Source organism: Trachypithecus francoisi, unplaced genomic scaffold (genome assembly GCF_009764315.1).
Source record: "Trachypithecus francoisi isolate TF-2019V2 unplaced genomic scaffold, Tfra_2.0 Lachesis_group1, whole genome shotgun sequence".
NCBI lineage: Eukaryota > Metazoa > Chordata > Mammalia > Primates > Cercopithecidae > Trachypithecus > Trachypithecus francoisi.
Window position 1 is genome coordinate 163,741,652 of NW_022681454.1, and position 144,179 is coordinate 163,885,830.

Genomic DNA, 144,179 nt, shown 5'->3' on the forward strand with positions numbered 1-144,179 from the left:
GGAGTGGTGCCATCCTGAATCACTGCAGTCTTGACCTCCCAGGCCCAAGTGATTCTTCCACCTCAACCTTCTAAGTAGCTGGGACCATGGGTGCATACCACCATGCTTGGCTAATTTTTAAATATTCTGTAGAGACCGCGACTCACTATGTTGCCTAGGCTGGTCTCAAACTCCTGGGCTCAAGTGATCTTCCCATTTTGGCTTCCCAAAGTGCTGGAATTAAAGGAGTGAGCCAATGTGGCCAACCCCAAAAGGTGTATGAAAAAATGCTCAGCATCACTAATCATCAGTTAGATGCAAGTTAAAACCACAATGAGATACCATTTCACCCCGATGAAAATGGCTTGTGTCAAAAGGAAAGGCAATAACAGATGCTGGTGAGGATATGGAGAAAGTAGAACTCTTGTACACTGTTGGTCAGAATGTAAATTAGTACAGCCACTATGGAAAATGGTGTACTGGCTCCTTAGAAAACTAAAAACAGATCTACATATATGATCCAGTAATCCCACTGTTGGGTGTATATACCCAAAATAAAGGAGATCAGTATATCAAAGAGCTATCTGCACTCTCATGTTTATTGCAGCACTATTTATGATAGTCAAAATATAGAATCAACGCATGTGAACATCAATAGATGAATGAATAAAGATGATGTGGTATATATGCACAATTAAATATTATTCAGCCATAAAAAATAATAAAATGCTGTCATTTATAGCAACGTGAATGAAACTGGAGGATGTTATGTCAAGTGAAATAAGCCAAGTTAAGGAAGACAAATATTGAATGTTCTCATTCATATATGGAAGCTAAAAACATTGATTCCATGGAGGTAGAGAGTAGAATGAGGGTTACCAGAATGGTAAGGTGGGGAGGAGATGATGAGCGATTGTTTAATGAGTACAAAAATACAATTATATAAAAGGAATAAGTTTTAGTGTCTGATAGCACTGCAGGAGACAACAGTTAATAAGTCATTGTAATTTTAAAAATAGTTAGAAGAAAAGATTTGAATATTGCCAACACAAAAAAATGATAAGTGTTTGAGGTGATAGAAATCCGTTACCCTGATTTGAGTATTATGCATGTATGAGTGTATTAAAATGTTATGTGCACCCCATAAACATGTACAATTATTATGTATCAATAAAAGTCAGTAGAATTTTAGCATGTTAATGGTGAGTATACTTTTATTGTCCCCAAGTAATTATGTATATTAAAAAATGATTCTACAAATTTTAAAATAACATTTAAAAAAGCAACCACCCATCATCTTTTTAAAATGACTTTATTGAGATACATTTCACAAACCATAAAATTCACCCATTTAAAGTGTACAGTTCAATAGTTTTTAGTATAGTCACAATAGATCACACATTCATATTTATAGTAGATAACACAGTGTATTCACATTAACCATCACTATAATCTAATTTTAGAAAATTTTATCAACTATGAAAGAAACTATGTAGCCACCAGCAGTTAGTTTCTATTTCTCCTAATTCCTTTAGCCCTCGGCAGTCATGAATCTACTTTCTAACTCTATATTTTTGCATATTCTAGACATTACATATAAATGAAATCATGTACGTACATGAACTATTGAGGTTGAGAAGTCCCATGATTTGTCACCTGCAAACTGGAGATCCAAGAGAGCTGGTGGTGTGATTTTGGCCTGAGTCTGAAGGCCTTAGAACTGATGGTATAACTCCAAGTCCAAAGGCATGAGAAGACCAATGTCACAGCTCAACCTGGTAGGTAGTAAGTGAAAGAATTCTTAATTTCCCTGCATTTTGCTCTATTCAGGCTCTCAACAGACTGAAAAACGCCCACCTACATTGTGGAGGGCAATCTACTTTACTGAGTTAACCAGTTCAAATACTAATCTCATCTGAAAACACTCTTTGTTTTTTTTTTTTGAGACGGAGTCTTGCTCTGCCGCCCAGGCTGGAGTGCAGTGGCCGGCTCTCAGCTCACTGCAAGCTCCGCCTCCCGGGTTCACGCCATTCTCCTGTCTCAGCCTCCCGAGTAGCTGGGACTACAGGCGCCCGCCTCGTCGCCCGGCTAGTTTTTTTTTTGTGTTTTTTAGTAGAGACGGGGTTTCACCGTATTAGCCAGGATGGTCTCGATCTCCTGACCTCGTGATCCGCCCGTCTCGGCCTCCCAAAGTGCTGGGAAAACACTCTTATAGACCAAAACAGAAAAATGTGTAATCTGGGCACCCAATAGCCCAGTCAAGTTCACACTCCAAATGAACAATTACAGGTGTGATCACAACCTTTTGACTTGTATACGTGGGGAATGATAATCAAATAAGTAGTTTCTATATTTTCAGAATTTAGTGGTGAAAAGATGTCAAATCAAATTAAGAAATGAGATATAAAGAGACTCAAATGCTGGGCATTTGAAAAAGAGCTATTTCTTATTAAAAATTTTCATGTAAATTTCTTTATAAAGAAGAATAATAACAAGTTCAAAGAAGAAATTAGATGATAATGAGTGTTTTCCATTGAGGATTGTTATAGGTTGGGTTAGAAGTTCTGTGAGGAACAAAAAAGGAAAACAAGAAATTCCACAATTCTAATATAGGTGTGATGTTTCAGGTACTAAAAATAAATCACCATTTTTGATACTGAGAAGAGAAATACCAAATGACTGCAAATGATCATAATATTTATTTCTATAATTTAAAAAAAGAAGATTGAATAAGAAAGATAGAACATAGTTTTGATACTCGTGTCCCTCAGGTGCTATCACTAGGGACTAACAAGACATGATTTTTTCCATAATTTTCTCTGTAGAGCTGGTATTAGGATCTTTGTGTAAGGCAGTGGTTCCAGGAAAGGTGAGATTAGCAGATACCTTTCATTATACCTTTATGTCAAAGCCAGCTAAATGAAACGATACACTAAAGTTAAAAGTTTAAAAATACTATGATTATGATTGAAGGACCATTATAACCACCTTTAAAGAATAGTTTTGTGGCTGGGTACAATGGCTCATTCCTGTCATCCCAGCACTTTGAGAGGCTGAGGTAAGAGGATTGATTGCTTGAGTCCAAGAGTTCAAGACCAGAATGGACAATGTAGTGAGACCCTGTCTCTATGAAAAAAAATGTAAATAAATAAAGAGTAATTTTGAATTGATATTAACTCCGGGGACTCACAACACTGCTTAATACAGATTAGAAAATATTATCCGGCAACCTTTTATAGCAGTAAGTATTATTGCAGACAAAACATTTTGGCAAGGGTGAACATCAGTGAGAAAGGAAAAGGTAGTTGGGTTACATGAGCACAAGCCTATAGATTTTTGAACAGAATTATGCTGTGTTATTATCTAATTAGGTATCCAAATCATCATGGTCAGGTGAAAAAAGAAATTCAGTTATAGGGAGAGGAGGTGGCAATATGGGATTTAAAGCAAAATCTCTATCACTACTCTTATCTATCTTATGCTAATGAGAGGTGCAGGGTCGAGTTATCCTAGATGTTAATTTAATGAGACTCCTAGAGGGGAAATGGGAGCCCAGTGGAAGGAGCTGGAGGTGAAATACTGGATTTTCAGGGCCCTGAAGACACACAAACCAGAAGAGAATGCATGATCCTTATTAATGGGTCTGCAGAAATGAAGGAATTTCTTAAGAACCCCTACATGTACCAGGTGCCAGAAATAATAAGTTCCTTTTCTAGGCTTCCTTGGTTTTTCTTGCTCTGTACACAGCCCCTCCTGCTTAATCTGTAATGAGCACTTGTTTCTCTGCTTAATCTGTAATTAGCAAACCTTTTACTCTATAAACAACCCCTTCCTGCCTGGTTGGTAAGGGACAGCCTCTCCCTTCTTCCCTAATTGGCCTTGTTCAATTTCAAACACTAGCCAATTGGGTCAGCTTAGACTGTGTGGTCCGACTCCAGCCAATGGGTAAAGGACACAGAACAGGAGCTGCGTTAGGGATAAAAGCCCCTGCCCCACCTGGCTTGGTGTGCGTTTGCCATCCTGACTGACATAGGCAGCATCCTTCTGCAGAAGTAAATGTGGCTTGCTGAGAAATTTTCTGCCTAAGTTCTGGTTTTCTTTGCAGCACCCAGCATTTGTTTCTAACACAGCGAAAGAGTGAGCTGTAAAAACCTCTCAAATTCAAGAAAGCATAAAGCAAATTGAACAATACTGGTGAGGTAAGAACTTGACTTCCCTAAGTTTTTCCCCTCTACTACCCTCTTCCTAAAATAATTGCAGGATGTAGAAGCCAAGATAAGTAGGCTAAGGAAAAACTGGTAGGAAAGAAAGAAGACACCAGAAGATGTCAAAGGTTTTTGCTTCCAGCAAACTCTAACTAAGTAAATGTTAAATTAATATAAAAACAAATATGGGCTTTTGATTGTTATATGGAATGAGACCATTTAATTTTTGACCAATTGGAGTTTAAAATTGCAATTACTTAACGCTGACCCCAAAGTTTTGAGACTTCAAAAGTCTTTATTCCAGGTAAGTGGGAAGATAGAACATTTTAAAGAATATCTTCACTTTAATCAGGTTGAACCTTATATAGCTAACATTTTCATTTATCTCAATATTATGGGAAAGGAAAATGTCATATGAACTCAGAAAAGTAATAGGATCTAAACTTGAACAAGTAAAAAAATCATGATTTTTCAATTCTCTTGTGTATATAAATTACTTAGACCAATCTTCAGCAAAAATAAAATGAGAACTGTTTTATAAACAGTAAAGCATCTACAGATTATTCAAGGAAAAACCCTTATCTGTGAGTCCTTTGAGGACAAAAGCATTTTATGGCAGTGTGAACCAGTTAATGTCATTAGGTATTAAAAGGCAAGAACAATAAAAAACAGCGAGCAGAATGTATAAAGAAGTTAGAGGACTGGAAAGAAATTAGGCATGATGTAAAGTTTAAGAATGATAAAAACTAAATATTTGCATTGAAGAAAACGTGTTTGAAAATGATGAGTTCTGTTTTTTGTTTGTTTGCTTGTTTATATTTTTCTTTTGGTAACTTTTCATCCCCCCCGGCCCAAAAGCTGTTAAGTGCTTCATTAGTAAACAACATGATGGACGGAAAATAGATAGGAATACATTATGAATAGTTTTGACTTATAATTATGTGTTGGTTTATAATCTAATAGCATGTCTAAACGTTTTGAGTTGTATGTAAAATGCTTAAGAATTTTTAATAAAAAATCCCAGTGTGTTGTGGGATTTTCTTGATCTAAAATAGCTAACACCTGAATTTTATGATTTCATGCAACAATTTTATTTCATTCATGATTTTGTGCGTCAGGAATTCTGGAAGGGCCTGGCTGGGTGATTCATCTTTGCTCAAGTTGCCAGCAGTAGAAGCTGTGGAATACACTCAAGGTGGCTTCTACACCCCCATATCTGGTGCCGTGGTGCTCCCTGGCCTCTCTTTCTTTCCATACAGCATTTCCAGGGCTTCTCCAATGTGGCCTGGGCTTCTCACATACCATGGTTTCAGGATAGTAGCTCAGGGCTCTGGAAGATCAAGGAAGAGACACTAGTTCTCCTACAGGCTGAGTCTGGAACTGGAGTGGAATAATCTCTGATGCTCTCTGTTGTCAAAGTGTAGTCCACCAGTTTAGATTCAACAGAGAGAAATAGATTCCACCTCTGCATGGAAGGAGTGTCAGAAGTTTTTCAGCTTTCTTTACCCTCCACACTATAGTTTATCAACCTTTAAGTTTATAGAGTCTTCTGAGAATCTGATGAAGAATGTGGGAAATGCACTTTCATCACATTTGTATGCAATTTTGGTGGAAACACTTACCCTGAAGACTTAATGTCTAAAATAAGGTTGCTTGATGAATGGAATTATAGAAATAGTATATAATCCTTACCTTGATGTCAGATCCATTGGTCTGTTCACTAAATCCCTATCTTCTTTGTCCTCTTCTTTCCTCTTTAACCTTAACCTTCTCTTCCTTTCCTCTTGAGGTCTGTCTTTGAAAGGATCTTGGTTGTAGTTCAGCAGTTATAATTTCACAAGGTTCATTTCTCTCAGGGTAGTAATAAACTTTTAAAGTATGACTGGGTCAATATTTCTCTAAATGAGTTCCTTTGTCCATAATTTATACCCAGTAGCAGACACTCTGTGACTAGAAAGACAGAAAGGAAATAATCCCTTGGCACAATATTTTAGTAGCCAGATGTCATTGCCACTCACCAACTTTTACGCTGTATACAAGTATAACCTTGCCCACTGATTTCCAACTCCTACCCAAACTGTCTGCTTGGATTTTGTTTCTTATCAGCCACCGCAAATACAAAGGTTGTTTTCCAATTTCTTTCTGTAAACATATGATTGCTGCATCCTGTAGGAATTGAAATTAAGCATCCCAGCTTTGGGGATTTTTTTCAAAAGCAATAAAAGGCTTCTTTGGCTTTGTCTTTTTATGAGGATGCTTTGCATCCTGCTCACATGCCTTGTAATGTAATCTCAAGACACAGCTGTTATTTCAGAGAGTTCATTCATGTCAGCAGCAATTAAAAAGTCCTTTGTTTTCCAAACATGCTTCCCAGCTTGCCTTGAGGAGCTTTGCAAACAATGACTCCTACAGCTTGAGGAAAGGAATCTTTATTGTGTGTGGCAGAAAGGGTGTGTCATGCTCATTTTCAGTCTTGTTCCATGATTTACCACAGGTACACCTGTGCATCTTCTTGACAATGAAGTTTTAAAGATAGAAAATTCTCAGTCATCACTTTGCCACCTTGAGATGTGACCTCTTGTAGCAATGAGTTAGAGCATATAAGATGGGATGAAATCAAACCACTCCTTTGATATCACTGTGTTACCCTACTTATGTTTTCATTTTATATATTGAAATGGATGTATCCTGGAGACTTGAGCTTCAGTAGCTTGATCTTGCTTGCTTTCAGGTGAGATGTGTACTATAGGACAGTATCTCAAGGGGTCCCTGTGCATACTTTGTGTTTCAGGTTATGGGCACCTGGAGAATGAAGAATTGAAAGAGAGACATGTGATATGATTTCAGAGCCTCAAAAAGGCAGGTTCTTTCCCTGTCGGTCCTGTTTTCCTCTCTCAAAAGTGAATGGGTACATTCCTTGTAGAGGATTAGAGAAAGTACACATGGCCGTGTCTTATCTAGCCTTTTCACCTGTAGAGTTGGGTCCCATGTGTATTAAGATAAATGCCTGCTATGAGCATTTACAAATATTAGTGGCATGAATACATTTGTATACCTTTCAGATTGTTACACATAGACTATGTCTTATTTTAATGATTTGTGTGTGTTTGTGTGTGGTGGTGGTAGGAGCAGGGGTAACTAGACCGGTACTCAAATAACACATCCTTTCTGTTTTTGATCAGTTTCTAGACTTCTTTTTGCTTTGGAACAAAAGGATGGGATGAAGGTGGGAGCAGGGAACTAAGGAAACTGCTAACTTACAATAAGCTGAAATACACAGCCAGGGGTACATATTTTCCCTTCACCTTTTAAATAATCAGAATGAGCATGTGATATCTCAAATGAAATATTTATTTACCTAAATGACAATGGGTTTTATATTTTAGCAAATATACAAAAAATATAGAATCTGCAGTCTAGGGAATACATAAAGATATAGAACAGGACATATATTACCAACTCAAGTTCCATAAGTCTATAGATTGTTTAAAGTCTGCTGACATTAGATAAGGAGTAATCAGGTATATGTTAGAGTAGATTTTACAAACGTGAAGCTTTTGAGTATTTTGCAAGCCTGTTGGTGAATACACATCTGGACTCTGAGTCACGTGATTAATGTGAGCTCAAGCTTTTCTCAGCTGATAATCTGCCCTTAGCAATAGCATATCCCTCAGTCATGATGTCTGAGAATTCTAGTAAAAGGCAGGCAAAGTAATGTGTAATTACAAAGCATTTTTCTTATTCTGCCTTTATGAAGAAGAGATCCAAATAATCCTGGTTCATCGAGTTGGAACTGATCTTAAATCAGCTAGTGGAAACCTTGCTTTGTGTAAAAGGAGGAAGCAGCAACAGTAAGAGCAGAGAGATAAGTGATTGCCTACACACTGCTCAGTCACCCAGGATCTGAATCTAGGTCTTTTGACTAAGCCAATCCTGAATATCAAATTAGAAAGCCTGAGAGAAGTATACTAGGTACTTTGTTTTTACATCTTTATTGAGGTAATTCACTCATTTAATATGTACAGAACTGGACTGTTTTTTAGTGTTGCTGTTGTTTGGATTTGTGTCCCCACCCAAATCTCATGTCAAATTGTAGTCCTCGGTGTTGGAGGAGGGGCCTGGTGGGAGGTGATTGGATCATGGGGGCCGATTCCCCCTTGCTGCTCTCCTGATAGTGAGTGAGTTCTCATGAGATCTGGTTGGTTAAAAGTAACACTTACCCCTTTGGTCTCTTCCTCCTGCTCCAGTCATGCAGGATGCTTGCGTCCCCTTTGCCTTCCACCATGATTGTAAGTTTCCTGAGGCCTCCTCAGCCATGCTTCCTGTACAGCCTGTGGAACTGTGAGTCAATTCAACTTATTTTCTTTATAAATTACCCAGTCTCAGGTACTTCATTATAGCAATGCGAGAATGAGCTAGTACAAACCTATTCAGAGTTATGGAGTTATCATCACATTATAGAACATGTCAAAATGCCCAAAAGAAAACCTTTCCCTACTACCAGTCACTTCCTATTTACCCCTAACGTCCTAGGCAAGCACTGGTCTACTATCTGTCCTGATGGATTTTCCTATTCTGGACATTTCATACAAATGAAATCATTTGATAGGCGCTCTTTTGTGACTAGCTTCTTTCACTTGGCATAATGTTGTAACACTTCCACGTTAAAATGATAATCTGTATTTCATTTTTTTATTGCCAAATAGTATTTTATTGTGCAAACACTCCACATTTTGTTCATCTGTTAATGAGCTGAAAATCATATAGGCTGTTTTAATTTTTTGGCTATTATAAATAGTGCTGTTATAAATATTGTGTGAAAGTTTTTGTGTGCACTGCACATACATTTTAATTTCTCATGGGTATATATTTGGAAGTGAAATTGTTGGGTCATATGGTAAACCTGTGTTCAATATTTTGAAGAACTGCCAAACTATTTTTTCCTAGTTTGTTTTTACAATAATGTCAAAATATTATACTAACAACTCCCATGAACCAGGGTGATGCTGAGCTGATTTTCAAAGTATATAACCATCCATATGGAAAAGTTGGTGTATATTAATACATAGTTGAAAATCATGAAGAGGCACAAGAAAGTCCTCATCATTAAAATAAGACTATGAAAAGCAATAATCATGCTTTCTACATTGTGAATAATTTGCATAGTCTACATTTAAACCAGCCAGTATATAACAGGCTTTTCGTTGGCAGCAATAAGAATTTGGCCAAGTTAATGTTAATATAGTCTTTCACTTTGCATTTCTAGATATAGAAAATGGCAACAGGTTGTTGATAAAGATGTTAAGATATTGAAAAAATAAAACTAAAAATATCAGTAGGAGAGAACAGCACCATTAAAGGAAGGGGCTAGTCTTAATGCTGAAGTTCTCTGAATGCCAACTGCATCAGGGTTTGGCAGCAGTATCATGCACACACTGAAGAAAGCTTTTTTGCTGCCTTTTGAAGCTGCCTTTTGTAGGTCTTATGTATAAACAAACCAGAATGAAGCTATTCGATTTTTTACCTGTATTTCTCTGAAGACATTTTGCCAGCCATTTTTTTTTTAATCGTATACCCCGTAAAGTAGCTGGAATGTCTAACTTTAGGTCCAAGACCCATTTTTTTTTCTGAGCTCCCCTACAATCCATGTGACATTACTTTGTATCCTGGAACCCCACCTTTACCTGTGGAACAGGAATAATTAGGTGCACCTGTGCACCTAAGAAGATGGGGATATGTGATAACAAATGAGCTATGTAGCACACAGTACTCTGTGAACTATTTATTTATTTATTTATTTAGAGATGGAGTCTTGCTCTATCGCCTAGGCTGGAGTGCAGTGACGCAATCTCTGCTCACTGCAATCTCTGCTACCTGGGTTCAAGAGATTCTCCTGCCACAGCCTCCTGAGTAGCTGGGATTACAGATGTGTGCCCCCACACCTGGCTAATTTTTGTATTTGTAGTAGAGACAGGGTTTCAGCATCTTGGCCAGGCTGGTCTTGAACTCCTGACCTCATGACCCACCCGCCTCAGCCTTCCAAAGTGCTGGGATTACAGGCGTGAGCCACCACGCCTGGCACTGTACTCTGTAAACTATCAAGCTCTAAAAGATAAGGCATTTCTATGGGCCAAGTACAATTGTGCTTATTATGTTTGAAGGGATATTTTAAATGTTCAGAGCATGGATACTTATTTTTTTCCACAACTACCTATAATTAATGATCAGCACTATTTAAAGCATTTAAAGGCACATTTCTAAACTGATAGGCACAACTAAAAATATAAAATTAGGAAGAATTGACAACATTTGCTTAGCTACCACATCCAATATGAAACTCTCAGTCCAAAAGGCTTTCTTGGAAGATATTGGAAGGAGCATGGAGAATGTACATTACAGACAAACTGAATTTGTATTTTGCATAATTTCAGCTTGCAGATTGCTCAGTTCTTTCCTTACTTCCCAGAAACACTGGAAGCTCACCCTATTCTTAACTCCATCTGTCGGAGCTGTTTTTATATTTTTGCAGGCAAAAATGAGAGGTAAAGAGACAGGTGAACTGTGGCTACTTAAAGTAAAATATATATAACACATTTCCTTTGCTCTCCTCTTGTGATACCAATACCAAAACACACCATTTTCTTAAAGAGTTTTTCAAGTTCTATTTAAAAAAGAAGGAAAAACAAAGTAAAGAGCTATTACTAAAATTCACATCAATTGGCAAGTGAAAAGCAACACTGGGAATATGACCCCGAAGGGCCATTTCTTTTTCGCTTCTATTCACTTATCAATATAATTATAGTTTCATTAAATGCATTTGGGATTGAAAGTGTTTTTAAAGTAAACATTTACTTTAAAACAATGTATTAAAAGCTTAGAAAGGTGGGTGTATATATATATGTACATATAAAAGTACATCTCTCTATACTTATATATTTTATTATTATATATAATTTATATAGAATTATATATACTTGTATATATTATGAGTATATATGCAAAAAGTATATACATACTATATATGAAGTATACATATATAAAGTATACATACCTTATATATAAAAAAGTATGCATACTTTATAAAAAGTATATATATGTTTTCATGATGGAAGATTGCAAATATAAAATAAGACAATACAAAATTTTAGTAAGAATATATCAACAAAAAATATAATTAGCAGCTTGTCGAGAACATTAAATTTTGCTACTGTCGAATTTTATGAGAGTAGCAGCTGCTCTGCCACTTACTACCTAAGCATCAATATCTTAAGATAACACAGAGCCTTGTTTTTTTATTATTTTTTTCCTACCTGAAAAAAAAACCAGACAGGGAATTCAGCAGGTGCTATTTCTGGAGAAAAATGACTAGCATTATGAATATCTTCAATTATTTGCCTTGCTTCATATAAATTCCTCTTTCCTCCCTCCAAGTTCTCATTATTCAAAAGTCATTTACCACTAAATTATAGAAAAAATAGTTTCTCCTGAAGCAGAAGTGAAGTGAAGCTGGGTATGAGTCAATAAACAATTATGAGGCTCTCAAATCATCAAAAAGATGCCACCAATGACATATGACCTATGCTGGTCTCGGCACCCATTTATGAAGAGACTAGAAGGGGTAATATTTTTCCTTCTGTGGAACTGATGGCCCCTGTCATCTCAACTTGAGGGAATGTTTGTCTTTGAACCAAAACATACTCGTTTGTGGAGGATATACAGAAGATACACATGAGCATCTTTTCCTAAGAAAATATGTTTGAAACTCTCATCATATCTCGGCAAACAGAGCCTGAGATGAGTGGCTTGCAAGCCTCAGTAGCCTGCTCATTGTTTTCTTCTAGGTATGGTAGAATCAGTGACTGCATGGCTCAGAGGGAGGCTGCGGAGCCAGGCAAGCCTCGGTTCAGACTTGGCTGCTCATGAACAGTGTGACCTTGACAAATTGTGGGGTTTCTTAAAGCCTGTTTCTTCATTTATAAGTTGTAAGTACATGCATCTTTTTATTTTTATTTTTTTTAAAAAAAGGTTTAAAAGTATGTATATAATACTCTGCACATGTTATGCATGGCAGAAGCTGCTGGGTTTCCTTACTCTTTCGTTGCCCATAGAATCCTGAGGATATTAGAGTCACAGAGTACCCAGGGCCAAAGAATTAGTCCTGATTGCTTTATACCATTGTGGCAATCTCATTTGCCATTGTCGTGACTGATTTTGAAATATGAAATTCAGTTCTGGCCAATGATAGGTAGCAGGGAGACCTCTGGGGCTTCTAGGAGAGGTTTTTCACCTTGAACAGACAGAGGGATTGGAAGAAGAGTTCTATTTGGTGTTGGGCTTTGTTATGTGAGAACTTGAGGCCTGTGCTCCAGTAGCCAACTGACTGAGACAAAACTGAGTATGAAACGCTGAGCTTGAGTTTGAATGTGGGTCCCCAGGTCATTATGGAGCAACCATGAGACAGCCTCTTCCGGCCTTTTGTTAAACACAATAAATATCCTGTGTTTAAAGCACTCTGGGTGGTATTTTCCATTATTTGTAACCAAAAGCATCTAACACAAAAAGTAGACTGTTAATAATATGTGTTAATCAGTATATTTTGAAAGGGCAAGTTGGTATTTATTAAAACCCATTTCCTTGAATTAATAGAAAATAATCCTCAACTGAATTCCAACTGCAATTCTATAATACTTTTTCTTTTTAGAATTTTGGAAATTTAAAAATCTTAAACTTTTTTTTTTCTTTTTCAAGGAAGATCTAATAAAATTTAATGGAATTCAATCAGTTACGTTTTATTTTAAAAGCAAAGAAGAATGCCATAGACTTATACTTTGGAAGGGAATTTAATAATTATTTATATCTAAAATTTAAATCACCTTCCTGCCTCTAATTAAAGAGCACTTAAATCCACCTCAAGAGATAGAACTGTGGTTTTTAAATGAATTTTTAAAAACCAACCTATTAAATAGCAGCATTTTAGGTTAGGTTTATGTAATGCACAGGTTCGTGTTAGGACACATAATTATGGATCAGATCCAGTTTGGGTGATCCATGAAAAATAACTCATACTTCATCCTCATAATTTACATAAAAGAAGGTATTTCTTGTTCCTTCTTTTAATTACACGGGTCATACTCGCTGCAGAGGAGAATCCTAATTTCTGTTATATTTTTATTCCTCTATTGGAGATCTTCCTCTTCCCTTTATTCTGCTAATCTCTGACAGACTACAAAGCTAAAGGAAATTAAAAATGTATAAACATACCAATCCTAGAAATTTGAAATCTTTTTGAATTTTATTAGACCCTGTGATACCAACCAGAAATTTGAAAACTTCTTTTGTCTTGGAAGCTGCAGACATTCTTTAAGAACAATTAATGAGAAATGGTACACAGATCAGGTAAGGACCTAGATCTAGATCTGATTTTTTTTTTTTTTTTTTGAGACGGAGTCTTGCTCTGTCGCCCGGGCTGGATGGAGTGCAGTGGCCAGATCTCAGCTCACTGCAAGTTCCGCCTCCCGGGTTTACGCCATTCTCCTGCCTCAGCCTCCGGAGTAGCTGGGACTACAGGCGCCCGCCACTTCGCCCGGCTAGTTTTTTGTATTTTTAGTAGAGACGGGGTTTCACCGTGTTAGCCAGGATGGTCTCGATCTCCTGACCTCGTGATCCGCCCGTCTCGGCCTCCCAAAGTGCTGGGATCACAGGCTTGAGCCACCGCGCCTGGCCTAGATCTGATTTTTTAAAAGTACCAGCAACTGGCTGGGCTCAGTGGCTCATGCCTGTAATCCCAGCACTTTGGGAGGCTGAGGTGGGCAGATGACGAGGTCAGGAGATTGAGACCATCCTGACTAACATGGTGAAATCCCCCAAAATTAGCCGGGTGTGGTGGCATGCGCCCGGTAGTCCCAGCTACTTGGGAGGCTGAGGCAGGAGAATTGCTTGAACCGGAGAGGCGGAGGTTGCAGTGAGCCGAGATAGAGCCACTGCATTCCACACTCTGTGTCAGAAAAAAAAAAGTACCAGTAACCCAGTAACTATAACAGAAGATTGTTTGAACCAGTTCAATAGACAGCACAGGTTGTTGTATATTAAAGTAAAATGTGTGAATGTCTTTTTTGATGTAAAAGGTTATACATTCATCATTTGTCATTAAAAAATAATTATTGCAACTCTACTATGTTCCAGGCCATTCTACATTCAAACTTATAAAACCCCTGGAGGCCCTGGGCCCTACTGCATAGTAAAAATGCCTCAGAAGCTCCTGTAATTCCCTTGGCCATACTATTGATATTCCAAATGATATTACTATTTGAGCATAAGTGTGTGGCTAGAAAAAAGCAGTCAAGAATGATGGACTGGATGCAGGCAAGAGTGTGCCTTTCACTCACCTCAGGGTCTGTGAGCTGGTTTTGTGGATTATGAACTTGTTGCGGGTGGTTGACGGGAACTGTCTGTGGTTTGGTTTGTCAGGGGGCATCAAACAATGTAACTGCCCCCTCATCAGCATGTCAAATTGTATTATTTCTCATCTCATGTAAATTCTCTGATGAACATTCTTATTTCCTGCAAGATTATTTGAGATAAAACTGAGAGTTAAGATATAAGTAATTTGAAATGGATTTCCATGATTACTAACAAGAAATCCTTGTGAACCCACTTCTTTGTCCATGGACCACCAAGGGGAGTGCAGAGAGAATTGCAGTTCCATGTGACCAATTTCCTCTTTAATTATGCATTTTACACTAATAAATTTTGAAACATGATATTTGAGAAGGACTCAGACTTCCACAAACTGCCTGAAAGGTCTATGAGCCAAGAAAGTTTAAGAGTAATGTGGAAAGTAAATATAAGCATTTGTGGAACAGTGGTGAAAGGAATACAGAAATTAAATAGTAGAACCAAGATCACTAATAAAGTTTAGGACTGGTCAGTCCTGTCTTCCTCTAGCATATGAAATTGGGGCTGCAGCTGGCATCGCAACATCACGGAAGTCTCTGCATGGTTGGAAACCTTCACACATCCTCATGAGGAAGGGAACAAGCACAGCAGTCTGTGATTCTGTGGACAATCATCTTGGAGCTGTTGGATTTAGCAGTGGCTAAAATGGCCACATATTTTGAAAAGGAAGCAAGTCCTAGAGCTTGTTAGCTTAAAACTGGCAAGCAATCACAACTTTTTTGTCTGACCACATTTTACTTTTACTGCTTAGTAAAAATATACCCCAAACATCAGTAATGTCTAAGTACTTTCATTAAATGGTTTTATTTAAAAAGTGAGGAAGACGTTTCCTCATCTCACCATATCCTGTGATATGTTTTTGAGTTTGCAAATTGGAAAGCAGGCCCAGAGACTAGTATGTCTTGGGTGGCCTTTCATGGCCCAAACTACTTGTAATCTCCTATTTCCCATTTTCTCCTCTCTTTCTTTCTCCACTGCAGGATTAATGAAGACTCAGGAATATGGACATATTTTCAGAACCATGTTAATCATAGTCCAAGGAACTCATAAATGTATACAGACTATTTTTTTTAAAGTTATGTCATACATTTGCTTTTTATTATTTATTTACCTTTTATAATTTCAGCTTATATTTTAGATTCAGGGGGTACATGTGCAGGTTTGTTACTTGGGTATATTGTATGAGGCTGCGGTTTGGTTGTATGATTGATCCTGTCACCCAGGTAGTAAGCATAGTATGCAACAGTTAGTTTTTCAACACCTGCCGTCCCTCCCCCTCCCACCTGTAGTAGTCCCCAGTGTCTATTGTTCTTTCTTTTATGTCTATAACTACTCAGTGTTTAGCTCTTACTTATGAGTGAGAACGTGTGATATTTGGTTTTCTGTTCCTGTATTAATTTGTTTAGGATAATGGCTTCTAGCTGCATCCATGTTGCTGCAAAGGATATGATTCATTCTTTCATATGACTATATAGTATTCTATGTACCAGACTGTTTTAAAATAAAGGCAGTTTTCCTCTTAATGAGAGAACTGCAAATAATGAAAGTATGTTCAAAAGTTATTTAAAATCAAAACAAGCTAAGGGTCTTTATCCATTTTGTGCTGCTATAACTGAATATCCAAGACTGAGATATTTATAAAGAACAGAGACTTATTTCTTATAGCTGGGAAGTCCAACATCGAGGGTGTGGCATCTGGTGAGGGCTTTCTTGCTGCATCATCCCATGGTGGAAGGTGGAAGGGCAACAGAGCATGCACAACAGAGAGGGTTGAACTCATTGTTTTATCAGGAACCCACTCCTTCAGTAACAACATGAATCCAGTCATAAGGGCTCTACCCTCATGAGTCAGTTACCTCTAAAAAGTCCAGCTTCCCAACACTGCTGCACTGGGGATTAAGTCTCCAACACATAAACTTTGGTGAACACACTTAAACCATAGCACTAAGTTAGTTATACTGAATGAGAACATGCACGAAGTGTACTATTTGCAGTTCAAATCCTATTAAAAACTGTTGAGGTATAACTTATAGCAGGCTCAAAAGGCCTTTCTTTTAATGTTTCAGGGTAAGAATGGAGAAGGAAACAGGCTTAATGTGGCCAAAAACTTGCATATTCTAATGTGGCCACTCAAACATTTTTTCTGTCTCTCTCTGGAGTTTAAAGGCAGGATAAAAATATCTCTGATTTAGAAATCAGAATTGATTTCCACTTTTACAGATGTGCAGCTGAAAACCTTGGAATCTTCCTTGGACCTTCTTTTTCTCTTGGACCTCACATACGGTTTGTCAGCAAATGTTGTCACCTTTACCTTCAGAATATATTCATACTCCGTCACTTCTCACCACCTTCTCTGTGAGCTTCCGTGTCATGGCCACCATCTCTCTCCTGGATGACTCTACTGGTCTTCAAACTGGTCTTCCTCTTTCCCTCTTGCTCCTGTTAGTTTATTTTTTTAACACCTTAGACAGAGGTTGGTTAAAATGTTAAGTCAGATCATGTTACCCCTCCACTCAAAACCCTGTGATCATTTTCCATCTTACTCAAAGTTCCAGTCATGGCCCTTGCAGTGGCCAGCCAGGCCCTTCATTCTGTTCATGTTAGCTTTCTTGTCTCATTTCCTCATACTTCCCACTCTGCTTCAGCCACACTGGCCCATTGCTTTCCCTTATCTTCAAACCCTGGAATAGTGGCTGTCACATAGTAGGTACTCAATAAATTTTTGATAGATGAATGGTAACTCAAGTATCTTCTGTGCTTATACTGTGATCTGAAATGCAAAGAAAAATGGACTAAGTCCCTCATTTGGTGTTTAGCTCCTAATGCCCCTTGTAAGTTCCTGGGGGAACTTAAATATCTTTTTATTTTCCTTTCTTTATTATTATTATTTTTTTGAGACGGAATCTTACCCTGTCACCAGGCTGGAGTGCAGTGGTGTGATCTCAGCTCACTGCAACCTCCACCTCCCGGGTTCAAGCAATTCTCCTGCCTCAGCCTCCCGAGTAGCTGGGACTACACGTGTGTGCCACCACTCCAGGCTAATTTTTGTATTTTTAGTAGAGACAGGGTTTCACCATGTTGGCCAGGATGGTCTCGATCTCTTGACCTCATGATCCACCTGCCTTGGCCTCCCAAAGTGTTGGGATTATAGGCGTGAGCCACCATGCATGGCCTTCTTTTTGGTTTTCAAAAGCTCTAAATCATGATTTCCTCTGAAGTTTTTGTTTGCATTCTATATTCTGCCTTCCCTGCGTACTGTCCTTTTTCTGCATCATGTTGTTCTGTTGGGCATGCTTGAATCCTTCACTCCCCACAGCTGTGTGTATAGCAGGCTTGGTTAAGATTTGGAATAATTAATGTTTAGGTCCTTGCTTTCTTAAAAGCCATTACTTTCTGCACTGAGAACTTTTGATGGATTCATCTACTCAAACTCCAGTCTCCTTCCATTTCCTCAGTTTTGCTTTTTCTCTTTCCCAAAGTACTGCATTCCTTCTTAGGACATCTGATTATCAGAGCATTCTTTTATTTCTGAGCCAGACTATCTCATATGGTTTCTACCCATTAGTGGATAAAATTCATTTTGCTAATTCTGTAATGCTCATTTAGAACAAATAACATCCCTTTTTCAGTGCTTCTCAGTCTTCTGGGGCTCTATGAAAGTATTACAATCCTGGATAATTTGACTAAACATAGTTTTCTTAAAACGAAAACCATTCCTCCATCTGGAAAGTTCTATTTATTTTGGAAAAAATATGCTTTATAGTGATTAGGCCTCAGATATAAGCTCATTAGCCATATTACAGGCTGCATTTATTAATACGTATTGGCCTTTTCAAAAAACTTCCTTAATGGATCTCTTGATATAGTAAAAACTGTGAATGGTTTTAATTGTCTAATGTATATTTTATGACAGATAAAAATATTATTATATCTGAATTCATGCTCCATTGCTAAAACTTAAGAATGTTATAAATAAACTACTTGAAATGTCCCATTTTGTTGGGGAAAAAAACTTCTTATGAAGCTTAATGTGCAGTTAATTCAGAGCCTACGTAAGAATGGCCTCTTCTTAAAAGTCTAACTATTCATTACGTGGCATTTTGTAGAGAAATTTAACTAAAGCAATGTAGGCAGCTTCACTCCAGTTCTTGGCAATAAGCAACACTGATGATTAATGACCTACATTGGTAATTGGCTCTTGGTTACAGATGTCATGGACATTTAAGAGATGAGACTATAATGAATGAAAATATCTCAGTAGTTCAACTAGCACTTACTCACCGAGGGATTAAGGTGACCTGACATGCTAGTACAAGGCTGGTTATGTAAAACTGCATATGCTGTTTTTAGGTTTTCCTTGCATGGCAGTAATTTTCTTTTCACTCAAAAAAAAATCTTAGGAAAGTCTGCCAAAGAGAGAGCATTATGAAACAAACGCTACCAAAAACATTGGAAACCAACCTGCTAGTCAACGTAAGAGAAGTGGTTTCTTATTTCCTAAGCAAGTGACATTTCCTAATGATCACCTGCTATGAATGGGCTGTATTGTTATGTTCTGTCAGACTTTAGCTTTATAAAGGTCTGTGCCTACAGGCGAACCCATGGGAACTGGGTCCTGGATTCTGCAAAGAAGAACCAAATCCAGAATCACTGTCCGTGACCATCTTAAAGACCTGGCATAGGAAGCATGCCTTTCTTCTTGTTGAAGTTTGCCAGCTTTGCACTTGGATTTGCCTTTTCAGATTTTGATGCCTCTGTACACTGAGATTTGTCAGTCAGTCATAAACTTTGCCAATAACTGACCATACTGTGTCCACCCACGATTTTTTTTGTTTGTTTTTTGTTTTTGTTTTTGTTTTTTTGCTTCGAAAACCAGTTTTCCACAAGTCTTTACTTTTTTGGCTTCCCATTGGAGATTTTAGACTCGGGCAGTTGGGGGAGTGGCAGTAACTAAGAAAGCAATTCTCAGCATGAGAGCCAGTGAAAGGCTTGGAAATATGAACATCTCGGTTGTTTCTGGAAGAATAGGCTGTATTTCAGCATGGCATGGGGCGTGTGAATGCATATGGTGCAATGGACTCTAATGTTAAGCTCCATGTGATCATAAGGGGCTCAACTGCCACTCATAACAGCTTGGCAATGTCTTGTAGACTTGAAGTTTTCCAACAGGATAATGAGATATGACCATCTCTTCTTACGTCTTTGGAAGATAGCTGTCTTAGGGTGAATGACTTATGGAGCAAGAGGAAAACTGAAACAAGAACTGAATGTTTTTGTTAACTCATCACCAAGATAATGAGAACTTAAATTAGGGAAGGGGCCATAAGGGGGATAAGAAGAAGAACTTCTGTGGTAGGTAAGGCAGGACATGGCGTGTCACAGAGGTAAGAGAGAAAACAGGAAGAGCTGAAGCTAGCTCAGAGTTTTCTAGCCTGTGGGGGCAGAAATGATGGCTTTGTTATGCGAGGTATGCAGCACATGAGGAACTAGGTTTTGTTGAGAAAATGTTGAGGTTCGAATATGTGGAGTTTGAAGGACTGATAAGACATTTTTCTGTTAATTAAGGTCCAGCTAGTAGGCAGAATTTAGGATTGAGGTCAGGGATGAAAGACACAGAATTGTCAGTTATCTACTTGTAGGAAATGTTTTCTCAGTGTGAGCACAGTCAGTCCTTGGAGGGCAGGTCTAGGTTTTGTTCACTCCTGTGTTTCCAGCCTCCAGTGACTGGCACAGATATTACACGGAATAAATACTGAGTGAAATAATGTGTCATTTAACTCCCCACTCCATTTCTTCTTTCCATTTCTCTACCAATTACTCCAAAGAAAAGAAATGTTAACCTTAAATAGTTGTATTATTATGATTTTCTTTCTAATTTAGAAGATAAATTTGCAGACTTAGAGGAGACTGGATAATATTTTCAACACAATGGCTAAGTATTCTTGATCTCTTATTTTCAATCTTGCTAATGCTAGCCTTTTTTTTTCATACTATGATTAACAACTTCTGCAAGATGTTCAGACTTTATCACAGGTCTTGAACTAAAGTTAATTTTACTGTTTCATTGACTGCTATAGCAGTATATTAAAATTAAAAATAAATATTCAGTTATGCAATATTAGGAATAAGGTTGGTTTCAACAAAACAGGTAGCCTTTCTAAAACAGAGAATGTGGTGAAAATAACAATGTTAAATTACAAATTAAACTAGTTCTTTGTCAGTGAGTAAAAGCATGTTCTTGGAATTATGATTTTTTTTTTTTAATAAAGTGATTTGGGAGAAAAGTTTGACTTTATCGTGATTTTCAGTCTAATCACATTGTAGCCCAAATTGACCAGTCTGAAGGTTTTTGGTGGTGGTAACGAGACAGGTATAGCAAAGGTTTAATAACTTGTGCTGTGTTTTGGCTACCTTATGTTATTTGTATATTATCTCTTTGTGTTTTAGAAATTGCCAATGTTTCTTTTTTTCTGAAAAAGAATTTTTATGTCTAAAATGAGCTTTTAAGGAATTTGACTGAACAATAACTTTGGAAATGATAACTGATTTTATATGACTCTGATTAATTGTCAGCCACTTGTAAGCTCCTTGAAGAAAGGAACTAGATCTTTGTGTGTGTGTGTTCATGTATATGTATGTGTTAGGAGGTTTACATCCAACAGGGAAATTTATGTAATTTATACATGCTGAATGTGGATGAGGAAATGAGTGGTCATTGAATAGTGATTGTCTACAAGACATTTTCAGAGACAAAAACTACATTAAACTGGTTTCAGGAAACATCATAATTCCTTAATATAGCTTTTGAACCAATGACTTTCAGAGCTGTTCAGAAGGACGCCATTGTTAAACTCGTGCTATCTTTTCAGTCTGTGAAAAGCACATGGCATGTCTGAACTGGCAGAGAAAAGTAGGAATGCCTGTTGATTGCTCTTTTTTGTTTCTGGTGGGCAAATCAAATATTGAGAAGACTCTCAGTGACTTCTCCTTTTGCATTTTCTTTTCTATTCCAAGTCAAATGTCACATAAAATAGTAGGGAAGCCTGAAAACTGACAGTCTCCCCTGTTGAGTATAAGCCCTATATCAGTATTTTTCTTTCCAAAATATTAGCCAGGGCTGTCACATTCTCTTCTATCTATGACCACCTCAGAATACACCTCTGCATAAGTAGGGAAGGTGCCGTGCTCGTGGGAGCCATGTTCAGTGAAGCCCAGATTGCATTCTAAACATTTCAGAGCACTGGGATGGCAGATGCCATCAGAACGCTGTCCCTTGTCGGTCTCTGTCATTTCTCTTCATCCCCATGGCTGCCTGTGAGAAAAGTATAAAACCTCCTAGACTATGTCTAATTATATAATCCCAGGTGGGCCAAAACTGCTCCCTCTCTTCAACTAATGATAAGTTTATGATCTAGGGAAGAAGAATTGATAGTCCTGGTTATTTTTATGCTAACTGGTGCCAAGACAGATGCTGTTTCGTTCTTGGAGGTATCTAGAGAGGTCTCTCCCTAACGTGCATCATGGAAACAGATTTGGACTGTTTTCTGAGTACCAAAAAGGAAATTTTTTCCTTTTTCTCCAGGCCTTAGGGTATAGCAGCGAGATTATCTGTTAGATCTTTTAAAAGGGAAGTATCCACTCCCTTCCCCCACCCCCTTTTATTTAGACACAGCTCTCTTGCCCAGGCCTGATTGCAGTGGCCTTATCATGGCTCACTCCTGGGCTCAAGCAGTCCTCCTGCCTTGGCCTCCCACAGCACTGGGATTACAGGCTTGAACCACCATGCTGGCTGGAAATACCCTCTTTTGAAGAGCAAAAACTCTGTTTCCGCCTACTTCAGATTAGTGCTCCTCCTGTACCGTCTGTGACTGCTGTCTCTGGGCTGCTGCTGAGCTTGTGACTGTGTCTCTGCCCCCGTCCACACCCCCTGCCTGGCTCAGGCCTCAGAATGCTACTCCGACCTCCAGCATGGACTCGGTGTATTTCTCATGAAAACTAATTGAATTTCATTTCTGAATGCCTGGATTCTCAATCAATCATTAGATTATAGCTCAGCCACTCCCCACAGGGCCCTAAAGGAGAGGAAGTGCTGAGAGGACACTCTGGCTAAGGACTTTTCCTCATGACAAGGCAGGGCTTTGGAGAAATACCTCTCGTGCCCTGGCGAGTGAACCTTGCATGAGCTGGGAGGGCCTCTCTTGCCTTCTCATTGAGGTCTCAACTACTGATGGGGAGAGGGCCCTTACACCTGATGCTACATGGCCGTATCACTCTGCAGGTGAAAAAGGGTATGGAAAGATAAACTCATGAAAAGTCCTGTTAGTTATCGCCAGCCACGGGCTCCTCCCCCAGCCCTGACTTCTGTCTCTGCACCGGCCACACAGAGGCCATTCAAAGCTGTATGGAGGGGTCAAAGAGGACACAAGACTACTCACTCAGAGCTTCCTATTTGCTTTTTATTGTAAGGTGATCCGTCACCTTTTATAATGCCCGAATTGTGTCTTTAAAGCCCCCCTGCTTTTGTTCACTTTGACTACTAGTGAGACTTCTCTTCTTCCTTGGAGGTAGAGGAGGTGAGCAGCAGGGGGAGAAAAAAGCACTGAGTTCCTTCTGGAAGTCAGTCATTTCAGCCAATACCATGTATTTCAATGCTTTCCCATTTTGTTGCCAACAATAGCTTTTTGACACAGGCCTGTCTTCTCCTGGGCATCTCCTTCTGCTGGAGTTTCATGACTTTGGTGGATAAGACCTCCAGTCTTTCCCTAGGCTATTGGCTCAGGGTGGGTTCTGTGTCTCAGCATTCTCTGAGAGCAGCTGGGAGCTCAGGGAGGGACATGCCTGCCTTCTGCTCCTACATGGGGGTTGAGAGCCCTGGGTCTCCAGGGACTGCAAGTGGCCACAACTTTCTTTCCTTTCTCATAGCCTAGTTTCTGCTTGGCAATCCACAGCACATCTAGCCTGTCCTTGCCTTTGAACCCTCACTCACACAGTTCCTGTTTTCTGGAGTCCTTTTCCTTATGACATTTCAAATTTGACTCATCCTTCAAGGCTTTTCAGGCTTCCGGGAAGCCTGAAAACTGACAATCTCCCTCATTGAATATAAGCCCTATGTCAGTATTTTTCTTTCCAAAATATTAGCCAGGGCTGTCACATTCTCTTCTATCTATGACCACCTCAGAATACGCCTCTGCATAAGTAGGAAGGTGCTGTGCTCGTGGGAGCCATGTTCGGTGAAGCCCAGTTTGCATTCTAAACATCTCAGAGCACTGGGATGGCGGATACCAGCAGAACGCTGTCCCTTGTCGGTCTCTGTCTTTTCTCTTCATCCCCATGGCTGCCTGTGAGAAAAGTATAAAACCTCCTAGACTATGTCATATTAACTCTTAAGCACTTAGAATTTCTTCTGCAAATGTAGAGATTTATTCCATACTGTCTTATACTTGTGTTCAGTGAGACACACTTGTGTCCTTATACTAATTCCATTTCTCTATTTTTTTTCTTGGCTCACACTTGCCAAAATTATTCTGAGTTATTTGCAGACTTCTACCTAGAATCTAAGTGTCTTTTGGTGCCTAGCTACTTCCTAGGGATCTGATTAAATTCGATGAAACCTTGCTTCCCCCAGCTACTGACAGTCCAGAATTCTCCCTCCAGTTGCTGAATATCTGGGGTCACTTTCTCATCACTGAGATAGATGCTGCTTTGTTTATTCTGCCTTTCACTCTGCTCTAGAGCAGGGGTTGGCAAATTATGACCATTACCTGCAGGCCAAATCTGGCCTATTGCCTGTCTTTGTATGGCCTGTGAACTAAGAATGAATTTCACAGAAGCTTTACTGATAACATAGTCAATTAACTCATATTTTGTATGTGATATGTATTATATACTGTAATCTTACAATAGACAGAAGAAAACCTTATTAAGAAAATCATAAGGAAGAGAAAATATATTAACTATTCATTAAGTGGAAGCGGATCATGGGAAAGGTCTTCATCCTTATTGTTTTTATGTTGAGTATGGAGGAGAAGGGGCTGGTGTTGCTTTCTCAGGGGTCGTAGAGGCAGAAGAGGTGGAGGACATGGAAGGGGAGGCAGGAGAGGCAGGCACACTCGGTGTAACTTTTTTTTTTGAAAAAAAATCCATGCATAAGTTGACTCATGCAGTTCAAAGCTGTGCTGGTCACGGGTCAGCTACACATGCCTTGCGGAGTGCTTACACTGGAGTTATTGCTCTTTGACTCTTTTCTAACTCTACACATCATTCTTTTTTTCCCCCCCACTTTCTACCCAATCCTCTCCCTCCCTGCAATGTCTGGCAAATTTATTTTCTTATCTACCATAGCTCAGTTTCACCTGAAACAATGTCTCCTGGCACATTTACCTCCAATGAGGAAATCTGGGGCCAGCTGTTAATATAATGGCATTTCCCATCTTTCTCTATGTTTTTAGTGCACCTTAAACAAAAGCATTGTCTCCTTGATAATCTCTCAGCTTCTTTACTCTAACTTTTAAGATTTATTAAAATATTTGAGAAACAATGTGCCCGATAATTAGAATCAACAATAAAATATAAATATCATGGTTTCCAAGAATCCTGGAGCATGGTGTGGGGTAGGAGATGGGGAATGGCAGGGACCTAAAGAGGTCATTGAGGCCATGAGATAATGATTCACTTAAGTCCCACAACTGGATAGTATCGCTTGTCATTCACATGAGACCAGGACTCAGGTTTCATGTGAATTGACTCACATCAAACCATACTAGCTCCTCGAATGTCCTTTAAATTTTCTCCCAGTAAGGAATGATACAAACAAACAAATCAACAAACTCATATAATTTCACATATTTAACTAGTAGAGCAAGAGGATCTAAAGTAATAATCATGATTGGTGTCAACTGTGGAAAGCTATCAGGATGGAATTGCCAGTGAAGTGCCTGAGATGGTGATAGCATTCACGTGTATAGACAGGTAGATGGAGTGCCCCTTCTAAGCTTCCTTCTTAAATAGCACAGCACCAAAGACAATGATCTCTACTGAATTGCAAAAGCAGTAATTATTCTATCTCCTAGAATACTCCACGTTTTCCTATTTTCTCACCTCACCGCTAATTTAAGATAACTCGATGGCATTTAAGTAGGAGAAAAGAATTTGTATGTAAATGAGGGAACAGACAAAAACAGGTTATTAAAGTCCATTGGATTCTAGAAAGCTTCACATTTGATTAAAAAACTATGATTCTACAAAAGTGTTTAAGAATATCTGGAGATTTTTTTCTACTAAATTATTTTGAGAATAGTAATGTGATTTTTATTCCAGAGCAAAATGAATTCTGCAGCAGCTCTGTAATAAAAGTGCAGCAAGGTGAAAATTATCTGAAAACTTTGCCTGCCTCAACCATAGCATTATCACCATATATATCGGGAAGCAGAGGCATTTCTGCCAGTTCATTCTCTCCTTTTAGCTGTGACTTTTTGATAGGACGTGTATATATTATATATCTGTGTGTGTATATATATATGTATATGTGCTTACATACATAACAGCAAAATTTTTACTATAATTATTAAAATGCAAAATTATAAACAACTTCACATAAGTAGAATTTTTTAGAATTTAAAAATTATGTCAACAAATGACATGGTTAACATTATTTATGTTAATGTTAATTATTTGAAGGTAAGCACCACTAATCTTCAATAGGATGTGAGGTTTCTTACAGTTTTAAACACATTGTAGAATCAGACAACAGAGACCATCAGTTCAGTGTTAAAGAAACAGAAAGCATTGTTTGATGTGTGGTTTTTTTTTTTTTTTTAAGTAGAGACGGGGTTTCACCGTGTTAGCCAGGATGGTCTCGATCTCCTGACCTCGTGATCCGCCCGTCTCGGCCTCCCAAAGTGCTGGGATTACAGGCTTGAGCCACCGCGCCCGGCCGATGTGTGGTTTTAAACCACTATGTTTATGGTAAATTTTTACAGCAGCAATAGGAACCTGATACAGATGGATACCTTCTGAAAGTCTGGTGAAACCTGTGAGTCTCTTTGCAGGATAATACTTTAAAGTGCAGAAAATAAAATAAATAGAAATAACACGTATCTCTATGTATAAAATAAAATACAGAGATACAAGAAAGGAAATCAAGTAGATTAAAAACTTTTACCATAACATTAAACAAATTCATGATATAGTAATATATGTACTTTGTGTTAATATCTTAAATGACAAGATTAATCCTTTAAAATACGGACAAGTTAAATATTATCTTGTATTTGTCAGTGTGAAGGCTAACCATTTGTTGACTCTGCCCGATTCATGTTTAACAAGTTATACAGTCCTATAGAGGATTAAGAATTGAAATTTGAACAGTACAGATTTGTAAAAGTTTAACATTTGACTTTTCATCTTTTTCCAAGTTTGGTCCAGAAAAAATTGTGGGAAACACTGGAAAACAAAGTCATTGTCTGGGTCACCAGTAAGAAAATACATGATTTCACTGTTAACTGAATAACTGAGAGGAAGAATTACCCACTAGTTGGCAAGCTATCTTGCATAAGCATTGTTAGAAAAATTCCACGCAATTTCTAAAGGGGTTTAATAAGTACCATGATTTCAAATTAGAGATGAGTATAAATATTTTGATATACCTGTGAAAACCATATTGTGGTATGAAAATATCTATGCTATTTTTGTGACAAAATGACAGATACCACTAGTACTTCTTTCCTGTATTTATAATTTAATGAAATGCTAAATTTTCATGAGAGATTAGAAACAAAAGATTTATTCTTTTTCAATTCACGTTCGTGGGCCCTGTAAATTCTATCCATAGGTCCCAGGTTGAGAACAACTAGAAAGGAAGCAGGACAATGAGTGGTTTTGTAAAATGGAGCTATTCTTCTTCCTCCTTTTCATTCTAATTTTGAGGAGAAGGGTTGTCTTGCTTATGAACATAAATCACATTAAAATACACAAAACACACAGAGACATGATGGGTCTGTCTTGCCAGCCCCTGACGATGGAGCTTTGATTGGTTGTGGCTAAGGGATCAATTTCTCTCCATATGTCTTCTTTCTCTTCCTTAATCAAAATGTTTCTTCTCATAGGGAGGCAAGTGATTTTTTAAAATTATTTGATAATGAGAAAATTGTATTCTATGTCATAAGAAAATAATTAAGTGGGGGGTCAAGAATGGAGGTTAAGCAGATATTTAGATCAGATCATTTGTGAGATGATTTGTAAATATGCTGTATGTACTGAACGTGTGTGTTCTAAGTTCATTGGTTGAAATCCTAACCCCCAATGTGATGGTATTAGAAGGTGGGGCTGCTGGGAGGTGATTCGGTTATGAGGGCAAACCCTCATGATGAGATTAGTGCCCTTATCAAAAAGATCCCAGAGGGCACCCTCGCTCCTTCCATCCTGTGAGAAGATGGTCATCTGTGATTCAGAAAGTGGTCCCACCCGGGGAACCAAATCTGCTGGCACCTTCATTTTGGACTTCTAAGCTTTCACAACTGTGACAAATAAATGCTTATTGTTTAAGCCGCCCAGTCAATATCATTTTGTTATAAAAACTCGATGGATTTTATAATATATGTCATATGAAAATTAAGGGAAAATGATATTATGATGTCTGTACTGTCATTTCAAGGAAAGTTATAGAATCGATTTGAGCATGAATATCCTGATAGTTCTAACCAATCAGACATGTTACTTAAAGAAATCTTGTCCTATGAGGGAGCAGATGATACGGTCCAATGGATCTACAACTTCAGTTGTACAACCCACCTTGGAGAGTAGCATGGGTGTTCTTCAAATACTTAGGTATTCTCTGATATCAAGGGTGAAGTGCCCATTGTTTATAATTCACAGAAACAATGGACCTGTTTCCCACAATCCTTTTAAAATTTAACGTTACTCATTTTTTATTAAAAAATCTGTTTTTTTCTATATAAAATATGGCTCTTATTTAACTTGCTGTCATGAACACAAATTGAGCCAGTTGACTCAGTAGTAAAATAGACCTCTGTTCAAATGTAGTCAGTTAAAAAGTCCAGCTAAGTTGGCATTTTGCAGGGTTTGCATTAAAGCACAAGGAATGATAACTTGCTGAAGAGCAAACCAGGCAAAACAGACATCCAAGTTCATAAGAAAGTTGAAATCTGGAAGGAATACCTGAGCTTTTTGAAAATGACAAGGAAAGCTGCACCTGAATTCTGCTGTGACCACAGTGGATTCAATTCTATTACTTAGCCATATGAGACAAAGGTAGATCTCATGAGGTTTTTAGAAAGGACCTAAGGTATATTATGACAAGTGAGAATACATAATAAATCGATAACCAGATGCTGCTGGCTGTAATGGAATTTGTTGATCCATAGCAGAGACTTTGGATTAATTTTCAGTGTAAAAAATGCATCAGAAACAGCTGAATGAAACTTGTAGAAAACTGAATTGTGAAGAATTTCTTATCTGATTAAAGACAGAGGGACAGAAGCAATCTTCACTAGAGTGTGAACGCTGTATTCACAGTTACTGATTTTTTGCTAGTAATCTTAGATTTCATATGTTTTGATATTTCTTGCCTCCATCCCTGACCGACCACACTCATTTGTAGTTGTGTGTATGCACTCATGTATGTGGGCCATAGAATGTGTGTGAAGAAGATGTAGATTTGTGCATATGAATTGCAGATTAACCAGAGCTACAGAGTAGACAGATCGATAAGTTTATTGGGCTTTTATAGTGACCTACTAGAGTCCTTGATGAAGGCTATGGAGCTAAACATGGAGCTAGAGACATATCTCAGGCAGAATTCTTACTTAAACATGCAGAGCTACAAGTCCTAATATCCCTTGATATTTGAAAACACTATTGATGTCTATTATCATAGTGCCCCCAATGGTTACAAGGACTTGGGAATTTACCAGTTATGTACAAGCGCCCTGGCTATCGCACAATTCACATTGCAAACTACCCTGTTAGGTGTGGGATTTAGACATGATGCCAGTAGATGGAGGCATTATGTAGGACCAGGGGTTGGGAGGTAAATTATGTGTGATCAGGCACCAGAGAAAGGAGGAGAAAGAGTCTGGGATTTCTGTTGCATACGATTTGGTGATATGGTTTGGATATTTGTCCCCTCCAAATCTCCTGTTGAAATTTCATTCTCAGTGTTGGAGGTGGGGCGTGGTGGGAGGTGTTTGGGTTATGGGGGTGGATCGCTCATAAATCGCTTGCTCCCCTGTAGTGATGAGTGAGTTTTCACTCTGTTAGTTCACCCAAGAACTGGTTGTTAGAAAGAGTCTGGCATCTTCTGTCCTCCTTGCTCCCTCCCTCACCTTTTGACATTGCCAGCTCCCGTTGCCTTCTGCTACGAGCAAAAGCTTCCTGAGGTCCCACCAGAGGCAGATGCTGGCTCCATTCTTCTTGTAAGCCTACAGAACAGTGAGCTTTAAATACGCTTCTTTTCTTTGTAAATTACTCAGCCTCTGGTATTGCTTTGTAGTAAAGCAAACAATCTAATACACTTGGTTAAAGAAAGAGGAAAGCTGTGATTTTCATTTTGACGCAGCGCTTTGGCCAGGCAGTGTTAGCATTAGGACATCAGCTGGTTATGTCAAGATGTCTAACTGTATTGCTTTTGCTGTTTTCTAGACTTTCCAGTCCTTTTTCCTTTCCTTTTGAATGAGGAACTGAATCTTTAATTCCGTTTTTTTTTTTTTTCCGTCTTGTTGCTTAACCATTTAATACTCAGCAGGTCATCTGGTACATGTACTATTCTCAGCTTTAGGGATACCATGATGGATACATCAGCATCCTCAAGGAGTCTGAAGTTGAAGTTGGAGATATAAATAGATCATTACTTCTTATTTATTACCACAAGACTGGCTGGAGGCCTTCATTTTAAAGAAACAAGCTAACATTTGCTGAATTTTGACTGTGTCCAAGCACTATGCCCCGGGCCTTAACATTCATTATATACCACCTAATCCTTGAAAAAATTCAGTGGTGTGGAAGAGTCCCACAGCATATCTACCAGTAGCCACCAGCTCTGAATAGATTTTTAGGCAACTTAAGACTGAATTCACTGCATTTTAAATGGATCTTGGTCAAAATACTTAACTTTGCTGAAAATCAGTCTCCCCAAAACATTAAATTGGTTGTAATTAATAATATCCACTTCAAAGGTGAGAATCAAATGATATAAAGTAATTTAAAATACTAAAATACTGAGCGTACTATCATCATGCAATAGATGTTTCCTCTTCTACATTCTTTCCATTTTACATTAAAATTAAAGGAATTGTCGTTCTTTCACACATGGCTTCTCAGGGATAGAGCTCCTATAACGTATGTATCATTGGCAACACTGGAAAGAATCCAGTGGAAATAAAAGGTGATGATCAATGGCCAGGTCTTGACTTCAACCCTATCAGTGCTAGCTCCAGGGACATACAACTCCTGCTCTATTGGGCATGAAATGATTTAACTGTTATGTTCTGGGCCGCTGGTAGCGGAGGGATATTTAATGGTCTTACATGGGTAATGTCATGGCTCTGTGGGAACAGAGAGTTCCTCTTCAGCTACTTTCTCAAAAAAATTTAATTTTCCTCATCCCTTCCATTTTTGACTGCAGAAGAATGCTGCAGACATGTCAAAGCATTCTAGACCTAATGGGAAAATAATCTCCCATTATGTTCAGAGGAGGTTTCTGATTGGCTCAGAACCAACCCCTTAGACCTTCAGGGAGGAAGAATCACTATCAGGCCACACAAAATATTAGAATTTATTGCCTATCAGTATGGGTAGTAAAATTTATTTTGAAAAGGATATATACACACTTTTAGAAAATAGTACATATCTGTGGTTAAAAAATTGTGCTATAGATTTAGCTTGCTTAAGACTATTGCTGCCCTTGCCAAATGCACTTTTATTTGTTACTTTAGATCTTTACGATGACCTTGGTAGCTGTAAATGATATGCTTACTTTTGTATTGTTTCAACACCTGTAAATGGCATCCTTTAATGCTCCATGTTGTAAGCAGGAATATTATCTCTCTCATCCTTCTTTGTAACTCTTTTCTAGCTCCTCTTTCTCATGGTTCTGTCATCAGTACCTTTGCTTTTCATTGTTCAGGTCAGCCTTGAATGTAAAAGGGAGAGTATGAGGCCATCTGGCAAAGAAGTCAGGAACAAAGGTTTAAAGAAAAGTGAGGTTAAACAGTGTAATTCCTCTGGTGTTGACTTCTCTGATTACCTACCTCAGGATTCTGAAATTTGGTTGTGCAAGAGGATTACCTGGAGTGTTTCTTCAATAGGTAGTTAGTTTCCTGCATCCAAGAGAAATTCTCGTTCTGTCTGTTTGAGGTGGGCATAGAGTGCTTAATATTCATTAAGCACTGCAGATGGTGGTGATGCACGTGGCCCTCACAGCATGTTGCATGAAATATTTAATCTCCTTTGCCTTGGTGTTGGAGAAGAACACTCCTTTTGGCCCCAAATGGCAGAAGATGCCATTTCAAATGTGAGCTGTGTGCCTCCTAAGTCTAGTGAAATGGCCAACTTATCCTGAGAGCTCTGGAGCTGGTGGAAAGAATTAGAATCCAATAGTTGGTATCTAGAAGATAAATTTGTAGTATTGGATACATTTACCCATCATGCACAAGTTTATATCTTGGATTAGTAGGATGCACCAAGTCGTCAGGCACCCTGAAGGAGACCTTCCAGTGAAAACCATCTGCTTTTGGAAGGATTTCAGTTAGTCTTTGTAGAGGTAACTGGAGCTACTTCCCAGGAAGACTCCTATCCTGATAGATTTACTGAACTCTGCAAAATACATCGAGGATATTTCCCCTTCACCAGAAGAGATAATGGAGCTAGCACATGGCTTCCAATTATATACTTCAAATATGTCAGAGGAGATGCCACTGGAACTGTCCCTTACTATTGATGCCATGGCTGACAGCTTAGATGCCCATCGAGCTTTATTTTTGGATAGTTAAGGGACACATTATAGGGACCCTCACTTGAAAAAAATTATTTCAGGTTTGGGGGCACATGTGAAGGTTTGTTACATGGTTAAACTTATGTCACGGGGGTTTGTTGTACAGATTATTACATCACCCAGATATTAAGCTCAGTACCTAATACTGTCTTTTCTGTTTCTCTCCCTCTTCCCACCCTCACCCCTCAAGTAGACCTCAGTGTCTGTTTTTTCCTTCTTTGTGGAACCTCACTTCTTTTCCAGTTAGCCGCAGGGACAAGTTACAGGATCTAACAGATTTATTCCTGCAGCGCCACCTACATAAGAATATACCAGCGAGGGTTGGGTCGGGAAAACAGCCACTATGTATGAGTGCTCTCTGAAAGAAGGCGTCTTAACTGATTGTGAAGATGTTGGGTAAGTGAAGGCCCAGTAGAGGGCGCTGGAGGATCAGAGAAAGCACACCAACCAGCCTTCCTGAAGCACTGAGATGGGGGATAAATCAGCTTTCAGGGAAATCAGAGAAGTTAGGTATACATCTGAGGACTCTAAAGGCAGGAGGCCTTGGCTCTGATCCTTCTAAGGCAGATGAATTGGGTGCCAGTGGTGGGGGGCGAGCATGCATTGGAGTGTACCTTGTCGGCCAGAGATGAGCCCCAAACGAGAGAGCTGTTCTGGGGCCATTCAAATTCTGCCGAAGAGGTCCCTGCAGTACAGCTGGAAGGACCGCACATGAGCAGCCTATCTGAGAAAAATCTGTTGCCGCTGTCTAGATAAGCCTCCTTGGTTGTTCTCCGGCGAGACTGAAGCACCCACACAAGCCATCCAAGGAAAGGAGTCGGTTTTGGTCATCCCTCCCAGCGACAGGTAGCTGGAGACATCTGCAAATGCCAGGAAAAACCAGCTCCAGATTGTACTGGTGCTGACCTTGACTCTTCTTTCTTTATCTTCTCCACGCCTGGAGGGACCCATGTCAGAGCTAGAAAATCAGCAGGGAGAAGAGGCAGTGAGGTGGGGAAAACAGAAAAAGAAGCTAAAATATACCCCATTGCAACCTTCTGAACCTGTCTGACCTAGTAGAGGCGAGGTGAATTTTACATTAGGTAAAATTTTGAAAAACATTGGACTAAGTTGTATGTATTTATTACTATTCTTACGGTTGAAGGTAAATAGAGGTTTTTGAGTATTGAATAGTGATTGAAGAAGTTATGGACTTTATCAGAGAATTCATGCAGTGGCAGGGAAAGAACTGGCACACAGAGAGTTTAAAGAGCAGTGGGATAAAGAATAAAGTTAGTTTCTGATTAAATCACATGGTCATGAATGTTCAGCTTAGCAGTTACTTGCCTTGGTAAAAATGTCAGGCAACCCATAGTAGCTTCATCCAGCTTCTTTTGACTCCCGTGTATTTACTTACTTGAAAGACAGGTAGAAGAAAAGAGTTTCTGAATATTTGGAAGATTTTGCTGAAGTAAGTAAATGCAGTTGAATGCAGTTGAGGAGCATCAGATAAGACAAAACTGAGCCTTGCTACAGAAGAAAATCTTGTCCAGTGGCACTGCAGCTGCTGCCACGTCTTCACTGACTCATCCCTAGTTTTTAGAAGGTGCTGTTAACCTCCTTTGATGGTCTTTGATTGGTCAGTAGCTAAGCCTGTAATATGAGCCTTTAGCTGCTTGGAAATTTCAGTCTTATTTTGCTATCTTCATCCTTTTACAACCTGTGAAATCTATGCAATTGAGTTGAAATGTTTGATTTCTACTCAAGAATGCAGAAGATGAAATGAAAAGGTAACGTCATAAATCTAAATTATCTAAATTCCAATCTCCTTTTGCCTGAATTTGTAAACTCCTGTATGCTTATGAACCCCTTAATATAGAACTGGAAATGTGTGGCTTATTCATAACAGGATAAAAATCTTAGACATAAAATTAGAAATAAAAATAAACTGGAATATGACTTTAAAGTAATCCTGATCTCTATCCTACCCTTGGAAAAAACTCTAATTCTTTTTCTCTAAACTTAACCCCAACCATAATCCTCTAAATAATATAGGACAAATTTGGTTATTAATTTTGTGACTATAAACATTTTTATTAAGCTTCATGTTTTTGAATATAAAGAAATTGTGAAAAAGAAGCATTTTGTTGAACCAAAATTGCATTGCTAGTTCTTGCAAGCATGGGTTTCTATTCTTGTACTAAGTAAAATTTCTTAAAGTGTAAATCAATAGTACCTAAAGAAAGTTCTGGCTTTCCTGCTGGCTCACCCTTGCTTAGTGTCCTATGCAGGGATGGGTTGGGTACCCTCAGGGCAAAAGTACTGGTTAAGCTTCCTCTGCTCAAGGGCAGAGCCCAATGGAGAAATTTACTACGGTGTCATCTGAGAGTGTGAACCCAAATTGCCCTATTTCAGACCTTTTAAAATGCCCCTTTGAAAGAAACATCTATTAGAAAAAGCTACCTTAGGACCATAATTGACATCCCATCCTCAGTATGCTTTCAGTGGTGTCCTTGAGTCAGATTCGATGGCTGAAAAGCAATGCTCCTGGTTATTAGCTTTGCCCTTTGTAGCTCCCCTCCCTGAGCTTCAGCATAATGGGATGTTCTCAGTTTTTATGGAGGTGGCAGCAAGAAAGAGGCGGAAATTTGCTCCTTCATTTACTCTGACACCGTCTATTACATTATTTAATGTATTTTGTATAAATCCTCACATGAGCCATTCCTTTAGAATTTGGTTACAGGTAAAAAACTTGTCTTTCCTGAGGAATTTGTTGCTAAGCTTCTGTCTTTCAGGTTATAAGAACTCAGTATTATTTACACACTTACATTTTATTTCTATAGATCTGAAAAAATATTGCAATTTATAAACCTTTTTAAACCATAGTTTATATGTTGTTCCAAATTAATTTTTGGGAAGGACTAAAATCAATTAAACAAACCAATAATATTCTGTGATTGTCCTAGTTTAGTAGTCTTAAAATATTACTATTAGAAAAACTACCTTTAAAAGATGTTCTAACTGCCAAGTTATTTTAAAAGTATAACATAAAAATATCCTTATTTTAAATGGGAAATAACATTATCTATTTTATGGCACTATTACGGTGACACCTCCTCACCTAAAAAGAACGGTTGAATATTCTTCAATTTATTTACCCTTCATGTAGTGCATAACAATATGTCTCAAAGGGTATGTTTATTTTCCCTATTTATTGCAATTTTGTTGTCATCATATATAATTATATCAAAAGTCAAACCTTCATTATACAGTAAGTACACGTATTCACAGTAAAAATAAAGTGATGGATTTACTGATTTTTAAAAACGTATCCCCAATTCATTCATTTTTTAGACCCTCTTTGCCCATTTCAAAGACGCAATTAACAGTATCTAGTCTTTGTTGGTTTTCTGATATAATATTTTTTTATTTTCATAATCAGCTGTACTTTTGTAACCTTTTTGAAAGCAATAATTACTTTGGTCTGTCAGTTCTTTTACTGCTGTAATAGTCAACTTTTCTCTTAAAAAATTTCAAAGAGCATAGAAGTCAGTTCTCTAAATGAGTGAAACACATTTAAACACCTTAGATACCATAGTATCTAAGGCAACTAGTTTTTGGATATGATAATTTAAGTAACAATATGTTTGTGAAATATTAGAATGAAAACTTCCTTAGTTAAATTTGTCTTTTATAAAAATAATAATTGTTATTTTTCAAATCTGTTGACGAAATACATACTTTCAGGGAAAATTTGTTGAAAGATTAATTTCATTATTAAAAAACTCGGAACCATTTGGGTTTAATATCTGCTTCATGGAAGTATCTGAACTGATATTTTAGTGAATTTTTAAACTCATACTTCCGTAAGTTAAACTTGCTTCAGTCTTCTGCTTTCTCATGCATTTTTTGGAGTTTGTAGAAGCTTAATGGATTTATGTATCAACGAGTCAAAACAAGTTATATTGATTATTATATCTGCTGTGTGTAGGACCCAACCACCAGGCTCATGCAATATCCAGGCTATCACCACATACAATTATTGGTTATAGCAATCATGAAAACATTGAGAAAACAATGAATAGTTAAACTTCCTTCCTGCCTGTCTTTCAATCTTTCAAGCCTCTGAATGAGTTTGTTATTTTTGGTACCTTATATATATACAGAGTAAATTGGAATCTTTCAGTCTCCATGTCCAGCTAGGTTACTGTTTACTTTTTCTATTTCTAGCTCTCCTAGGATAATGTGTGTCGATGTTCATACAATTAACACCGAAGGAAGCAATTTATTTCTGTGAATTATTATTTAGCTTTACTATCTTTTCTTATCCCTCTACCATGGCCAATTCAAATTTAAATTCTAGATTCATAAAATGATTAGTAATCCAGAAAGGAGCTGTTTTTTTCTATTTAAACACCAACTCTAGCAAACAAGATAAAGTGTCCTGCAATTTAGATACAGTTTGGAAATATTTGCAGTGCTGAGACTTGGTTACAAAGTTGGTAGCAGGGATGGTTAAAGATTGACCATCTTCAGTTCTGCTGTGGGCAAATCTTAGGAAAGGACCAAAGTACTTAAATTCAGAGTACAAATTTATTCACTAAACTGTATTTATTTTGCTCTACTAAGTGCTAGGCATTTTTTTTTTTTCAAATTTTGCTACTGAGGATACATAAGTGAATAAATTCTTGTCCCATGGATGTAACAACGACAATAAAAATATAGATTTGTTATTGTTATTGAAGCCATCAGCTACAATATATATTCGATTATTTTAACACACAGATATTAAACTGCCGAACAACCCTTTATCTAATGGCTTGGATGAACCCTAGTTTTTAATGAGAAATAAAACAGATATTTAATTTAATTTTTGACTTTCAATTAGGTGGATAAAAAAATAAATTTGTATAATTGTTTTTTACTTATTTATGTTCTATGATAAATGGCTATTTTTTACATAGTTGATACGTATCTTTATATATAATGTATAATTTTAAAAGAAGTTTCATTGTATTCATTTTATTCTACTCCATAGAGCTAAAACTAAGCAAAGGGGATCTACTTAAAAATGTTGTGTTAAGTATAGTGAACTCCAAGTTTCTCTTCACAGAATCAGTATGTCAGTATGTTCAGCTCTCTTATTCTCTGTTCTCCATTTTAAAGTTTAAGTTTCTGGTTCTCTTCACCCTCTTGCCTCTAGTTTCAGTAAACAACCCCCTCCTAGCCTCTATCACCTGCTCTGTCCTGAGTCATCCCTGGTCACTTGGTCTGACCTGAGTCATCCTGAGTCACCTGTTTTGTAATCGTCGTTCCTGCCAAACTACTTACCCCACCACTCTGACTTGTACCCCTGCTCTCTTTAAAATAGACAGTCGGAATTAGCTTAGACTGTGTGGTCCAACCCTAGCCAATAGGGGAATAACACAGCAGTAGGGGCTATGTGTGTCAGGGATAAGAACCCCTTCCCCTCCCTTGTTCAGGTGTGCTCTCGCCATTACTCCATTCATGAGTCATACCCTTCTAGAGAAGTAAAGATTGCCTTGCTGAGAAAATTAAATTTATGTTTTAGTGCTATTTCTTTGTGGCACCGAAAATTTATTTATAACAGTTATTAGCTTTTTCAGTATTTTTTAGAGGTTGTGAAAATTGAGGAGGAGGAGTCTTAGAGCATTCCAATATTTGTAAAACCAACAAAAACAACCAAACCCACCTCCCCATCTCACACACCCCTCACCTGTGAAATTGCATTTGTAAGCAAGGTGCTTCATAGGGGATGGCTCCGTTTCTTAGAGAGGAAGTTTTCTATCCATTCAGGGCAGTTTTATTGTCCTTATTTTATGTTTCCATAAATCACATCACTCTTTGTTCCTTTTTTGTCACAATTTCCGCCAAAATGATAAAAGTTAAGAAAGATGAAACAACTTAGGCTGCTTGCCATGCTTTTGCATGATTAATTCACATGTGAAGAAAACAAAATACCTTTAGTTTTTAATTAAAGAATTTACAAAAGGAGAAAAGTGTTTGTTGAGTGATAAATAATAATGATTGATTAAAGAAATGTGTAACCAGCTCTATGAGCTATTGAAATATCCTGACAAAAGAGAAAATGGGAAGAATCTGTTTTAAAGTCAGAATTCCATTTAAAGTAAAAAATATTGGGAAAGGGAACCAGGAGATTTCCAGGCAATAGTAAGGCTTTTAGGTGAGTGAGGTCACGGGCTGAGGGAGTCCTCATTCAGGATGGGTAGAATTATTCAAGTTTCATGATGCCCAAAAGTGGATGTGGACAGCCAGAGAGCTGGTCTGTGTATTTTTGAAACAGAGTTCCCAGGGCCATGTCATCTTACTGTGGTCTTTTTTAAACATTTTCATCTCAATTCCCCAGGAATGTGTTTTCTTATGGGAAACATATTCTGACTTTAAAGTGTAATTCATTTTTGATACTATAATTCATTCAAATTTAGAATCACCTTTGTTGGAAAAATCTTAACAAAATTTTATTTAAATACCTTTATTACACAAAGCCATGTAAAGTGTATTTGGTTTCATGTATGAGTATGTTTATGAAATGCGCTGTTGGACATAAGTCAGTTTCAGAGACTTGAATCCATACAGCCTTCAGTACACTTTTGCGTAGTTAGTTTTGTTTTATTTTCTCGCATATTTTCTCATACTTAAAAGTTCTCATTAGTTTAAAGGAATGTTGGTACTATCCAGGCTACTAAAGCGTGGCTCATGAATCTCAGGAAGTGTTCAATAGTTTATAGTCAGGAAAAATAGATTTTGTATCTTGACCTTTACATTAAGCTTTTCTTTTCAGAACTATATTACCTTGCAAAGTACACAGGAAACTGGAGTCAGCTTGTGACCTTTTGTTAACATGTAGTTTTGAGAAATGGGAAAAAGGCATTTCTATTATCAGGAATTTTATTATCTAAAAGAGTTAGGAGTCAGTTGAAAGACCTGCCTTTCTTAAAAAGACAGCTAGCCATATAACTTTGGGACAGATATTCTCTTTTGGAGAGTGCTGCAATTCCTGCAATGCCATCCCAAGGCCATTATGTGAAGTGAGAAGCAAATAGATTGCAGAAGGTGAAGATGCTAAGAGAGGTGAGGAAATGCTTGTCATGGTGCTGTCAGGAACATACATGAACTTGTTTTTATTAGTTAAAATCAGCTTACTTAAAATGTAGCAGACTCTAGTGTTAATTGAAAATTCCCCTAGTGGATTAGAAGGGTAAGGGTGATCGAGTAAGGAGGTTAACTTGTTAATTTGTATATTTTCTGTTTCTTTCCCTGGAATCTATATACAAGGCTTTGTTTGTTTGTTTGTTTTCAGTGTTGTTTCCTTAGAATATTGCAGAAAGTAGGCAATCAATATCTGGATAAATAAATGAATGCTAAAGCTAGCCAACTAATTTCATTTTAAATTAAGCCTATTCAGAAATCACTATGTTTACTTATTACTCGTTAAGAACTTGAAAGACTGAATGTTCCAGGAAAGTAGATTTTATAGACTCAGAGATTGGGTTGGGACTCAGGAACAATCAAATGAGCAGACTGTGAACTGTTGGTATGCTTTCTACAGTCCCAAGGAAGAAGCAAGAGCCTTGCAAGGAATGATGGGATAATGCCCTTTTTGTGGGACAAACTAATTACTTAATGAGTAGCCAATAACATTTCCTCATACTCTGGTTTCTCTTTGGATCTTGTAAACCCTTTGTCTTTTACAAAAAAAACAAAAAACAAAAAACCCAAAACCTAAAAACAAAAACATTTCCTTATGTAAAGGGACATGACTTTTACAAAACATGAGTATTTCCACTTTTCTTGTGGTTCTCCCTCCTGTCCTTCTGCCTTTTCAGCCAACTGTCAATCCTTGCCTCAGAAGTTGATGACTCTACAGAACAGCGAAGAAAAGCTTTTGGGTTTCAAAGGTATTGATTTTTATGTTGTAAAAATCTCAGTCCGAAAGGGAAAGTTGATGATATAAGAGTAAGGTTCCTGTTTGCATCCTTTTCTCCCATGCCAGGGTTGGGGAAAGTAAGGCCCCCTGCACACCAGAATTACCCAGCGACATGGAACACTTAGCACTGCATCATATGTTGGACTTACAGAGGTCCTCCATATTCCAGTGCGGGGAAGGAAGTAGTGGTACATTTGCAGAAGGCACTAAATTAAGCAACTCTAATGAACTAGATAGAAGGGGCCACTGCAACAGGATTTAGTTTCCTCCTGGAATCATGAAAGAGACCAGGAGAGAATAGGCCTTCCTCTTTGGCAGTCAACATGGAAACAGGATGAACAAGACCAGGAGAAGGTTTTCCTCTGTTTCACAGGTATTCCATATTCACTGGAAACTCATATGCATCCTGGAAAGCAGTTATATTAATTTTCCACCACAAAGTCAAAGTTTGCAACAGAAACTAAGTTGTTATAAAAGAAAATAATTACTTTAATATATGGACTGAAATTTGTACCCAATGCATTTAGATAACCCAATCATCTGTAACCTGAGTGACCCCACATCCTTCAACTTTCCTGAGTCCTCTTTCCTTTAGTATCTGATAGAATGGTTAAGCCTCTACCCTTTGCATTGCAGAAAATGTGGTGATTCTTGTTATCTCCCAGTACTGCTGGGAGTTTCCATTTTCTTGGTATTGTTTGCTGATCTCCTCTTCTAGTGAATTCTCTGAGTTTCCTATGTGCAAACTGTTTGATACGGTTTTGATTTGTGCTCCCACCCAAATCTCGTGTTGAATTGTAATCCCCAGTGTTGGAAGTGGAGCCTGGTGGGAGGTGATTAGATTATGGGGGTGGTTTCTAATGGTTTAGCATCATCGCCCTAGTGCTATCTTGTGATGGAGTTCTCACAAGATCTGGTTGCTTGAAAGTGTGTAGCCCCTCCCCTTTGCAAGTGTGTGCTCTCTCTTTCTGTCTCTCTCTCTCCTGCTGGCCATCTGAAGATGTATTTTCTTCCTCTTTGCTTCCACCATAATTGTAAGTTTCCTGAGGACTTCCCAGCCATGTTTCCTGTACAGCCTGCAGAAACATTAGCCAATTAAATGTCTCTTCTTTACAAATTACCCAGCCTCAGGTAGTTCTTTATAGCAATGCAAGAATGAACGAATACAGAAAAGTGGAACCAGAGAAGTGGGGCATTGTTATAAAATACCTGAAAATGTGGAAGCAACTTTGGAACTGGGTAATGGACAGAGGTTGGAACAGTTTGGAGGGCTCAGAAGAAGACAGGAAGATGTGGAAAAGTTTAGAACTTCATAGAGACTTGCTAAATGAGTGTGACCAAAATGCTGATAGTGACATGGACAATGAAGTCTGGACTGAGGTGCTCTCAGATGGAGATGAGGAACTTATTGGGAACTGGAGTAAAGGTCACGCTTGTCATGTTTTAGCAAAGAGACTGTCAGCATTGTCCTCCTGCTCTAAGATCTGTGGAACTTTGAAGTTGAGAGAGATGATTTAGGGTATCTGGAAGAAGAAATTTCTAAGCAGCAAAGTGCTCAAGAAGTGTCCTGGCTGCTTCTAACAGCATATGATTATATTCATGAGCAAAGAGATTATGTGAAACTGGAACTTATATTTAAACGGGAGGCAGAGACTATAAGTTTGGAAAATTTGTAGCCTGGTCATATCGTAGTAAAGAAAAATCCATTTTCTGGGGAGAAATTTAAGAAAGCTGCAGAAATTTGCCTAAACAAAGAGGAGCTGAAGTTTAATAGCCAAGACAATGGGGAGTATGTCTCCAAGACATTTTAGAGACCTTCATGGCAGCCCCTCTCATCAGAAGCCTGGAAACCTATGAGGGAAAAATGGTTTCATGGGCCAGGCCCAGGGCCCTGCTGCTGTGTGCTGCCTTGGGACATGGTATCCTGCTTCCCAGCTGCTTCCACTCCAGCCATGGCTAAAAGGGGTCATGGTACAGCTCTTGCTTCAGAGGGTGCAAGCCTTAAGGCTTAGTGGCTTCCACATGGTGTTAAGCCTGCACGTGCACAGAGGGAAAGAGTTAAGGCTTGGGAGCGTCCACCTGGATTTCAGAGGATATATGGGAATGCCTGGATGTCCAGTGAGAAGTCTACTGCAGTGGGGAAGAACCCTCATGGAGAACCTCTGCTAGGAAAGTGCAAAGGGAAAATGTGGGGTTGGACTCCCACACAGAGATTCTACTGGGGCACTGCCTAGTGGAGCTGTGAGAAGAGGACCATTGTCCTCCAGACCTCAGAATGGTAGATCCACAGACAGTTTGCACTGTGAGCCTGGAAAAGCCACAGGCACTCAATGCCAGCCCATGAAAGCAGCCACAGGGGCTGTGACCTGCAGAGTCACAGGGGTGGGGCTGCCCAAGACCTTAAGAGCCCACTCGTTGCATCAGTGCTGCCTGGAAGTGAGACATGGAGTCAAAGCAAATTATTTTGGAGCGTAGAGATTTAATGGCCGCCCTGCTGGGTTTTGGACTTTCATGGGGCCTGTAACCCCTTCATTTTGGCCAATTTCCCCCTTTTGGAATGGAACCATTTACCTAGTGCTTGTACCACCATTGTATCTTGGAAGTAATGAACTTGTTTTTGGTTTTAGAGGCTCATAGGCAAAAGTGCCTTGTCTCAAATGAGACTTTGGACTTGGACATCTGAGTTAATGCTGGAATGACTTAAGACTTTGGGGAATTGTTGGGAAGGCGTGAATGTGTTTTGAAATATGAGAAAGATGTGAGATTTGGGACAATATGGGGTGGAATGATATGGCTTGGATTTGCATCCCCACCCAAATCACATGTTGAATCGTAATCCCCAGTATTGAAAGTGAAACCTGGTGGGAGGTAATTGGATCATGGGGGTGGTTTCTGATGGTTTAGCACCTAATGCTGTCTTGTGATGGAATTCTCATGATATCTGGTTATTAGAAACTGTGTTATCCCCTTTGCTACACAATAAAGACCAATTTCTTACTTCCTTTATTTCTCTAGTGCATCACTAACTGAAACTGATGATAATAGCAGATTTTAAAGAAGGTTTGAGGTAATGGAAAGGAATAACCACAAAAATTACTGCAAGCAACTATTGCAAGTGGAACATTAGATATTAGAGTCCTAATTATTTCTTCTTTAGGCATCTTCTTGCACATCTTTTCTGTTCTATGAAAATCCCTCTGAGTCAGAAGTCGTAGTCAATTTCTCGGGAGTGGTATTTTGAAGTTCTCTGTGGTCTTCAAAGGTGTACATAAGCAGCAAATAAAACTGTCTTGAGGTATAATCTGAGGTTTAAATAATGAAGAGTTAGAAAGGTGGTCACTGTGCTTAAACAGTCTGGCAAGGTGGACTGTTTACTAATCAATAACCTTGTCATCTTCTTCAGCTCCTCTGTACTATGCCCTGTTCTATAGTTTGCTTCAATGCATTCTATCACTCTATTTGCAGCTCATGCAGAAATGCCAGTCACTCACTGTAGCACTTTTCCTGTGTCAGTTCCTAGGTGTGCATCACACCACCACCATTCTTCAAAATGCTACTTTCAATGGAATACTCTTCATTATATACAGAACTCTTACCCTGAAAGGGTCTACGTTGCTCTGCATGATCAGCTTGTTCCTCCTAAGCTTTGGTATTACTGAAATTTATTAAGAGGATCCTCTTCAGAGTATTACATAGAAACAACACCCATTCCTAACAAGAACCTTAAAAAAGTCTATTGAACTTTCACAAAGGTGATGGCAGAGGCATACCAGCCTCACTTCTCTGTCATTTAACTGCATTGAAATTCAAAGAGAGCAACTCCATAAGCATCATGACCTGGTGCTGTTGAGTTGTCTAATCAATGTAACTGTTCGGCCTTGAATAAATTAACATGAAGGAATGTCAGCTCACTGAATCCCAAGAAACAGTATCTTACAGAAGAATAATTGACTTGCTGAAGCTATGAGAGCAAGAGATGCCAAGATTTGTTTAGGAAGATTTTCAGCCCTATCAGAGATCACACTAAAAGCAAGCAGTGTGCATACTGACAGATTTCTCTTTGGAAAATGAGTTGGAAGTTGTAGGCAGATCCAACCAGTGCTCATAAGTTAGGTCAGAGGGATATTAAAGGGAAAGACATGGAGAATGCCCCAGATGCACGGCTCAGAAAGGAAGATGAGCCTCCTGAGTTAGTGTTCCATGCTTTTACGGCCCTTCTCTGAGTGAACATGTGTGTCGTAAATGCTCATCACCTAAGTCTGTGTTTATTAGCTTTTTTAGTCTGCAGATGACACTTGACCTATACAAGGGTTGGTGCAAAATCATGCTCAACTTTGTGTCCTGAGTGGCTGACACATTGCTTTGTGTATGGTGAATTTGCAACGTATGTTTCATGAGGAATGGCATTTATAGCTTAGCCCCTAGACAGAGAACTGGAGTGTAGTGACTGACTCATATCAGCACTTCAGGACAGCAGAATGTGGATAAATAGAATAATGAGAAGAGTAAAGACAACTCAAGTTATAGTAATGATATCTATTGCTATCATTAGCTCAATTATGCTAATCTATGTGCTCTCCTGCCACTTTCCAAACACATTGGTCATCTTAAAAACACATCCTTCTCTTCTGCCCATGATCTTGGTACACACTCTTTTTTCCCCTTAGAACTCCCTCTTGCTTTGAACATGGCCAGTATCTTCTCATCTAATATTGTTTTTGTCAGAATGGTCTTTTCTGACCATACAACCTATGTTTCTCATCTCCCTATTGACCCCAGTCATGATCATGGCAGCACTTATAATATCTAATTGATTCATTTATTTGTTTACTTCTTTTATTAGTCTGTAATTCCTATCAGAATACAAGCTCCATGAGAACAAGGACTTTTCTTTTTATGCATTCTTTCTCCAGTGCCTAGTACAGTGTTTAGCCAAAAGTAGTCTCTCAACAGGTATTTGTTGGCACCTAACTAGTAAATATTCTCTAATCATTATTACCTGTTTTGAGAGAAATAATGGAAAATATTTTTAAAGCATAAGATTTGAGGTCATTATTAGAAGTGTGATATAAAAAGTAATCTCAGATTTGACTTTCAGGGATAGGATATTCTGTCTGAGTTGCAAATGCCATGTAGAAAACATTTCATCTTAATAAAATATATGGACAACATCATTTTGAACAAGGACTTTTTAATGGCTGTTGTCATATAAATGTAAATTGCATATCTACATCTATTACGCAAACTCTAGAAAATGGACAATTGTTTGAAAATGATACTTTCATTAATAATACTACAACTTTTAGTCTAGAAATGTTGTGGATCAGTGGTGCATAAAATCTATCTTAGTAAAGAGTCACCATCAATATAATAATATTAAAGCCTCAAAACCATATGTCTTCAGCATGAGGTTGGGACTGGACAGTACAGTAAACAAGTCCAATTTATATCACTGTAGCCTTTCTCATTTTGGGAGACATAGTTGAGAGTGGAGGAAAGTCCTGGGCTCTAAACTCGGGTACTGTCCCTAACTTGCTCAGTGATTTTGTGCAAGGCACTGTATTTTCCTCTGATATATCTGTAAAATGGGCTGATAGGAATATCTACTTTACAATTTGCTGACTAGATTGAAGTGACCTGATATAAAGCAATTAAAACAGGGATTGACACATAGTAAGAGCTTAATCTTAGTGCATTGTTATTGATACATATGATTATTTTTATTGACATTTTGCCTCAACTAAGTCATTAGGAGATACAGCACATCCTCTCTACAGAAGTAAGGAAGAGAACACAGAAACAGACCCATGTGGACGTATGTCTATTTCTGTGCATTATCAATGAGTTGAATTTTTCATTGACTTTTGTTTTGTGTGAAACCTGCACAATCCTTCCTTCAATTTCACAATGATCCAACTGAATCTTGAAAGTGACCTGAAACACCAGATCATTTATCAGCCTACTGTTATGTACTGCATAAACATGACCTCAGGCAGTATAAATTTTGTCCTGTCAATAATCCTCTCTCTTGAAACCACTGTTTTGGGAAAGAAAACTACTATTTTCTTACTGATGACTATCAGGTAAGGGAAGACAATGAGACAACAAATACTGTACTTCTTTCACAGATGGTCCGGTGAAACTGGAGAGAAATTTTTGGGCAAGAGATGCGTAGGTTCATAGTGTGCTAGAAACTATTTTATTAGAGACTTGAAATGTGGAGACTATGCTACTTAAAACAAAAAAATTCTGTCAATGATGGGGGTGGAAAATGAGGTCAGAGTTTTTTGCCTGGTGAATAGTCTGATTATTGACTTCACATTCCTCGAGTGTGTGATATTATGTTATCCACTGTGTGTGTGTTTGTCAGACATTTTGTCCTAAGGCTTTATTCATATTAACCTCTCTCTTCTAACGTTGAAGAGTAATTAACTTATTTACATTAGACATTTAACTGAATAATGGATACAGGTAGTGTAGTATGATTGCTTTTGAAGTTTTGACCATGCAAATGATAATAGGGCTGTGCCATATGTGACCTATTTTATGGTTGGCACCAAGATTTGTGCAGGTATCAGCTGCCATGTTCTTCAGAAGAAACTGGATGTCCCACACTCCCGAGATAGGGTTCTGTAACTAACATGGTGATTCTATTTTCCTTGCCACAGAATGATTTGGGAATAATAATAAAAATGATGATGGTAATGATGATAAAAATATTGGTGAACATTTCCTCTGTGATTCTTAGATTCCTGGCATGAATCTAAGTGCTTTCCAGGTTTTAATTCAGTTAATTCTGTGCTCCAGAAACCATTATTATCCACATTTTACAGATGAGAAAACTGATTCCCAGGGAGAATAAGAAACCTCCACACATTTAGGAAGTGACTGAAGCGGGACCTAGGCAGACTAGCTCATGTTCTTTGCTCTTAACCGTTATATTATATTTTATTTTAAATGGACAGAAGACCAAATTCTAGCTAACAAAATGAGGGAGGAAGTCTCTGGAGAGGTGAATTTTCCTTATACTGCAGGATAAAGAGCTTTTATTTTCTGAATGTGACTCTGGTTTTTGATCATGAAGGCAACTATAAAAGCAACTTAAGATCTTTGTGAGCTGTTGAATTAACCAATTCTGTACCAACCTTAGCGCCTAACTGTTTGTTAAATGAGATAATAAATGTCCTTTCTGTTAATGCCACGTTCTTGTTGGGTTGTCTGTTAATTGGAACTGAAAGAATCATAACTGACATGGACTTTGGATGAAGTTATTTCAAACAACGTGTCTCTGACCAAAGAACTCACTTTACATCAAAGAAGTATGGCAAGAGGATAATGCTCATGGGATTCCAAGGTGATGGCAAGGCGTATTAAGGTGTCTGTAAAGGCCCATTAAGGCCTACAAGTTAAGAGAGAAACCCTTAAGAACTAGTATTCACTAGCATGACAGGATGACTATAGTCAAAAATAATTTAACTGTACATTTAAAAATAACTAAAAGAGTATAAACAATATGATTGTTAGGAACACAAAGGATCAATGGTTGAGGTGGTGGATACCCCATTTAACATGATGTGATTATTATGCATTGCATGCCTGTATCAAAATATCTCATATAACCCATAAATATGTACACCTACTATGTACCCACAAAAATTAAAAGTTAAAAAAATTTTAAAAAAGAAGCTGGGCTGCTGCTCTAGAAGATATAAACTAACTTCCCCCCAAATGCTCCCTATTCTGTCTTCTGACACCACTGATTAGTTTTGTCTGTTTGGAACTGTATGTGAATGGCATTATATATCATACACTTTTCTGTGTCTGGTTTCCTTTGTTTAACATTATGCTTGTGAGACTCATTTGTACTGGTTGTGGTATAGTGATAGTTTTGCTGAATAATCTCATATCAGATGAATATATCATACCTTATTGCTCTTTTCTCCTGTGGATGAAGTTTATGTTATTTTCAAGTTTGTTTATTATAAATGGTCCTCCTGTACACAATTCTATATCTTTCTTTTGGTGAGTGTACACACACACACACACACACACACACACACACATTTCTGTTGAGTATGTATTAGATGAGAATTGCTGGGTAATGTGGGTAATGAATATGCATATGTTCAGTGTAGCTAGCACTGGATACTTCTGACTAGTTTTCCAAAAAGATTTTATAAATTTATGTTGTCATCAGCAGTGGAGGAGAGTTCTGGTTGCTTGGCATCCACATCAACACCTAATATTATTAGTCTTTTTTATTTTTAGCCAGTCTGCTGGGTGTGTAGTGGTATGTTACCATTTTTTTTTTAATTTGCATTTCCTTCATGCTAATGTGACTGTTTTTTGTTCATGGGTCATTTGGATATGTGTTTTAGTGAAGTGTGATTATTTAGGTCTTTGGCTCATTTTATTTATTTTATTTTATTTGTTTTTTAAACTTTTATTTTGGGTTCAGGGGTACCTATGTAGCTTTGTTACACAGGTAAACTTGTGTCATGGAGGTTTGTTGTACAGATTATTTCATCACCCAGATACTAACCCTAGTACCCAATAGTTATTTTTTTCTGATCCTCTCCCTCCTCCCACCCTCTCCCTCCAGCGGGCCCCAGTGTGTGCTGTTCCCCTCTGTGTGTCCATGTGTTCTCATCATTTAGCTTATAAGTGAGGACATGGAGTATTTGGCTTTCTGTTCCTGTGTGAGTTTGCTAAAAATAATGGCCTCCGGCTTTATCCATGTTCCTGCAAAAGATAGGATCTCGTTCTTTTTTATGGCTGCATAGTATTCCATGGTATATAGGTACCATCTTTTTAAAATCTCATCTGCCATTGATGAGCATTTAGGTCGATTATATGTCTTTGAATATAATCTGTGAATAGTGCTGCAATGAACATATGTGTGCATGTGTCTTTATGGTAGAACAATTTATATTCCTTTGGGTATATACCCAGGAATGGGATTACTGGATTGAATGGTAGTTCTGTTTTTAGGTCTTTGAGGAATCACCACACTGATGTCCACAATGGTTGAACTAATTTACCATCCCACCAACAGTATATAAGTGTTCCCTTTTCTCTGCAACGTTGCCAGCATCTGTAATTTTTTGACTTTTTAGTAATAGCCATTCTGACTGATCCTTTGTCTATTTTCTATTAGCATGTTTGTCCTTTACTTTTTGATTGTTAGGAATTCATTATATATTTTGCATATGAATCCCTTGTTGAACATATTTGTGGAACAAGGTGTTCATATGCAAAGTATATGATGTGGCTTACTGTACTTCTTATACTTTTTGTACTTTGTGGCTTAATAATGTCTTTTCACGAACAAAATTCTAAATTTTAAAGTAGTGTACTCTATTGGTCCTTTACTCTGTGATTAGTAGTTTGGGGTTCTCATTTAAATAATATCTGCCTACTCCAGGAACATAAAAATATTATTCTATCTTCTAGAATTTTATTGTTTTAGTTCTCAAATTTCAACTTACAATTCACCTGGAATCATTTGTGTGTGTGTGTGCCATGAGGTAGAGATTAAGTTCATTTTTTCACATATCTGTATCTAGATATAACCTAGTATGGTTTGTTGAAAGAATCATCCTTTTCCAATTGCTCTGTAGCACCACTGTGGAAACATACTATTAAAAAACGTAAGTAAGGGAAGCTAAAGAAGAATATGTTAGGCAATTTTTAGATTTCATGTCTACTAAAGAAGCTGAAAATGCTAGCCATACATTTCTATATGAATAGGATGCAGGTACATGACTTATGCTTTGGTAATCAATTCGCTACACAATGATTTGAATAAGGGTTTAGTAGCCGGAAGAAGTGGAGACTACAATAGGATCTATTCTGACAGTGGGTGTCACCGGCAGCAACAAGAAATAGGCTTGCAAGGCTACTAATGTCCAAAGAACAGAGGTTGTATTTGGCAAACTGTTTATACTACGGAGCCATACAGGTGTGAAGTTTGCAAAATTCTAGCCAAATATCATGATTATGTCAAATAGATCTTGGTATGGAATCTTGGTTTCACCATTTATTATCTGTGTTACCTTACACTTTCCTAAGTCTGATTTTTACTCATTTTAAAATTTGAGAATGATAGTATTACATTTTCAGTAATTTGGAAATAATCAATGATGAAGATCTAAAACATCAAGCTCATTGACATGTTATGCAGGCACACCCAAAATAGATCCTCAAGGAATGGTAGCCTGTTGGTCCAAATGCTAACAATGGGTTCAATTTCCTTATATTGACAAGAGAATTCTCACCAGATTTTTGCAGAGAAAAATCTGATTCCAGTACAAAGAACTATGTGCCTTATTCTTGGTCATCAAAGTAACCAGTGCATAACATTACTTACAAGAAGCATGACAATGATTTAAGAAAACTCAGCCCAAATTTATTTTAACTACTGGATATAGAAGAACCCGTCCAGATGATTAGTAATATTTTTCTTCATGTATTGGTCAGAATATTGACTGAGGACCCAACTTAGTTCATTTTAATTTTAAAAATGTAAAGCAGGTACTCTTATTGATATAAAATGAATATAAGGTCATTATAAAACATTTAAGCAAAGCAGACAGGTTCAAAGTAGAAAGTAGAAAGAAATCCCCAAACTCTACAACTCAAACTAATTGAAATTTTAACATTAGAAGTCATTTTAGAAATCTTACTAAATATATGTACAGGCAGAAAAATGAATCTTTGTCTCTCCATTTGTCTCATGAATGTATATATATGTATTTCATGCATGAGACAGAAATACTTAATAACATTGGAATCACATTCTTTTAAAGTAAAATCTGTTCAATTGTACATTAAATAAGAAGAGTTAAAATGAAATTTCTGTCATTAATCGATTTCAGATAAAGGATAAAGATATAAAGATTTCTTCACCAGAAGCATTAGTCTCTAACACTGTTCTAAGGTTAATAAAAAGATTAGAAAATTCATGAAGTATGAATCTTTTTTTAATTATACAACATAGTTAAATTAATAATATAGACTGATACATTATGAAAGCTAAAGTGATTAACAAAGTGATCCTTTGTCCCTTCTCTCTTTCTTGAGCCTCTGGATTTTGATTTAGGTTATTTTTACTGTGTTAGAAATTTTTAGAACATTTATACTATTTTCACTATATGTACTGTCATATTCCAAGCATTCTATTTAATTTCTATATTTTATAGTTAATGCTAATTCTTAATCTTTTTAAGGAAGCTTCTTCAATTTCAAATTGTGTACTTGGATTTTCTCTTGTTCATCAATTTTTCAATTGTTTGTTCAAGAAGCAGTGGTTTTTTTTTTTTTTTTTTTTTGAGACGGAGTCTCGCTGTGTCGCCCAGGCTGGAGTGCACTGGCCAGATCTCAGCTCACTGCAAGCTCCGCCTCCTGGGTTCACACCATTCTCCTGCCTCAGCCTCCCGAGTAGCTGGGACTACAGGCGCCCGCCACCTTGCCCGGCTAGTTTTTTGTATTTTTTAGTAGAGATGGGGTTTCACCGTGTTAGCCAGGATGGTCTCGATCTCCTGACCTTGTGATCCACCCGCCTTGGCCTCCCAAAGTGCTGGGATTACAGGCTTGAGCCACCGCGCCCGGCCTAGAAGCAGTGGTTTTACACGCTTGGGAATGTCTGCCCATTACTTTTCTCTTTCTCTTTTCTTGAGACAGAGTCTAGCTCTGCAGTGGCCTGATATTGGCTCACTGCAACCTCCACCTCCCTGGTTCAAGTGACTCTCCTGCCTCAGCCTCCCAAGTAGCTGGGATTACAGGCATGTACCACCATGCCAAATTAATTTTTGTATTTTTAGTAGAGATGGGGTTGGACAGGCTGGTCTCGAGTTCCTGACCTCAAGTGATCTGCCCGTCTTGGCCTTCCAAAGTGCTGGGATTACAGGTGTGAGCCACCGCACCTATATTTGCCCACTGCTTTTCTATTGGAGTAATTATTGGATCATTATTACAATATAAAGCCATGCTGTTTTACCCCTGAGAGTTTCGTGGATATTTTCCATTACTTTCTGATTTTGAATGTTACTGTTCAAAAAGCCAAGTCTGAAGCCAAATGTTTTTTTCTTTCTCGTTTAATGTTGATTTGCTTTTACTACCTGGATGCTTCAACAATTCTAACTTCATCTTTAAAATTTAGTAGCTTAATGAGAATATACCTGGTTTGCTTATTGTGCAACAGCTTTCATATTAGAAGATATATTTTAAAAATTTTATTTAGTTTTATTCAAACTTTAAATAAATACTTTTGTATTTGTTTTCCATATACCTTTTCTTTCCTCTTTTTCAATGATTGATAGATGTCATTTATCTGCCATTTACATTTACCAATTTCTTTTCATTTGCTTTAAGCTTTTTGTCCCTATTTCTCCCTGCATTTATACATGTTTTAAGGCATTCCCATGCTGCAATTTCAATTTTTTAACTTGTTTTTTTTTCTGTTTCTAATTTATGTATTAGATCTATAATAATATAATTTTTTGTTTCTCATTTTTTTCCCGTTAGCACTTCAGTTTCCCTAATTTGTTTTATCATCTCGTCTTTGAGTTCTTTTATTGAATTCATTTTCTTTCAAATTATTTTATAGTGTGAAGTATTTGTGGGAAATAAGTTCTGTTCTTTGGGTTATGTCTTCTTGATGATGGATTTTTCATTTGTTATTCACTAGCTAATTTTTTTTTCAACTGTAGTCTGTTGCCATTGTTTCCATGGCATGCATTTCATTTGGTTATTGGTTAACAGAGAGCTTTGTCTGGAAGTTTCTGTTATGACACAGTATGAGTAAATTCTCTTTGCTATCGTTCTTTTGTTTTGGAGAGTTGTTTGATTTGTTAATTTAGGTGCTATATTTTGATGGCTTGGTTGTCTGTTCTATCTGCTTTTCTGAAACCTGAGGGTTCAAGGATTAGAGAACTAGAACCCTTGTTCTGGACAATTTGGGTTTGGCTTTCTCACTGAAATCCTATAAATGTCTCCTACTAGGGCCTATTTCCATTGATAGCATCTGTTTTCTCCATCTGAAGATGGTAAGTTCCAGTATCTGTTTTTGTCTTTCTGAGATCCTCCAGGAGTGTGATCCTCCAGGATTCTCCAGATCCTCCAGGACCTCTAGTATTGAACATCTTCCTGTGTCTTTCTACTCAGCTCTCAGTCGCCCTCTCTCTAAGTTGGAGGACATTAGCAGCATTCTTAGAATTTCTTCAACCTACCTTTTTTCTTTAGTAAGGTTTTCGGAGAATGAAGATCTGTTGGGAGTCTTGTTGGATTCCATGGTATTTATTTATCATACATATTGTGAATATTCATAGCGCTCGCTATAACATTTTGATGTATTTGATTATGTGGCACCACCCCAAACATGCCAAATGTAATGCAAAGTTTATACATATATTTTAAAATACGAACAAATCTGAATTTCTAGCTTATGTTCTGTTTCCATTGATTGACATTTACAGCACGAAGCTACTTCCCTTCCCTTGTTTGCTTGCTGCTGGTAAATTTGAGGCCGTTTACTTTTTCTTGTTTTTTTAAAAAAATATTTTAACCCAAAAGACTTGAGCTATGACTTCATATTAAGCTTTATAGTACAAAGCAAAAAACGAATTCAAAATAGGGAATTACATACAACCAAATGTATTCATTCAATGAAAGTGCATTTTTAACTCTCTTGACATTATTTTCTGGGAACCTAAATCTATTGTATTTTAACTTAAAAATGTAATTGAGCTCTAAATTCCAATGATCTTTATTTTCTCAGCATTATTATCAAATGAGTCTTAAAATGGAAATTTCAGTGTTTTTGAATGAATTATTGTATTTTAAAATTTTCATATATTTTGCATAAACATCCTTTTGGAATAATATTATTTCATGACTTTTGAAAAAAATATTCCTCCTCAGTGACATCCCTGCAACTCTTATAGTAAACACATATAGTTAGGCTAGTTTTATCTTTTCCCTGATGGGAAAGTACACAATTATCTATAAGATATTTCAGCCCGTAACTGTGTTTTATCCTTCTTTGAAGAACGCCCCCCCCCACACACACGTGTGCATGTGCACACCCCAAACAGTTTTAATATTACTATAATACTGTAGCAAAATGTTTGACGCTGCGTGCTATAAACTTTAATACATGCGATGCAGTTTGAGAATCTTAACAAATTTCTAAGTGGGCTCTTAAAAATCAGACTCTCAATACCTAAATCAGGATTACTAAAATGATTGCGGGAATGAAGTCTATTGAGGAAGAAATGATATAAACGTTATGCACATGTACCCTAGAACTTAAAGTATAATAAAAAATAAAAAATAAAAAAAAATAAAAAAAAAAAAATAAAATACAATATAATTATTATATGAGAAGTTTGAAAGAAGGTATTCATTATTTCAATGTTTCTGGACCAAAAAATATATATATATATCTTAGTAAAAGTAACATACATACAAAAAAGTCTTCATGTTGCTTAACATATAAACATTTTCAAGGAAATTAAACATATCTGGTAGTTTTTAACAAAATTAAAACTAGAAAATTTGATCCATTGCACGTTCTTTTCAGGAGCATGGACTATTCTCTCATGTTGAATGTGGCAGTTTTCACATACAGGCAGGAGAGAAATTACACCAAGATTTTGGAAAACATGTTATGTAAGGTAAGATACTATTATTTCTAGTTTAGAAAACTAGAAATCATTTTCTATGAAGAAAAAGTAAGACTTCCAGTATTTAAAAAATTGACTAAATTGGCCATGCATGGTGGTTCACGCCTGTAATCCCAGCACTTCGGGAGGCCGAGGCAGGTGGATCACTTGAGGCCAGGAGTTCAAGACCAGCCTGGGCAACATGGCAAAACCCCGTCTTACTAAAACTACAAAAAATTAGCCAGATGTGATAGTGTGTGCCTGTAGTTCCAGCTACTTGGGAGGGATAAGAGCCGCTTGAACCCTGGGGGGTGGAGGTTGCAGTGAGCCAAGATCATGCCACTGCACTCCAGCCTGGGTGACAGGGTGAGACTCTGTCTCAAAAAAAAAAAAAAAAAAAGACTACCTTAATAACTATGGCAATTACTGAAATTTATTAAAATGTTTACTATCATCAAATGTACTCCTATTATTAATCATATATATTCTTTTGTTAAATTAAATACAGCCATTGTGATACTATCCCAGACAATAGCAAAATGCTAACTCTTCCTTACTTGCTTATGTATTCACCTAAATAAGAGCAAATTTACTAGTCTTCTGTTTTACCTATGGGAAAAAAACCATTATTTCCTTAAATGCAGTAAATCATCGATTAAATCAATAAAAGAACTGATAGTCTATAATCTTAGATCCCGGAATTTTTTCCCTCAATACTCTTAGTTCTACTGGGAACTATCGTACAATAATATTTGAATATTATTCAATTATATTACTTATAAAATTATCAGCTTCAAGGTGTAGATTTTTATTGATCTGATTTTATTAGCTTAGGTAATAGTCTTCTGTCTTGTTTTTAATCTTTCTTAAGCCAAAGCTGTTCAGCTTCCTACTTTTCAAGAGGACATCTGCCCTTTCTTTAGTTTCTGCCCCCTTGTGCTAGTATCTGCTCATTGTGAGAGAAACACACAATCATGCTGTGTTTAAAGTCATGCTCGTGGCCGGGCGCAGTGACTCACACCTGTAATCCCAACATTTTGGGAGGCCAAGGCAAGAGGATCCCTTGAGCCCAGGAGTTTGAGACCAGACTGGGCAACATAGTGAGATCCCATCTCTACAAAAAATGTTATAAAAAGAAAAAAGAAAAATAAATAAAGTCATGTGTCACCATGCCTGGCTAATTTTGTATTTTGTAGTAGAGATGGAGTTTCACTATGTTGCCCAGGCTGGTCTCGAACTCCTGACCTCAAGTGATTTGCCTGATTCGACCTCCCAAAGTGCTGGGATTACAGGCATGAGCCCCATCTCTACTAAAAATGCAAAATTAGCCAGGCATGGTGGCATGTGCCTGTAATCCCAACTACTTGGGAGGCTGAGGCAGGAGAATTGCTTGAACCCAGGAGGCAGAGGTTGTAGTGAGCCAAGATCATGCCACTACATTCCAGCCTGGGGGACAGAGCGAGACTCTGTCTGAAAAAACAAAACAAAACAAAACAAACATAAAAAACCCTAAAACCTATTCATTGTTTATTTGAAATTCAAATTTAACTGAGTTTCCTGTATTTTCACTGGCAACCCTACCCCTTCTACCACTTTGGATTATAAGGTCTCTGCATACAGGGTTATGCATGCTACACTGTATCTTTACAGTAAAAAGAGCAGTGATAGTTTCTTAAAATGTACATATAGATTGCTGGAAAAGTCTTTGGGATGAAAAGCATCCCATACAATCAGATATTTCTTTTAATTTGGCTTACAATCAGATATTTTTATATACTTTCCCTTAGGACCTTCCAAGCCTAGATTATTTATTAATAATTTATGAGCCTATTTATCATGAGCACTGCCTGTAAGTTTATAAGGAAAGCTGTACTATGAGGGAACACTTACCTTGGCAATTCTATAGAATGACAGCCCAGGAAGACAGTCGCATACAAACCTCTGTGTCTCTGCCTTTGTTCCAGAAGATGAAGTGATTATGGCCCTTCAGAGACAGAGATACTTTTTGCATTACTCTATGGTTTTCTGCTTTCTTTTTTTTTTTTTTTTTTTTTTGTTGAGACGGAGTCTCGCTCTGTCGCCCGGACTGGAGTGCAGTGGCCAGATCTCAGCTCACTGCAAGCTCTGCCTCCTGGGTTTACGCCATTCTCCTGCCTCAGCCTCCCGAGTAGCTGGGACTACAGGCGCCAGCCACCTCGCCCGGCTAGTTTTTGTATTTTTAGTAGAGACGGGGTTTCAGCGTATTAGCCAGGATGGTCTCGATCTCCTGACCTCGTGATCCGCCCGTCTCGGCCTCCCAAAGTGCTGGGATTACAGGCTTGAGCCACCGCGCCCGGCCGGTTTTCTGCTTTCATCTGGGCAAATAATGTAAACTTAATACAACTTTTTTTTGTCTTTTCTCCCAGGTTATTATGACCTCTATGATGGGGATCTGATAAAGAAGAAAAACACCTCACAGCAATGACTGGCATGTGATCACTTAGCCAATGAGGTAAGAGGCTGTAGAAATGATGTGATAATGACGTCTCCTGAGTTCCAGGTCCATATTAGCAGTGGATATGAGGTAAACATTGAGCTTTTCTCAAATTTAGTTAACAAGCTTTATTATAGATACAGCTCAAATTAGTTAATTCAGGAAGCTTATTTTGTAGAAATTAAAACATTAATAAACAGAAAATTTAGAAATAAAGAACTCGGCTGACACTTTGACTCTTTGAAACAAGTGGCCTTCCATGCTCTGAAAGATTATGGCCACCCTTTGAGACATTGGAATGGTGTCCATTGCATTTTATCAAGTAACTATAGGTCAGCCTGGGAAATCTGCAATTTCCTCCACTCCTGTCACTGTGGTTGCTGTGAGATTTTGTGTCATCACTGTGCTGTCTTCCCTCTCCACATGAAGGTGAGCTCTCTGACTTCACTCTAATGTCTGTGATTTCATGCCTGACCTGATTGTTGCTGGGCAATTCCCTTGTTTGGAGAATTCTGTGCTTTGGTTAGAATTTTTAAAGGTTTTTTTCCTGTGGTCAGATTTCTGTTTCCTCCTGTGTCTTATGCACCTTGTTCTCCTACAGAGAAGATTCTTTGAAGTTAGTGGAAGCTCAGTTTAAAGGAAGATCTACTGCTTTGTGTGGTGGATGACCATGGGGGAGCAAGAAGGCAGCCTCTGGCTTTTGTTTTGTGTGTATGTGTGTGTGTGTGTCTGTGTGTGTGTGTGATGTACCTAGAAAAATAACACAATTAGCATTAAAGAGTATGTTTGGTATGTTTAAAATAAGTTGTAAACCAAATGTATTTTAAAGAATTTATACAAATTTCTAATTTAGTAAAATGAATGACTATTGAGTATTTATATCAATAAAGCAACCACTCGAATACAACAAAGCATGCATTGCACGTTTCTCCCACTGTTTATCTCCATCTATAACCTCCCTACTCATCAGTTTGAGATTTTTTATATGGAACAAGTGTGGTTCTTGCAGGGAAATAATCTTTAGAATAAGGATAAAATATTTAAGAATATGTACTTAAAACTTAGCAAACCCATTGGAAAATGATCCAGAAAAATGGTATTCAGAGATAAAAATCAGAATGTGTTTAGGCGAAGAGCACTGATGAAGGTTGGTGTATGTGGCATGTAAATAATACATTGATTTAGATGGACTTTTACGATGGGAGAAGCTCATCAGGCCTCATATAATGAGTTAGTGTCTACCTTTTCCTTTGAAAATTTCATTTTCATTACAATGGGTTTCCGGCATTTGTACTTTGTTATCTCTTCAAATTCATACAATTAAAATGGAACTCATGACTTCTTTTCCTTGGAGGTACTAAAAATTCTGCGCAGTTGAAGGAACTATGACCTTTCTTAAATGGGCCCATCTTCTAGCTCAAAGAAATAATTCTTAGATGGTGCTTTAATGCCTAGCTTTAGTGCAAGATAGATTGTCAGGGTAATAAATTAAAGGCACCTCACTGTAGCTCTGTTGGCCAATGTTCTACCACAGACCCATATTAATATTTTATACCCTTTAATATTATTACATGATGCAGGCTTTATTTAAATGGATTTGACGGGTCTCTTGGTTGGCTTGACAACCAGAGGGAAAAATTAATGTTCTGCATTTAATCTCAGCTCAAGGTGCTAAATTATTTGGAGGTCAAAACCGTCATGCATATCATGCTAAATTATTGAATGTAATAACTATTAGCTAGCTGTCTATTTATGTGTTTTAAAAATTGTTTACTTCAAGCATCTTGAGCTAATTTTAAAGTAAATCCTTCTTTTAGTTTTTTCCCTCCTATGTGCCGTTATCATCCTAGCCCTTGCAATTGTGGTAATAGAACTAATGGAAGATGCCAGGTGCCCTTCTTAAAAGTGAAATCAACTGACTAAATGTTAGTAAGTCGCCGAGAGCATTCCTCCTTTTGTTGGTTCCATCTTCATATGAAGTTCAAGTATGTTGAGAGAAATAGTCACTTTGTTGTAATGGAAGCTATTATCTTATTTTAAAAAGCCACATAATGTTTTGCCAAAAAGAAATATTGATTCCTAAAAGAATACAGTAAGCCATATTCTAATTATTTTTAGAATAATTGGAACAACATTAAAAAAAGAAATGATGCTGTTGGATTTCTTTTTAAGAAATGATTTAATGGGAAGTATGACAAATGAAATATAAAATGATGTATTTATTATTTACAGTGAAAATAGGTCACATATCCTTGTCCTTTGGTATGATCTTAAGAGGTGAATCAATGTCAACAGTATTATGAAATATTTAGGCTATATAAGGATACAATTCTGAATTCTTGGACATTTGTGTAATGACTTATAAGAAACTGTGACTTGTGAGTAGGCTCTTATGTCTTTACATATAAGAAAGGTGGTAAGGGGAAGTTTGAAGACACCTGTTGTCCTGTACAGTTTCTGCCTCCTCTGGGTTTTATCTTAACTAGAGCAAGCACTTCCTATGTATGAGGCTTTCTGGGGTTAAGCAGTTTTAGCTGCATTACTTAAAGTAACATCAGTCATGGCCAATGGGCTATGACGAAAAAAAGAGCTTCAAATAAGAAGCTGATTTTTCTTCCTGGTAATGAATGGTGATGGGCCAAAAAAACCTCCAGCACTTTCCACGGCAGGGTAACAGCTTCTTTGCATAAGCAGAGTGAGCAATTGGCAAGACTGGCTATTGGTGTACAAGCTGGACCTTATAGAAAGGGCTGAAGCAGCACTCTTTATGCCATCTTTCCTTCTGTCTTTCCTATCTTGCTTGTAAATTACTCCATTCATCTAAATGAGAGCTTTTGTATAGCTGTTAGTTTGGAAATGGTGGGTCTGTTTAGTGACTCAAGATAGCTTCTTGGTAGCATCTAGTCAAGCAGAGATAGATCCAGGTGGCATCTAACAAGCAAGGAGTAGGTGGTTGAGGACTGCTCAGCCTCTGTCCTCATCAGGCGCTGAGGTAAATCAAATGACTAATAACCAGGTAATAGGCAGGCTAAGGATGCCCAGGGGAGGAAAACAGTTTAACTTCCCACCAGGTGCCTGACTTCCTGACAATAAACATCTAGGACCCATGCTGTGACAATGTCATTGGGAGGAGATATGTTTCCTTTTCTTTCTCTTCATCCAGTGACTCAATTAATGCAAGAACATAGCAAAACAAAAGGAAAACAATTTCAACTAGTACTTGCTACACTGGGGAAATGGAATAGAGGATTGAATAAGACTGTTCTCTCTCTTGATGAGTGCATAGGCTACTGCCTTCCTTAGTTTGTTGACCTGGTACATGTGGCTCTCTCAGAGGAATCCTTGGAGAAAGCATCAAAGGCAACCAAACCAGGGAAACCAGGGAAGGCTGTGTGGAGCAGAACAACGAGGCACTACGGAGATGGGACTTCATAATATAGGATAGGAAAGATAGAGGAGACACGAGGATATGTATCTCATCTCAGGACAGAGAGAGGCAACATTCAAGGTGTGCGAGATTTTGAGATAAAGATTAAAGAAGATGTCAGTGCTTGGTGAATTGGAACTAGATAAGTATTTTTGTTTGCTTGTTTATCTTTTTGGGTTTATGAGTTTCTGAGACCTTAGTATTTTCATAGATGACATTTTTGAGCTGGATGTTTTGACTTCTTTAAGATCTGTGTTTTTATCTATCTATATAGTTACATAGATACATGTATAAAGATTCTCCTTGCTCTCCATCTCTCTTATTTGAAGCTGGACACACTTTATGCTTAGACAGACTTTTAGAATCATAAGAGCTGGGGTGGGACAAAGAAACAAAGCAGTATTTTAATACAGGGCCCCACTCTGTCACCCAGGCTGAAGTGCAGTGGTGTGATCATAGCTCATTGCAGCCTCCAACTTCGGGGCTCAAGTAATCCTCTTGCCACAGCCTCCCAAGTAGCCAGGACTACAGTTGCGTGCCACCATGCCTGGCTAAGTTTTAAATATTTTTGTAGAGACAGGGTCTTGCTATTTACTCAAGCTAGTCTTGAACTCCTGGTCTCAAGCAAGCCTCCTGCCTCAGCCTTCCAAGAGAGCTTAGTTTAAATGTTTCATGCTACTACCCCTTAACATCGGTACTCTCCAGAGGAAGAAAAATATTATTAAATTTTAGTGTAAAATAAATAAGTGGAGGAAAACACTTTTAATTCTGTGACTAATGGCATTTGCAAGAAATCACTTTGTAGATTTTTAGAAAGTTCTTCCTTTAAAAATGTGCTTTAAAAAGCAACACCCTCTCCCTCTGCAATTAGGAAACATGTCACAACAATTTTTGTGCCAAAGCTTTATAAAAATAAAAAAGCTTTTTAAAAATAAAGAAATTACTTTGAAAAACTGGTATTATTAAATGATGCTGCCTATAATCCTGCTATCACTCTGAGATGTTTGGACTTCAGTAGATAACAAAAGTAGAGATGCTAAGCATTATCTGTTATTTCTAGAAAAGCTCATTAGTAAATTATGGAGTGACAATCTCTGGCTAGAAAAATAGAACAACCCCTGTTGCAAAGGATTCTAAATTCTTTTAGTAGTTGCAAAGTCGTAATTGGCATATGAAATAATTGGGATCCATGAACAGACTTCAGAGTTCTAGCAGGTATCTATGAAGAGAAGTAAAAGATTGAATCTCAAATAGGACAAAAGCTGTCACAATTAGATTAGCCAGGTTTGATAACAGCTGAGGATGAGTGGGAGAAATATCATTTGTTCTTGAACATTTGCAGTGTATATGCTTTCCTCACTGGATATCGAATAACTCGATTACTTGGGTGTACTGAATTTGGTAGAGTGCAATTTGGAAACAGGTTTATTTTTCTGCCTCTACTGCTTTTGCAGATGTCTCACTGTCATTTCTGGGTGACATCTTGTATGAAACCCGTAGCTTTAAATACCTTTATAAATTTTAAAATGTCCAGTCTAGTCTAAATTAGAACTTTGTTTTCTTAAGCTCCTCTACTTGTCTCTCTCACCTAGGCAAAGTAAGATTTAGTCCACCTCCATAAGCTCCTGTTTTTACATCCCTTCTCCTCTGCCGTTTGTCTCTGGCTCCTCCAAGTAGGGTTGAGGAACAGGGATTGAGGAGAGAAAAGATGAGAGAAAATGTGGTAAAACCCATTTTACTTACCTGGTGCTTTGTCTGGTGTTTCTAGCTCTCTCTTAATTTTCAAGTGGCTTTTCTTATGGTCAGCCTTCTCTCATGGCTGTAATAGTGGGCTCCTGGGGGGATGCAAAAGAAATTTCCACTCTTCTAACTTCCTCACTGTATAAGGGAGGGCAAAGATTAGGCTGCTCTAACAAAGAGGAAAAAACACACAATAGCTGAAATCATGCATCCTTAATGGCAGTGAAAATTGGTTCTTGGGGAAGGGAGAATGAAAAGCGTCTTAGCTATTATAATGGTTTGTGGCCTTCTAGCATCCAACAAGGTCAATTTCTTTGTATTTAATCTCTCTTGTTAGAAACATAATCAAATTAAAATAAAAAATCAATAGGATTAACCTTAAGTTTATTTTTTTCTTTTTCATGGAGCAATAATAAAAAAATGAACATTTGCTTAAATATGGATTTATTACTCTCTCACTTGATAGTCCAGCTTTTCCTCAAAAGGTCATTTAGGGACCTGAGTTCCTTCCATATTATTCATCCACCAACCCCCTAAATTCATGTTATCCTAGTTTGCATGACCAAAAAGCTGTCATGGACCTGTCTGTTTTTCAGAGAGAGAAGAGGAAAGAGGTGAATCCAGGGCCAGCAACTTCATTTTAGTAAGTGAGGCAGAAATTGCACCCATTACTTATGTTACCATTGCAATGATGGCAACTTAGTCATGTGGTTTCTTTTCATGGGAGGAGGCTGGGAAATATAATCTGAAGCTTGATAGTCACATGCCCAGCAAGAAGGGAAAATAATTTTGTGGGGACAACTAGTCGTCTGCCATACTGACCAAGAAAATGCACTCTTTGACCTCTTCTGACTCCCTTTCACTGTTGCTTTTCAGTGATATATCCCACCCTACCCCTTTCTGCTGTGGTTCCTCATCCTGCAGGCAGTTTTCTTGGGCAATATCCTTTGAAGACCATTCTAGCTGATCATGCAAAGTGTCTATATGGCCAAAGGAAGCTCATATAACCTCATTGTATTATATGGCAGAGGGGCAATTTGATCTCATAACTGCATTCTCTTCTCTTTCTCTGTGCATATGAATAGCTCCAGCTAGCCTGCTATCTTCAGAATTTCCAAATGAGAAGATGGCAAGTGTAAGGAGACATGTTAAGATCTTGTAGAAAATCTGGTTTTCTATTCTGTTAGCAGCAGAGGCAGGCCTTAGCATTTCTTTCAGGGAGAAAGATGCCTGGTTAGATGCAAGGCTCTTCTCTTGCAAACATCCCCAGGCACTTAGAAGAGTTCTTTCTTTTAAAGCTTCCTCACTTGCCTTGGCAGCTGAAAAGCAACCCTATACTCTCTCCTACAGGAGTAGTAAGAGAAATGCCACAATGTGTTAAATTTTTTTTTGCTTCAAGGAATTGTTTTTTCTGATCAGTTTCCTTAGCATTTCAAGTGTTTCTTATAAAGAAGGGTAGGCGTGGGATGGATCTATGTCACAAACGCTTTTTTTTTTGGTCTCAGTTCAGGCTGCTATAGTAGAAGACTGAGTGGCTAATAAATAACAGAAATGTATTCTCCCCAATTCTGGAGGCTGCAAAATCCAAGATAAGGGTATCAGCATGGCCAGATTCTGGTGAGAGTCGTCTTCCAGTTTGCAAATGATCTGTTTTCTTTCTTGTATCCTCACATGGTGCAAAGAGGGCTAGAAAGTTCTCTGGGGTCCCTTAGGGCACCAATCCCATTTATGAGGTCTTCATCCTCGTGACCCAGTTACCTCCCAAAGGCCCCACTTTTTAATACCATCACATTGAGAGTTAGGATTTGAACATATGAGTTTTGGGGGCATGGAAACATTCAGTCTGTTGCATTTTGGTACTCTGTATCTCATTCCTTTTGTTCCTTTTTTTCTCCAAATTCCAGCCATGGCTGTGGTGGACAGAATTAAGTATGCAGATATCATTCCATCTCAAGCATCTACTATAGATCTCTCCATTTCTCTGTCTTAGGACCTTCTGTAAATAGCAAAGTCCCCTTGGCCCCTCGTAGGTTGAGTCCCAAAGTGCGGTGCAGTTAATATTTCAAGCAAACCTTAACCACTGGACAAACCTGTAGACAAATGCCCCAAACTCCTCTCTTCTGGGTATGCCATCCTGCGGGACATTCTGTGTTCCTCAGAGGTTCCTGCAGAAGGGAAGCCCTGTTGCCCATGGCCGCAGCCTCACTAATGCCCCATGAGTTGGCTTTGCACCTTCCCTGTCTTAATTTTCCCATTTCTTCACTCTTGTTTTAGGACAGACTGCTACATGAACTAGCTGAATACAAATACTTTCCTCAGACTCTCTTTTCTGGGGGAACCCAAACAAGGGAACTGTTCTGTTCTGTTATATGTTGGTAAGTCTTATGACTATAGGTTTGGTAGTTCTCTTTAGAATGTAGAGATATTTATTTTTATGAGTTTTGGGTCCTCAACTAAAACTCTGAGTGAACAGAAAGACTTTCATATTTATCTTTTCTTTCCTATGATAGTATATTATCTTAAATTCATTTAGCTTCATATTAGAAATTAGTGTGTAGTTAAACAAAAGCCTTGTTTTACATTTAAAAAAGACATTCTTGAATGAATTATGTGCTAATGTCCTTAGATTTAGTTGTCTGAGAAAAATATGGCCAATTGGCTAGAGTGCAAAATATCAAGTGGTCTTATTTGGTAGCCTAACTGTAGGCATGGTAAATTGGAATAATTAGCTTATGCACAAATTGGCTTATCACCTATGGGGTAACATCTACATCACAGTATCTTTATGTATTAAATTTGAAGGCATGCGTTTTTCCTATTGCAGTTTTTAATGTTATGTCCTTTGTCTTGATCATGGAAATTGTACTTAGAATATTGTATCTCCACAACGAATATTTGAAGAGAAAACGAAGAGGTTATTAAATATGTTTGGGAATATCATAATTATAATCGTAAGCAATATTCATGTTGTTACTATTATGTCTTTTCCTTTGTAGTTATTAGGAAAGCTAGTGGAAAAAAATAAAATAGAAATATTTGCTTTCTCTGTGCCTTTTTGGAATTAAAAAAAATTGGCACTTGACATGAAATAGAATACAGAAACCATGTCCTGAAGCACACAGACCTCCCTTCTTCCTCTCAACTCTTTTGTAGAAGGTCAAGTTGTATCCTACAATTTACTAAAAAGCTATTATTATTGTGTTGTAGCAGTATTTCTTCAAGAGCTGAGATGATAGCTGGCTTTAATATAGAAAGCCTGATAAAACTGTTATAAATCACTAGTGGTTTGGGAAAGAAGACGAGGTTCTGATTACTTATGATTTCTACAGTTTCTCAGAGAAGTACTTAGGACTTTTGAGTCTCTTTCTGTTAGTATCTCCAGTGACTTAGGTTTGCTGGATTTGATGGAAATTGATAAGAACACTTGAAGGTTATTCAGAAAGTTTGCCTCCAACCCTCTTGTAAGAAATAGGTTCACAGTTGACTAGGGAGTAAAGTAAACTTTCTTAGAACATTGTTAAAACAAGCTACTGCATCCCTTGGCTCAATTCTTCCCTACTACACACAAGAAACGCTTCTAATTTTCACAATTGCACAACCAAAGTTTCTTTTTCCAATGTTGTTTATGACCTAGTTTTAACATTTTGAAGTGTTCTTTCACTCCTTTTCTAGTGTGAAAGATGGTATCCATTCATCATTAATTTGTGCTGCTATTATGCAGCCAAAATGTACTTGGGAATCCTTTTGGGGCCTCCAAAGGAAATTTGAGGCATGGATTTTATGTTCAGCAAAATCATTCTTGAAAAATAAATGTAGATAGATATACATTTTTAAAAGAAGGGGAAGACTTTTTAAAAAAATATTTAAACAGCTTTGTTGAGATATAATCACGTCATAAAATTCACTCATTTGAACTCACACAACTCAGTACACACAAAAATACCCAAATAATCTCTTTAAAGAGTGGGTTAAGAACATACATAGACATTTTGCAAAAGAAAACATACATATGGTCAATAAGCATATGAAAAAATGCTAATCATCAGATAAATGCAAATTAAAACCACAATGAGATATCTTACACCAGTCAGAATGAATATTATTAAAAAGACAAAAAATAAATAAAGAACAGATGTTGGTGAGGTTGCAGAGAAAATGGAATGCTTTCCTTTGCATCCTCCTACTGGTAGTAATGTAAGTTAGAGCTACCTCTATGGAAAATAGTTTGGATATTTATTAAAGAACTAAAAGTACAACTACTATTTGATTCAGTAATCCCATGACTGGACATATATCCAAAGGAAAATAAATCATTATATAAAAAAGATACCTGCACTTGTATGTTGACAGCAGAACTCTTCACAATACTGAAAACATGAAACCAACCTCTGTCCATCAACAGATGAATGAGTAAGAAATCATGATATATATGTATATATATCTCACAATACATATTTCACACTATATATACACACACAACGGAATACTATTCAGTCATAAAAAGAATGAAATCATGTCTTTTGCAGCAACATGGATGGAACTGGAGGCCATCATCTTAAGTGAAACAACTCAGAATCAGAAAGCCAAATATGTGTTCTCACATAAGTAAGAGCCAAATAATTATATAGACATAACTTGTGGAACAATAATCATAAGAGACCCAGAAGGGTTGGGGGAGTAGAGGTGGGTGAGGGATGAGAAATCACTTAATGGGTATGGCATACACCATTCGGGTGATGGTAACACTAAAAGCCTAGACTTTGCCACTGTGCAATATATCCATGTAACAAAACTGCACTGTGTCCCCTAAATTTATACAATTCTTTTTTTAAAAAAAGAAAACATACAATTCAATGCATTTTAAGTATTTTCACGGGTATGTGCTATCACCACAGTCAGTTTAGATCATTTTTTATTACTACAAACAGTAGCCTTGTAATTTTTAGAGTGATCTTTCTGTACTCTTACCCTCCCAGCCTCAAGTAACCACCAGTTGAACTTCATTCTCTATATTTTACTTATTCTGAACATTTCATATAAGTAGATATATATATATATTATGTAATTAAATATATTATGTATGTATAATACATATATATATTCTGTAATATATATATTATATTATTTTTTGTGACTAGCTTCTTTCTGTAGCATAATATTTTCAAAGCTCACCTAGTTGTAGTATCTATCTGTACTTCATTCTCATTCTATGGCTATATCACAGTTTATCTATTTATCCATGAGAAACATTTGGGTAGTTTCCATCTTTTGGCTATTGTGACTAAGGATGCTATGAAAATTCATGTTGAATTTTTTGCTGGAACACTTGTTTTAATTATTTTGTGTATATATACCTGGGAGTGAAATTGCTGGATCTTATGCTAATTCCATGTTTAATTTAATGAGGAATCACAAAATTATTTTCCACATTGGCTGTACCGTTTTACATTCTTACCAGCAATGTAAAGAAGGGGAAAATTTTTAAAAATACCCCCAGTTTGAAGAATTCCAGACCTGAACCCTTCCTGGCTATGAAATATCTTCATGAATTAGGAGACTACCCTGGTGCTAGCTTTCATCTACTTTACAGTCAGCCAGAAGTTAATTTGATTTTCTTTTATATTCAAAGGGCTACTTAATCATTGATTTGAATGCTGTTTCAACTAATTAACATTTTAAAATAACGTAGTAAAATAAAAATATCAGAATTGTCTATATTAAACTGGCTTAGATTTAAACGCTGCCACATGGGCTTTTCTCTCTGATGTCTGGTGGTCATTAGCATAGATGATATCTAGATACAGGAATTTGCATTGTAGAAAAAACTCTTGCAGAAAAGAGGACTGTTTGTGTGTAAACCAACATTTCTCAACTTGCTGTTTTCTAAGGAATCATTTTGTTACAGGGCATCTTACAGTCTGAGGTCAAAAATGTAAGAAACAATATGTTGGTCACTTTTTATTTTACCTCCTTGACAGCTTCCTCATAAGCATCTACTGAAACTGTCTCCTTTTCATCATACTGCCATCAGTACCTTAGTTCAGACCTTTATGAAGTTATGCCTAAAATATTGCAACTGTCTGCCAAATGACTAATGCATTGTTTTGGCCTGATCTCACATTTTCTTGAGCCACCTTTGTGCTCCAACTATTGTGGCCTCTAGTTGTAAGCATCTGTCGCACCTCAGTTGTATCACATACCTACCCTAGATCCTCTCTGCTACTGCTCTTTGGGATTCTGTGAGAGCATATTCACTCATTCTGATGAATGTACAAACCTTGAAGTATGAGACCATTAACACTCTCTCTGTAACCGTTGACCAATCCACGTCAATGTTAACGTAAATATTAAACTCGTCTTGACTTGCGTGCATTGTTCTAAAGCACATTTTACATAGTTCCTCAGAAGGCTCCTATTGTGTCCTTGCTCAATTTATTTGTTGGTCTTTGCAAAAACCAATCATATGTGACATACTACAATGACTGACTGTAACTGTAACCTATTAGTAGCCCTAATCCCAAGTGTTGTGCTCATTGTAGAATCTTTACTGTAACAAATCATTATAGACTATAGTACTTGGCAGTGCATCTGATGAAGACATTTTTCTCAGTCCTTATAATTAAGAGAGTCAAAAGCATCTTGTGGCTAGGTGTAATGGCTCACACCTGTAATCCCAGCACTTGGGGAGACTGAGGTGGGTGGACCACCTGAGGTCAGGAGTTCGAGATCAGCCAAAACCCTGTCTCTACTAAAAATACAAAAATTAGCCAGGCGTGGTGGCAGGCGCCAGTAATCCCAGCTACTGAAGACACTGAGGCAGGAGAATTGCTTGAATCCAGGAGGAGAAGGAGGCTGCAGTGAGTCGAGGTTGTGCCACTGTACTCCAGCTTGGGTGACAGAGCGAGACTTCATCTCAGAAAAAAAAAAAAAAAAAGTATGTTGTGTTTACATAGGAAATATAGCAGTACATATTCACTGTCTTGCCCCCAAATTCCACTGCAATATAATCCTCAGGGATCTTGATCATTAAGAAATTCTGTGAAAGATCATGGTACTTTGCTATATTAATAATATACAAACTGAATTTGCTGAGCAACAAATAAAAAGTACTGTGGGTACATAAGTAACACCCATGCATTCTAGAATCTGGGAGATAAACCCTATAAGAATTTTGGATTCAGTCCAAGAGGTGACTTTTTTAGGTATGTAGATATCTTTGGTGTGCTTGGGCATTCTCTCTAAAGTAAAGGAAAATTTGTTGCATCTTGCATTTACTGTCACTAAGAAGAAGCATAACGTTTGATGGGTTTGTTTGAATTCTGAAGGTGGCACATGCTGTGGTCAGGAAAAATATTATTACTCTTTTATTGGATAATTCAGAGTAACACTAGCTTTGAGTATGGCTCAGAGCAAGAGAGGCTCTGCAGCCCATCCAGGTTAGGTTAAAAGTTGCCCAGCTATCCCAAGTGTGTAATCTAACAGAACAAATAGTGTTAGAATTGATCATAACAGATAAGGATGTTGTGTGATGAGTCACAGCAGAGTCCCTTAAGGTTCTGGAGCAAGGCCATACCTTCTGCAGCAAAGAATGACTACTTGATATTTTAAAAACTGCCCTTGACATCCTACTGGGCCTTCGTAGATTGACTACTTGACCATGGAACATCAAATGAGTATGAAACTAGAGTTGCTAATCATGTTGGTAGTTCAAACCCACTGCGTCATGAGATTGGGCATCCAAGGGACACCTTGTTCAATGCAAATGTTACATTAAAGACTGAATACAAACAGGTTCTGAAGGCATAGGAAGTTGCATGACAAGTGGCCTGGACACCATGTCACCTATTTCTGTTATGTCAATTTCTTTTCTGCAACTGTCACCTGTGGACTCATGCAGGGTTCCCTATGATCGGCTAATGGTGGTAGGAAAGTCTAGTTTACAGATTGCTTGGATCAATATGTTGGTGGTAGCTAAAAATCTACAAGGGCTAATCTGACAACACATACACCTGACTTTGAAAGACGGTAGTAAAGTGAAATACTCCCAGGGAACTGAGCTGCAAGAAGTTCACTTGGTTGTGTGCAGTAAGAAATGACTGGAGATGGGGACATCACGGATGCCAGAACATTAGCAAGTGGTTTGATTGCTTTGTCAAAGGTCTTGAAATAATTAAACTGGAAGATAATATTTAAGAAAGTTTAGAGCAGAGGCTGGTGGATGAACTATGTGAATGGATACAAAGCACCTAAATCTTAATTACTAAAATGATGGAATAATCTGTTAAGGGCTTAATTAAGATGCCAGGTCAAAGACAATGCCATATAGTGTTGGAAATGCAATCTTCCATTTTGTTATGTTGCTGATTTGTGGTTCTGTGTGCAGAACCTAAGGGGTAATGTGACTTTTGGCCTTCCAATCATCACTTCCAGTGACACAATTTCAGAATTTATCATCTGTGCTCCTGCAATTTTAAAATCTGGTGAATTGGAAATTCTGATTACTGATGGATGTGGTGTTTTCACAGAACCTGAAGCTGCAAATAGTATTTTGTGATGGCAATAAGGGTTTCACTAAACCTGCATTTGTAACTGTCAGCTGAGATAAAGACAGAAGAAATTGATCCTGATTATCATGATGATCTGGAGTTGACTGCCACACAATGAGAGCAAAAAGGATTTTCTTTAGCTACTAGAGGATTCACTGGTGTTTGTTTGTTTGTTTGTTTTCTTTTTTTGTGTGGCTTCATGCACAGCGGTAACTGTAGATGGGTAATTGCAGCTGCTCTACTCAAGAATAAAGCCATTACGGGCTTCAGCTCCTTAAAGATAAAGTGCTGGCAGAGACAGAGAGACTCCATTTGTTTGGGAGAAAGTAAGAGAGGAGAACAAGATATTTCTCTGTGGTAATCCAGAGAATTCTTTTAGATTTTATCCAAGACCACCAAGGTGGGGCCTCTATGAGTCTGCAAGAACCACAGCATTACTGGGGTTGGGGTGCATCCTAATGCAAATACAACTTAGATCCCAACACCCAAGTCCAAATGCAGATACAACTTACATCACAAGAACCAAGTCCTTTGGAAAGTCTTCTCAAGAAGGACAGGTACAAACAAGCCCAAACTACTAAGACTACAATAAATACCTAGCTCTTCAATGCCAAAACAGTAAAAAATATTTACAAACCTCAAGACCACCCAGGAAAACATAATTTCACCAGATAAACTAAATAAGGCACGAGGGACCAGTCCTTGAGAAACAGAGATATGTGACTTTTCAGACAAAAAATTCAAAATAGCTATTTTGGGGAAACTCAAAGCAATTCAAGATAACACAGAGAAGGAATTTAAAATTCTATCAGATAAATTTAATAAAGAGATTGAAATAATTAAAAAGAATCAGGTGGAAATTCTGGAGTTGAAAGATGCAATGGACGTACTGAAGAATGCATCAGAGTTTCCTAATAGCAGAGTGGATCAAGCAGAAGAAAGAATTAGTGAGCTTAAAGACAGATTGTTTGAAAATACAAAATCAGAGGACACAAAAGAAGAAAGAATAAAAAACAATAAAACACGCCTACAAGATCTAAAAAACAGAGAATATAGTTATTTTAAATATATATGCACCCAACATGGGAGTAGTCAGGCATATAAAGCAAATGTTATTAGAGATAAGGAAAGAGACCCCAATACAATAATAGCTGGAAATCTCAACACCCTACTTTCAGGATTAGCCAGATATTCCAGACAGTAAATCAACAAAGAAACATCAGACTTAATCTGCACTATAGACCAAGTGGACCTAATAGATATTTATAGAACATTCTATCCAATGGCTGCAGAATACACATTCTTCTCCTCAAAATATAGATCATTTTCAAGGATAGATAATATATTAGGTCACAAAACAAGTCTTAAAACATTCAAAAAATTGAAATTATATCAAGCACTTTCTCTGACCATAATGGCATAAAACTATAAATCAATAACAAGAGGAATTTTGGAAACTATAAAAACACATGGAACTTTAAAATATGCCCTGAATGACCAGTGGGTTAATAAGGAGATTAAGATAAAACAGAAAAATTTATTAAAACAAACGGTAATGTAAACATGACGTAACAAAACCTATGGGATGCAACGAAAGCAGTACTGAGAAATTTATAGCTATAAACACCTATATAAAAAAACAAGAAAAATATCAAATAAATAACATGATTATGCCTCTTACAGAAGTAGAAAAGCAAGAGCAAACCAAACCCAAAATTAATAGAAAAAATAATAAAGATCAGAGCAGAGAAAAATGAAAATGAAACAAAGAAAACAATACAAAAGATCAACAAAAGTTGTTTTTTTGAAAAGGTAAAATTGACAAACCTTTAACCAGACTAAGAAAAAAGAGAGAAGACCCAAATAAATAAAATTAGAGATGAAAAAAGAAAGACAGTACACTAATACCACAGAAATTCAAAGAATCACTAGTGGCTACTATTAGCAACCATATGCAAATAAATTGGAAAATCTAGATGAAACAGCCAAATTTCTAGATACATACAACCTACCATGAATGAAGTAAGAAGAAATTCAAATTCCGAGCAGACCAAAAGCAAAGTACTGAGATTAAGTCATAATAAAATGTCTCCTGGCAAATACAAGCCTGGGACCTAATGTCTTCACTCCTAAATTCTACCAAACATTTAAGGAAAAACTAATAACAATCCAACTCAAACTATTAAAAGAAAATAGAGGAGGAGGGAATATTTCCAAATGCATTCTGTGAGGCCAGTTTTACCTTGGTACCAAAACCAGACAAAGACACATTGAAAAAGGAAAACTGTAGGCCAATATCACTGATGAATATTGATACAAAGATCCCAACAAAATATGAGCAAATAAAATTCAACAACATATTGAAAAGATCATTCATCATGATCAAGTAGGATTTATCCCAGGGATGCAAGGATGGTTCAACATATGCAAATCAGTCAATGTGATACATCATATCAACAAAACAAAGGACACAAACCATATGATTATTTCTATTGATGCTGATAAAACATTTGATAAAATTCAACATCCCTTCATGATAAAAACCTTCAAGAAACTGGGTATAGAAGGAATATAAATAAAAGCTATATATGACAGACCCACAGCTAGTATCATTCTAAATGAGGAAAAATGGAAAGCTTTTCCTTTAAGATCTGGAACATGACAAGGATGCCCAGTTTCACCACTGTTATTCAATAGTATTGGAAGTTCTTGCTAGAGCATCAGACAAGAGAAAGAAATAAAGGCACATAAGTTGGAAAGGAATAAGTGAAATTGTCCTTGTTTGCAGATGATATGGTCTTATATTTGGAAAAGCCTACAGACTCCACCAAAAAACTATTAGAACAGATAAGTTCAATGAAGTTGCAGAATACAAAACTAACATACAAAAATCAGTAGCATTTCTATATGCCAACAACAAAGGATCTGAAAAAGAAATAAAAAAGTAATCCCATTTACAATAGATACAAATAAAATAAAATACCTAGGAAATAATCCAAGAAGTGAAAGATGTCTACAATAAAAACAATAAAACATTCATGGAAGAAATTGAAGAGGACACCAAAACATGGAAATATGCTCATGTTTATGGATTAGAAACATCAATATTTTAAAAATGTCCATACTACCCAAAGCAATCTACAGATTCATTGCAATCCCTATCAAAATATCAATGACATTCTTCACAGAAATAGGAAAACAATCCTAAATTTTATATGGAACCAAAAAAGACCCAGAATAGCCAAAGTTATCTTAAGCAGAAAGAAGAAAACTGGAGGAATAATATTGCCTGACTTCAAATTATACAACAGAGCTATAGTAACCAAAATGACATGGTGCTGGCATAAAAATAGACACATAGACCCAAGGAACCAAATAGAGAACCCAGATATAAATCTATATGTCTACAGTGAACTCTTTTTGACAAAAGTGCTAAGAACATACATTGAGGAAAGGACAATTTCTTCAATAAATGATACTGGGAAAACTGGATATTTATATGCAAAAGAATAGAACTAGACCCCTATCTCTTGTCATATAAAAAATCAAATCAAATGGATGAAAGACTTAAATGTAAGACCTCAAGCTAGGAAATTACTAAAAGAAAATATAAGACCTTAAACTATGCAATTACTAAAAGAAAATATTGGGAAAACTCCCCAGGACACTGGTGTGGGCAAAGATTGCCTCACAAGCACAGGCAACCAAAGAAAAATGGACAAATGGGATCACATCAAGTTAAAAAGCTTCTGCACAGCAAAGGAAACAATCAACAAAGTGAAGATACAACCCACAGAATGGGAAAGAATATTTCCACACTACCCATCCGACAAGGGATTAATAATCAGAATATATAAGGAGCTCAAACAACTCTATAGGAAAAAATTTAATGATCTAATTTTAAAATGGGCAAAAGATCTGAATGGACATTTCTCAAAAAAGACCTACAAATGGCAAATAGATATAGGAAAAAAGGCGTTCAACATCATTGGATATCAGAGAAATGTACATCAAAACTACAACGAGCTATCATCTCACCCCAGTTAAAATAGCTTTTATCGAAAAGATAAAATAGCTTTTATCAAAAAGGCAATAACAAATACTGGTGAGGATATGGAAAAAGGGAAACTTTACTTCTTGGTAGGAATGTGACCGAGAGGTCACAGTCCACCGCTCTGTCTCTCCCTGCCTTGAATAAGAAAAGGTTTCCCTAGTTTGGGAAGAGGAAACTAAGCTATGTAGGGAAGTACAGATTTGAGAAAGATAATATTTTATTTAAATGAACCCCAGTGGGTTCATTTCTGTTCCCTGTGATCAACCACTATGGAGAACATTTTGGAGGTACCTCAAAAAGCCAAAAATAAAGCTATTATATGATCCAGCAGTCCCACTGCTAGGTATATAACCCCCCAAAAAGAAATCAGTGTACCCAAGAGATATATGCACTCTCATGTTTATTGCAACACTATTCATAATTACCAAGATTTAGAAGCAATCTGTGTCCATCAACAGATGAATGGATAAAGAAAATGTGGTACGTATACATAACAGAGTACTATTCAGCTACAAAAAGAATGAGATCCTATCATTTGCAACGACTTGAATGGAACTGGAGGTCATTATGTTAAGTGAAATAAGCCAGGCACAGAAAGACAATCTGTGCATGTTCTCATTTATTTGTGGGGGCTAACAATGAAAACAACTGAACTCATGGATATAGAGAGTAAAAGGATGGTGACCAGAGGCTGGAAAGAGTAGTGGGTGGGGGACATGGAGATGGTTAATGGGTACAAAAACAATTAGAAAGAATGAATAAGACCTAGTATTTGCTAGCACAACAGCGTGACTCCAGCCAAAAGTAATTTAATTATACATTTAAAAATAACTAAAAGAGCGTAACTGGATTGTTAGTAACACAAAGGATAAACGCTTGAATTGATGGATACCTCATTTACCCTGATGTGAATAATATGCATTGCATACCTGTATCAAAATATCTCACATAACCCATAAATATATATGCCTACTATGTATGCACACAAATTAAAAATTAAAACAAAAAATATAATGTGTTGGCTGAGGGTTAGAAAATGTAGAATGGGTGGCAGGCATGATTCCATCTTGAAGCACCAGGAACTGAACCACTAAACCTTCTTATTCCTTTTAATGCTGTTTTTTGTATCTTCTTATCTTTTGTTGAGATTGTGAACATGTCAACTTAATGACTCTATGATGAACTGGACTTAATGTAGGGCTTAAGCAAATCCAAGCAGTGCAATGGGCAGGTTAACCATTGTTAACCATTGTTTTTCTTTTTTCTCACCTTGACTCTAGCTAAAGATTGGCCATTTTTAAACACTCGTTTTATATCCTCTCATCCCAAATGTTTTTTCCTATCATTGACGAGGCAGCTAGGTGCCTGCAGGTGCAGCCTGATAACTCTTCAACTGAACTGTACCATGTATCTCTTGTTTTCTACCCTGGGACTTCCTTGCTGCTGCTGTTTGGAATTCCCACAGGAGTCATGTCAACCCGTGCTGTTCATGAACAACTTTAGACGTGCAAAGGAATTCACTCCCTTTTAGGGAAGCTACCCGTTCCCTTAGAGAGCATCCAGGAGGACTGAAGTCCCAGTAGCACAAAGAGGTAACCTACCCAGTGATGATTTCTTAGATTGGTTTTTCCTCTTTTCCTGTTTCACTTTTCCCAGTGGGTTCATTTCTGTTCCCTGGGATCATTTTCCCAAATAAACTCTGCATACAATTCCAAATCTCTGGCTCAGTTTCTGGAGGAACACAGATCAGATATGGCCTTTCTGTTTTCACCTTTTTAAATCTCCAAATCACTCCCTTACTTTGGCCAGGCAGGTCTTTCTCCAAAAAAAGATCTTATTTGCAACTTTTTATTGAACTCCAGTGGTAAAACACCTCTTCATGGCATACATGATGCTCTGTGCAATACTTGAAGAATCAATTCTAAAGCATGAACAGGCGAGACTCTCAAACGTCAAGGAAGGTAAAAGGAGTGCCGACAGGTCACAGTCCACTACTCACTCTCTCCCTGCCTTGGGTAAGAAAAGGTTTCCCCAGCTATTTTGGGAAGAGGAAAATAAGCTATGCAGGGAAGCATAGATTTGAGAAAGATAATATTTTTCTTTGATTCTAAGTATATTTTTCATTATGCATATTAACTGTTTCAGAGAACCCCAATTTCATTCAGTTCACTCATTCATGTGTTCAGCAAACTTATATTGAGAAAAGAACTTACTAATGACTTTTCTTATCTCAGCGATGTCCTATATTTAGGAAGCCTTTTTCTTGTCTGGAGGAGGCTGGATTTGGTTAATCTTAGCTCCTTCAGGCTGAGGCTTAATAAGGATCATACACCAATACTGACAGGCAGATAGAAGACTGAGACAAGAAAATGAAGTCAAAAAAGTTTTCCCTGGGTACTTCTAAAATATTCATGTATGCTCTCCATTATTTCATAAGTGCTGTTTTAGGGTATAAAATCTACAACCAAGGTACCCAAGTTTAATTATTCATTTCTGCTCCTTATTAGTTATGCAAACTTGAGCAAGTTCCTTAGTTCCTCTAAATCTTATTCTTCTCATTTGTAAAATGAGGATGAAGGAATCCCTACTTCATAGAATTATTTGAGGATTAAATGAGATAATGTGATAAAATACCGATCCCAGTTTTTTTTTGCATGTTAGAAGCACTCAGTAAATGACAGTCTCCTTGTCTTCATCACATTCTCATTCACTGTGCTAAGCAATTAGTTAAAATGAATTACCAGTTGCTTAATAATATATAGAAAGTATGGTTCTTGAGTTTTCTGGACACAGGTCTTTAAAGGCCTTGAGAACTATTGGTCCTATGTTGACATTTCAACCTGCCCTGGAAGAAGAGTTGGTAGCATGGAAGATATGTAGTAGAAAAAGGAATGAGGAAAGTGGTGGGAAGCCATATAAAGCTACTACTTAAAGTATGAATAATTGTGAAAATGTTTATCATACTAGAAATGGGAAAATATAAGGGAAGGGTAATAGTATCCTATTTTTATGTATATATGTGATGTGGAAAGGGCTGGACTCCTCTTTCTTCTACATTTCCCTTTTCAAATGTCACTATCGTTGGAGTGAGGGTGAATCTCTGGTTAAAAAGATTAGACATTTTGAGAGACGTGGGACAAGAACATAGTGGGGTGTTGTGGATAATTTTGGCTAAAAAATTTCCTCTTCTTTACTCTGCCATTTATTTCAAGCACTCTTTTTCATCTTGGGAGATAATCTCTAATGACACAGAGCTACAAGCAAAGATTAGGGCTCAGAGAACAGGAGGCAGGGTGCCGGATCCTTAGAACTTGCTCTAGGACCCAAGAGATTCATTTTGGGAGATACAGTTGCACAGATTGCAAGAGGAGGCAGGGCAGAAATTCTGACTAGGAATCAAGGTTATTCATAGAGCAAGAACATTTTCTGGGCTGTAGCCCTCCAGGAAGCATGACATTGGCTGATGGTGCAGGACAGTAATGAGGAAATCCAGTGCAAACAACTGAGTCAACAACAGACAAATGAAAAGCCTTATTTCTCACTTTACCTAATGGCAAAATAAATGGGTTGTGACATGAAGGATAAATGACAAGTAGCATTTTTTTCTTGTGGAGGGGGTTGTCTAGTCAGCCAAGTCTTCTTTCCACAGAAATGGAATAAGTATGTGAGATAGGTTCCTATCCCAGGACACATCTGTGTGATAATACGATTTATGTCCCTGTACTTTGGCTTTGGGACTACTGGTAAATATGGGGAGAAGGGAGTTAGTTGATCATTTTTTTGCTTTTCCTCAGCTATTAACTTAATAGCTTACAGCTATTAACTGGGCCTGGGGATTTCTTTAAGCCAGTGAAATTAATGACAAGGAATCTTCAGCTTTTACTACCATTAATTGCATTTAATCAGCTTCTCTTCCCGAAGTTTCAATTTGGTTGGCTAGTGAAATCAGAAATGGAAAAGTTGTAAAGGCAAGGGCGAGTGTAGTCATTTGAAAATGGTCAGGCTTTCTCAGAATACAGCACTATTAGTGGGCAGAAGTACTGATGGGAGGAAGGATGCAATTTGTCTTTATGAGAGGGTTTTAAAAGATGAGTGACTAGTCAGGATTGTTATGCCTGTGATTGTGAATATGATTTTAATGGTCTGGACATGAAATAAGTTTAAAAACGGTCACAGGGTTTGATAAGTTGAGAGATGAGTCTGATGGGTCTATTTCAGATTCAGTAGCTGAACAATGATAAACTAAAAAACTGTAAAAAGTCTCTTTGCTGGAGACTGAAACAATGGCTTGTAATGATCTCTACAGATTCTTGAAAAGTATTCACTTTAATTCAAGGTTATCTCTGAACTCCTGGCCCAATACTTCTGGACTTGATATGAAACTGATTAAAATATTCATAGATTATGTATCACATAATTTTATACTTGACATTCCAAGATTTATCTTTTTTTGTTAATTGACTCAATTCTACAATTTTAGAACTGGAAGAAATATTTTGGATCATTTCATTTAAACTACTTCTCTTAAAGATACAGAAACATGGTATTCTGAGAAAGTGTAAAGTTACATGGTTACTAAAGTACCGATTGTGTATATAAACTTGAGACTTGTTTTTACAACCTTGAGACTTGTTTTTACACATTTGATAGCATAGTAATTCTTTGAAAACTGTTAAGGAAAAATCTTTATAAAGAAATGCTACTTGGCTTGTATCTATGGTTTGAAATGCTCTTGGTTTGTGTCAGCAAAAGTAAAGGGGGAGGCAAACTACCCTGTATAAGCTCTCATGTGGATTCCTGCGGTAAACTATTGACCAGACTTCCTGCTTTCATTCTTGCCTCTCTATAATCTATTTTCTACAAAGTAGCCAGCATCTTCCTTAAAAAATGCAAACCAGATAATTTGGCTTCCTTGCATTTAGAATCCAATCCACATTCCTTACTGTGGCCTACAAGTCAACATACCATGTTGTCACAGGCTGAATTGTGTCTCCCACAAAATAATGTATTAAAGTCCTAATCCATAGTACCTCAGGATATGCATGTAATTGAAGATGTAGTCTTTACAAAGGTAATTAAGTTAAAATAAGGTCATTAAGGTGGATCTTCATCCAGTACCACTGGTGTCTTTAAAAAAAGAAGAAATTAGGACACACACACACACACACACATACGCAGACACACACAGACACACACGGAGGGAAGTTCATGTAAAGATAGTGAAAAGATAGCCATCTACAAGTCAAGGAGAGAGACCTCAGAAAACACCAACCCTGCTTGTCTTGATCTTGGACTTCTAGCCTCCAGAATTGTGAGAAAATAAATTTCTGCTGTTTAAATCACTCAGTGTGTGATACTTTGCTATGACAGCACTAGCAAAGTAATACACAGGCCTATACCTCTCACTTCTCCTTATAATCCTCTTTCCTTAACCCTTGCTCCCAAGTTTTATTGTTTTTCATCCTCTTCATTCAGCCCAGTAAACATAAGCATAATAAACATAGTAAATGTGAGCAAAGGTACATGGCATTTGTTGTTCTCTATGCCTAGAATCATTTGCATCATGATATTTGATTGGCTGGCTCCTTTTAGTCCCTTAAAAAAATGTCACCCAAGGACAAATATTCTCTCCACTGAGAGGCCTTCTCTGACCTCCCCATTCAAACTAATCTTTCGATCAGCCTTGGTCACCCTCACGTTACCTTGTTCTTTTTATTATAGTGCTCGGTATTAGAAATCATGTTGTTTGTTAGTTTATTTGACTGTGGTCTGTTTCCTTCTCCTGCCCATCCCAAACTAGAGTGTCAGCTCCAGAAAACAAAAACTTGTCTCTAATTCTGTGGCAGATGATATATTCCAAAGATGCATGCAATCCATCCCATAGGCTCTTCTAGATCCTTGCCACTATCCCATCTATAGGGAATCGAAATCCTGCATTCTTGAATCTGGATTTGGTGACTGTCTTGTACCAATAGAATGGGACAAAGTTGTCCCTGCATAACTTCTAAGGCCAGATCATAAAAGGTGATGCAGCTTTTACGTTTTTCAAGGAGTATTTACTCTAGAACTCTTTACCTACCATGTAACTGTCATTTCTGAGGCTTCCATACTATGAGGAAATCCAAGTTAGTTCACATGGTGGGGCCACATGGGGAGGCTTAAAACGATATGAAGAGAGAGAGGTGCCCAGCTGGTCTCCAGCTACTCCAGCCTTACCTCTACTCTATTTCACCTCAATCGATGTCATAACCATTCAGTCTGATGTTTCCAAATTTCTGACCCACGGAAACCATAAAATATAATAAAACAACTGTTGTGTTAAGTCACTAAATGTTGAGTGTTTTTTAAACAATTCAGAAATGTTTAATTTCGTGATTTTATTTCTTACTGTCTATCGTGCTGTCAATTCACAGGGCTTAGGTTTCAGCAGCTCAGGCTCTTTTTCGTTTGTTCTCACAAAGTGTGCTTCCCTGGGTGGAGCAGGCTGGCATTCACTTGAATCCAGGATGCCTTCTCTTTGGTATCCTTCTTTTTCTAGTCATCTTCCTTCATACTTTTCAGAAAGCTATCTCAAGTTTTAGAGTGCTTAATATTCTTAATATGCACACCCACACCGATTCTGTGGGCCAGAATCTTTTCCTTAACTTGTTTGCTTATAATATAGCCAACAGCATGCTGGGTGACATTAGAGACTTCCAGGTTTGCCATGGTAACATGTGTGGAGCATTCTCTTTTGAACAGTGCCCATTCTCTTGGTGTTTACGATATTACCTTTCTTGTAGATTCCCATATAGGTGGCCAAAGGAACAACTCCAAGTTTTCTAAAAAGCTTAGAGAACATATAATGGGTGCTTCCTCTTTTTCCCTTTTTGTTTGTCATTTTGGCAAATTACAAAAGATATAGCGGTTCCAGCTGAAAAGTTGGGGTGCTTTGTTTTCAACAGTACGTACTGGCATAGATCACAGTAAAAGGCACAAAACAATATGTATATTATTGATGTTATTATTCTCATCTGTTCCATAAGAAACCCTACTCCCTCAGTTTCCTCCCTTGAGTTCTTGAAGTCTCTTTATAAATTATATAGCATTGTACTCCCAAGCAAGCCTATCATTTGTCCTCTGGTGCCTGAAATTTTTGTTCTTATTCTGACTCTAGGGATGGTTGGAGTCAAGGTGACTGACAGACCCCTCAGAGAGGTGCTCATGCTTGTCTATGTTATCTTATCTCTCCCCTCCATCCTAGAGGGAAGATATCTGGAGTATAGTCCACCCACTACTTTCCACGCGCCAACAGTGTCCCCCACCCATACTGGATCATGATCTTGTAAAAGAGGCTAAAGAGAAATTTAGCCGTATGCTTTTAATGTCTCACAGATAGTTTAAATATTAGGTTCTGCTACTTTATTATGGTTCCCTCCTTCTAGGGAGTAGAAGTGAATCCAGGGAAATTGAACAGGAATATAGTCTGAATGATAATGACAATTGCGCCTCCTTTATAATAACAACTCATTGTTCTGGGAACAAACTTGCTAAGTTTTATTTCCTTATCTGTAACATTGGTCCATAACAATATTTACCCAAGAGGTTGTTTGAGGATTAAATATGGTAACGTATATCAAGTTTCTAAGAAATAGCCTGTTACGTATTACAACTCAGTAGCTGTTAGCTGCCCTTATTGTTGCTAAATGCTAAGCCCTGAGATAAAATTTAACTAAAATCTTTGATACATATCTATACGTGAATGCATTCTATACTTACTTTCTTAAAATGTGACTTAAGCACAGATATCTGAGTACCTATTTGTATTTCTCAATATTCAAGTGCTGTTGTTGCAATTTTTAGCCTCTTCATATTAATAATTTAAAAACTCTGCCTTTGAAAATAATAAGCACAGAAAATTGACAAAAGGCTACACTGTATTCTTAAGGGAAGTAATGATAATTATGCAGAGCAGAAGGTAAAATTATAATTTGTTGGCTATTTTATTATGCGGTACCAAATATTTATCACAGTATTAGTGAAAGAGCCATAAACTTTAGCAGATTTCTAAGATATAGCAAAGAATACACTGCTATTGAGGAAATAGAGTCATTATAATGCAAGAAAATGCCTGAGTTTCATTAGATCCTAAGGGAAATAGAGCTAGGTTAGACTTGTGGGAATCAATAGAACTTGTTTTTCATCTTACGTGAACAAGTGATGCTGAAATGACTCATATTTATATACATCATAAATAGCAGTACTGGACTTTGTCTGCTTTTTTTTTCTCTTGGAGTTAAACTTCTCATGTAAGAATTATGGGATAGAAAAAACTCAGCGAAGGGGAATCAACTGAGGCCAGCTGCTGTGTGGGGAAAATCAAGAGTTTGTATGTTTAGACTTGCCATCCTCACATATCTTGATAAATATTAGAGAGGTGATATTAGCAAGTGTTTACAATGACAATTCATTTTCCTAGTTTTGGCTCATTGGCTGAGGCAAAGAAATTAATAGCTTTATTTTATTTTATAGCATGAGTAGCACTTTGTGTGTGATATGAAAGCTGCTTATGTGATTGATGTGTTCATTGCATCTCATGGCTTATGATAATAAGTGCATATATCACACAACAAGAACTAAAACAGATATGTTGTATAATGCGCTCATCTCATTCCATTTTCATTATGTTTTTTTATCCACAAACACTGCACAAGATGTACATGCTTGAGTACTTGCCTGCATTCTTGTACATTCCAAACTTCAAATATTGCTGTTTTGAAAGTCTGCTAGGATGGGCTTTCTACTTCACACGCCTTGAAATTGATCTGGTAGGAACAGCATAATATTTCAAACCACCTCATTGCAATATAAGCATTAGAAGCTTACTAAAAGGCTTTTTATGTTGACGATAGTCTAGTTATACAGACTTGTTCAATAACAGTAATCTTCTTGGCGTGTTTCAGAACTCTAGCGGCCATACATTTTTTAGAAATGTAAATGGCATTCTCTACTAAGTTAGAAGCTCAAGTGGATTCGGGAATGGTATTGTATATATGGTATTTGTTTATAACTTTCTAAAATTCTTCTACTTTCCTGAAATACCTGGTGATAAGCTTGAAACACATTTTTAAAAATTCAGCATACAAAGGTAGGGGACCTGTCTCTGTTTCCATAGGAGGGCAGTATAATATTGGAAAGAAAACATAAGAACTTGGAGGTAGTTTTTTGTGTCTTATAATTAAACCATTTCCTGCAAGGGGAGTGGATAGTATTTCAAATCACACTAATAAATCTATGGGTTGATAACATGTGAGTTAGAACAGCCATGCACCATAATCACTGCCGGGGATTCATTTGTCTCTTTTTACACAGTGTATTGACTTTTCCCCTCAAGAATGTAACAAGGAAAGAACTTTATAAAATTCTCTTGTCTTTAAACTCTGCTTGTTAATATATTCCTGTTGCCACTCATCTATTAGTATTTCCTGACAGGTAACTATTGCTGTTATAATTGGAAATAGTCTTGAAAAAGTAGTTGCTGTGTTTCTGGAGAAACTTATTACTGGTAATTGCCTGCATAATGAATTGCAAGAACTAGATGACTTCAGCTGAGATCAAAAGTGACCATTAACTTACCTATCTGCAAACTAAGATTTCTGGGACTTGTGTCTTATGGCAATTTCATTTTTTTTTCACTTTTTAAAAGACTCAGCTTTCTTCTGTCAAGTTCATAAGTATCAGCTCACATACATTTAATACTTACCTTGTCTTGCGAGACCTTTCCAGCAGATGAAAAAGCATCTTTATTAATTCAGAAATATGGGAGTAGAGGGAATTGTTTGTGCATTTTGATTAAAAAATAAACTAAGCAGGCAATTAAATTGCATATAGGATATTTTAGAGACTGACAGCTTCTCATTAAAATTGATTTTAGGATAATTTCGTACACTGATATGAAGTCTATCAGATTGTAGTTTTGGTTTTTTAGCTCAGACAACCCAACACTTTCTTCACTCTTGAAAAAGGACGTAGATTACAAGTTGGTGCTTTTAATAACCAATGATTTTTTCCTTTGCTCATCTCTCTTCACCTTTTTTTTTCCTTTGTGAAAGCAGGAATAGAATTTGAAAAGTGATGGGACTGAGAATCCTTGAGCGCTAAGAGTTTGGTTTCTTGAGGTTCCTTAAGGAGGTTCGGGGGAGACAGAAAAAAGGCAATGTGGAAAATGGTTCAAAGACAAGAACGAGAGGTAATAGATTCTCCCCTTGAGGAAACGCTAGTCAGACTCTAAATTTTCTTCTCAACTACACTCTGACTTTTGGGCTTCTGTGTTTGTCTCTGCATTGCTCAATTTTAGCAAGAAGCTTTCCAAGTCAGTTTAACCAGAGTCCGCCACTCACGATACTTAGTTGGGTTCCTCATTCTCCACAATCCCCTGGTGATGTCTGATTGCTGTAGCATGCCTTTAGCAAGAAACCTAGTCAGTTGGCTTAGCCTAAATCTCCCCTAGTTCTTGATGTTTTTTCTTAGTGATTTTTTATCCAATGACCCTCACCCTTCTCCTTGTCTATGAATTTTCACTCTTCTTGTTGTATTTGGAGTTGAGCTCAATCTGTCTCTCCAACTGCAGTGCCTCATTGCAGTGGTCTCTATACCTATATCTATAGTCCCCAGTGGATAAAGTCTTCCTTTCTTTAACAAATAAATGAATAATCTTGTTCTATAACAGTTATGATTCTGTGACTCAGATAGGATTAGATTCATTATTAGGCTCTTGAATCTCTCACCTAAGTGAGAAGGCTTTGAAGACTTTGTCTTCACTCCTGACTGATTGTTGGGGATCCATTGGTGAGACAGACTCCGGAACCATTGCTCTGGACAAATATATGCTGAAGCTGGTAAGGACAGATTTTGATTCTTGAGATTCTGATATACTCTCTAAAGCTGGGTTAGAGTCCCAGGCTTCTTCTTTTTTTTTTCTCTTTTCTTTTTCTTTTTTTGAAATGGAGTTTTGCTCTTGTTGCCCAGACAGGAGTGCAATGGCACCATCTCGGCTCACTGCAACCTCCGCCTCATAGGTTCAAGCAATTCTCCTGCCTAAGATTCCCAAGTAGCTGTGATTACAGGCATGCGTCACCATACCCAGCTAATTTTGTATTTTTAGTACAGACACCATGTTGGACAGGCTGGTGTTGAATTCCTGACCTCAGGTGATCCGCCTGCCCAAATCCCAAAGTGCTGATATTACAGGTGTGAGCCACCACGCCTGGGCTGGCTTCTTTTGAAAGGTATCTCTTGAATTGAAAGGTCTTCTTTCTTTCTCTGTTTTGAGTGGGAATTATTCCTTGACTCTCTGGGCTGGAAGTTTTTCTTTCTGGTTCTCTGTTTTGAGTGGCGATTACTCCCTGACTACTGGGCTGGAAATTTTTTCCTGGCTCTTTGTGAGGCCTTCTTGCTCTCTCTATTTAACGCTAGTTCTTCTAGGAGAACTTCTCAGCTGACCAAAAGCCCTCTTCTTGACCTCCTGCTGTTACGATGCTATACCAGATCTGTTACCTGCTTTTTGTTGGCATGATTTTGTTGAAGATGATTTGGAACTTCCCTCTTTAGGAAACATAAGGTCTCCCCAGACTAGCTCCTCTAAGACCTCTCTCTTTTCATTACCTTCGCTCCACCTTCTTTTGGTTTTCCCACCAGCTCCTGCTATCTTCCCTCCAGTTCACTTGCACTCTTTGATGTGTCTCCCTTCAGCTCCCTACCTCCTCCATCTCTCTGTCTACCCCTGCCAGACCTTTTCCTTCTCACTCTGGGGCATGCATCACTTACACTTAAGGTCTCTTGTCATTATCAGGGGCTTCCAAGGGACTCAGGATCCCCTAAATCCAATGTCCTGAGGCTGAAACGACAAGGCTAATTGGAAATAGATGAAATATTTTAATTACTCAGGTGGGCTTTGGAGACACTCAGAAAACTGCTAGATGTCTTCTCAGTGTAGAAGGTGGTCTACAGCCTCCATAAGATACGTTTTTTCCCCTCTTTGAGTAATCTGCCCTGTGAAGATCTTGTGTCTTATCAGAGCATTTTTTGTGCTTTATGTTGACATTTATTATGTCCTTGATTACTGAAAATAAGGTAAGTATTGTTTTACAGTGATCTGTAATCCTGTTTAATCAAGTGTTCAAACTGTCAGAAGTTTTTGACAATCTCCAAACATTAAATTCTCAATGAAATGTTCTTGTTCTTGAGATGACTTTGAGATTTCCTAGAGGGCCCCTGAAAATTTTAAAGGATTTGTTCTTTCATCTTGTAAAAAGAGAGATGTTAAATGAATTAGGTTAATTTGACATGTTAAATATGTAAGCAGAATGGGAGAAAGTTATTTGCAGACTATTTATCTGAGGGGTTAATATCCAAAATGAATAAGAAACTCCTGCAACTTAATAGCAAAAAGACAAATGCATTAGGCTGTTCTTGCATTGCTATAAGGAAAAACCTGCGACTGGATAATTTATAAAGAAAAGAGGTTTAATTGGCTTATGGTTCTGTAGGATGTACAGGAAGCATAACAGCTTCTGTTTCTGGGGAGACCTCAGGAAACTTCCGATCATGGCAGAAGGTAAAGGGGGAACAGGCATCATACATGGTGGGAGCAGGAGCAACATAGGGAGTCAGGGGGTAGGTGCCACACACTTGTAAATGGCCAGATCTCACAAGAACTCACTATCGCGAAGGTAGCATTAAGCTATCTGCTCCCATGACCCAAACACCCCCCACCCTGCCCTACCTCCAGCATTGGGGATTGTAATTCAACATGAGATTTGGGTGGAGACAAATATCCAAACTATGTTGACAAATAACTGGACAAAGGAATTAAATAGACATTTCTCTAAAGAAGACATAAATGGCCAACAAAGGATGTGAAAAAATGCTCAGTATCAATAATCATAAGGGAAATGCAAATGAAAATTACAATGCAATATTACCTCACACATGTTAGGATGGTTACTATAAAAAGCAAAGCAAAACAAAACAAATGACAACAAGTGTTGGAGGGATGTAGAGAAAACAAGCGAAAAACAACCCCATTAAAAAATGGGCAAAATACATGTACTTCTCCAAAGAAATCATACAAGCAGCCATCAAACATATTTTAAAAAAGCTATACCTCATTAATCATCAGAGGAATGCAAACCATATCTACAAGGAGACACCACCTCACACCAATCTGAATGGATACTATTAAAAAATCAAAAAACAACAGTTGCTGGCAAGGCTGCAGAAAAAAGGGAATGCTTATGCACTATTGGTGGGAATGTAAATTAGTTCAGCCACTATGGAAAGCAGTTGGAAGATTTCTCAAAGAACTTAAAACTACCATTCAACACAACACTCCCATTACTGAGTAATATCGGAGAGCGTTTAGATATGTGTCCCCACCCAAATCTCATGTTGAAATATCATCCACAATGTTGGAGGTGAGGCCTGGTGAGAGGTGTTTTCATCACAGGGGCAGGTCCTTCATGAATGGCTTGGACCATCCTCTTGTTGATAAGTGACCTCTGCCTCTGAGTTCACACCATTTAAAAGTGTGTGACGCCTCCCCCAGCCCCTTTCTCTCTTGCTCCTACTTTTACCACGTGAAGTATCTGCTCCTGCTTCACCTTCTGCCATCAGTAAAAGCTTCCTGAGGACTTCCCAGAAGCAGATGCTGGTGCCATGCTTCCTGTAGAGCCTGCAAAACTCTCAACCAATTAAACCACTTATCCAATAAATTACTCAGTCTCAGATATTTCTTTATAGCAATGCAAGAATGGCCTATTACAATATTCTAAAGAAAACAAAGTGTTTTAACTACATGTTCATCTCAGCACTATTCACAATAGCAAAGACAAGGTATCAACTCAGGTGCCCATCACTGTTGTATTGGATCAAGAAAATATGGTACACATACACCATGGAATACTATGTAGGCATAAAGAAAAATAGAATAATGTCCTTTCTAGGAACATGGATGCAGCTGGAAGCTATTATCCTAAGTAAATTAACACAAGAACAGAAAAACAAATACCGCATATTTTCACTTAAAACTGGGAGCTAAACATTGAGTACTCACGGATATACAGATGTCAATAATAGACACTGGGGACTATTGTAGCAGCAAATGGGAGGGAGCAAGGGTTGAAAAACTAACTATTGGGTATGACGCTCAGTATCTGGGTGACAGGATCATTCATTCGTACTCCAAACCTCAGCATCACATAATGTACCCAGGTAACAAAGCCGCACATATGCCCACTGACTCTAAAATAAAAGTTGAAAAAATGTACAGTTTTAATTGTACGTCAATTATACCTCAATGAAGTTGTTTTAAAAATTTTCTGGAAAGACATGTCAAATAAGAGATGTTGCTTTTCTTTCTGCAAATAAATAAAAGAAGAGATGCTTTTTCTTTTCCTACATTATATTTGTATGGGTGAATATTACATATGTAGGCATTATATTAATTGTAATAAAATTGTATGAAGGTCATAGAAATTTGCCAGTATCTTGTTGTGTGGTTTTTATTTTTGTTGTATGTCACAGAAATAACCAAGTTTTCTTGTCATATGAAAGCTCATCAGGTGTTTAGAAACAGAAATGTTTATGAAACTGTGAACCACAAATCAAGCAGATAAAAATTAATTACATGGAACTGAATGAACTGACAAAGAGTGACTGTGGTTTTGTTTGGAATATTGCTGGTAATTTAATGTTTTATTTTCCAGATTTAAGGAATCCTGTTCCTCTTTTCTCTTAAGCTATCTGTAACTTACAGCAATTTGGTAAAGTATATCTTTGTGAACAGAGATGAAACATTTATTGTTTTTCCCTCTCTGGTCTTTCCAAAATTTCTAAACCATTATTAAGTATTCTTATCATCCTGGCAATATAATTATTTGCATAAGTTAGATAAGAATCTGTTCTCCTTGTAACAGAATAGAATTGGAAAAATTAGTTGTTTTACTAAGGCTTTGACTGGAATGTCGTATCAGAAAATGATGTGCATAGAAGCTGGCTTTAAGAAACAACAATAGATTTTATGGGATCAATGCTTACAAAGCTCTCTTGGGAAAACTGGCCTGGTACCTGGCTCATAGCATTCCCAGTTTTACATGTATGTAAGGAGATCACTTTTTGGCAGGCTCAGGAACCTCAGGATATTGTGGGAATCTCAAGAAAAGAGGAATTCTCTGAAATCTGTAGTTACCACAAGAAAAATCTGGTGGTGAGTTCTTGGCTTGGCTTCCTGGGCTCAAGGGGCTTTGAAAAAATCTAATCTAAAATTCCTTATTAAACATCTACTTGGTCAATGACTCTTGCTGCACTTATGTAAATAATCAGGCTTAATCTAATGAGATTAGATTCATTTCGTAAACGAGGTCCAAAGGAGGGTGATTGTAGAAATTTTGTTTCAGTGGAAAATTATCATGCACCCTTGTGGGCATTAGATTATAATCCTGTTCATTTGAGTGATTTTTTGCCTCTTTGTAAACTTCATTTTCTCCCTTGTTATCCATGTATAAACTGGACTATATCCTGAATTATTCTAGTTTCTTCCATATCTGGTTACAATTCTCCAAACTAATGTTTCCATTTTTTTCCCACTCTCCTGACTTGGCATTGCTGATAAGTAAAACTGCCCTTTTCCTGAAGCATTACAAGCTGAGGCTAGATGAGTTATCATAAACTACCAAAAAAGTCACAGCAGATCATGTACTGACAACCTGCATGCCTGCTGCTGTGTGGGCCACTCAGGCAGTTCACCCAAACACCCAATGCCATCACCAGAGACATCCCAGTTGCAAGCCAGGATATTTGTCAGATGACCACTGCTGTCCTCCTTCTACCACCTGAAGAGACTTGGAGCCCAACAATTTAAAATCTTTTTGACTGGCTGCTTTTAGGACTCAAAAGCTGGCATGACTAATAATCTGTTTTTATTTTGTTTCCACAGAAATTTTCCTCATTAAATGCCTGAATGCTTGCACCATACAGCAAATATCCTCTGCTATTAGGTCCCAACAGGTGACTCAGCTGGCTCTTAATGAACAATTTGGTCAAAGGTGAGAAAACAGACTTACATTCTTTGTTTTTCCTTAAACAAGTGCAGGGACTGACAAAGATCCTTTCCTTGATGAAACTCTAAGTAGACTCTTTCAAACTCTCTTCTCAAGCCTTGAATTTTGGGCTTCTGTGTTCATCTTTGTATCCTTTGTCCAATTTGAGCAAGAACTCTGCTAAGTTAGTTTAGCCAGTATTACCTGTCCATGATACTTGATCACCCTAGATACCTGACAGAGTTTTCCTCCAACATCCCCCAGGTGATGTCTGATCACCCGGGCCTGTCTTCAGTAAGAAGCCTCTTAAGTTGGTTTACCCTGAATACCCCTTACCCTATTGTTTCCTCTTAGTGATTTTTCATCCAACGATGCCCACCCTGGTCCTTCTCCTTATTGTCTGAGAAGATGAGCTCATTCTCTTTCTCTCACTGCAGAGGTCCCTACTTGTATTGCAATAGTCTCCTCAAACAAAGTCAGCCTTGCAGTTCTTTAGCAAGTGTCACTGAATAATTGATTCTTTAACAAAGAACATTAACATTTGATCCAACCAGGACTTTAGAAAATGTTACTGTACTGATATTGTGAAATGCTGGAAAAGGAAATTAATATTAAAATATAAATTGTTTTTAGAAGAGACTTTGCCAATCTTTTGTGTGGCTGATTATATAAATGTCACAGTTGGTTCAGTTGAGTTCCCTGATGGATTTTGTTATTGCCAAGCATGAGCTTGGAGATGAGTTTGGAAGCAGGGGCTGGTGATATTGAATTAATCTGCATTATACAAAATGAACAGAATGGTAATTCCAGAGGAAATCTTAGATAAGAAGGACAGCGAAACTTGGAGAAAACCGGTCCCTCGGAAGTAACTTAATGGATGAAAAACTTCGTATCTTAGTTACAATAATGTTACCATTAAGCAGTTGTACGTACCTGATGTACCTAACAAGGCTGTATTTGGGATGATTTCCTGGTTGATTAAAAGCAGTATTTCTAAAGGTAGTCAAGTGGGGGGAAAAAGAAAAAGTAAAAACTCACTTAAAAGAAGATACACAACAGTATTGGCCTGAAACAAGTTGGATCTAGCCATACCCAGGGGGTTCCTTATCTGCAACATTAAAATCTATATACTCAGTTTTACTTTGAGGGCAAGATCATGAAAATTGATTATTATTATTCGAATGGAAAGTTGTGTTTTACAGTTCTCCAGTTGAACCATCACTAAATTATGTGGTAAGAATGAGTGGGTGGGGAAGCACAACTGGACAAACTGCTGTCAGGTCTGCCTACTTCTGCACATAGTTGTAATTTGTTCCAGGATTGAAGAGGAAAACAGCGTTCTTTTCATTCGGATGTACATTTATTCTACCATTGACTATGCTGTGACTTGACCCAGAAAGTTGGTCCCTCTGTCATCGTATATTAGATTCGTATCTATTAAGAATTTTATTGTGCTTACAGAACAGAAAAAAAACTCATAGAATTCACATTCTCAACTTCCCTTCAAGATATTTGTGTGAAATTTACATTGAATAAATTTATTTTAATTCCTTTGACTGCAAAGCTTTTGATCTTCTAAATTGGATATGTGAAGCACTTTACTATATGCTTCCTTTCTATGTAATAAATAAATACTCAGTTGTTGAAATCTACATATGTGGCTTCTTAAATATTCCCATGTGTTCTGTCTTTTCTAATGAATATATAATCATTTATTAGACATCTGCTACATGCTGGGCACCGTTTGAGTGTCAATGGCACAACAGAATCATTGTGTCTAAGAGACGATGTAGGAGATGGTAAGAGGTGGAGGGCATTTTCAGTTGGACGCTTGTCTTTTTTCTTGCTTTGTGTGGTGTTATGTGTCTGCTGGCCAGGCAGAGGGTGCTTAGATATTGTTGGATTACCAAATGATTGTCCATACATTTGCCCTCATTTTAGGAATTGATTCCTTTCTTACCTCTAATTGATTTTTCATCTATTCCCTTTGCCTATAAACCTCTTGCAATGATGAACTACAGAAAAAGCAGAAGGCCTTAATATGCTATCTAATCTAATATTATATAAAATCTGATCCAACTTTCCCATTACTGTTATTACTGTCTTCTTGCAACACAGGACTTTCCTTATTGAACTGTAATTATTATTATTATTTTTTATCTTATCCCAGAATACTATGGACTACTTATTAACCTAGACCTGTGGTTCCTAAACTATGGCATCACAGTGAATTTTGTAGGAGCATTTCAGAGAATTTCAAAAGACTGAGGGAAACACAATAATGTTTGTCAGACACTGTGTAAACTATTAGCTCAAGGTAATTCACAATTTCAATGTTAGATTTCACTACATTCCTTTTGATAATGTCATATCTTTGGGAAGCTGAGTTTTCCAAACTTGCTGAATAATTTGGAATCTGGATGAATAATTTCTCTATTTTATCTGGCGCTTTTTCTATTTTTTAAAAGTGTTTTTCCTCTTTCACTGTATTTTCCATTTATTTGGAGAACCACATGGAAACAGACTAAATGTGAGTTTGAGGAAGCCCTGAAGCCAGTTTCAAATGTATGATGACATCTCTCTGGTGGTCAGGTGTATCTGATTTTTTCTATATATCATTTCACAGTGATTATTTTTCTTCCTGTATCTTAGCCACAATTTTTTAAATGGTTTCTTTTTTTCTGTTTCACAGTCATTTTCAATAGTAAGTCTCTTGTTACGTATGTTATTGTTTGAATACCAGTTGATAGCTTTTAAAATAAAAAAAGAAAGTAATAACAGTTTATACTCTGTGTGAAGAAAAGTGCTTTGTTTCTTTATACTTGGTTTGTATTTGAAAATATTAATGAGTCCTCTGCTATCAATGTAAAAAACATATTTAAGTCAAAATAATGAAGTGAAGCATATTAAGTTCCCAGATACTAAAGTATGTTTACTGTGTCTGAATATTTACAAACAAATAATTTTACTTGGCAGTAGAAATATAAGCAAGACTGAATTTCATAATTTAACAATCCTTTTTCTTATTATGAATATTGATTTCTTCAGTTATTATATATACATAATGAGGGTTCTATCTAGTAAGCCTTATCTATTATTTTCTTAAAACAATAATTTTAAAAAAACAACCTCTATCTTTCTTCTTGCTATTTTGGAAAATATAATTGACAACTAAAAGGGTATAATAGACCAAAAGAGCCATGTCCAGTAAAAACATATTCCCAGAAAACAATATGTGGAAATATAATTTATGACACTATTTAAAAATATATATCAATCTTAGTATAAACTCTGAACTAACTTAGTTTGAAAATATATAAAAATATGACCACTGAAATTCATAGGTCATATGAATGCCAAGCAAAATGGTCATAGCCAAGCAGAATGATTTTCCCACAGGCATTACTTTCTTTGTTAAAAAATGCTTACATAAAAGAATTTTAAGATTTGGCAGTTTTCTGATTAGAAATATAAATTAGGGAAGCTACACAATAAGTTTGCATTGACTCATAGGTTGAGAAACAGCTTTCATAAATTATCGAGATATTTTTCCCACCTCTACTTAGGAATGTTGCAAACTGATTTAGACAGATAACTTTCATATAGCTCCATTGAGAAAGGTTACCTTACAGTCTATCACCTATCCCAGTGTTCAGAGGTTGATGCTAGGCAAGTTAATGAAACATGCACATTTTCCCAACACATTCTTTCATCTCTGCATTTGTGTGTCTCTTTGAGAACCCTTGCACCTTGCCTTTCTGTTTCTTGGTGGTGCTTGAATGGAGGAAAGGAGTCATGCTGGGGAGATAGAGCCAAGAGTTGCAAGTCCTGTCTAAATCTCTTAGTGTACAAACTTTGCCATATCATCTTTACTCTTTGAGCCTCCTTGATCTTCACCATATAATGGTGGTAATAATACGTGCCTTTTAGGATTGAGATAAATGCACACAAAGTCAGTTTTCCCTCAGATGGGCCTTGGGGTAGGTTAAAATTATACCTCCTTTCTTAACTTCCTTTCTGCCCACATCCAAAACTGTATTGAAATTGCCAACCCAGTCCATTCCAAGATGGCCAAACAGGAGCTACAGATGGTCTGTAGCTGTACAGATTCATCTCACTGGGACTAGTTGGACAGTGGGTGCAGCCCATGGAGGGCGAGCTGAAGCAGGGCAGAGCATTACCTCAACCGGGAAGCACAAGGGGTCAGGGGATTTCCCTTTCCTAGCCAAGGAAAGCCATGACAGATGGTAGCTGAAAAGTTGGGACACTGTCACCCAAATACTGCACTTTTCCAATGGCCTTAGCAAATGGCACACCAGGAGATTATATCCTGCACCTGGCTGGGTGGGTCCCATGCCCAAGGAGCCTTGCTCACTGCTAGTGCAGCAGTCTGAGATCGAACTGCGAGGTGGCAGCCTGGTAGGCGGAGGGGCATCTGCCATTTTTGAGGCTTGAGTAGGTAAACAAAGCAGCCAGGAAGCTTGAACTGGATGGAGCCCACCGCAGCTCAACAGGGCCTGCTGCCTCTGTAGACTGCACCTCTGGAGGCAGGGTATAGCTGAACAAAAGGCAGTAAAAAACTTCTGCAGACTTGAATGTACCTGTCTAACAGCTCTGAAGAGAGCAGTGGTTCTCACAGCATGGTGTTTGAGCTCTGAGAACGGACAAACTGTGTCCTCAAGTTAGTCCCTGATCCCTGTGTAGCCTAACTGGGAGAAACCTCCCAGTAGGGGCCAACTGATACCTCATACAGGCAGGTGCCTCTCTGGGATGAAACTTCCAGAGGAAGGATCAGGCAGCAATATTTGCTCTTCTGCAGCCTCCACTGGTGATACCCAGGCAAACAGGGTCTGGAGTGGACCTCCAGAAAACTCCAACAGACCTGCAGCTGAGGGACCTCACTATTAAAAGAAAACTAACAAACAGAAAGGAATAGCATCAACATCAACAAAAAAGACATCCACACCAAAACCCCATCTGTAGGTCACCATCACCAAAGACCAAAGGTAGATAAAACCACAAAGATGGGGAGAAACCACAGCAGAAAAGCTGAAAATTCTAAAAAACCAGAGCAACTCTTCTCCTTCAGAGAATTGCAGCTCCTCACCAACAGCAGAACAAAGCTGGACAGAGAATGACTTTGACAAGTTGACAGAAGTAGTCTTCAGAAGGTCGATAATAACAAACTTCTCTGAGCTAAAGGAGGATGTTTGAACCCATTGCAAGGAAGCTAAAAACCTTGAAAAAAGATTAGACAAATGGTTAAGTAGAATATGTGCTAAAGGAGGATGTTTGAACTCATTGCAAGGAAGCTAAAAACCTTGAAAAAAGATTAGACAAATGATTAACTAGAATAAACAGTGTAGAGCAGACCTTAAATGACCTGATGGAGCTGAAAACCATGGCATGAGAACTAGGTGATGCATACACTAGTTTTAGTAGTCAACTTGATCAAGTGGAAGAAAGGATATCAGTGATTGAAGAACAAATTAATGAAATAAAGTGAGAAAACAGGGTTAGAGAAAAAAGAGTAAAAAGAAATAAACAAAGCCTCCAAGAAACTTGGGACTATGTGAAAAGTCCAAATCTACGTCTGATTGGTGTACCTGAAAGTGACAGGGAGAATGGAACCAAGTTGGAAAACACTCTTCAGGATATTATCCAGGAGAACTTCCCCAACCTGGCAAGGCAGGCCAACATTCAAATTCAGGAAATATAGAGAACACCACAAGGATACCCCGGGAGAAGAGCAACTCCAAGACACATAATTGTCAGATTCACCAAGGTTGAAATGAAGGAAAAAATGTTAAGGGCAGTCAGAGAGAAAGGTCGAGTTACCCACAAAGGGAAGCCCATCAGACCAACAGCCGGTCTCTCAGCAGAAACTCTGCAAGTCAGAAGAGAGTGGGGGCCAATATTCAACATTCTTAAAGCAAAGAATTTTCAACCCAGAATTTCGTATCCAGCCAAACTAAGCTTCATAAATGAAGGAGAAATAAAATCCTTTACATACAAGCAAATGCTGAGATGTTTTGTCACCACTAGGCCTGCTTTACAAGAGCTCCTGAAGGAAGCACTAAACATGGAAAGGAACAACCAGTACTAGCCACTGCAAAAATATGCCAAATTGCAAAGACCATCGATGTTAGGAGGAAACTGCATCAACTAATGGGCAAAATAACCAGCTAACATCATAATGACAGGATCAAATTCACACATAACAATATTAACCTAAAATGTAAATGGGCTAAATGCCCCAATTAAAAGACGCTGACTGGCAAATTGGATAAAGAGTCAAGACCCATCAGTTTGTTGTATTCAGGAGACCCATCTCATGTGCAGAGACACACATAGGCTCAAAATAAAGGGATAGTGGAAGATACACCAAGCAAATGGAAAGCAAAAAACAAAACAAAAAGCAGGGGTTGCAATCCTAGTCTCTGATAAAACAGACTTTAAACCAACAAATATCAAAAGAGACAAAGACAGTCATTACGTAATGGTGAAGGAATCAATTCATCAAGAAGAGCTAACTATCCTAAATATATATATATGCACCCAATACAGGAACACCCAGATTCATAAAACAAGTCCTTAGAGACCTACAAAGAGACTTAGACCCCCACACAATAATAATGGGAGACTTTAAAACCCCACTGTCAATATTAGATAACAAGACAGAAGGTTAACAAGGATATCCAGGACTTGAACTCAGCTCTGTGCCCAGCAGACCTAATTGACATCTAAAGAATTCTCCACCCCAAATCAACAGAATATACATTCTTCTCAGCACCACATCACACTTATTCCAAAATTGACCACATAGTTGGAAGTAAAGCACTGCTCAGCAAATGTAAAAGAACAGATTCAGAACAAACTGTCTCTCAGAACACAATGCAATCACATTAGAACTCAGGATTAAGAAACTCACTCAAAACCAGACAACTACATGGAAACTGAACAATGTGCTCCTGAATGACTACTGGGTAAATAACGAAAGGAAGGCAGAAATAAAGATGGTCTTTGAAACCAATGAGAACAAAGACATAATGTACCAGAATCTCTGGGACACATTTAAAGCAGTGTGTAGAGGGAAATTTAAGCACTAAATGCCCCCGAGAGGGGAGGAAAGATCTAAAATCGACACCCTAATATCACAATTAAAAGAACTAGAGAAGCAAGAGCAACCAAAAGCTAGCAGAAGGCAAGAAATAACTAAGATCAGAGCAGAACTGAAGGAGATAGAGACACAAGAAAATCCTTCAAAAAAATCAATGAATCCAGGAGCTGGTTTTTCAAAAAGATCAGCAAAATTGATAGACTGCTAGCAAGACTAGTAAAGAAGAAAAGAGAGAAGAATCAAATAGATGCAATAAAAATGATAAAAGGGATATCACCACCAATCCCACAGAAATGCAAACTACCATCAGAGGATACTATAAACACCTCTACACAAATAAACTAGAAAATCTAGAAGAAATGGATAAATTCCTGGACACATACACCCTCCCAAGAGTAAATCAGGAAGTTGAATTTCTGAGTAGACCAATAACAGGCTCTGAAATTGAGGCAATAATTAGTAGCCTGCCAACCAGAAAAAGTCCAGGACCAGACGGATTCACAGTCGAATTCTACCAGAGATACAAAGAGGAGCTGGTACCATTTCTTCTGAAACTATTCCAATCAACAGAAAAAGAGGGAATCCTCTCTAAATCATTTTATGAGAGCAGCATCATCCTGATACCAAAGCCTGGCAGAGACACAACACAAAAGAGAATTTTAGACCAATATCCCTGATGACCATCACTGTGAAAATCCTCAATAAAATACTGACAAACCAAATCCAGAAGCACGTCAAAAAGCTTATCCACCAAGATCAAGTTGGCTTCATCCCTGGGATGCAAGGCTGGTTCAACATACACAAATCAATAAACGTAATCCATCACATAAACAAAACCAATGACAAAAATCACATGATTACCTCAATAGATGCTGAAAAGACCTTCTACAAATTTCAACAGCCCTTCATGCTAAAAACTCTCAATAAACTAGGTATTGATGGAACGTATCTTAAAATAATAAGCGCTCCCACAGCCAATATCATACTGAATGGGCAAATACTGGAAGCATTGCTTTCGAAAACTGGCAAAAGACAGGGATGCCCTCTCTCACCACTCCTGTTCAGCATAGTGTTGGAAGTTCTGGCCAGGGCAATCAGGCAAGAGAAAGAAATAAAGGATATTCAATTAGGAAAAGAGGAAGTCAAATTGTCCCTGTTTGCAGATGACATGATTGTATATTTAGAAAACCCCATCGTCTCAGCCCCAAATCTCCTTAAGCTGACAAGCAACTTCAGCAAAGGATACAAAATCGATGTGCAAAAATCACAAGCATTCCTATACACTAATAACAGACAGAGAGCCAAATCATGAGTGAACTCCCATTCACAACTGCTACAAAGATAATAAAATACCTGGGAATCCAACTTACAAAGGATGTGAAGAACCTCTTCAAAAATAGCTACAAACCACTGCTCAACCAAACAAGAGGACACAAACAAATGGAAGAACATTCCATGCTCATAGATAGGAAGAATCAATATCATGAAAATGGCCATACTTCCCAAAGTAATTTATAGATTCAATGCATTCCCCATCAAATTACTAATGACTTTCTTCACAGAATTGGAAAAAACTATTTTAAAGTTCATCTGGAACCAAAAAAGAGCCTGCATTGCCAAGACAATCCTGAGCAAAAAGAACAAAGCTGGAGACATCACACTACTTGACTTCAAACTATACTACAAGGCTACAGTAACCAAGACAGCATGGTGCTGGTAGCAAAACAGAGATATGGACCAATGGAACAGAACAGAGGCCTCAGAAATAACACCACACATCTACAACCATCTGATCTCTGACAAACCTGACAAAAAGAAGAAATGGGGAAAGGATTCCCTATTTAATAAATGGTGCTGGGAAAACTGGCTAGCAATATGTAGAAAGCTGAAACTGGATCCTTTCCTTACACCTTATACAAAAATTAATTCGAGATGGATTAAAGACTTAAATGTCAGACCTAAAATCATAAAAACCCCAGAAGAAAAGCTAGGCAATACCATTCAGGTCATAAGCATGGACAAGGACTCCATAACTAAAACACCAAAAAGCAATGGCAACAAAAGCCAAAATTGACAAATGGGATCTAATTAAACTAAAGAGCTTCTGCACAGCAAAAGAAACTACCATCAGAGTGAACAGGCAACCTACAGAATGGGAGAACATTTTTGCAATCTACTCATCTGACAAAGGGCTAATATCCAGAACCTACAAAGAACTCAAACAAATTTCCAAGATAAAACAAACAACCCCATCAGAAAGTGGGCAAAGGATATGAACAGACACTTCTCAAAAGAAGACATTTATTCAGTCAACAGACACATGAAAAAATGCTCATCATCACTGGTCATCAGAGAAATGCAAATCAAAACCACAATGAGATACCATCTCACACCAGTTAGAATGGCAATCATTAAAAAGTCAGGAAACAACAGGTGCTGGAGAGGATGTGGAGAAATAGGAACACTTTTACACTATCGGTGGGACTGTAAACTAGTTCAACCATTGTGGAAGACAGTGTGGCAATTCCTCGAGGATCTAGAACTAGAAATACCATTTGACCCAGCCATCCCATTACTGGGTACCCAAATGATTATAAATCATACTACTGTAAAGAAACATGCACACATGTGTTTATTGCAGCACTATTCACAACAGCAAAGACTTGGAACCAATCCAATTGTTCATCAGTGACAGACTGGGTTAAGAAAATGTGGCACATATATACCATGGAATACTATGCAGCCATAAAAAGGATGAGTTCATGTCCTTTTCAGGGACACGAATGAAGCTGGAAACCATCATTCTGAGCAAACTATCACAAGGACTGAAAACCAATCACTATATGTTCTCACTCATAGGTGGGAATTGAACAATGAGAACACTTGGACACAGGGTGGGGAACATCACACACTGGGGCCTGTCTTGATGTGGGGGGAGCGAGGGTGGGATAGCATTAGGAGAAGTACCAAATGTAAATGATGAGTTAATGGGTGCAGCAAACCAACATGGCACATGTATACCTATGTAACAAACCTGCACGTTGTGCACATGTACCCTAGAACTTAAAGTATAATAATAATAATAAAAAGAAATTGCCAACCCTACTCAACAGCTGTTGGAAAAAAGTTATCTGTCCTAATTTTTTTGCCTTTACATGTGTAGGAATGATCAGTACTTAAGAACAAATGTGTATCTCCAGGCTGGAGATCTTCATTTGGATATATGGTAATTTCCTTAAACTTAACATGTCCCGACTGAACTTCTGATCCTCCCTCCCCATCCAAACCCGTATCAATATCACAAGTACCCAATTAATATCTCTTGGACAGCAGCTCTACCCTTCTTGTCACTATGTAAAAACGTTGGAGTACCTTGTTGACACTTATTTCTCTCCCACCCTACTTCCAATTATCAGGAAATCTTATTGTCTGAATCTTTAAAATATGTTTCAAATCTCATTCTTTATTACTACTTCTAACAACTATCATCTTGTAAATTTTTTCATTTTTTGGCTGGATTAGGTAATAAACATCCCAGTCACATCTCCTGATTTAACTTTCTTCCATCTGTTACTGCTTTCAAGATAGATGTCAGGGAGATCTTTTCAAAATATTCGTTCACATAACTCAAACCCCTGTATGGACTTCCTGCTTCACTGAGAGTAAAAACCAATATTCTGACCGTGCTTTGAAAGGATCTATATGATCAAAATCTTGACCTGTATTCCTACCTGGTCTGATCTCCCTCACATTTTCCAGCTGGGTACCTGCTTTCTTGCTGCTTCTGTAACACATTAGGTTGTGAAGCATCCTCTGTCCTCAGGTTCTTCACTCTGTCTCCTACCTCTGTCTGGAACCCTTACCTACTCCTCCTTCCCCTTAAATCCCCTTGGTTAGCTTTCTTACCTCTTTCCTCAAATCTTTGTCCTCTCAGCAGTACTACCTTGAACCTGACATTTAAGACTGTGGTCTGTCCCCATCCCACTACTCTAAATCCTCCTTATCCTGCTGTACCCTTTTCTGAATGCACATATCATCTTTTCAAATTTTATATAACTTACTTCTTTATTATTTACCATATTTTTCTTATTTCCTCTTTCTATCAGAAAGCTATAGTTATCTGATGATGGAATTTTTGTTAATGTATCCCAAATACATTGTTTGGTATCTAGTAAATAGACAATAAATATTTGTGAAATGCATGGACGACATATGTATTATTCTGTTCTCATGCTGCTATAAAGAGCTGCCTGAGACTGGGTAATTGATAAAGGAAAGAGGTTTAATTGACTTACATTCCACATGGCTGGGAAGGCCTCAGGAAACTTACAATCATAATGGAAGGGGAAGCAAACACATCCTCTTCACATGCCAGCAGGAAGGAGAAGTGCTGAGCAAAGGGGGAAAGCCCCCTATAAAACCATCAGATCTTGTGAAAACTCATTCACTATCATGAGAACATAATGGGGGAACCCACCCCCATGATTCGGTTATCTGCACCTGGTCCCACCCTTGACATGTGGGGATTATTATGATTCAAGGTGAGATTTGGGTGGAGATGCCTAGCCAAACCTTATCAACATATTAAGCCTTCTTGAGGTATTTGTTTGTTTAAAAAGTTTCTTACTGATCTATAAGAATCAGTCTTCAATAACAAACTTTCATGTGGTGTGGTGGATTTCTGGGAGATATCCTGAGGCTTTTCCACTACTCCTCCTATTAAACAATTTGCATTTCTGAAACTTCAGAATTAAAATTTGGGTCAAAAATATATATTGGTAAAACTATTAGTAAGTTTAATGTATATATTATGTTAAAAAATATATATACAAACATGAGAAACTGTTTTAAGGAATTATTGGGGGGATGTGATTATTAGTAAAAGCTCCCAAAAGACATTACAGCTTTGTGGTTAAGATCACAAGCTCTGTATTCCAGTTAAATCTTAGTTATACTACTTCCTAGTATAAAGTTGGGTAAGTTATTGGAACTCTCTCTGCCTCTGTAAAAACTGGACTTTCCTACAGTTGCGTACTGCAGTAAGTTTATGATAGCTACAGGGGAGAAACATAATGAGTTATATACTTATTTGCAAAATAATATATTCAGATTGTGTGTGGAGGTTTTTATTTTGGGGATATTAAAAGTTCTTATGTCAGACACTGAATTGTACATTAGGTGAGTCTTCAGTTATCATATTTATTTAAATTCACCAATAAACATTTTATATATTTATGGGATACAACACAATGCTTTAAAATATGTATACACACACTGTGGAATGGCTAAGTCAGGCTAAATAATATATGCATTACTCCACATACTTATTTTTTGTGGCAAGAACACTTAAAATCGATTCTATTAGCAATTTCCAAGTATATAATACATTGCTATTAACTATGGTTAAAATGTTGTATGATATATCTCTTGAACTTATTCCTCCTGTCTAACTGAAATTTTGAATACTTTGATCAGCATCAAAGGATACAATCAGCCCACCCCAGCCCCTGGTAACTATGATATTCTACTGTCTGCTGCTGTGACTTTGACTTTTTAGTCTACACAAATAAGTGAGATCATGCACTTTCTGTTTTTTCTGTGTCTGACTTATTTCATGTAGCATGATGTCTTCCAGGCTTATCATTGTTATAGCAAATGACAGGATTTCCTTCTTTTTAAAGGCAGACTAGTATCCCATTGTGTATTTATACCACATTTTCTTTATTTGTTCATCTGTTTTGGGCACTTAGCTTGATTCCATATCTTGGCTGCTGTGAACAGTGATGCGGAAAACATGGGAGTGCCAACAATTCTTCAACATACTGATTTCATTTCCTTTGGATATATACCCAGTAGTGAGATTGCTGGATTATGTGGTAGTGATCATGTTTTAGACTTGATGATAATAGTTTATATCTCCTCAGGTGGTTGTAAGAAATAAACTAATGCTTATAAAGTACTCAGATCAGCACACAGTGCCTAGTTTGTGTTCAGTATTTATTGAACAAAAGGAAAGAAAAGAATGTAAAACAAAATAGGGCATACAAACAAGTTATTTAATCAAACATAGCACTTTACTGAAAAATATGTCAACTATTTCGTTCTTGTACTAAAATATATTTTGATAATATATGTATCACTTTATTCTTTAAGATTTAAATCTATCATATTAGCTATGCAAAGAAAGAGCTAAATATAACTATGTTGGTTCCTCCACTGACATATATATGTAGACATACAAAAGACATATGTGTCTTTTTGTTACAGCAAAGACAATATTTTTTTTTTTTTTTTTTTTTTTTTATTTTTTATTATACTTTAAGTTCTAGGGTACATGTGCATAACGTTTATATCATGTATAACTCCCCAATGCAATCCCTCCCTCCTCCCCCCTCCCCATGATAGGCCCCAGTGTGTGATGTTCCCCTTCCCGAGTCCAAGTGATCTCATTGTTCAGTTCCCACCTATGAGTGAGAACATGCGGTGTTTGGTTTTCTCTTCTTGTGATAGTTTGCTAAGAATGATGGTTTCCAGCTGCATCCATGTCCCTACAAAGGACGCAAACTCATCCTTTTTGATGGCTGCATAGTATTCCATGGTGTATATGTGCCACATTTTCTTAATCCAGTCTGTCACAGATGGACATTTGGGTTGATTCCAAGTCTTTGCAAAGACAATATTTGTTGTTGGCAAGCTACACAGAAATGCATGATGAAGGCAGAAAGAAAATATCAAGGAAACAAGTGATATCCTTTTAAGGATAAAGCTGTTCTTGTGAACAGTAACACCCAACACCACAGGATATCCAATTAACCTGTTTGAAGAAAAGTTCCCATCGTTGAAGGATGTGAAGTATATTTCACTCTTAAAAATGTAGTGGTCTTCCTAGCTTTAACCTCATGCTTCCTTTTATGTGTCTTTGGTTTTTCAAATTCTCTGTATCCTCCCAGAAAAAGCAAAATAACCACAAAAAAATAAATGAGGAAAAGAAACTCAGACACAACATTTAAGGTTAAAGAGTAAGTTGTACAAAGTAATGAAGAATTCAAGAGAGATCTTAACTCACTTCCTCAAAGGATTGAAATTTTTATTTGAAGTCATCCTATACATTAAAATACCCAAGATTTTTATTACAGTGAATAATCATTGTGAAGTGTGGGAAGAGAAAGGAGGAAGAAGATACTATGTTTAATTCTTTTCATTGTGGTTAACATTACTGTGGTAGATGTTAGTGGTTGTAAATGGGATGAAACTTACGGAGGGCTGCTGAGTTGCTGGTCAAATTTCATCTCTTGATTTATGAGGTCCTTATTTTGCTTACTTTGTAATCATTACATATAATTCATCAAGCTCTACATGAATAATTTGTATGCTTTTCTTTATATCTAGTATATTTTAATTAAAAGTTCATATGCAAATAAAAAATTAAAGAGAGTTCCAAATGTATTAAAAAGAGCAAATAATTAAATTTCATCCTGGGCTGTACTGCAGTTGGTTACTGCAGTTAGCTTGTTACAGCTATGGGAGAGAAACATAATATTTCCTTTTACCTGGAGATGTAAAATAACTAAATTTGTGTGTGGGAGTTTACCTTTTTGGACTACATGTTCTGTGTGAGCCAATAAATTGTATAGTAGGTGAGTCTTCAATGACCGTATTTTAAAGACACATTGCTCAAATTTACGTTGTTCTTATTTGACCCTCTATAAAAGTAAGAACATACCATTAAATCTTAACTCATTTGACATCATGCTGCAGGAAGATAAGGTATTAAAGTGTGGGTATATTTCTTTCTGTTGATTTAACATTATAAGGCATAGATACTGTGATATCCAAGACAATAAATAGTAAACATATTCATTATTATCTATTTTTAAAATGTCAGTTTTCTTAGAAGTTATTTATTTTCCAATGTTGTGGATATTGAAGTTAATTTCTCTGATGAATGTCAAAAATCGTCTGCTGTAGGGAAGAAGGGCTGATATCCTTTAACTTTTTGAAAGATTGTAGGTAAAGATTTCTTTGGAAACCCAGGAACCACACAGAAGGGGACTTGAATTATACTAAAAATCAAACTCCTTTTTCAGGAAGATCAAGGGACCATAAAAGAGCTTTGCCCAGCCTGGAACACCCCTTTCCTAAGTCCTTACCTGTCTCAATTCTTTCTTGAATGTCTATCGCTATTCACCTTCTCCAGAAAGCTTTTTGGATGGCCTGGCTAACTCAGCTCTACATTTCTATAGTTCAAACCCCTAGCACTATAGTTTATAAACACAAATATCACAAAGGTTGCTTTGCTTGTCCTCAGCATATAGTCAATAGGTGTTTGGTGAGTGAAAAAGTTGTCAGTTGGGGCTATTGACCTTCGGAGGGGCAACTGTTATACCTGCTTGCTAATCATCAGAAACTGCCTAGCGGTAGTAGACATTCTCAATGCCTATTAATTATTTTAATTATTTAAGAGTACCAAGAAAGAAGGGATAAAAGAAAGAAAAAAGAAAGGGAAAGGGAAAGGAGAGGAAAAGAAAGAAAATTTAGTTGAGCAGGGTTGACAAGTCTCTAAAAGCAGGTCATGGTGCAAATTCTTGTGTGCCTGACACAGAAAAATAAGTAGCTTACTATTGACCAATGGTAATTTCTTTCTTAAATTAAGACACAGGCAATGAAACGTAGATCATGAGCATATTTTCTCTCTTTGAGTTCTACATGCATGAAATGAATCTTTGAGGGACATTCCACCGGGCCAAAGTCTAGGCTAAAAGATCTTTTAAAAGGTATAAAAATGAGAACAATTTTAATTTTTTTTTTAAATTAAGAATAGGCTGCAAGAAGTTATAGCAGAGAAAAGGTAAATAATTATATCCTAAAGTATGAATTACATGTGTCTTGAGTTTATGCATTTTTAAAGTTTAATCCCTGAATTGAACTAGAATTCACTGTCTATTAATTTTATTCTAAAATCCCCCTCTGATTTCATAAGCCAGTTTTACAAGCTTTTGATTTAATTTATAATTGTGTAAGAAAATTGTGGTTCTTCAAATCATATTAAAAACAAATTTAAACCAACCAATCCAAACAACAAAAAACAAAAAGAGAATGTACAGAAAGACATAGAGAAAGAGATTGACAAAAATGGGAAGGCATCTAGAATTCGTGTTGCATAGAAACTTGGGCTGGGAAAAGAGGACTGAAATGGAATATGATTGATAACTTCACAAAGTAGGCACAAATTGGAAGTCAACACAGGCTGGCTTCATTTCAGTATTGATAACTTTCAAAGCATCAGAGCCATGCAGCACCAGGCAGAAGGACCTCATGAAGGAAGGCACACTCATTACTGGAAATGTCCAAACGGGACCTGGGTGACCACCTCTCTGGGTGTTGGAAGGCCAAGACTTTGAGAAGTCATTCGATGAAATTTCTTCTAATTTTTAGATCCTATAGAATGTACTATCCCACAAAGGACATGGGAAAACACCTCTCTATTTCCTTATTCTTTCATTTTCTCATATCAAACCAAATAGAATTGATAAAATCTATCTTAGAATGAATAACAGAGAGTATTATGACACATTTCCTAAGTAGCTAAAATCTATAATGCTCCAAACAGAATAAATGCTAGGCTCAAATCCCTAAATCAGATAGAGAAAGGAAAATATCCAGGTCTATCTTTTATAACATTTAAAATATTATATTTGATATATTGCTGATTTTCTACCATTTTATTAGCTATAATGATTATTATAGTTGTAAGTTTTAATATGTCTCTCTCTCTACATATATATATACACACATATATTCTAAAAGAAAAGATGAATTTAAGTGATGCAGGACTTATTAGTTCTGTAGACATATTAACCACTGCACTATTTTATCTTTTATACTTATTAAGGAACTCACTGTATATCATACTGAAAAGAAAAAGTTATAAGATCTAAAACCTGGCCTAACTGTCCAGAGGCAGAAGGAGATAGGTCCCATGGTGCTGACTTGTACCTTGGTAGGGTGGTTCAGCAAGTCATGTTTATGGGGGTGTTTGAAATACATTTTCAATTAATTTAACAGGTGTTTGGGTGCCTTTAAGGGATCGAGGATAGAAAGGTAAACACACTATGTTATTTTTTTTACTAAGAGTCACAGTCAGTGGGAGAAACAGATAGGTGAACCTAGAATTACAGTATGTTAAGACAGACACAATAATAGAAGCACATCAAATTGCTGCAGATCAGAGAGGAGGGGCATGTATTCCGAAAGGAAAGTCAGGAAGGCTTCATGGAAAATGTGAGATTTGAGCTCCAAATTTGGAAGAGTGAATTCATGTGGGCTACATGAAGAGGAATGAAAGGATTCCAGCAGTAGAATGATTCAGAGGTATCAAACAGTCTGATACTGCCAGGTAACTGATGCCACAAGAAAGTGCTGGACCAGTCATGAAATGGAGAGTGAAGCAGGTGAATGGACAGCTGGGACCTCAGTAAAATGAGTTGTTGGCTGGAAGGGGAGGGCATAAAGGTAGGGTTGAAATAGGACGGTTAAAGGCAAGCCTGATATAAGAGTGGGTTGAAGGGCAGACTGAGAACTAATCTTCTGAATATTACTTTTTAAACTTTTTTCATGTAAAGCTTTCTCTAGTGTGTGGCTTCATGGGTTTGTGGGTCATGGAATGTCTTTCGACCAGCATCAGACACCCAGGTGGCAGCCTCAAATAGCACTGCCTGTGTCCTGCTGGAAAAGCCAGATGTTGGCCTGCTGCTTTTTTTGCATGAATTTTATAAAATTGTGGAAAATTCTGGGGAAATGGAACTTTGATTACTCATATTTTTCTGCCCATGGGCAGAATGTGATTTTAGAAGAGATGAAAGATATGATATACTTGATCATATGTCATTTTTCATGATATATTATTGATTATATGCAATAATAAATTAAAAAGTGATAAGGAATCAATGCTTTATTTCCATGAAGAGGGATCTTAGCTGTGATTCCATAAAGGTGGCTGGGTGTTTTTCGGGAGGATTGTTGAGATGGATGGTAGCCTTCTGCTCTTGGTTATCTTCTTGCCTGGTTGCTCACTATTCCCTTTACTTTTATTTTTGTTTATTTATTTAATTTATAATTGATATATTATGGTTGTACATATTTTTGGGGTAAGTGTAATAATTTATACATGTACACAATGTGTATTGATCAAATCAAGGCAATTGGAATATCCCTTTCAGATTTACTCCAGGGCAGATCACCTGTGCACATCTAATTGAAGCAGGTGACCTGAATGGCTTTTAAGTTCACCTTAGCCTGACTAAACGTTAGCTTTCTTTCTGACGGCAGCCCCAGATCTCTCTTTTCTTACAGCATTCATTCGTTGTAGAAAACTGGCAATTGTAACTCTTTCTGTGCTCCTTTGAAATGTAAATCTTTAAAAAAGCCTCTTGCCAGTTTTGTAATCCTGAATTGTTTTTCTCAAGGAGCTGAGGGTCCTCCTTTTGAAATGCAATTATCAAGAAAAATAGAGCCCCCACTTTTCTGGCTCTGTGTGGGGATAGGAGCCTAACTTAGATAAGCAAAAATTAGCGAACACAGAGGGCCTAATTGCATTGACTAATTCCCCACAAATGACTCCTGTACTTTCCCACTAGGTCATGTCAGCATTTAAAAGCTCTTCCAACTTTGGTTTCTGCAGAATCTGTTTCCCTTCTTGCCATAATCTTGGCCCCTAATGCAATAGGTGTGGAATAAATCTCCCTTACCTGTTTAACTTGTCCACGGCAACTTTTCTTTGACACACAGTATGCCTAGAATCACACTAAAAGCTGGTCACATAAATCTATGGCCAAAAGAGGGTTCAGTATAAGGTGAAATTGGCCATAGCAGCATGTGTTCATTCTAGGTGACTGGAGATTTTAAAAACCTAGGTAATGAACATAGTGTCTCTCTCCGAGTTCTGTGTGCACAAGGTGAATCTTTGAGGGATGTTCCACTGGGCCAAGTCTAGGCCAAAAGATCTTTTAAAAGGTGTAAAAATGAGAACTATTGGGGCAGAATGATTAGCTGTGTGAACTGAAAGTAAATATAGAATACTGGGATGGGACTGAAGGATGGAGATAATTATTCCGCTGCACATTCAAGGAGTTAAGTTGTTGTGTTCCGCTCCCCGCCTCAGAGAAAAGATGGAAAATTAAGTCATATATGGAACAAATCTCTTTTTATGATGGTAAAGTTTCTTTGAACTGCTTTTATGCCTTCCAACTAGTGAAGATAATTGGATAGGTTATTCAATGATTCTTATATGACAACTTTGCTTGCAAAAACAAAGTGGGTCAAAAATGCAAATATAGCATTCTGCTTTAATGCAAAGATGGGAAAAAACATAAGCAATTATCTGACAAATGGCAGCTGTTTAAACTGCAGGGTACTAAACTGGTATCTTAGCAGGGGTGTCATTATCTATAGGCCATTAAAAGTTTCTTTCTTTATTATTTCATTTTTATTGGCTTTGGTTTTAAAAAGGGAAAGATAAACTCCCCAACTGAAGACTTTATTACTTTTACTATATAAATGTTGCTCTATTACCAAAAAGATATCTTGTTATTTGATTAAAGTTCTCAAAAGAGTAATCTCAACTTTTTTATTATTTCTATTTAGAGATAAAAAAATACTTGAATGTGTGTGTGTGTTTGTGTAACAGCCAAGTTGAAACTTTTATGTTGCCATTATTCTTGCTGAACTTTATCTTCACAATTCATACAAATTGGTGATTGATGAGAAATTTTAATTTTTTAAAGTAAAATCTGGATGCGATTAGCGTATCAGGACAGAACATTCTTCACGGATAGAATGGAAGTGGGCAGATAAATGGGGCAAACTGTGGTGGAATGGCAAAGGAGGAAAGGTTACTTTCCATTGCTCCCGTTTACTTTTTTTTTCATTGACTCCTAAGCACCATCTCTCTCTTTCATTTCAGGTATTCAGTATCCTGCTAATTGTAATCCGATCTGCCCTGGAGAGAAAATGGTAATTACTTTCAGGTTCATGAATACCAATTGATGCATTTACCTCATTATTTTCTTTGATATGACAGCTACACTAATAGATCAGAACAAAATGTGTCCATGTAGCATCTTGAGTTCATCAAGTCACTTTGCAAGTTATCTCCAATATGTTTGGGTTAGCTATAGAAATAGAAGCTAGATGCTGGCACCTGTAGATAGGTTAATAATCAAATGTCTGCATTCATAGAATCACTACTAAGGAACTGCTGTCAACAAGAAGAAAAAAGTTCGATGGGTGTAAGGGGTAGCTGTGTCACTTCTCTCTTTACTATGTTCTTAAATGAACACATATGGGCAGCGTGTGATGGCTCACGCCTGTAATCCCAGCACTTTGGGACGCTGAGGTGAGCAGATCACTCAAGCTCAGGAATTTGAGACCAGCCTGGGCAACGTGCAAAACTCCGTCTCTACAAAAAAATACAGAAAATTACCTGAGCATGGTGGTGTGTGCCTGTAGTCCTAGCTACTTGGGAGGCTGTGGTCAGAGAATCACCTGAGATGGTGAGGTAAAAGCTGCAATGAGCAGAGATCAAGTCACTGCACTCCAGCCTGGGCGACAGAGTGAGACCATGTTTCAAAAAAAAAAAAAAAAAAGAAAAAGAAAAAAGAAAAAGAAAAAGAAAATTAACATAAGAGAAATACACTTTTTTTTGGTATGATGTGCAACCTAGAAGGAAAGTGAGCCTATTGCGCACAGTGGCATCAGGAGCCACTGAAAAAGTTGTCAGACTGGGAAATTGTGTTATGCCTAATAATATTACTTTTATTAAGGATGAAAGTAAAATCCTACACTGGTGAACTCAAATCCCATGAGAGCAGGGACAGACATGGCACAAAGCATGCAAATGGAACTGAGATTTTAACTGAAAATACATTTAATATGAATCATCAATCAGATATGATCGCTATAGAGACTAGCGCAACTTTGGTTAAATTAATAGAAATGTACTTTAGAGAATGATGGAAGCATTATCCTTCTCTTTTCTGTGTATCAGGCAACACTTTGCCGATTTCTTTTAGTCCTAAGTGCCACAGTTTAAGGGAAAAGTGCATAAATTTAGGGCAGTTAATGGAAGGGTCTGGGGAAGAAGACGCCATGCTGTAGAACTTTAGGAAGCATTGGAGCTATCTAATTTGATGAAATGAATGTGCCTGTGTGTATCTGTGTGGTTAGAAGCATGAAATGGGTATATTGGAAGAGCTACATATCAAAGGATGGTTACCTGCATTCTATTTATAGCCAACAAATAGAATTAGAAGAATTAGAATTAAAGAGTGCATAGGGCTAGGTGCAGTGGCTCACACCTATAATCCCAGCACTTTAGGACACGGAAGCAGGAGGATCGCTGAAGGTGAGATCAGCCTGGGTAACATAGTGAGGCCCCTATCTCTAAAGAAAAAAAAGTGAGCCAGACATGGTAGTATGTGCCTGTAGTCCCAGTGAGTCAGGAGGCTGAAGTGGGAGGATTGTTTGTGCTCAGGAGGTTGAGGCTGTAGTGAGCTGTGATCACGCCACTTGCACTCCAACCCGGGCAACAGAGTGAGACCCTGTCTCAAAAACAACAACGACCAAAAAAAAAAAAAAAAAAAAAAAACCACCACCACCACCACCAACAAAACAACCAGAATCAAAGAAAGTACTCTAAATGGGGACATTCTTTTGTCTAATAAAATCTTAAGGCCGGGCGTGGTGGCTCACTCCTGTAATCTCAGCACTTTGGGAGGCCGAGGTGGGTGGATCACCTGAGGTCAAGAGTTCCAGACCAGCCTGACCAATATGGTGAAACCCCATCTCTAGTAAAAATACGACAATTAGCCGCGCCTGTAGTCCCAGGAGAATTGCCTGAACCTGGAAAGTGGAGGTTGCTGTGAGCCAAGATGGCGCCACTGCACTCCAGCGTGGGTGACAGAATGAGACTCCTTCTCAAAACAAACAAAACAAAACAAATGAACAAACAAAACCCCCAAAAACTGTCATAAATTTCCTAGCTGATTTAGGGTAGAACACAGTTCCTTATGCTAGATATGTGAGCTCACATCTCCAAATGATTCCTGTTTACATTTCCAGCTAGAGTTGATGCTTTTTTAGTAAACTTTCAAAATCTCTTTTTTAGTAAACTTACTTTTTAAGTAAGTTCTTTTAGTAAACTTTCATAACCTCTTTTCTTAGATGTTTCTTGGCACTTCTGTAAGAAAGTTCATGGCAACAGCTTGTTTAAGAATGTGTCGGGCTGGGGTGCGGTGGCTCACGCCTGTAATCCCAGCACTTTGGGAGGCCAAGGCAGGCGGATCACGAGGTCAGGAGATCGACCATCCTGGATCATACGGTGAAACCCCCTCTCTGCTAAAAATACAAAAAAATTAGCCAGGCGTGGTGGCGGGCGCCTGTAGTCCCAGCTACTCAGGAGGCTGAGGCAGGAGAATGGTGTGAACCAGGAGGCGGAGCTTGCGGTGAGCCAACATCGCACCACTGCACTCCAGCCTGCGCAACAGTGCGACACTCTGTCTCAAAAAAAAAAGTTTCTTCTATTACTGGAAGTGCTGACTACATATCTTATGTTAAAGTTGCTTAAATGATCACATGATTTTTATTGTTAGTATTTAATTACAAGTTCCATTTGTCTTTTCTTTAATAGCCTCATTCAACCTCTGTGACTACAGTTGTTATTGCTATCATATGACTTGTAAGATAATTCCAAATACGTGGATAGAAAGTAAACGTTTTAATGAGTCACTAAAAGATCTTTTTGATGGTTCTTTCGTGTTTTTGTCTTGACTTGCAACTCCAGAAGCTGCTCACCTTCATGATTTTGTCTGGAATCTGGATGATCTTTTGCCTGGATAACGGTCAACACTCCATTTGGCTTTGAAGAGTCAGGCCCACAATCTCAATTATGATACAGAGAGGAGCCCACATTTCTACTCAGATTTTTGCTACAAAGATAGAATTCGTATCTAAAATAATAAAGAATTAATTGATACCTCACGTAAGTTGAATCATGCAATCTGTCCTTCTGTGGCTGGCTTATTTCACTTAGCATAACTCCCTCTAGGTCCATCTATTTCACCTATATAATGTATCTAAGATACTTAAATGCATAGAAGCTGAAAATAGGATAGTGGTCGCTAGGGGTTGGCAGGAGGGGAAGAATGGGGAATTGTTGCTCAACAGGTATAAAATTTCAATGATGCAAGATGAATAAGTTCTAGAAATCTTCTGTACAACACAGGGACTATAGGTAATAATATGGTATTAGATACTTAGTAATTTGTTAAGAGGATAAATCTCAAGTTGACTGTTCTTATCACAAAACAAAAACAATGTAAAAGATAATGACAAAAACAAAACATTAAAGAATACAAGGAAATTCTGGGAGGTGATGGATGTGTTTAATAACTTGATTTCGGTGATGGTATCTCTGATGCATGACTTGGTCCAAACTGATCAAACTTGCAGTATGGTTTTTCTGTATATTAATTATACCTCAATAAAGCTGTTAAAAATTAATTCATGCTGATATAAACTTTAAAAAATTTGAGATGCAATTAAAATGCAAGATTTAAAGAAATGTGAACACTGGTTGAAAATTAGTGAGAAAACATCTAATTCTGCCAGTCATCTCTGTTTCTCATTTATGTCATGCTACTTCTATCTAGATCAGAGCAAACTCATTCTGAAACTGTCTTGCTTTTAGGTTCTGTCTTTCCAGGACCCATAGCCAGGTGCTGCTTTCTGCTTATAGACACAGTGGCTCACTCACTCTTCTAGGTGTTAGCTAGCAGGGGCAGAGCTTTCTCAGGTATTTTAGGATTTGTTGTTGGAAGGTCTCTGCTATGTTCCTGAAAATTCATTTTATCCCCCTTTTCCTTTGCGACATAGAAAGAGGAAGAAACAGTTACGTAGATTGTTCTGTGCAAATCCTCTTATAATTTTCATCACCACAATCACCAGCTTCCCTGCAGTTTCATTTCACTTTTCTTGTACCTTATTAGTGTGTTATTGTTCATTTAAAAATAAAGATATGACTTACTCATTAAACACTGCTCTGCTGGTTCCCCTAGCAATGGTCCTAAAAGGTTTCCAGATCATTTACAAACCTACATCTAATTCAATCTGATTTTAGTTACAGTCCAAGCTTATTATTACATGCATTTTAAAGTATGTTTAAACCTAGCATCATTTGTAGTTTAAAAACAGAGATGTAAAATAACTTTGAAAAGAGGAAACTGAAGCTTTGTAATCATGTAGATACACTACCTGAATGACTTACTGATAATTTCACTTTTTAAGTACATTTTACTAAAATTAGTCCGGATGTTTTTGTTTGGTTTGTAAGGTGTATAACTGAGTGTCAGATCCTTAAGGGAGCTCAGTCCTCATGGAGTTGATAATCAAGTAAGAGTCAGGTGATCATTTCACTGCCATTAAAATATTCATCTAATATAAATGACATTCTTTAAATTCACCTCTGTTAGACTGACTCACTGAAATCAAACCTTGTTATTCCCTAGGGAACATATTCCAATTTATGGCCAGGATGCTGAATGTTCACAGCTAGTAGATTATTTTTTACTGAGTCTGCAGTGAGGCACCTGCTTGCCAAGAATTAGCTGTTGGTTCCCAAACCTATTTATGCCAGTTGTATATATTTCTGTAATAACATATTACAAGCAAATAGTATAGAAACTAATGACATCGTGAATAAAAGAGTGTCTTATTTCTATGAAGACTAAGTTGAAGTCTTTTGAAAGGTTATAATAAAGGTAATAAAAATAATCATATTAAATTATGTATGGGCAAGATGACTACAAAAGATTAGAGAAAATCTTAAATTTTCAAAAGATTATATACTCTGATTATTGTAGAAATCTTTAGATTTCCATTGTATTTAAAGAAAATACTGAAGCCTATGGATTACTGCAAACAAGATGTTTTAGGACTTCAACCAGCAGATTCATTCTTTAATAAAAAAAGCCTTTGTTAGATGTAAGTACACTGGCAAATGTATACATTTTTAGATAAAATAAAAAAAGTATATGTTTCTGATTTTTCCTTTTAACAAATTTTAAAAATTAACTTACTATTAGCTTTGCCCATGTATGCTAAGAGGACTTTTACAATGACAAGTAAGAAGAATACATTGATGATACGTGTTTTGGTTCAGACATTACCAGAGCCATGGAATAGCATGAAAAAAAAAAAAAAAAACTGTTCAAAATAGAATTTATTCCTTTGAATTGGAGTCAAACTTAGAAGCATCCATCAATGGATGAATGGATAAAGAAAATATGGTATATATACACAATGTAACACTATTCAGTCTTAAAAAAGAAGAAAATTCTGGCATTTGTGACAACATGGATGAACCTGAAGGACATTAGGTTAAGTGAAATAAGCCAGGCATAGAAAGACAAATACTGGCTGGGCATGGTGGCTCATGCCTGTAATCCCAGTACTTTGGGAGGCCGAGGCGGGCAGATCATGAGGTCAGGAGTTCAAGACCAGCCTGGCCAACAAAGTGAAACCCCATCTGTACTAAAAACTGGGCATGGTGGCGAGTGCCTGTAATCCCAGCCACTTGGGACGCTGCATCAGGAGAATCACTGGAAAGGGAGGCGGCAGTTGCAGTGAGCCGAGATCATGCCACTGCACTCCAGCCTAGGTAACAAGAGCAAAACTCTGTCAAAAACAAACAAACGAAACAAAACAAAACAAAACAAAAAAAACAAAGAAAGACAGACAAATATTACATGATCTCACTCATATGTGGAATCCCGAAAAGTTGAATTCATAGAAGTAGAGAGTACAATGGTGCTTACTAGAGGCTGGAGGGAGGTAGGAGGAATGGGGAGATGTTCAAAGGGTACGAAGTTTCAGTTAGACAGGAGGAATATGTTTTAGAGATTTATTGTACAGCATGGTGACTGTAATTAATAATGCATTGTGTATTTCAAAATTGTTTTAAAAAGTAGATTTTAAATGTTCTTACTGCAAAAAAACAGCATGTGAGGTGATAGATATGTTAATTAACTTGATTCTTCTGTAAACCTATATCAAAATATCACATTGTACCTCATAAAATATATAAAATATTACTCATCAATTAAAGATAGGCTCAAGGAGTTACTGAAAGGCTTTGGTTGATAGTTTTCAGAGTCTTTTCATAATAATGATCTCATGTAGAATACAGAGGGCCTCCTTCAACAGCTCACAGGAAAACAGCTGTGTTTTTCACAGGAAGGGAGGTCCTTTTAAGTTTAAAACGGAGTTATGTTGGTGGTGGGTGATTTGTTCGGAATGTAAATCTGGGATTGTTCCTACATTATTAACTCCTCAATGACAGATGTTTTTGTGTTTCTCTCGGCAAGGGGCAAAAATGCTAAACGAGAGTCACAAGGCTTCCAGGTTTAAGCATTATTAGCTTGACTCACTCAGTGTCACCACTGTCAGCTGGATACAATGGGTAACACCTTCTCTCTTATATGACAGTCTTGTTTTGAAATTGAGACAATGCAATGGAGATTAACATGCAAGACAGAAAGTCCTATGTACAATGATGTGTTTTATCTGCTGGGACTGGGGTGCAGTAGACTTTTGACAACTTTTGTCCACACACGGATTTCAGAGAGGATGTTTCTTTGTTGTGTCCTGTCAACATGTATGAGACAAACTGCAGATTCGTCTTAAGGGAGCTGAACATTAATTTGTTGATAGCCCCCCTTTTTTTTTTTCCAACCCAGTGAGGCAAAGTATTATTGTAGGGTATAATAAATTCCTCTTCAAAGGTTTTAGCCTGTAAAGTGTTAAGTACAATGAGTTCTGAGATCCTCTCCAAAGAACAAATGTATCAGTATGTTCATCTCCCCTGTTCTTTGTTCTTCATTTTAAAGTTTAACTTCCTCATTCTTTTTGTCTCCTTGCCCCTAGTTTCAGCAAGCAACCCCCTCCTAGCCTCTATCACCTGCTCCATTCTGAGTCACCCCTGGTCACCTGCTCTGACCTGAGTCATCCTGAGTCACCTGTTCTGTAACTGTCCTTTCCACCAAACTACTCACCCCGCCACTCCAGGTCGTACCTCTGCTCTCTTTAAAATAGCCAATTGGAATTAGCTTAGACTGTGTGGTCCAACCCTAGCCAATAGGGGAACAACACAGCAGTAGGGGTTACCTGCATCAGGGATAAGAACCCCTTCTCCTCCCTTGTTCAGGTGTGCTCTGGCCATTACTCCATGCACGAATGGCACCCTTCTATAGAAGTAAAAATTGCCTTGCTGAGAAAATTAAATTTACGTTCGAGGCTATTTCTTTTGCGGCACTGAAAATTGGTTTCTAACACTATTTTCTCTAGCTAAAAGAAAGAATAGTCTGAATTGTCATTACTGCACAAGGGAATCTGCTGCCTCTTATATCTATGTAAAGTTTTACTTTGCCTTCTGATATGCCAATTGATGTCTAAAAGTTCTTTTCATCTTATTTATTAATGATTTTGTCAAAACTACCTGAAAGTGCATATTCTAAGATATGCAATTGTATCCATTATAACTAGATGGATGATAAAGTCTCATTAAGAAAGACAATTGAAAACATGCTGTCTGGTGTGACAAATACTCTTTTTTTGGAGGCAAGCATTAGCACTGAATTCTTTTTAGGTCTTTTTAGTTTTTTTTCTTTTGCTTCATTTCTGTTAAATAGTGAAATTCTGCTATACATAAAGTATATATTGTAATATGCCTCTCTTCAGGAACCTCTTGCCCACTTCCTTAGCATCTAAAACTATTTCCACCAAAAAGATCAATTGAGATGAGAACATTAATTTCTTTAGGGGGATGTATGTCAATGTTGCTCTCATATTAGGTGCTACTATATACTACTGCTTAGGATCATCAAAAAGTGAATTAAGAGTACCGTAGTTAATATGGAATTTTAGATTCCACCTAAAAACAAAATCTGTCATTTATTGAGAGTTTACAGTGTGCCAGGCTCTAGAACCTAAATAGATAATCTCACTTAACCCATTTATCAACCCTATTACAGGTAAAGAAACAGAATTATACAGGTTGTATTTGACTTAAGGTCAAATACATTAAAAAAATTATTATTGCAATTTAAAAAATAGATTTAGGGGAACAAATGCATTTTTGCTACATGGATATATTGTGTAGTGGTGAAGTCTTGGCTTTTGATGTACCTATCACCTGAATAGTTTACACTACACCCAATAGGTAATTTCTCATCCCTCACATCCCCACCCTCCCACCTTTTGTAGTTTCCAATGTGTATTATTCCACTTGTATGTTCATGTGTGTACACATTGTTTAGTTCCCACTTATAAGGGAGAAAATGCAGTATTTGACTTTCTGTCTGTGAGTTATTTCACTTAAGGCAATGGCCTCCAATTCCGTCTATGTTACTGCAAAAGAGGCAATTTCTTTTTATGGCTGAGTAGTATTCTATTGTGTATATGTACCACATTTTCTTTATCCAGCATCCATTGATAGACATTTAGATTAATTTCGTGACTTTGCTATTGTAAATACTGCTGCAATAAATATACATGTGCAGGGTTTTTTTTTTTTTTTTTTTTTGAGATGGAGTCTTGCTCTGTTGCCAGGCTGGAGTGCAGTGGTGCAATCTCACCTCACTGCAACCTCCACCTCCCACATTCAAGCGATTCTCCTGCCTCAGCCTCCCGAGTAGCTGGGACTACAGGCACACGCCACAATGCCCAGCTAATTTTTGTATTTTTAGTAGAGATGGGGTTTCACCATGTTGGCCAGGATGGTGTTCATCTCTTGACCTTGTGATCCACCTGCCTTAGCTTCCCGAAGTGCTGGGATTACAGCTGTGAGCCACCGTGCCCGGCCAGGGGTCTTTTTAATACAATGATTTAGTTTCTTTTGGGTAGACACCCATAGTGGGATTGTTGGATCACCTGGTAATTCTATTTTTAGTTCTTTGAGATATCTCCACTGTTTTCCATAGGGGTTGAACTAATTTACATTCTCACTGACAGTGTATAAGCATTCCCTCTTCTCAACCTCACCAATATCTGTTGTTTTTTGACTTTTTAATAGTAGCCATTCTGAGTGGTTTAAGTTGGTGTGTCACTGTGGTTTTAATTTGTGTATCTCTGATGATGAGTGATGTTGAGCATTTTTTCATATGTTTGTTGCTGCTTGTATATCTCCTTTTGAAAAATTTCTGATTGCATTCTTTGCCCACTAGAATAGAAGGTCCCCAAGCCTCAGACCATGGACTGGTCCATGGCCTGTTAGGAATCAGGCTGCACAGCAGGACGTGAGTGGCCGGCAAGCAAGTGAAGCTTCCTCTGTATTTAAGCTGCTCCCTATCACTCACATTACCTCCTGAGCTCTGCCTCCTGTCGGATCAGCAGTGGCATTATATTCTCACAGGAGCATGGACCCTATTGTGAACTGTGCATGCAAAGGATCTAGGTTGCATGCTGCTTATGAGAATCTAATGCCTGATGATCTGTCACTGTCTTCCATCACCCACAGATGGGACCATCTAGTTGCAGGAAAACAAGCTCAGAACTCCCACTGATTCTACATTATGGTGAGTTGTATAATTGTTTCATTATATATATATTACAATGTATTAATAATAAAGTGCACACTAGATGTAATGTGCTTGTATAATCCCCAAACCATCGCTTACTGCCCTGGTCCATGGAAAAATTGTCTTCCACGAAACCAGTCCCTGGTGCCAAAAAGACTGGGGACTACTGCACTAGAGAATTAACATCGATTTGAATCCAGGACTGAATCTTAAGAATGGCCTTTTAACCTAGTGGTTTCAATCCTGGCTGTACAGGAGAATTACCCAAAACACCTTAGGAAAATTTCCAGGTCTGGGTAACATACCCTGAAATTATGAATTGATTTTAGATGAGGCATGTGATTCCAACATGCAGTAAGGGTTAAAACTACAGATTAATTAATGCCTTTGATTCCCTCAAATTGATGACAGATAGGAAATACTGTCCACTTTTTCCTCCTCTCTGTGTCATCATTTCAGCAATTATGAAGAGAGCTGCAGTCGATGCATTTTTTTCTGATTCCCACATGTAGTCTATGCCTTAGAAGGAGCTTGTTAGCAAATTGTACAAGTAGAGCAGTAGCAAAGAAATCCATTGAACATAAGATAACAAAAATCATACTATTTGAACTTAATACTTATTAACCTAAGTAGATATAGTAAGTAAAAATTTTAGCAAGCCAGAGGCTGGTATGAACTTCTATCAATTTTCTAGGTGAGGATTAATTTTAAAAAATCTATAAAGTCGATTGGTCATTACTTTAACTTAAGCTAAACCTTGCTTAAAACATCTGCTAGAGAATTAACAGGACCATCCTTTTGGAGTTATTCAAGATTGGCTGAAGGAAGCAAAGCTACATTTCTTAGTAAGAGTATTAAGATGTGTCATTCCAGTGGTTTTAGAGCTCAGCATATCTAATCCACAAAAGCACCTGAATAAGGAATGTTTGATTTGCCCCTCTGTCCTCAATATTCTGTTATCTCAAGTTATTTGTTTTCCTGATGTGTTAAAATGCTCACGCTGTTTTAACCGCCACTAATAGATATGTGAATTTGTAGAATATGAAATAGTATCCTGATTTTCATGTGGAGTGAATGGTTTATCTACCACATGAGAAATACACCTGACAGAATTTGCTCGCTTCTGCTACTGCATACTTACTGACTCTTGTCTGGTAGACTTATGTGTTCTTACTTATGAATTCAGTCTGCCCAGAGTTTGAACCTCATGTTGCACTGGGCAGGGACTAAAGAGTCTTTGCCTTAGGGAAGAAAGTGCTCTTTTTATTATGCCTCGGTTCCTTTTTTCGGTGTCCTGGGTGCTGCTACCTGGTACCTAGTGGCAGAACCCCATATCATGGTTCATGTGGGTCCCAGAACCCTGAGACTAATTGGAAACCCATCATCATTCTTTCTTTCCCTTCGGTTCTTACAGACTTTGGATATCTGTACGAATTCCTTACCTTACCACCTCATTCCCAACCTCGTTAACTAGATTCAACGTCCAGATGTCTTCTGGAGTCCACTAGCCAATGAACTCGCATCATTCATGTTTTTCTCTGTATTATTGACCATCTTATCCAGAATCTTAATACCTGCAAGGGCTCCCCTCCCCCAAAACACCCACTTTAGTAATTGGATTCATAGTACTAGAGAACCCAAGGCTGACCTATTAGGGAGACAAGTTTTCTGATAACTGTCAACTCTGGCATTTTTGTTGATAACATTTTCAATGCTGAGGTGACATATGTTTACATTCTAAGGTTATAATCTCTGGCTTCTACTTACATAACATAAAGGGAATAGATTTCTAACAGCAGCAAAGTTACTATAAATTTTTTATTAGAAATTCTTGATCATTTTGTAATTACCTTTTAGCCCAGTGTAATTAATTTTTTCATTACATTTCTTTGTTCAAAATCAAGAGATCAAAAGTAAAAGAAAAAATAATATTAAGAGTGAAGCAACATGACACAAAAGATTTATTAAAGTGTAATCAAAGCATTTTAATTAAAAAATGACTTTTTAAGGCCTAATTTTAGCTTTTTCATTTCACCAGGCCACATTGTGATAATTATTTTAGACGCCAAGTCACAGGTCAAGTATAACAAAAAATACCAAGTGCTTATTTAATAATTCATTCAGAAGTATATATATAAATGTCTAACATAAAGCTCAAGCTTTTCTCTGTGGTTCCACCTCTTAAAAAATAAATGTATCCCAAATGTCTATAAAATCTGTTCTTTCCACCTTCTTCCTTGACCCAACACAGAAAAATGGGTTGCATTTTTTTTGTTTTTTTGGTAGAAAATACTGTGAAAAGCCAGGTAATATAATATAAACTGAAAGTTTTTGCTGCCTAAGTTTTTCTTAGTAATGGAATTTGGTTTCTGTGTATTGCTTTTCAGCACATTTTGTGTTTACAATTTTTGGGGATTTGAAGGAAATAATACATTTATATTTTCCATCATATTTCACATTTCCCCCCCTTTTCTGGGAAATTTCTATGGCTTCATAAATTTTTAAATTATTATCATTATTATTTTGGAGAAGGGACAATTATTGTGTGCTGACTTTTTAGTTCTTATTTTAGAGTACAATTTTTAATGCATCTGCAAAAATTAGTTAAAAAATTTTAAAAGGAGTGAATGCTTTTTGCCTTCTTGCTTTTTTGTTTCTGTTTTGGGGGGCCAGTTATTTTCTTTTGTTGGGTTGCTTGTCATCAAGAGGGCCTTAAAGTTCCCCGCAGCTTGACTCAACTTTAGACATGCTTCTTGCCTTTAGGCCTCTAAACTCACTTTTCTTACTGCATTTACTTTAGAAAACTAGCAATTATAAATTCTTTCCCTGTCCCTTTGAGATGCAAATCTTTAAAAAAGCTTCATGTCACTTTCATAACACAGGACTGTTCCTCTCAAGAACCTGGGAGCCAGCCCTTTGAAATGTAATCATCAAGAAAGATAGTGCCCCTATCTCCCAGTCTCAGTGGTTGGGGAAGAGTCTAATTCTAATGGACACCTTGCTCCAAGTTGTAAAACCACCTCCTGTCATGAAGATAGAACAGAATGTTTACCTTTTCTCTGGGTAAGGTCAATTAGCAACACAGATCCCTCCATCCCAGCTCTCCTACACCCTTTGTTTTAGTAATGTCGAGTTCAGGCTAAGCTGAGCTCTCTCCCCTATTGCAATATCCTTGAATAAAGTCTTCCTTACTTGTTTAACATGATCTGGTGCATTGACACTGTTTTTTAATCAGTATATTGTTAAAACCAGCTTTAATTGAGGTATCACTTATATACCATAAATAGCATTTATCCACCTTCAGTGTCAAATTTAATGTTTTTAAATAATTTCCCAACTTTGTGCAGGCAGCCTGCACCACAATTCAGTTTTAGAACATTTTTATCATCCCCAAACAGGTCCCTTTTTCCAATTTCCGGTCAATCTATGATAGTCTATTATTTTTATGCTTTTGTTCTTCTTTATATGTCTGGGAATTCTTGGTTATTATTTTTTACTTAAATGGGAAGAGGTAATATTCCAGGTACCTGGTGTGGATTTCATTTGTCTTGCTTCCCCTAAAGAACTCTCCCCTGACTGGGAAGTCTGATGGACAGTTCTCTGTAAGCGGGTAGGGCTTGTCACCTGGCAAGGTTTTCTTCAGGTTGAGCAGGTGGGAAGCCAGCTATAAAGTTGTAGGACTTGAAATGCTTTCTTTTGGTCATCAGCACTTTGTACTAGCAACATCTAGTTTTTCCTAGGAAAATGTTCATTTTTAACACCAATTGTTCTTTTACCTGTGATATAGAACGAAGTGTGTGTGTGTGTGTGTGTGAGAGAGAGAGAAAGAGAGAGAGAGAGAGACAGAGAGACAGAGGGAGAGAGAGAAACCATGGGTAAGAACAGGTAAGAACTGGTACAGTTTTTCTGAGGATATAATTTCAATTACTTCACCTGTTTTCAGTCTAACTTTATGCTCCCAGCCGATCAGTGGTTGCACCAGGAAAATCAGCTACCACTTCTATGCAGCTCCCTTTCACATACATTTGATCTGAGACCTTCAGATCTTTTCCCCTACTCATTTGTTTGTTTTTGTTTTATTTTATTAATGTTAATTGAGCAATAAAAATTGTACTTACTTTTCATGGACACATACTGCTTTGAAATATGTACACATTTTCAATACATGTATACAATATAATGTATACATTGTAAAATGGCTAAATTGAGCTAATACGCATGAGCATTACCTCACATACTTTCATTTGTTTTTTGTGGTGAGAACACTTAAAATCTACTTTTTTTGCAACTTTCAAATTTAAAAAAAAATCAATCAATACTCTTCGTTCTACCCCATCTTCCAGAAGTGTGTAAAAATCTCCAGCCTGTGGATGCTGCCCCCTGTTTTCTTTACTGTCATAATTTACTTTTTTATATTCCTTTACTGTAACTTTAGAATTTTCTCAAGAAAGTCAGGAGGCAACTGCATGTATTACTACAATAAGAATTAAAGAAAGAGGAAAGAAACATGAAAGGTGGCTTGCCAGTCAAGACAGGTTTATTTTAGAGAAAACAAACATGAGAAGAGCTTCTGGCCAAGGTAGGTCAGAGGCACACTGTTTTACAGACTGAGTTTTTAAGGCTGCAGGGTAGGAGAGTTTATCCTAGGCTTGGACTGCTTCTGTGTCCCTTTGTTGTGCTTCTTTGGGAGAGGGAGTTGTGTGTCTGTTCCATACACTTTTCTGCAGCTGCAGGCATACCCCTGAGTCTGCTTTTAGCTTCCCTATTTCAGTGCACCCGAAAGGAAAGGAATGTGCTTATTAAGGCCCACTGTTTTGCTGGGGCCCATTGTATGAGGGTGAAGTTTGGCAGTTACTCAAGAGACTTTCCCCCACCTCCCTCTGTGCCCGAGCTGTCTTATCTGTGTTTTACTGTCTGTTCTTTCTGACTGCTTGTAGTTAGAAGAGAAGTGATATCCTTGTAATGCATGAGACTAGAAAGGGAGCTATAACTTAAAGTGGTGGTGTTTGTCCGAGATGACGGTGCTCCTGCTCTGTCAACTACCATCTTGAATTGCAGCTCAGTTTTCTTATAAGAAATAATACCAAAGTTGGATTGTAGTTATTTCAGTAGGCTATATCTGTTCAGTAATATAGTGGCTAGGCAGTTTGCTGAAAGAATGAATAAAATACAAATACATCTCCTTAAAAGCATGGCAGAGATGACAAGATAATACAAAATTTTAGGGCCAAAGTCTAATTGAAGACAGAAACCCAGGGAGATAAGTATAGCAATAGAGTTGTTTTTGCCATAAGCGGACTTACTGAAACCTTGATTTTTCTAATCTAGTAGAGTATGGGGTCAAAAGAACAGAATTCCCTCAAAAGACAAAGACCAGAGTTCTCCTGAGTTGAGGAGTTTGATAGGAGAACTCCAGAAAGCTGAACTCAAATGGCATTTGCCTCATTCTGTGAGGAACAAGAGGAAAATCTCCCTTTCTACCTTCCCTACCTTAAAGAGATTATAGGAATTTAGTCTTGATGCTTTAAAGAGTGGGAGTGGGAAATTCCACTGAAGACTTGTAACTCTAAGCCAGCATGGATTTGGTGTCCAAAGATGTATATTTTGGATTGTCCATAAAATCCCAAACCATACATTTATTTTATTTCATTGATTCTATCATGCATTTAATCCTCCCTGCCCTCACGTTTTAACATCAAAATGTACCTGAGGATCAACGACATCTTAGATTCAATGAAATACTAGAGTGTAAAATTTCATGGTGGAGGCGTAAACAAACCCTATCTGGAGTAGTACAACTTCATCTTTATCTCAGAGAATTCCCACAAATAATTTTTCAGGAAAATGAGTAGCTCCCTATAAACAATTACTGACCATACAAGAAATGAAGTATACTAAGTGTGGTAGCCAGCAGAACAAAACAGCCAGGAGGAACATATTCTTTAAATTCATTAGGCTATTAGAAATTGACAGATTAAAAGAAGAAGACACTTTTGATAAGTATGTTTAAATAAATGATAGATAAGTCTGAGAATATCTTCAGATAGGAAATTATATGTATAAAGACCTAGCAGTTTGAAAATGAGTCAAGTAGATAATCCATAAATGATGTGAATTTCTAAATATACATAGAGTAGTGTTTTTCATTTTCCCCTTAATGATGGCAAAGTGAGATGGTTATGTTTCCCCTTCTGTATATTTGTGGCTTCCTAAATTTACAGTACAAGATCTGAGGATTTTTGCCTTTTGAAGACAACTTTTCTATACATTTCATGTATGTTAGTAACAGTAACAAAATCCTTCTCTGTAGAAGACTTTATTATTTCTTACCCTTCTGTGGAAAAAAATACTTTATATATTTTAGGGTCATATCTTCACTATGGGCTGTTTTGCTCATTTTTCTGTATTCTTATCTACCTCTGAAGTGTGAAAAATGACCTTGTGACTTGTTAGTTGACATTCTGGGAAGCATTGTTTCTTCCGTAAAGGAAATATTGTTGACTAAGCATAATATAGATTATACTCTGCCTATGTTATACATAGACCCTCAACCCGCTAACCTAGAAATGTGCACACATTGCATGGGAGGTGATATTCATAGCTGTGCTTTGAGGATGGTGCTGGTAGCACCACTGGTTATAACATAAAAATAAAGGAGGCTTCTTCTTATGGGTGTCGGTTTTCTTCATTTGAAACTCCAGCCCTAGAGAATTCATGCCTTTGTACAAAAATGTGAGTTGGTGATACACTGGCTGTTAGGTAGATTCAGTATAGAACAATTATGCACCTATTGTACTGCTGGTGTTTTAGTAGCAGCATTTTGCATATGAACTATAGCATTTCAAAGAAGTCGTTTTGATTTACTTTCATTTCTGACTCCTTTTGTACTTGCAAATAATACAAAAAATGAGAAATCTCTAAAAATGTGTTTTTGTCATCAAGGACATTTCCACATGTTGTATTTTTCAGAAATAACTTTTTACACAAATCTGTTTCTGTAGAGGCAAACGTCTTTGTAATCTTCTTTCAGTTGAGGGATATGATTTGTTTTCGTACCTTCCCTGTCGGTAACTGCTCCAGCATAACAGTATGAGTCAAAATCATTCCCTGAAACTCTTTTTTTTTTTTTTCCTTAGGCATTGATGGGTGAATGTGAAAATTGTACAACTCTGATGGCTGCTAAATCTCTTTGCCTTTCTAAATTACAGGGGATAAATGGAATTTGTTTTTCCCTTAATTTGACAGCATTTCCTTGTCAAAGGGTTCCTTCTTAGATAATTTGATAATTAGGTGACAATTACAGCAGATTAAAAAAAAAATTTTTTCTTTGGGAGTTTCCGAAGTTTTTTAGACCTCAAACTCATGTCATCCACCATAATCACATAAAGACACATAAAGTGGCTGGGAGAATGAAGGATGGATGAACTATTATAGCTCATTAGTACTATGATTTATAGCCAATCAACTGAAGCCACAAGGCCAAAGATAGACACTGCGCTGACATGAATATTTGTGAAGATGGAACACCCTAAATCAGGGTTTATCAACAGTGGTGCTACTGACATTTTGGACTGGATGTTTCTTCATTTTGGGAAGTTGTCTTGTCCACTGTGGGATGTTTAGCAGCATTCCTGGCCTCTAACCAATAGATTCCCTCATTTGTGACACTCAAAAAAGCTTCTGGACATTGCCAAATATTCCCAGAGGTGGGGGTGAGGGGACAAAAATTGTGCCTGGTTGAGAACCACTGCTCTATGTCACTGTCATCAATCCTGGTCTTATGGAAGCTTGGGAAGAGAGACACAGAGAGGCATCAAGAATAATAGTCCATGTGATTTTAGTGGGCCAGGCTGAGATCAACGACTCCCTGAAGTGTCAGCTTCATCTTGTTATATCTTTTGTGCTAACAAATTTCTCGTTTCCTCCTGTAGTTTTCTGTTTCCTTTGAAGGGATGCAGAATTTTTTAACAACAGAAAGTGAAGCAGTGAAGTTTTTTTTTTTTTTTGAGACGGAGTCTCGCTCTGTCGCCCAGGCTGGAGTGCAGTGGCACCATCTCGGCTCGCTGCAAGCTCCGCCTCCTGGGTTTACACCATTCTCCTGCCTCAGCCTCCCGGGTAGCTGGGACTACAGGCGCCCGCCACCACGCCCAGCTAATTTTTTGTATTTTTAGTAGAGATGGGGTTTCACCGTGTTAGCCAGGATGGTCTTGATGTCCTGACTTCGTGATCCGCCCGCCTCGGCCTCCCAAAGTGCTGGGATTACAGGCGTGAGAAGCAGCGAAGTTTTGAGGGTTGCTCTTCATTTAATTGTGAGTCAAAGAGGCAGCATAGAGAGGATATGTGAAGGTTAAGAGCTAAGGATGTGGATTCTGGAGCCAGACTGCCTAGTTTGGAAGCCAGCTCCCCACACTAGCTGGCTGATCTTGGCAAAGCACTCACGTTTCCCTTGCCTCTACTAATAACATAGGGATAATGACAGAGTCAGTTTAAGGAGTTGTTGTGAGGACTAAATGGGATAATATGTATAAAATGCTTAGTGCATAGAAATGGTAGTAGATAAGTATTAAAGGAGATAAAAAGGAGGTATATTTCCAGAAGAAAAAGGATACTTAAGTTGATTAGGAATTTTGTAGTCTGTAACTTCATTAACATAGTCAACCCATTCCACGTTAACAAGCTCCTTGACAATGACTGATTGAATGTTACCATTATAGCAAAGGTGTATCACAAATGAAGTTTGATGTGCCTTAAGTGAATCCACGATTCTTAAAACACACAAAAAAGTGATTACTTACAGTTTCCTGATGTAAAATAGTTGACCCATAAATGGAAGTTAGTCCTATCCTCAAATACAATTAGATAAGGATTTGATTGAAAATTTGTCTTCACTTGTGTAACCATCAAACCTGCACCATATCTTAGTCTTAACCCAGAGATGACAAATACTTATTAGGCCCGGATGCAGGCAGGTGAGCCCTAAAGTGGAATTTAGCTCATGAGTGTGCTTGGTTTTGCCCAGGAAAGAATTCAAGAACAAGATAGAGGTGGAAGAAAACAGCTTTACTTAAGAGGCAGTGCTACAGCTCTAGCAGTGGGTTCTATGGCTGCTCTTGCAGGGCAGGGTTACCCTTTAGGCAGACACTATCAACTCAGGGCAGTTTTACAGTCATATTTATACCCACTCTTAATTGCGTGCAGATTAAGGAGTGGTTTATGCAGAAATTTCTAGGGAAGGGGTAGCACCTTTGGGTCATTGGGTCATTGCCACAGAAAGAGGTGATAACCATGGGGTGTTGCCATGGCAACAGTAAATTGACATGGCACACTGTTGGACATATCTGATCGAAAGCTGCTTTGCGCAGGCCCTGTTTTAGCTAGTCCTCAATCTGTTCCGTGTCCAAGCCCCACCCCTGGAGTCAAATCCCACCTACTACCTCAGCCCTTGCATTTATTAGGTTGGTACAAAGGTTATTGTAGTTTTTGCCATTTATAGCAAAAACCGCAATTACTTTGCAGCAACCTATAGTTACAAGTATCTGGCCAGGACATCCAAACCAAAGGAACACAGCACACATATCTGAAGCCTAGAGGGGGCCATCCTGCGGGAGGATCAAGTAAAGAACACACTCAAAGAAGACTTAACTAACAATCACTTGAATAATGAGTCCACTGAAGTTCTTTTTTATTCAGGGCTAGAAGCACATAGAGAAATTCAGTTATAACATGAAGCACCATTTAACTGCAGCAATATAATATTTTTGCAGTTTAGGTTTAAAAAATAGGTAGACAGCAAGTTTTTATTATTTTCTACTATTGTAAATACAGATACTTGGGATTCATAGAATTGGCAACTGGGCCTGGGCTCCTGTTGGAAGCAGGAATTCATACTGACTTCCATTCTTTTTCTAAAAGAAGTTATAAAAAGCCCAAGTGAAGTCAGATCTATAGCAAATATTACGTGGATATTATTATTTTTTATAGCAACAGTAAGTAACTTCCACTTTAAGATCCTGATGGTAGTATATGATTTTAAAGTATGAAGGAAATATAAATGACTAAAATATTTCCGACCTTAAGGGGATGAATGAAAAGAAGTTTGCGTGTGGTGTGTATTGAGTCAAGTTTAGGTGGAAAACAAACGCATCAAGACCTCTGCAAGGATCTTCCTGTGGCATGACTCACACAGTGGGGAGCTTACCTGGGCACCTTTCTTAAGGTATGCCACCTGTCTGTGATAGGAGTGCCTGCTGCGCTGGCTTGTGTTCAGTTAATCCTCTAAAACGATTTCAAAGGGGCTTCTGAATTTTTTTTTTTTTACTTTTTTTGGACAGGTTCTTGCTCTGTTGCCCAGGCTGGAGTGCAGTGGCGTGATCTCTGTTGACTGCAACCTCCACATCCTATGCTCAAGTGATCCTCCAACCTTGGCCTCCCAAGTAACTGGAACCACAGGTGTGCACCACCATGCCCAACTAATTTTTGTAATTTTTGTAGAGACAGGGTTTTTCCATGCCGTCCATTCTATTCTCAAACTCCTGTGCTCAAGAGATTCTCCCACTTTGGCCTCCCAAAGTACTGGGTTTACAGACCTGATATTTTTAAAGATAACATAAAAGTATAGGTTCGGGAGAATTAAACATGTACTAACAGAAAAGTATTACACAATTACTAGTTTATTAAACAATTAGCTATATACACATTTGCTATGAGTTGTACTTTACAAAATTAGTTGAGTCTAAAAAACACATGCCTATATATTTATTTTTCTCTAAATGAAACTAAATATCGACGCTCGCCTTTCTTGCTGTCTTCAAATTAGTGGAAAATTCAAAATGAGTCATTTTAGTGCACATTCTCTCTCTTACGATGGTAATGTGTTAATCCACACATACCTCTGAGGAGGTGTGAGTTTACTGGGAACACAGGGGAATGCTTCTAACTATCATCCCCTCCTAAATGCCCCCTGTAGATTCTTGAAGGTGAACAATTTCACTGCTGCTGTGCCAGGCAGGGCATATGGGTTCTCTGAGACTGGGGCCCTGGTGTGCAGGGTCCAGCCCCAGGATCTGATATTACTCTTCTGTGTCTTACATTTTTCTCTTAGGACATTTATCCTAACACAAGGGTGTTTTTATTTTCTCTGTATGCAACACCCTGCTGTTAATTATTACATAAGTCTTTATCAATCACACTTTATAGCTTTAACTCCCCAGGTTCCTAATTGGTTACTAAAGGTTTGTTCCTCAGTGCAGACTCTGAAAATGCCATCTGCACTGCCAGTTACCAGCTATGGCTGTGCTCTCTAAAATCTCTCTTAGCTTTGTCTAACCTTTTCTTTACACTAGCAGTAAGAGGTTTTTATAGATAGGGTTGGATTTTTGGCAGGAAAAGGACAGCTTCCAGGCTAAGAAATACTGAAAAAATTCACCCTGTGTGCCAAAGTCATTTCTTTTGGATGCCTCCAGTGTCAGGCCATTCAAAACCACTGTGGTGGAAGCAGCCACATTTGTTGCTTTATATGTTCTCTGGATGATATTCAAATGAACAGAACAAAGCTGTATGAAGAAAATCCAGGGTTCAGTCTTCTGTTTACCAAAAAGACTTGAATGACAGATGTCCACATTTTCCTACTTTTTCTTTTGGCAGTATTTTATTATTTTCTCTCCACACGTTTTTTGTTTGTTTTTACTTAAATCTTAAATCTCTTATACATTTCTCAAGGGTATAGCCTAGTCTAGTTCCTTCACTTAAAAGAGTATGAAGTTGGCCGGGTGTGGTGGCTCACCCCTGTAATCCCAGCACTTTGGGAGGCCAAGGCGGGCAGATCACCTGAGGTCAGGAGTTTGAGACCAGCCTGACCAACATGGTGAAACCCCATTTCTACTAAAAATACAAAAATTAGCCAGGCATGGTGGCAGGTGCCTGTAGTCCCAGCTACTCAGGAGGCCAAAGCTGGAGAATTTCTTGAATTCGGGAGGCAGAGGTTGCAGTGAGCTGAGGCTGTGACACTGCACTCCAGCCTGGGTGACAGAGTGAGAACCTGTCTCAAAAAAAAAAAAAAAAAAAAAGGTATGAAGTTGTATGTGTTTGATCTCTTGAGTGACTACATTGCAATGAATGTTGAAATAGGCTGCTGTTTAAATCTTAATTCATATCCCTTGCAGGGGAATGGGGTAGCTCATTGAATTAAAGTTTAAACTTATAATGAAAGACTATTCACTTAAATATAACACCAGCACAAGATGACACAAAACTAGGCCATTTAGTTTGCAATGTGCTCATTTTCATATTAGAACACCTCTACTTAAACACAAATTATTATCCTGTAAATATCAATCGTTAAAGAGGCCACCTTACCTTCTACTATAGTAAGCTTATTATCATATATAGCACCTGAAATACTTGAGGTCATGTTTTCATTGAAACACATATACATGGCTTTTTCTGTGTTTTTATTATTATACTTTAAGTTCTAGGGCACATGTGCACAATGTGCAGGTTCGTTACATATGTATACATGTGCCATGTTGGTGTGCTGCACCCATTAACTTGTCATTTATATTAGGTATATCCTATTTCTCCACATCCTCTCGGGTTTTTCTATTTTAAAATAAAAGTTGGTCATAGTCTTCAGAGTGTATATTTGGAATAAAATGTATTGAATCTGGAAAATGTTATTTAATGAAAAGTCAATATCATTTAAGCATAGAAACAAATTTTATTATACTTGTTGAATTAATGCCTTCAGAATCTAAGAGAACCACATTTAGTTGGTACATCCTCTTTAGTTTCTGTTTATCTTGAGTTTACTGATTTTGTCTGAAACAGAATGAAATATCATTATCTGAAGTACATAAAACAAGCATCTTTAAAAAATGAAACTTAACTATCATTTCAAAATATTTTAGTCTTCACTTGAACCATTGAACGAGAATCAACAGGTTTTTTAAGGCAACAACTATGAATACTTTTAAAACTTTGGAGACTCCGTTGTTTGAGTTTTTATAGATAATATGACTAATCTGGATTCTGATTTAACCCAATCTTACTTTAATGGCAAATTAAGAATCTTTCTATTGAAAACCACCTGACCATCTGGAACATTTTTACTGCTATCAGGTAAATCATCTTCAAAATGAAGACTGGATTTTGTTAAAAAGGGAACCAGATGACTTCAGACTGCAAACCCTCTCTTAAGAACATTTTGTTTTCTTTTTCCTGATAAAGTCAATTTTGTAACTCTCTTAAGGACATTTCGTAAGCAATAGCACATGGCCTCCTTTTGAGCACTGCTCTAAGGATGGCTCAGTGAGACTTTTGATGACAATTAGGTTGATGCCTAGAATTCACAGTGAGAGGAAGTTCTAATACATTTTGAAACTCACAAGATATGTTCTTGACTGGCTTTAGGCACCTGAAATTATTATATAAGATTTACCACTTCATCTAATGTGAAGATATTTGGTGCATCTGTAGAACTTTTGAAGGCTCTTTTGTCTTCAGTATCATTATTCATGGATCAAGGATTTAAAATAATGCGAATTGAGTGAATCAACAGTCATGCTGCTGTGTGTGCTTCAGGCACTCCTCTGTTTGGCAGATTTTTAGGCGTCATCCAAAGCAGCTCACCAGCAGCACCTTTTACTTGAACCCCATTGTCACCCACCATGACCCAAGAAAATGCCTTGGCTAATGAGATTACATCATACTGTGTTACAGAATTTACAGTATCAAATTCCCATGGAAATGCAAACTATAACATCTGTGTAAAAGTAGATAGTCAGAATTTAAATATTTGTTCATATATGCTGGCCTTTGCGCTGTCTGCAATTCTCTGTTCCCAGGCACAAAATCAATTAGAATTGCATACAGGAATGATTGCCTCCTCTTTTGTATGATTTTTGTTGATTTTGATGAGGTTTGTATGATTTTTCCAAACCATACAGTGACTTGGAAGCTCGGCGGAGATCTCTCATGATATTCTTTCCCCCTCCACCATAAGACTTGGCATGTGGTTGCCGTTCAGTAAGTAGTTACCAAATAGTAGAATAAAGAGCTTTTCCAAGGAAGCAAGTTTCACCAATTCAATACATCGGAAAGCAAGAATTGTATCTTTTGCTTCAAATTTTAAAAAAGTTTTAAATAGTTTTCAACACCTACTTAAACCCTGGCTATCTCACAATACTATTACTTCATTGAGCAGTCATTAGATAGTTTTTTTTTTTTTAATTTTAATTTTTTATTTTTTATTATACTTTAAGTTCTAGGGTACATGTGCATGACGTTTATATCATGTATAACTCCCCAGTGCAATCCCTCCCTCCTCCCCCCTCCCCATGATAGGCCCCAGTGTGTGATGTTCCCCTTCCCAAGTCCAAGTGATCTCATTGTTCAGTTCCCACCTATGAGTGAGAACATGCGGTGTTTGGTTTTCTCTTCTTGTGATAGTTTGCTAAGAATGATGGTTTCCAGCTGCATCCATGTCCCTACAAAGGATGCAAACTCATCCTTTTTTATGGCTGCATAGTATTCCATGGTGTATATGTGCCACATTTTCTTAATCCAGTCTGTCACAGATGGACATTTGGGTTGATTCCAAGTCTTTGCTATTGTGAATAGTGCCGCAATAAACATACGTGTGCATGTGTCTTTGTAGTAGAGTAATTTATAATCCTTTGGGTATATACCCAGTAGTGGGATGGCTGGGTCATATGGTACATCTAGTTCTAGATCCTTGAGGAATCGCCATACTGTTTTCCATAATGGTTGAACTAGTTTACAATCCCACCAACAGTGTAAAAGTGTTCCTATTTCTCCACATCCTCTCCAACATCTATTGTTTCCTGACTTCTTAATGATTGCCATTCTAACTGGTGTGAGATGGTATCTCATTGTGGTTTTGATTTGCATTTCTCTGATGGCGAGTGATGAGGAGCATTTTTTCATGTGTCTGTTGGCTGTATGGATGTCTTCTTTTGAGAAATGTCTGTTCATATCCTTTCCCCACTTTTTGATGGGGTTGTTTGTTTTTTTTCTTGTATATTTGTTTGAGTTCTTTGTAGATTCTGGATATTAGCCCTTTGTCAGATGAGTAGGTTGCAAAAATTTTTTCCCATTCTGTAGGTTGCCTGTTCACTCTGATGGTAGTTTCTTTTGCTGTGCAAAAGCTCTTTAGTTTAATGAGATCCCATTTATCAATTTTGGCTTTTGCTGCCGTTGCTTTTGGTGTTTTAGACATGAAGTCCTTGCCAATGCCTATGTCCTGAATGGTACTACCTAGATTTTCTTCTAGGGTTTTTATGGTATTAGGTCTAACATTTAAGTCTCTAATCCATCTTGAATTAATTTTCGTATAAGGGGTAAGGAAAGGATCCAGTTTCAGCTTTCTACTTATGGCTAGCCAATTTTCCCAGCACCATTTATTAAATAGGGAATCCTTTCCCCATTTCTTGTTTTTGTCAGGTTTGTCAAAGATCAGATGGCTGTAGATGTGTGGTATTATTTCTGAGGACTCTGTTCTGTTCCATTGGTCTATTTCTCTGTTGTGGTACCAGTACCATGCTGTTTTGGTTACTGTAGCCTTGTAGTATAGTTTGAAGTCAGGTAGCGTGACGCCTCCAGCTTTGTCCTTTTGACCTAGGATTGTCTTGGCAATGTGGGCTCTTTTTTGGTTCCATATGAACTTTAAAGCAGTTTTTTCCAATTCTGTGAAGAAAGTCATTGGTAGCTTGATGGGGATGGCATTGAATCTATAAATAACCTTGGGCAGTATGGCCATTTTCACTATATTGATTCTTCCTATCCATGAGCATGGTATGTTCTTCCATTTGTTTGTGTCCTCTTTGATTTCACTGAGCAGTGGTTTGTAGTTCTCCTTGAAGAGGTCCTTTACATCCCTTGTAAGCTGGATTCCTAGGTATTTTATTCTCTTTGAAGCAATTGTGAATGGAAGTTCATTCCTGATTTGGCTCTCTGCTTGTCTGTTACTGGTGTATAAGAATGCTTGGGATTTTTGCACATTAATTTTGTATCCTGAGACTTTGCTGAAGTTGCTTATCAGCTTAAGGAGATTTTGGGCTGAGACGATGGGGTTTTCTAAATATACAATCATGTCATCTGCAAACAGGGACAATTTGACTTCTTCTTTTCCTAACTGGATACCCTTGATTTCTTTCTCTTGCCTGATTGCCCTAGCCAGAACTTCCAACACTATGTTGAATAGGAGTGGTGAGAGAGGGCATCCCTGTCTTGTGCCAGTTTTCAAAGGGAATTTTTCCAGTTTTTGCCCATTCAGTATGATATTAGCTGTGGGTTTGTCGTAAATAGCTCTTACTATTTTGAGGTACGTTCCATCAATACCGAATTTATTGAGCGTTTTTAGCATAAAGGGCTGTTGAATTTTGTCAAAAGCCTTTTCTGCATCTATTGAGATAATCATGTGGTTCTTGTCTTTGGTTCTGTTTATATGCTGGATTACATTTATTGATTTGCGAATGTTGAACCAGCCTTGCATCCCAGGGATGAAGCCCACTTGATCATGGTGGATAAGCTTTTTGATGTGCTGCTGAATCCGGTTTGCCAGTATTTTATTGAGAATTTTTGCATCGATGTTCATCAGGGATATTGGTCTAAAATTCTCTTTTTTTGTTGTGTCTCTGCCAGGCTTTGGTATCAGGATGATGTTGGCCTCATAAAATGAGTTAGGGAGGATTCCCTCTTTTTCTATTGATTGGAATAGTTTCAGAAGGAATGGTACCAGCTCCTCCTTGAAAAGAGAGAGGAATCAAATAGACGCAATAAAAACTGATAAAGGGGATATCACCACCGACCCCACAGAAATACAAACAACCATCAGAGAATACTATAAATGCCTCTACGCAAATCAACTAGAAAATCTAGAAGAAATGGATAATTTCCTGGACACTTACACTCTCCCAAGACTGAACCAGGAAGAAGTTGAATCCCTGAATAGACCAATAACAGGCTCTGAAATTGAGGCAACAATTAATAGCCTACCCACGAAAAAAAGTCCAGGACCAGATGGATTCATTAGATAGTTTTGAAGCATCTACTATATTGCAAGTCCCTTGCCAGGTTCCCCAAGTGCAAAGATGAGTGGCATGTGATCTCTGCATGCAAAGCTCTCTGACCAATAGGGAAAAGACACATGAAAACCATTATAGAATGAGCTATGTGTGCTATGGTGTAATAGCACACACACTGCTATAGGTTTGCAGAGGAGAGTGTATTAAATGGTGCTTGGCCTTGTGGATAGGGATGAACCAGATAGTGAGGGATAACTTAAGACAGATTCTTTGATGAAGGATGTTGAAGAATGTTCCAGGTTGACAAGGGAATGATCCTCCAGGCAGATAAAGTAGCTTTTATAGAGGTACAGGGGATTGAAAGACCTTAATTTGGAATTGAAGCATTTGGTTGGGCTGTGGGAAGCTGCTGCTGAAAAGAACAGCTTCATCATAATAGATTTTATACATTGTAGTAAGTTTGGAATTATTTTTATAGGCAGTGAACAGGGCTTCATATTAATTTTGTAGGTCCATTATGTGCCAATTTCCTTGAAGGCTTAAGTGAAGATACGTGTGTATGTGTGTGTGTGTGTATATATATATTGAGACGGATTCTCACTCTGTCACCTAGGCTGGAGTGCAGTGGCACAATCTTGACTCACTGCAACGTCCACCACCCAGGTTCAAGCAATTTTTTTGCCTCAGCCTCCTGAGTAGCTGGGATTACAGGCACATATCACCATGCCTAGCTAATTTTTTGTATTTTTAGTAGAGACAGGGTTTCACCATGTTGGTCAGGCTGGTCTTGAACTCCTGACCTCATGATCCACCCACCTCGGCCTCCCAAAGTGCTGGGACTACAGGCGTGAGCAACCATGCCTGGCCAATATTTTTATTTTTAACAATGTGTTTCAGAATGAGAGAATCTGAGATTATGTATTTATGTTTATATATTTTCAGACTACATGAATAATGGATAGATTACTAATTTCACAATATTTCTGGTCTTTCAGAGAGTACATGAAAAGACTTTTTAAATCTAAGAATTGCATGCTTTTCTGAAAAACATAAGTATGTGAGCCATGAACTTGTATATTATAACTACTGCAGATGTTGTGAGCATATATGCTAGATGTTAGTGTAGTAACTGAAAAGTAATTTAGGTAAAAATAAACATTTCATTCATTTACAAACTTTATGAGAACACTGATTTTATCTTATTTAGATCAAATATATGTTCTTTTCAATATGGTGAAAATACAACAGGGATCATAATCTAACTCCTTTTTGTACTTTTAAAAGCTATAAATCAGAAAAGGTTAAAGGAATTCATAGTTTTTATCCTTTGTTTGCCAAGATTCCTGTTGATATTTACTCCAAAGTGGCCAATAGAACTAATGTCCTACAAAGTTTCAGAGTTTACTGTCTTTTTGCCTTTGGACTCAATCAGAGTGTTATACTTTCTGTTTATTTGCTTTGCTCTTATTTATTTTTAATAACTTTATTGGGACATAATCCTCATAACATTCAATTCACCCACTTAAATTGTATAATTTGATGTTTTAAAATATATTCATAGAGTTGTACAATCATCACTAGAATAAATTTTAGAACATTTTGTCACCCTAAAAAGAAACCTCATATCCATTACCAGTCACTCCTCACTCACCTCTATTCTTACCTACTTCTTCATCCCTAGGCAACAGCTAACCTGTTTTCTGTATCCATAGATTTGATTCTGGATGTTTCATATAAAGGCAATCAAACAACATATAGTCTTCTGACTCCTTTCACTTAGCATAATGTTTTCAAGGTTCATTTATGTTGTGGCGCATATCAACACTTCATTCCTCTTTGTGGCTGAATGATATCCTATTATAAGGCTATATCACTTTTTGTTTATTCGTTTGTCAGTTAATAGAGTGACAAAGTGGATTGTTTTCACATTTTGGGTATTATAAATTATGTTACTATGAACATTTGTGTATGAATTTTTGTGTGGATATATGTTTTGTTTCTCTTGACTATATACTTAGGAAAGGAACTTTTGGTTCATATGGTAACTCCCTGTTTAGTATTTTGAGAAACTGCCAAACTGTTTTCCAAAGTAGTTGGATTTGATTTATTTTAACATTATCTTGTTTTTGTCAGGTTTGTCAAAGATCAGATGGCTGTAGCTGTGTGGTATTATTTCTGAGGACTCTGTTCTGTTCCACTGGTCTATTTCTCTGTTGTGGTACCAGTACCATGCTGTTTTGGTTACTGTAGCCTTGGGGAAAGGATTCCCTATTTAATAAATGGTGCTGGGAAAATTGGCTAGCCACAAGTAGAAAGCTGAAACTGGATCCTTTCCTTACCCCTTATACGAATTAATTCAGATGGATTAGAGACTTAAATGTTAGACCTAATACCATAAAAACCCTAGAAGAAAATCTAGGTAGTACCATTCAGGACATAGGCATGGGCAAGGACTTCATGTCTAAAACACCAAAAGCAACGGCAGCAAAAGCCAAAATTGACAAATGGGATCTCATTAAACTAAAGAGCTTTTGCACAGCAAAAGAAACTACCATCAGAGTGAACAGGCAACCTACAGAATGGGAGAAAATTTTTGCAACCTACTCATCTGACAAAGGGCTAATATCCAGAATCTACAAAGAACTCAAACAAATATACAAGAAAAAAACAAACAACCCCATCAAAAAGTGGGCAAAGGATATGAACAGACATTTCTCAAAAGAAGACATCCATACAGCCAACAGACACATGAAAAAATGCTCGTCATCACTCGCCATCAGAGAAATGCAAATCAAAACCACAATGAGATACCATCTCACACCAGTTAGAATGGCAATCATTAAGAAGTCAGGAAACAATAGATGTTGGAGAGGATGTGGAGAAATAGGAACACTTTTACACTGTTGGTGGGATTGTAAACTAGTTCAACCATTATGGAAAACAGTATGGCGATTCCTCAAGGATCTAGAACTAGATGTACCATATGACCCAGCCATCCCACTACTGGGTATATACCCAAAGGATTATAAATTACTCTACTACAAAGACACATGCACACGTATGTTTATTGCGGCACTATTCACAATAGCAAAGACTTGGAATCAACCCAAATGTCCATCTGTGACAGACTGGATTAGAAAATGTGGCACATATACACCATGGAATACTATGCAGCCATCAAAAAGGATGAGTTTGCATCCTTTGTAGGGACATGGATGCAGCTGGAAACCATCATTCTTAGCAAACTATCACAAGAAGAGAAAACCAAACACCGCATGTTCTCACTCATAGGTGGGAACTGAACAATGAGATCACTTGGACTCGGGAAGGGGAACATCACACACTGGGGCCTATCATGGGGAGGGGGGAGGAGGGAGGGATTGCATTGGGGAGTTATACATGATATAAACGTTATGCACATGTACCCTAGAACTTAAAGTATAATAAAATAAAAAAAAAAAAAAAAAAAAAAAAAAAAAACGTGAAAAAAAAACAAAACAAAAAAAAAAAAAAAAAAAAAAAAAAAAAAAAAAACATTATCTTACATCTACTTTGATAAGAATTTGAGTCAACTTGATACAGATACTTGAGTTTGGCATTGTGAGTCCTCTCTGAGCCTTCAAGACAATCACATTTCTTCAGCTTCCTCTGTGTGTTCTGCATAAGACAGACGATTAGAATAACTGGAGGGCTTGTCTTGTCTTATGTGCTGGAATTTGGCTCTTTGTGACTTTCATTACAAGGTGGTTCTTTAGTTACTTGAGGTCCTGCCAGACCTTATTTCGTTAGTGTGTTCAGCTGCCTTCAGGTAGTGAGAGTTGGCTCTATCCAAGCAAGGATTTCAGGCTGATAAAATGAAGTTTGTTCATATAAGGCCACACATGCATTGATTCTTCCCTGTAAAGTTACGAGTTAAGGATGATTCATTGACAAGTGTGGGTATCCTGGGATAGTCTTTGGCTTGATTTGTCTGTATACTATGGTGCCATATGAATAGATGTATACAAAATTGAGGGTTATTGATAAGTGTGGCAAATACCTGAGATTAGAGCTAAAGCTAAGAGACCCATGTGCTCTAGATCACCTCACCCTGAGCAGTGGAGAGTATGCAGGAGAACTTTCTCTGGACTGAATAAAATCTGTGCAGCGATAAGGGAGGTGGACAGAACAGTGATATGTGTTACGCACTGAGGTGTTACAGAGACTAGCTGCCTTAAGCAATCTAGAGAGCTCTGAAACATTGGAAATAATTTTTCTTGATACACCACAAAGACCTCTGCAGGCTTTGATACCTAAGGACCTCTGCAGGTCCAGTGTGGAAAACTTCTTCCTCTCGTGCAATCCTCTGAACAACATGAGGCATTAGAGACTGGTGACAGCTGTTCTAAACAGTTAATAAAAGCCACGTGGGGCTACTACCAAAATGAGGAGCTGCTGATGAGAACAACTAGCCTCTAGGGAGAACATTCTCTAAAACTGCCTCCAGTATCAATTTGGAAAGAACTAATTTTCTATGGTGTCTCCCAGTCTCTGACAACTGAGTATGAGTAGCTCGAAGAAAAAAGTGGCCAACTACTTCTCATAATTGCCAACCTCACATTTGACTGTTATTTTATTTCTTGTCTTTTCTGTGTACTAAGAACAAACAGTTTATAATCTCTTTCCAAAAAATATGCATGGATTCTGGCCATCCCGGAGGGATCTGGTGTTATTAACCATCTCTCAGACATCTGATAAGTGCAGTTCAGAAGGAAAATACTATATAAAAATATAGTTTCTATATCAAAACTCTAAAACTTATTGAAATCATTTTAGAAATTATAAAATAATTTAAAAAACAAGGAATAGAGATAAATTTCTCACACTTACAGGTATTTTTGTTCTACATTGATTGATGTGTTTGTTATATGGCAGCTTCTTGTAACATTTTGTCTAGCCATGTTGCTGTCAAAAATGGTCTTTCTTTATAATGAGGAAAAATAGCTTTCTATTATAGAGTGTTACTGCCTCATATTATAATTAGCAGGGAGATCATGGGATTTGGAGTTTGTCAGATCGGAGTTGGAATTCCATTCCAGCATAGATTAATTTTGGAGCTTGAAGGAGATGCTTATCTTCTTTGAACCACACTTTCCTCAGTTTATAAACATAGATAATACCTATCTTGGGAAAATTTCCTCTGATGGAGCATGTTATTCTGGTGGCCAAGAGTTTTATTTGTTTTTCATCTAGAATCATCAGCTAGGAAGCCTAATTTTTAAAATCAATATTTGTTTAGAGCAGCGGTCCTCAATTTGGGATGACTTCACTTCTGAAGTACGTACATTTGGCAAAACGTGGAGACAGTTTTGGTTGTCACATCTTCGGGTGGGGGTGCTGCTGTGCTACTGAAAACTACTGGGGTAGAGGCCAGGGATGCTGCTAAATATTCTACGATGCACAGGATCACTCCCTCCCCCGCCTTAACAGAGGCTCATCTGGCCCTAAATTTAAGTAGTGCTGAACTTGAGAAACCTGGTTTAGAGGAAGGAAAAAAATGATGCTCCCACTATGAGAAATCCTTCATAAAGGAAAAAAAATTGATGTGGCAAATAGCACTCTTAAGAGATTATGGTGAGGAACAAGAGAATTGCAACATGTAAATATTGGGTTTTGAGGAAGATAAAAATTGTTAATATTCAAAAGTATAAAAACGTCTGGAAAGATATGTTCTGAAAATATACTTATGTGAAGTGAAGCTTGACCCTATATATGTCGTCATGAGTGGAGAAATGCAAAGAAAAACAGCAGTTTAGACGCCGTGCGAGACTGCGTTT

General features: G+C 37.5%; 2 long non-coding RNA genes across 3 annotated transcripts; both read left to right on the forward strand.

Annotated features, from left to right (window-relative positions):
- Positions 1-12,029: 12,029 nt before the first annotated feature.
- On the forward strand, positions 12,030-15,819 carry LOC117084852. The gene is made up of 3 exons (XR_004437709.1): positions 12,030-12,166; positions 13,484-13,580; positions 15,620-15,819. It is a non-coding gene; the product is annotated as an uncharacterized LOC117084852 (long non-coding RNA).
- A 46,499-nt stretch (positions 15,820-62,318) lies between these two features.
- On the forward strand, positions 62,319-114,709 carry LOC117084853. Of its 2 annotated transcripts, XR_004437710.1 has the most exons (6): positions 62,319-62,372; positions 63,494-63,540; positions 65,172-65,272; positions 91,471-91,579; positions 111,655-111,704; positions 114,532-114,709. It is a non-coding gene; the product is annotated as an uncharacterized LOC117084853 (long non-coding RNA). The 2 variants fall into 2 exon arrangements; XR_004437711.1 differs by lacking the exons at positions 62,319-62,372; positions 63,494-63,540 and adding an exon at positions 64,425-64,514.
- Positions 114,710-144,179: the final 29,470 nt, after the last annotated feature.